We start from the raw sequence: 144,179 nt of genomic DNA, 5'->3' as shown, positions 1-144,179 counted from the left end.
TAGCTCAATTCATTCAATTAAACTTAATCTTTTAAGTTGCTAATACTTTAGCATAGAGAATTTACAACTTTTGTGGGACAAAATAAAATTGGCTTACATTCTTTGTGTTGTGTACTAAGTGCATGTAACTGAAGAATCAAAACAAAGAATGAGGGATAGATGTCATATTGAAACCACTTAATCATCATGCTTTCAAACGCATTCTAATTCAGATTTTGTACATTTTTAAGGCTTATTTAGCACAAGCCAACATGAAAGACTTCAAAGCAAATGACACTTATTCTAAAGGTGAAATGAGTTGGTAACTAGTAATGTACGTATTTAATGACAGATTGGTCATGGAATTTGGCAGGCAAAAAAATCAAGCAACATAATATGAGTTGACAAGATCACATAAAAGCTATTAAGCTAAATTAAATGAGACCATAATAGATATTAACCTTAATATGCATGGTTCCCTGGTGAGACTACATCAAAGGTTCCACAAGTTCGACGTTTGGCTCTTTATTGCCGGAGGCAACCCTGAAAGAAGGACAAAATAAATGGCTTTTTCGTAATAGACATTCCAAAAAATACATTGACTGCATATATGTTTTGAGCAAAGAACAAGTCTGCCTAGTTATTAAGATTAAAACTAACAAATTTTTTTGTCCCAAATTGACATGATAAGAGAGCCCCAAATAAACAAATTTTATTAATTAGGCAGATTTGTATATTTAATTGATACAAGATTGGGAATGCAAAAAATCTTAAATGACCAGAACTGCATATTCGGAGCTAGCTAGTGTCTTCACTTGAGAATAAGTCTTACAATCACGATTTCTTACAATGCAAGAGAGAGAATACAGCTTTTTTTTTTTTTTTTTAAAGCGGGCCTGCAGGCCAAGTTTGCATGTATTTCTTAATTTATATGACAATCAGTCCCGGCCAATTGTAATGGATATAAATAAGATGAGCAATTCATAGTTGTTTTGAGTCTACATTGTGTCTGATGGGAATCATAGTCCAAAATGGTGACAGAAACATCTAAAGTTCTGTTGTTTCTGTTATTCACTGCCTTGTTTTCCTTACTAATTCCATCATCATACTCAAGTTCGATTCCTGATAGCTTCATGTCATCAAACATCTCAGTTCTGAATGTTCTTTTATCTCCCCAACAACTCTTCTTATTTACCCATAGTGGAATCTTCAATCCAAAAACTTAGGTTCTCTGTATCAAGCACAAAAGCAAAACCTTTGGCAATAATCACTCCTCTAGAATACTATATATCACGTTGAAGCAACAGTCATATGCTGCAAACGAAATGGAGTACAAATGAGGAATACTATAAGTCTGAAGTTCCATTCATCATACTTTGATATGAGAAATCTTAGGTCAATTAGCATTGATATTGACGGAAATAGTGCTTGGGTTGAGTCTGGTGCAACAATCAGCGAATTGCAGTATTCCATTGCTGAGAAAAGTTTTGCTCATGCCTTTCCTACTGGGAACTCTCCAGGCGTTGGTGTTGCTGGACACTTCAGTCGTGTTGGTGGACACTCGTGCCTTTCCCTCATTTGGAAATTTTTACTAAAACTTGTTGCTCAAAATCTGTTTTACAAATTAGAAATATATTAACAAAATGATATATTGCAACAATTAATTCTCAAAACGAAGATCACTCTGAATGGCATTTGTATACTTATAACTTCTTAACAAGATTCATACTAAAACTAAGGATGGGTAGATTACTAATTACATTTTTATTTGTCATAAATCTCACAATTATTAGCATTCTATAACTCGTTAAGTTAAGTAAAAATTTACTATAACATTATTTAGTGATGTCATATGACATATTTTGTATTAAAAAACTACAGCTATGTTTCGATTGCAGCTATTTGTCAAAAAATTATTTACTTGCATTACAAACACATTTTTTAATACAAATTTTTATCTCACATATATTTTATCGCAAAAAATATTATAGTAATTATTTCAAATAATATTTCAAATAATCTCCTGTCCAAACACACCCTTTATTTTATTGATCTACTGGTTCAATCTAGCATCCATTGGTAATCCGCTGACCCATCCATTTCAGTGGGCTCCTCCCCGAGCCCAATTTGACAGGTGTGCAAAATGGATCAGTGAGTTGACGGGCTTATTTTGCTTTACATTGCATCCGGGTGGTGCGTGCACACTTTAACCCGATGGCTTGGACCTAATGAACACAAAAATAATAACCGCTTCTAGTTTTCTGAAATATCTTTTCCAGTCACAAGTGACAAGTTTCACCCGGGGTGGTTATCGTCTACAAATTGAAGTTCTTAATTTGAGTCTAGATGGTAGAAATCAGAGAGAATGGAGTGGATGGCGAGTGAAGAGAAAGACGGCAGCGTAAATTCTTCAGTCGCTCAAGCTATCGATAGTTCTGCCTCATTAGAAATTGATCAACCTACAGAAAGTACCATGTCATCAGGAAAGAAGGTAGATAAGAATTCTGAAGTTAGTTTTCAAGCAAAAAGCAAGCAACTGCTTTCTTCTCTTTGGGAGAAAATAATTGGATTCCAAAGGGTGGTTCAAGAAAAATCTTTTCGATTTTGTCGAGGCGGCGACGAACTTGAACAATCAAGAGTTTACCATTTTTGGCCTGGAAACAATGTAATCCTCCATTTGCTCTTGCTTTACATTCCAAAGCTCTTTCTTATCATTGCACTTTGCTGAATCTTGATAAACCTTTTAGTTTATTGGTTTAAATCAAATGAGAAATGGAGGATTTGATGCTTACGCAAAAAAAAAAAAAATGGAGGATTTGATGTCGGATGTCTTATTCTGAATGTAGGTATTCTTTTTCAAGAGGAGACTGATTTGTGGTCCGGATCCAAAAGGGCTGATTTTAACTGCCATTGCTATTACTCTATCAAGTTGGACATTTGCGGTTCATGTTGCAAGTGACATAAGGAATCCGGCCATCATCGTAACATCTTCAATTTTGACGACAATTGTTAGTCCTAAACTAAATTTCACACACACAAACACACACACTTGTATGAGAAAGTTGTGAACGTAACTGAATGCCCTTCTGCTGATGTAACTATATATTGCCCGCAATGCAGGTTCTTGTGAACTTGGTATATGTCAGTACCATTGATCCTGGTATAATTCCTAGAAATGATCTAGGAACAATTGATGCTGGTAAACGCAGAAGGAGATCAAGGGTAGTTGTCATAAATGGGATAGAGGTGAAGTTGAAGTATTGTAACATTTGTAACATTTATCGTCCACCAAGAACTTGTCATTGTGCAACTTGTAACAATTGCATCCAACAATTCGATCACCATTGCACCTGGATCGGGCATTGCGTGGGACTGGTATGTATGATCACAACCCTGCAAGACCTTCTGGCATTAAAATTAGTTTACTAACCATAACTTTCTAATTTTTTTCTTTCAAAATGCAGAGGAATTATCGGCTTCATGTTACATTTCTATTGACAGGATTGCTCTTGTTTGCCTTCATATTCATCTTCTCATGCAAATCTCTACATCACAAATTGCCCGGAGATGGAAATGGGGTGATTGGATTGCTAAGAAATGACCCGGAGACTGTGGCATTGACATTATTCAGTTTTGTAGCCATGTGTTTTCTTGCCGGCTTTTCTTGTTATCATGTTTATCTAATTGCTATAAACCAGGTTTGCCCTTTATACTCTCATTTATGCCAACAGTACTTATATCATCACGGTTTATCTCAAACTTGAATTAATGCATATTTTTCTTGCATGATTGTAGTTCATGTATGTCAAATATATTAATTAACGGGCAATTCTTTTGAGAACGGTACTGAATTTTTGGTACAACAATTATTTAAAGTGCACAGCTTTGAGGAAATTAATTTCTGCTTTGGAACATAAACATAGAAGCCCAGTCTAAATAGCTGCTTAAACAAATTATGATGCAGTTTCTATATTATGCCTCGTGCAGACATCTTATGAGCATTTTCACCAAAAGTATGTGAGCTCTGGAAACCCCTATGACAAAGGAATCCTAAACAACATTAAGGAGGCTCTACTTGCTTCACAACCACCCTCTAGAGTCAACTTTCGAGCAGATGTGGAGCCTGGATGGTTTGGTGGATTAAGTGATATTAGCATCAAATGATTTTATTGCATATTTAGTGCGTTTGCTAGATGATTTCCTTGTTTCCTTCAATTTACTAGTCCCATTATAATTACATTGTACCATGTTTTGGTAGCTGAATTTCTAGTCTTAGATTGATTACAAGCTGGATAGCATCGATTATGAACCTATGACATAGCTAAACTTTGCTTATGTAAGTTTTCCAAGTTTGGTTACTTTAATTTTGTCATCAGCATACCACAATTAGGAGGAAATGCATCACTATTTATTATGTTAAATTGAGATATCAATTTTAGAACAATTTAAAATGTTTGATAAACAACTTTACAAAAAGTTTCATAATCTTTCAAAAGTGAAGTTAGCACAATTTACTCTCTTAACTTGGCTTCTTTTTGATGTCAGGTTCAATGTTTAAATCTAAAGTTTAGTAGTTGGGAATAGAAAGAATGTAGGGATGGATGGAATGTTCGAATCTAGAGTCTAGTAATTGAGAACAGAAAGAATGTAGGGATGGATGGAAGGATTTAAAAAAAAAAAAAAAAAAAAGCTTTGGGTTTCCTCCTCCATTTTGTACAACAATCAATTTTGGTATGTGCTTGTATCAAAAGTTGTATCAATTATTGTAATTCAAAGACAAATAAGTTCTTGGAAAGTTTGCAAACTCAGTTGTGCAAGCAGAGTGCTAGTATTGAAAAATTACTTTCCACAGAGTATTTGGGGTACGTATACTTCCCACTATGTGTGCAGAAGAAAACAAGAACAACTTGATCTTGATTGATGCTCAACAGATACAACATAACCAGTATGTGTGCAGAAGTAAAGGATTAAAAAAGAAAAGTTCCCAACCAAACCAAACACACTTGAAAAGATCGGTCATCCATCATGAAATAAGGATCTTCAGATCAGTATTTGTTCTTCCTGCTTAATTGCTCTTCCTGAATTTGCTCCAATGAACTGGTACAGTTGGGACATTTAGACACCTCAATTATTTCAAGAGTTGATATATTTTCCAAACAAGAAGGGATCTCCTCCAAAAACTTGCAGCCTTCCAATACTAATTAAGAAAAAGAAAAAGAAAAACTATTACGAAAAAGAACAACTTCACCTTGACGCTAAACAGATACGCAATACCCGTAGCAGTGCACAAGTGAAGGACTTAAAAAACAAATGTAGAGTACACTTACTTGAGAAGATCAATCATCCATTATGAGATAAGGATTTTCAGATCGGTATATCCATTGCTTCTTTGCTCATCCTCAATTTCCTCCAATGAACTGGTACAGTTGGGACATTTTGACACCTCAATTATTTCAAGAGTTGAACTATTTCCCAAACAAGAAGGGATCTCCTGCAATGCATCACAGCTTTCCAACACTAACTTCTGGAGACGAGGAAAATAGTCCTGGTCCTCGTACTCATACTCGGAGGAGGCTGTCCACTTCACAATGTTCAAGGAAGCTAATTTCAAGAAACGAACTTTAGGGAACTTCTCTGCTTCCATTTCCCATATTTCCCCCTCAAAGGCTTCCTCGAGTAATTTGAGCACCTCAAGATTTGGCAGATTTCCAATTGCTGCCATTTTTCTCCACGGCATGCCAAAATAAAACAGGGTCAACTTTTTAATAGTTAAAGGAAATTGGAAATCTATATGAAATTGCTGATAACCATATAGGACGCGACTCAGACTGAGTGATTCCAACTGAGTTAGACTATCCATTGCTACATGATATTGAACATCTGGCTCGAGATTGACAGAGCATCTCAGCTTGCGGATATTTGGAAACTTTCTTAACAGGTTGCTGATGTTTTCCCCAGGATCGAGAGACAAACAGGACAAGAAATCTAAGTCACACAACTGTGACGAGTTGTCAAGATTGTCGCTAGGGAAGAAGAAACAATAATACTTATCGACCTCATCAATTAGTTCTAAATGCCTTAGTTTCTTCAGGTTCCATATGGTATCTGGTAGTGAAACTGAACAATGCATAGAATTTCGCCAAATCAAAGTTTCCAAGTTCGTGAGATTGCTTATTGATGCTGGGAATTGACCGTCACTACCTAGAATTGCCAAGTACCGCAGGTGAACAAGCCGGTCTAGTTCTCTAGGAAAAGTGCCTCGGAGATAAATTTGGCCCAAATCTAACACCTTGACAAGTTTGATGATGTGAAAAATGAATCGAAGGTCAAAACTACTTCTGCCGTCGTCATCGTGACTGAATAATAATAGACTGCGTATGGCAGGAGAAAATAACCTCAAGTTGTCAAAGTGCTCAAACTTAGAATCGATGCATAAGCGGCGTAGGTAGCATGGCACAGTGAAAGCAGACAAGTCATCATACCTACGTACCAGCTGCAATAGCTTTTCTTCTTTGGCTTTTGTCACACAAAACTCATATAACAAATCGTGAATGCGACAAGCTTTGACCCCATCAAGGGATCTTGGTTTGGAAACTATGACTAAGCTTCTGCTAATAAGTTCCATCAGGTAATCATTTGCCACATCCTCTGATCTCTTGAGCTGAGTTTTTTGAACAAATCCTTCAGCGACCCATAGCGAAATTAACCTCTTGGTATCGTGTTCATGGTCTTCTGGAAAGCCTCCAAAATAAAGAAAACACGCCTTCAAAGTATCTGGTAAATGTTTGTAACTCAGCTCTAATGTAGCGGTACACTGTTCCGTACTAGAAACATTCCTTGAACTTAAACCTTCCACAGCTTCTTTCCAACCATACGGGTCCATCCTTGAGAGAATTCCGGCAAGAATGACAACCGTAAGAGGTAGTCCTTGACACATTTCCACTACTTGCTGTCGAATTTCACATAGTTCTGGAGGAGCCAAATCTTGTCCAGGATATAACTTTGCTTTTAGCAAATCCCAGCTCTCATCAGGTGTGAGTTGACGAAGAGAATGAGGTTCTTGGTCGAGTTTATCTTGGGGAGCAACATCTTGACGTCGACTCGTAAAGATAACTCTACTTCCATTTCCATTGTCAGGGAATGAGGCTTCTAATCCATTCCATGCTTCAATGTCCCATACATCATCCAAAACAATGAGGTATTTGTTCCTTAACAAACGTTTTTTCACTTGATGAGCTAGATCTTCTACACTCATCTCAAAAACATTGTCAGGAAGCTTGGATTCAATACAAGTCAAAATTTCAAGCAACAGATTTCTCTTGTGATATACTTGAGAAACAGTACACCAAGCACGCTTATGAAAATAGGACGTAACCGAAGAACTATTATAAACTTTTCTAGCTAAAGTTGTCTTACCTAGTCCTGGCATACCCACAATGGAAACAATTTGCAGTTGGAGTGATCCTCTTGTGAGGCGATTAATTATCGATGCAGACTCATACTCCAATCCCACCACCACATCATTAATTATTGGCTTATTAAACTGTGTTGGCATGTGATAGAGCCTCTTGCTTACTTTCTTAACTTTGCCATGAAGTCTATCATTATCACAAATCTGCAAAGCCTTAGCCTTAATGACCTTAATTTCTTCTACAATGGAATGAAACGACATTGAAGAAGAATCTAGATCATCCCCAACCATTAAGGAATCAATAAGAAACTCTATCCTGTATGCCACCTTTATAAGACGATCCCGAATTGCTTGGAGATCCTCGTCTTCACTGTGCAACTCCACAATTCTCCCCAGCAAAGAGCGTAAACAAACAAGTTCTTCCTGGACTGCTTGAATTGGATGATTCATGAAAGTAATCGACCCAGCCTCAGTACTTGTCAGTTCCATCAGATTTTCTAGAAGGAAATCAATAAAGCCCAATCCGTTGGTCTTAGGATAGTCGAACAATGATGGGTCTGGACATCTCTGTGCAACCGTTGTCTCGATAAGCTGAATCTTTTTCAACAAATCAGAAGACAAAAGTTCCATATCCTGGGATAATAATACACCATCTTTGATTGCATTTAGAGATGGAGAGAGAATAGCAGGTCCTGCATCACAGATCACAAAGTACAGTTGAATCGCTTACTTTCTCATCAAACCTCTTTGGCGTTCCTCTTGAGAATGATTCTCAAGGATCTTGGCCCCTAGTAAAGAATTTGCAGTTGATATTTAAAGAAATCATAAGAGACGTACCAGATTTTAGTATGTCCCCAAGATTACACAGGAGAGAATCAACAAAATCTCTCAATATTTGCCCATCTGTGTCCCCAAGTGATTTTCTTGATAACTTTGAAGCAATCAGAGCCTGGACACAAGTCTCATGGACTTGGGGATCTACAGGAATAATCTTCAGCAGCAGTTCCAAAATACTTTTTTCAGTTTCATCCTGCAATTCGGATTTCTTCACGAACTTGCACTGATAAGAGAGGCGTGCTGCTTTGATAGCCACAGCTTTAACGTGAGTCAATAAAGGTCCCAATTGTGTGTCTTCAACGTCATGTAGTGTGACAAAACGGATGAAGTTTTTCAGGAACTCTAGCTTCTCTTCGAGGGCTTTGATGAGGCCATCCGCAAATCCCCAGTCATGAAAATCCTCTAGACTCTCCAGAAGAGAATCCATGAATTCCATAATGTCATCTTTTCCGACAATCAAATTACTAGAAAGCTTTGATGAGCAATCTGAAAAGAAGAAGTACCATCTGTAAATTTCTGGCCTCAAAGATACCATGTCTGATCCTTCTATACAATCGACAATCTTGAAAACCTGATTATATGATGGATTCTCAGAACTAGAAAGATAAATGGAGTGAAGCTCCTGTGCCCTTTTGGAAATGGCGTCTTCAATCCGAACTATCAGAGCTTCTAGACTTGCATGATGATTATCTACCCCCTCTTTGTCGTCAGATGCTAAATGCACATAATCTTTGCCCCACTTTGTCGCACACAGAATAAATGTTCTCAGAAATGTTAGCCAGTTTTTCACGCTAAGCAAAAACTCCGGATAATGAAAAATATTCAGTAGCGATTGCAAATCATCCAAGGCGGAAGAAATGCAAATAAAACTACTGGAGGCCATCTAATCAAAAGAAGATTAATAAGAGAACCAGAAGGGATCTCAATTTAGAGATGAGACAACTCTCAAATATGAAAGGAGATAAGAACTGCAAAACCTCACAATCGAGTGCTCTCCTCTTTCTCTGGTCATAGATTGCTAGTATATAGAAAAGAAAGGACAAATAGTCAATGGACGTTTCTTGGATTATTAAAAAAAATTATAGAAAACGACTCCGTTGCACTCCCCTAGTTATTAGTCCAAATGTTTGAATAATACAGCGTTAATTACGCTCTTAATAATCTTTTAATACATCTAGCAGCACAAATTTCGCAACCGGGTTAATCACAGCATGCTGCCAAATTATTTTGATTAGTCTTGCACGTTATATATAATTGCTTATGTCAATGAAGTAGGACTTTAATTTTGAGATGAACAACAAGAATTCAATCAACAATTCATTTAATAAACTAGTAATAGTTTGCGTACTTTGCACGTGATTATATTAACCCAAATATAACATGTCTTATATATATATTTTTGTGATATTTGGTTGTTTACCTGATAATAAAATATGTCATATTTTCATTAACCAATTATTATTCCAAAGACCATCTAAATACAAACTCTTTGATCTATTATTTTTGAATTTATTTTGAGTTTTCTTTTTTTAATTTATGTTGGTCTTTTTGGTAAATTATGTATTTAGCTTTGATAAATAATTTCTAATACGGTTATTTTTCACCAAATTTGTTCTATACTCACAATATTTTTACCATAAAATCACAATATTATTTTTTTAATATTATACAAATAATATTGTTGAACAGGAAATACATGCATACATGTCAAGTGTAAGCCTAGTAAATAGAATTCATAATTATTAGCAAAATAAAGACTTAAGTCATAAAATCAATTTCTAAAGAGTTATTAGAATAAATAAATTGATTTGTTAGATTTTGTCATTCTAATTATTTTCACCACGCTCACCCCTTTCTTTACCCTTTGGAAAGCTCGTTTACGAACCAGAGTCGTGATGTTACCTTTTCTTACTTAAAAATAAACTCCAAAGTTAAGTTTCTAATGGAATCAACAAATCTTAAAAAAAAAAATTTTTGTATCAACATTTTAAATATTATTTTTCCTTGCTAAGACAAATGAAATGCAATTGTATAGTTAGAATGAATTCATTATTTAAGAATAAAACATACAAATCATGCTCATATCCAACTTCGCATTAACATTTAATCATTCTACTTTATATCTTTCCAGTTGAACTTTTCAAAAAATTTTGTGAATTTGAATTGAATAATATGAGGTGCATTGTTGATGGATTATTGACGTTTTTTTAAGTGTTATTGAGGTTAATAAGATTATAAATGATTTATACAGCTTAATTATCTTAAAATGGCTATTTAGTTTCAAATGATAGAAATAGTTGGATTCTTTTATTTTTGCTTCTCTTTTAGTATTTCTTTATCCTGATAAAAAGCACATAATTATGTATCTCATGATATCCATATCAAGATTCTCCAATTGACTATGGACTCTTTTCTTCTTACATATTTCTCTTTTGTTCTAAGAGATCTATTTTCTTGACACTAATATTTTTTACAATCTTAAAATTGTGGTTAATGAAATTGGTCACACTATTTTGAGTAAGAAATTGTTTCAGGTAAGAAACTTTGATGCACATAAAAATTTGAGATGGAATGTAACGGTCGCTAAATAGTTTTAATAGGGAGTTTTTCATTTTAATTACCATTATTATTGAGATTTATTCATATGGAATGTTTCATATTTTTAATTACTACCACAATTAAAGTGTAATAACTCAGGGGCAATATGGAAACAACAAAAATTAAGATAAAAAAGTGCTTATAACTTATAATGTCAAAACTCATTATACTTTTAATATAGTAATAGTAATAGTAATAGATAAAGAGGAAAAAAACAAGATAACATGGAACATTTTTTTTTCTCTTTATTGTTATTTTTTTGAGCCATATTGTTATTAACTTATGTATGGTCTGCATTCATAGCCAGTTAGACGTATCGTTCAGACTTTTGGACATTTGGAGCGTGTCTTCAGAATCTCAACATTCAACACCCTTCTTACCTTATTTTTCCTTTTCGAGGCAACACTGCCTATACTAATAATTTATCTGAAAGCCTTTATTGCTTTTTTGGTCTATTACGGACACAATTCTAAATGTTATGAAACAAAATCTTTTGGGATGTTTTAAGTCACATAAGAAAATCGTCACTTAAGAAAATTTAATTAAACCGTTGTGTTAATCTTTGTTCAAGTGGTTTGAGAACTTAATCATAAGGGCCGGGGTGGTGGTGGTGGTGGTAGTGGTGGAAACATGAAGTTGATATCTAAAACTAGGGTAAAGTGCTCCATTGGTTACTAAATCTATTCAAAATCTTAGTTGAGTTGTCCGGGCTGATGAGATGACATGCTTAGCATTTTCAAGCTTCTTAAAATCATTTTGCATGGAAAGAACTTTGAGATTCAAGTTCAACATGAGGAGAAATTAGCTCAGTAACCTATGGCCAAAATTTTCAATTTGTTTCCCAATTTCTTGGCATTTTGTTAAAGTTCATGTCAAATGAACACTAAAATTATGTAAATTTTGGAACAATTGCAGAACAATATTTCTGGTTTATGCAAAATCTGGTTTATGTAAATTATTTCTGGTTTATGACTATGTACAAAATCTTACCGTTCCGCAGCTTATGTAACACAATATTCTTGGTTAATTAAAAGCAAACACCCTTGGTTAGATCTCCTGTACAAACCTACCCTGAAACCCCTTTATAACTGAACTATTTTTCTTATTAAGGGAAACTAGGGTTATACTGGTATTTTATATAAAAGCTTGTATTTCTTTTTGGTCCTATTCTTGACACATTGACGAGTGCTATCTGATGAATCTTTTTGGATTTTTGGACATATATATGAAAAAAATTAGGTGGTACTAATCCCTAATGAATAGTTAATTAATGAACATTTTGTGTTAATCTATTTATTGATGTTTTAACATGTACATTTTCATATATCTCATCAACCTCAGGGTGAATTTTTCTAGATCATTGGAATTTCTTAGGTCATTTCGTTGAATCTCAGCATCGAATTTGAGTTGGAACGAATTGGATAGTAAATCAGATAGCGTTGGCATGCATAGATATTCATTGGGTTGTTCATGATTTGTCTAAATTTCAAATTTGTTGAATTTCCCTATGTAATTTTGTAATTTTCAAGATCTATTTTTTTTTGTCGATCGTCAATCCTACACTATTCTAATATAAGGAAGAGACCCAAATGGATCTAAGGGGGCCGGTGGGGATTGAATCACCATCGGATTAGACGGGTGTGTAGTGCACATTTTTTAAGAACCACTTAATGTGGCAATTGGAAAAAATTCCCCCCCGCCCCCGCCCCACCCTCGCTCCAACCCCCGCCTCGAGAGCCCCCCGCGGGCACCCGCCCCATTGCCATCCCTACTCCCACCCCACCAAACCTTAATTTTCTAGATCTATTAGATGCAGTGATTTTTCGAATTTATTGTATCTGTGATATAAGTAAAGTATTTTCTGCCACGTTAGTGCATATTTCATTGTATGAGATTATATCGTTTATCAAAACAAAAAAAAAAAAAAGCTATCTAGATCGCAAGATTTTTGGCACATATACATGGTGATAGTACAGGTTAACATCATGCAGCTGGTTAACATATTTGCAGGCCAACTAATGACTCTGACATCTTCGCAAGTGCAAGTGCAAGTGCAGCTGCAGCCGGTCCGAAGCAGAATTGTAGATTATTTCCAAAGATTATGCTGACAAGATCATTGATAGATTAAACCAAGAAAAGTGGTCTTACAACAGTGACAGTATGTCAATATTGAAACCTTTTTTAATATATTATCAGTTTGCAACCTAACAAATTTTTTATTACTGTAATCAGCTATTGTCAAGCAATTATTCTGACTGAAAGAGACCTTGCACCTGCTCTCAATTTTAATTTCATTGGTCAACGTGAAAGTTTCCTTTAAAGCTTGTATCCGGACCAGAATTCAGCTTGGATGCCTTGATCTCAATATTTGTTTAGCATGCGCATTTCCTTTCAGACTCTCCAGTGGGCAAATGTTCGCGTAACAAGCTCCATTTCAAATCACCGTTTATTTAGAAAATGCCAAAGACAAAGACGAACTACGAACTATTTTGAACCAGAAATGCGAAAGGAGAATTAAACTCAATCAATTATCCCTCCAAAATCAAACGTTTAATGTGCAACAAAAGTATCAGTTTTGGTCCCCCGGTATTTAGTCCATCTAAAATTTCGATTAAAACAAAATTTGTCTTCAACGCAATTTAAGACAACTAACGAAACATCACAATAAGTAATAGTCAAAATCAAATTGATGTACGTCAACAATTTTGATAATCTATATTTTTATTTAAGCACACCAAATTTTATTTGAGTTTACCAAAAATCCACCCTCAAATCGAGCCCTTAATGTGTTAAGTTCAAACTATTCGTTAAGTGTTCAATTCATCCACAGCTTACAACAGAAAAATAACAACTAAAAAAACACTTGAATGTACGAGGATTAGTTAAAAAATACAAGGTCACAACTTTTTATCTAGCTTCTCAAGGACTTTCTAAGCTCCATTATTAAGCTTCAAGTATCAACTGTTCTCAAACCCCAGTTTTGCAAGGCAAGGTTTTATTTTTATTTCCTTCAAACTTTCTTGTATTATATTTTAAATTGTATTATTAATTTTGAAATAGTTATTTTTATTTTGAGTTTGTTGTTTTAGAACTACGTAATGATTATTGCTTCTATTAATGTAAGAAAAAAAATAAACGAAGCCAGTAATATGAATTATTGATCTATTAGTTTACTAGGTAGTTATTTCTCGCATTGATAGGAAATAGAGTGGTAGGGAATCCAAATTTTGTAGTTTGGTTTATACTTTGTCTTTTATTATTGAAATCCTTAATTTTCATTTTAAATTTACCATGCTTTATATGCTATAATATGTGTTATTACTATATGTTGGATTTTTCGCCTCCCCTAAACTAAAGTTTTTGGTTCTACCATTTAACTCTTTTGTAGCATCATGTAAAGTGGAAAAATTGACCCCCAAAAAGAAAAAAAGTGTCTCCAAGCATTAGTCAATATTTAAGTACAACAAGTGTCTAACTACTTTACATAAAATTAATAGGGGATTATGTGGCCAAATGCAAAGCCATAAGGGGAATAAGTGGCAATTCCATATTTTCACATATTCCACGTTTCTAGCTAGCGTACATAGAGATAGAGGTTGATCACCGTGACTGTAGTTGCTTTTTGTCTATTTTCGGCTTTACGTAAAATCATAGATAAAATGCAATAGGAGGATTGTATGATAAAATGCAAAATTATGAAAGATAAAATTATTTACTCCATTCGTGTACATCTAGTCTAGTATTAACTATTAAGAGAAGGAAGATGCTGAGGGTTTTGCAATAACTCCTTACAAAACCTACGCGTTCTATCATCTTTCTGCTTCACTACACCAAATCCCTTTTGGTATAGTACTAAAATCTTGATTTAACTCCTACACCAACCTGTGTTTAGTTTAGCTATCTTGAAATTGACGACCGGTTTTAACTCCTATACTGCCTTGTGGAAAACAGGTCATACTACCTTTATTTTATGTGAATGCCTTCATTTTATTTGAGTGCCTTTATAGTTTATATCTTTGTTGTCCCATTACTAATGAAGAAGACAAATTGTCGCAAGTGGAGGTGCCAGCTGGTGGCCGGCCTGAAGCACGACCGTCGGTTATATTCAAAAGTTATTGAGACAAAAGATCATTGAGAGATCACGCCATTGAAATTGCTATCAGAAACAATGACAATATTATTCCTTTTTTTTTATATAAATTTTCCAGGCAAACTTTACAAGTTGAAGAAATGAAATTCTAAATGAAAACTGACATGGAACGCTACTGACTAATATATTATGGTAAATAAGATTTCATGTTAATACATGGTGAGATATAATTAGATATAAATTTTTTATCGCATAATATTTCTTTTTTTTTTTTGAAAGATTTATCGCATTATACTTGATTGCTTGCCGTGCATATTTTACTTTACACCAATTATTTCGGGGTTTTCCTTGAATTTTTCCATTTGCGCTTTATCTGATCCTATTCCAGTTGCTATGTGGAAGGTTCTTGTCCATTTAAGTTGAATGCCACTTGTTTTTGGCCAATTTACAGGAAAAAATTTTCATAAATAAATGTTTTTATGATTTGCACAAACGCAGAGTGTGTTATTTTATTGAATACACACATGAAGTGTGTCTTAATCATTTTTATATCTATATCTAATCCTACTCCTATACTATAGAGAAAGGAATAGACTCAACTAGGTCATTAGAATCAAAGAGGACTAAACCACATCTGAACCAGATGGGTGCCAAAGGACACTCGTTGAATTTGAAAAAATCATATATTAGTGGCAATTGATAGGAGGGAAGAGTCGAATTCTTAACCTCCCACCTCATAAAAACTTTAAAAGCCTTTGTGGTAGCCAACACGTAATCTTGCCAAATGAGATCGGGTTGATTTGACCCTTCATGCACCCATACCGCAGTTACATTCAGCATTTGGGACACTGGAAGTGACGGTAGGGGCAACTTCGAACATGAACAATCACAACATGGGTATTGGAATTGTTATTAATCAGCCTGATCAAAGATTACACAGAGGGTGGGCACTTCGAGCAAGAAGTTCTGGTTCAGCACTGCTGGATGAAGCTAATGCACTTAAGCTGGCCATGTGTAAGATTGGCTCTATGCCAGTCCGGACACACATCAGGGAAGTGCAGTTCCAAGTGCAAAACCCACAACTTCTCAGCCAAATTCGCACAAACAGCGTAGGTGACATTAGATTAGCTACTGTTGTGGATGACATTGTTCAGTTGAGAGAGCTGTTTCCTATGTGCTCCTTTTGTTTAACTAAAAAGGATAAGACTCAACTAAGCTCCAAGCTTAGCATTCATGCCTTGGGCATTATTTTTGATGAGGAACATTGGTTTCCTTAGTGGTAGCATTGCCACTTGTAAAGTTCAATCGAGCCTTTGCTCGCACTTGTACAGCTTTTGTCTAGCAATACAATCATCTATCGTTTCGAAAAAAAAAAAAAGAGATCGGGTTGATTTGGATTGTCCATTTGATATATTTTGGACGGTCTAGATTAGAGGCGATCTCATTCGTCAAATGAGTGCTGTGTACTAACTACTAACCCCTAATAGTGACATCAATGACATCAAATGATTTTATTCTCTACAAATTTGGGAGATGATATCCTTGTTTCTTCCAATTCATTAGCACCATGTACAAGTATAATATAATGAAGCTGAATTTCGTTTTAGATACAGGAAATGAATTTTTTCAGTGGTATCTTGAATTAGTTTTGTAATTGGTGTTCAAGAAATTGTTCAAATATGACAAAGACAAACTAATTTTTATTTTAAGCTGCAAACTTATATACATGTAAATTCGAAATGATTAAGAAACTGTAGCTGCAAACTTATTAAAAAAAACTTATTAAAAGTTTTTTCCTGAGATTTATTGCAATTCGATCAGGAAATGGATCCAGCCAGCTAAACAACAATGCAACAAAGTATTCAAATGTTGGGTTTCTTAAATCTTTTTCGGGTTGCTATATGATCTAATTGTACAACATAAACTTGGGTTTTCCTCTTAATTTAACATAAACTATATTAGCTCTCTTAACTTGGATTTTCCTCGATTTTAGGTTTAAAATTTGAACCTTGAGCATAATAATTGGGAGTGGAAAAGATACAGAGAGGGGTTAAAAAAGAGAGAAACTTTCTTCACTTGGGTTTGTTCCTTCATTTTGTAAAACAATCAATTTAATATTTGCTGTCTGTTAACTACCATGAACCCAACCCCCTCCCCCCCCCCCCCCCCCAAAATGCTGTATAATTGTACTTCAAACCAAGAAAGATAAATAAGTTCCTAGAAATTTCATAAACTTGGTTGAGCAATTAGATTACTACTAACCAATGGAGATAGATCAATGGCCAGAGAAGGACTTTTAAAATCCTCTTAGTTATCAAATTCAATGTTTGAATCATGTACTTCTTAGTTAGGAGTGATAAGGATGTAGGAAAGGGTGGGAGGGTAAAAACTAATTTTTTTAAAAAAATCAGAGTATTACTTTTAAAAACTTGCCTTCCACATGGTATTTAGGTCCGTAAGGAGGGAGAGTGAAACAACTGGAAGCTAAAAAATTACTTCAAGTCACATTACATGATGCTGCTATTAAAAGGCTCATGTCCTTCATTATTAGGTTTTATTTTGATTTGGAAGTTGTTTGGGATATCCCGTTCTTGTTATGGTGAAGCCTTTCTTAAACTAATCTGCTCTAATCCCTTCCATTTTTTTTGGGCGCAATCCATTCCAATTTTGTTAAGTCCTATCTTGAATTGGTTTTATTTATTTATTTTTTTGTACAAGAAATGCATCAAATGCTCAGACAAAGACGAACTTTTACTTTAGCCTGCATATCTATATCCCTGAAATTTCAAAATGTAGTATAATATTGATTTAATGTTTGTGCCTGCAAACGTGAAATCTTTATAGGTTTTCTTCTAAGATTTATTTCAAATTTTGAATGGGGGAAGAGGTCCGTTTTTACCTTGATAGGGTGCATGTAGTCGGTATATCTATTCATTTAAGCGATATTTGCATTAACTTATAATTGGTATTTTCCGTTAATTTCAGGAATTGGAATGAAAAGTGCTTAAATGAAGATATTCTAGTGGTTTGCACGTGGACACGCCTAAGTTCGGGGTTCAAAGCCAGAGAGTCGGGATAGACATCAGACAGTTTCCCAATTCAAGTCAAATTCCAAAATTGACAACTGATGGATGTTTCCTATTTTTGCATTCCGCGCAATTTTGGAGTAGTAGGAAAGCTTTAGGAAATTGATTTGTAATTGATAGGGTATAATTTGTTAGTATTTTTATTATTAATTTTCCCTTCTATCCCTGACAAATATTGTGTTAATTGCTGATATTTACTCATATTTGATATTTAGAATCAATTTCAGGAATGAAGCAGAAAATTACCAAAAATGAGGGACTTGCTCCATAAGTGGAGACTTAAGAAGAAAGTCCCATGGACTTGGCCCACAAGAAGAGACGGATTGCGGTGGTCTTTGCTCCTGGCTGACTAGTAGCCGCGGACCAAGAGTCCTAAAACATCAACGGAGCTTTCTTCTTGTATTTCTTTGAGCTTCCCAATTTCAGTGGGGACCACGAGAGGAGAAAAGGCTTTTTCTTCATTTGGCCTTTAAGAGAAGTAACGTACAGAGATGGGAAACAAGAAGCAATTCGGCAGGACCCACCTTGTGATTTGGTTTTCTCTCAATTCGGCAGAGTTTCCTCCTTGGACTTTGACTCTCAATTCGGCGGGATCCACGCACTAGGAGAGGCATTAGTCCTCTTTGGCTTTAAAAACAAGTACACGGATGGAGATCAGGGGAGGAATACTTTTTATCTTGAGTTCTTATCGAAGCTTTAGGATAGTTTTAGTTTTTGTTTCTTTCTTGGCTCTTTGGATGGCCTGGACCTAAATGAAATTACTTGAAGATTTTCTCATGAGACGTGGCTAAGTTTGTCTAGTCAAGAACAACGGAGGACTTGGTTCTACTAAATTTGTGAGATCGAATTAGTTTTTATTTATTTCCATTATTCACTGGTATTTGTCTATCTTCTGCTTTATGTTCATATGGTTGTTTTATTATTCGATTATCCAGGGCCCGGATTCTAGATTAATTCAATAACCTGAAGCCAATTAGGATAGTTAAATCCGTAATTGTTTAATTATTCTAAACTGGTGGCAACTGGCATGATTGGGTTTGTGTCAGGGAGATAGACAGGCTAACTTAAAGAGACCCTCATAGCGTGTTGATTGGTTAGAATTAGGCTCTTCTAATTCTTCATGCAATTAGGGAATTGAACTTCTATGGTCGTACCTAGGGTTATTCCCTGATTAGAGAAATAGTCAACGGTCGTACCTTGGCTATCGACGAATTGAGGAAGAGTTGGTTGTTTATCGCGTGTATGACAACTATAACTAATTTATCAGATAGTAACTGGAATAATCCTTGCATCTGTGATCGAATTAAGTGAACCATCTCCGAAGTTGTCTCTTGGCTAGAGTTCGTCAATTATTATTTTTATTGTGATAATTAGTTATTTGAGTTGTAGTTATTTTATTTTATTTTAATTTATTCCAAACAATTTAGTTACTCTCATTTTCAAAAACCCCCATATCTGGAACTTGAGAAGAAATTAAATTATCCCCAGTCCCTGTGGATTCGACCCTGCTTACCGCTATATACAGAATTTGTATTTTATTTAAGCAGGTATTTATTATTGCACAGGTTTGACGCCTGTCAATTTTTGGCGCCGTTGCCGGGGACTGGTGCCAGATTAATCTCTGACTCTAAGAGATAGAAGAAGAAGGAATGGAAAAGACGACTCCTAAGATAATCTCTGACTCTATGGTTAAAGTTAAGGCTAATCCACCACCCTCTTCTAGTAGATTGGAGAAGTCTAGGAAGCAAGATAAGGAGAAAGAGATCCTAGAGGTATTTCGCAAAGTGCAAGTAAACATTCCTCTATTGGACACGATCAAGCAGGTGCACAAGTACACAAAGTTCTTAAAGGATTTGTGCGTCAATAAAAGAAAGCTAAGAGGAAATGAAAGAATTATGATGGAAGAGAACGTATCAGCAGTGTTGCAAAGGAAATTGCCGCCAAAATGTAGGGATCCAGGTATGTTTTCTATCTCATGTGAAATAGGAAATACTAAAATTAGAGATGCGATGCTAGATTTAGGAGCGTCAATTAATGTGATGCCAAAGAGTATTTACACACATTTAAATCTAGGATCATTAAAGAAAACTGGGATTAAATTCAGTTAGCAAACTGTACTAATGCATACCCTGAGGGACTAATTGAAGATGTTTTGGTTCAAGTGAATGAATTAGTGTTTCCTGTTGATTTCTACATACTTGACATGTATGATGAACACTCTCCAAATCTCTCATCTCTAATATTAGGGAGACCCTTTCTGAGCACTGCACAAAAATCGATGTAAAAAAGGGTACCCTTACAATGGAGTTTGATGGGGAGATGATTCACTTTAATATATTTGATGTCATGAAATATCCATTTGAATCTCACTCTGTTTTTGCCGTAAGTGTAATTAACCCTGTGGTCCAGGAAGTTTTTGAGTTGAATGGCAAGGCTGAGTTAGAAGTCACTCTTATCAAGCATCTTGAGTTGAAAACAACTTATGATGTGGATATAAGTTCAAAATTGAAGCACATGGTTGAATTACTGCAATCATTGGCACCTACTACAAGGATGTATGAACTTGCATCCTTGTTTATGCCTGAATCTCATCAAAAGTTGCTGCCTTCTATGGTGCAGGCACTAGTGGTGGAATTGAAACCTTTGCCAGATCATCTCAAATATAATATCTTGGTGATGAAAAAACCTTTCTGGTCATAATTTCGGCCAAATTGTCAGGCATCCAAGAAGAAAAGTTGATAAGGGTACTTCGAGAATACAAAGAGGCGATAGGATGGTCAATTGCGGATATCAAAAGCATAAGTCCATCCTTGTGTATGCATCGGATTAGACTTGAAGAGGATGCAAAACCGGTACATCAAGCATAAAGGAGACTAAATCCTATGATAATGGAAGTGGTGAAAAATGAGATACTCAAGCTTCTCGATGTGGGGATAATTTTTGCCATCTCCGATAGTCAGTGGGTAAGTCTGGTGCAAATAGTTTCGAAGAAAGCTAGAAAAATAGTAGAACCAAATCATGATGGTGAACTTGTTCCAATTCGCAAGCCTACCGGGTGGCGTCAATGCATAGACTACCGAAAACTTAACGCAGTGACAAAAAAAAGATCATTGTCCTCTTCTCTTTATTGATCAAATGATTGAAAGATTGGCCTGTCGTACTTATTACTGCTTCCTAGATAGTTTCTCAGGTTATTTTCAAGTTGCCATAGCACCGGAAGACTAGGAAAAAACAACATTTACATGCCTGTTTGGTACCTTTGCCTATAGAAGAATGCCTTTCGGACTATGTAATGCGCCGACAACATTTTAAAGGTGTATAGTAAATATCTTTTCTGAGTATGTGGAGAAAATCATAGAAGTATTTGTGAATGATTTCAGTGTCTATGTTGACAGTTTTGATGAGTGTCTCGATAATTTGACTTTAATTTTAAGATGATGTATTGAAATTAACCTAGTGCTTAATTGGAAAAAATGCCATTTTATGATCGAACATAGGATAGTTTTGAGTTATGTGGTATCATCTAAGGGCATTGAAGTAGACAAAGCCAAGATATACCTTGTAGTTTCCTTACCTAACCCCGTAAGCGTGCGGGAAGTGCATTCTTTTCTAAGACATGCAGGTTTCTATCGCAAGTTTATTAAAGACTTTTCGAAGATTGGGGCTCCATTGTTCCAACTCCAACAAAAAGATGTGCCATTCGAATTCAGTGATGATTGCAAGAAAGCATTCAATAAGTTGAAAGAGTTGTTGACCTCATCACCGATTATCCAACCCCAAAACTGGAGTCTCCCATTCGAGATCATGTGTGATGCAAGTGACGCTGCAATGGGTGCGGTCTTGGGGCAAAAAGTTGGAAAAACCGCTCATGCAATCTATTACGTTTCAAGAGCATTGAATGGAGCCCAATTGAACTACACCACAGAAAAGGAGTTTTTAGCTGTTATTTTTGCCTTAGAGAAATTTAGATCTTACTTGTTAGGAGCTAAGGTAATCGTGTACTCTGATTATGCAGCATTGCGATATTTGATGATCAAGAAAGAAGCTAAACCAAGGTTGATTCGGTGGATATTGCTGCTGCAAGAGTTCAATCTAGAAATTCGAGATAAAAGGGGCAGAGAATCTTGTTGCTGATCATTTGAGCAGGCTACCTATTGCGAAAGATGACTTTCCTTTAAGGGGGACTTTTCCTGATGAGTATTTACTTTCTGTTAATTCATCTCTTCCTTGGTATGCAGATATGGTTAACTATTTGGTCACTAATCAGTTACCTGCAGGTTGGTCAAAGGCGAAAAATGACAAACTTAAAAGTGATGTTAAGTACTACATATGGGACGACCCATATCTTTGAAAGAATTGTGCAGATTAAGTGATGCAAAGATGCGTGAGTGAAAGTGAATTTACTTCTATTTTAACTTTTTGTCATTCTTATATATGTGGGGGTCATTTTGGACCGAAAAGAATAGCCCGTAAGGTGTTAGAGAGTGATTTTTATTGACTTACCCTATTCAAAGATGCGTATTTATTTTGTAAATCTTGTGATAGATGTCAGAGGTTAGATAATCTCTCCCGCAGAGATCAAATGCCCCAAACCCCATGCTCTTTTGTGAAATTTTTAATGTTTGAGATATTGATTTTATGGGTCCGTTTCCATTTTTCGATGATTTTCTGTATATTTTATGGGTTGTAGACTATGTTTCAAAGCGGATAGAAGTACAAGTTACTCGGACTAATGATAACAAAGTAGTTCTAGATTTTGTAAGATCTCACATCTTTGCTCATTTTGGAATGCCAAGAGCCATGGTTAGTGATAGAGGAAAGCATTTCTGTAATACAGTGATTGCGGCTCTATTCCGCAAATATGGTGTCCTCCACAAGGTTTCTACATCATATCATCCTCAAACAAATGGGCAAGCTGAGATTTCGAATAAGGAGATGAAATTCATCTTGGAGAAAACGGTTCGCCTTGATCGAAAAGATTGGAGTTCAAGATTGGAGGTTGCATTTTCGGCTTACAGGACTGCATACAAGATGCCTATTGGGATGTCTCCCTATAGGTTGGTGTTTGGAAAGTCATGCCACCTTCCTGTTAAATTCGAACATAAGGCATTTTGGGCAGTCAAACAATGTAATATAGACTTAGATAAACCGGGAGTGCAGAGGAAACTTCAATTGCAAGAATTGGAGGAGTTGAGAAACGGAGCATACGAGAATGCCATGATCTACAAAAGAGAGGACTAGGAATTTTTATTATCAGCAGATTTCACGGAAGACTTTTGACATTGGGCAAAAAGTCGTTCTCTATCATTCCAAACTTAAGCTCTTCTTAGGTAAATTATGTTCCTGCTGGATAGGTCCATTTGTTGTCACTAATGTTTTCCATTTTGGTGCAATCGAAATTCAGAGTTTGAATACAAACGCAAATTTTGTGGTTAATGGCCATCGTCTCAAACCCTATTACGAAGGTTTTCAAGTGGGAACAGTCGAGACGATGTACCTTGAGGATCCTACCTATTTGGATTGACGAGATACAACTATGTCTAGCCAAAGACATTAAAGAAAGGCGCTACTTGGAAGGCAACCCAAGGATTCTTTTTATGTTGTTAGTCATTTGAGTTTTTAGTTTAAGTTGTTAAGTGTCGTTTAAGTTAATTTCTTTTAGTAGAAGACACTAGGGTTCAAAGTACAGGTTGTGGTCATTCTTAGTTTTCGCCTCAAGGCAATCTGAGGGGCAGGAGACTATTACTGTTGGGACGTGCCCACGTCCTGTTGACTGATAAAACTTTAAATGGTGAGTTGGGATTTCCAGAAGACTATGGGTCCTCAAGATGTGCCCACGTCATTGAGTAGCATTGCAATTATGAATTTTTGAGGAGTCGACCAGAAGACTTCACCTAGTTAGGACGTGCCCACGTCTAGCACGAACATTGGGAAAAAAAAATCCTAAAAGGACAAAATCCCTCTTCTCTTAGTTTCTTCCCATTTCAGTAGTAAAAAATGCATACCCTAATCCTTTTTCTTCCTTTGCTTCTTTTTATTTTTTTCCTTTCTTTTTCTTCCTTTCCTGATCTGCGTCTTTCGTTGCTACCCCGCGCTCCAGGTTGTCACCGTTGCTACTGTCCTCTGTTCAAAGGTCGTCGCCGCTCAGTCGCCGTTGATCGCTGGGAAGCAGCCGCGCGCTGCCGTCAAAACCATCACCATCCGCCATTGTTGCTATCGTTGGTCTGCTGTGTGCACTCGTCGCTGCCAGTCGCCGTCGATCGCGAAGACGATGTCACGGTTGCCGTTCATCGATTGGGCTCCGGAGTTGCCGTGCGCTGCTGTCAAACCGTCGCCATCGCCGTCGCTTCCAAACTTGCCGGCTGTTCTCTTAGGAGTTTTGTTGGCCACCACTATCATCTACTGCCATCATTTGATCTCCCAAGTCACGGCCATTGCCCAGCTTCTACTGTGTGCGGGCCATTGTCGCAAATCAGGTTCTTTCCTTAATTTTCTTTTATTTCATAGCCGAGGACAGACACATTATTTGGTAGCTGATGACAGATATTTTGTGACTATTTTGGATGCTCTGAATCCGTATTTTACTACTTTTTGTGTTGTATGTTTAATTTCATATGCAAGTTGACTGTGTTTGGGGGTTTTGCTGTTGAACTTGGCAATTGGCAGATTTTGATTGGTCTAACTTAAGTTTTGACTTGCGCACTTAGTCCTACACCCGCAACTATTGACCATCCGTCGGTTTGGGGGGTGTGACCTAGACTTCTCATTTCTTGTTAATCCCTTGTTACCCAATGGCGAAAAAACATGTCACAAAGAACTCCAAAGCCAACACTTCTTCCCCACAACCCACTATTCGAAAGAGTGGTCCATCCTCCTCTTTAGGTCAACGGTCTAGGTTAGGTAAAGATCGAGACGTCCATATTTCGTCACCAAATCCCTTTGGTGGCAATCTTACTTTCTCAAGGGATGTTGATCAACAGAGATATGAGAATTGTTGTGCACGGTAAATAATCCCTTGTAAATACGTTCATTTTCTGACCCTTGAGGTCCTAAAAATTTCTGATACCCTTAGGGATATGTTTGCCGCCATTGGATGGTCCAACTATATAACTATTCAATGTCCTGCCTTTGTGGAGTTAGCTCGTGAGTTTTATGCTACTTTTGAATTTGAATTACTTCAGGAATTCGCTGTCACCACTCCCAATGTGCTTCAATATCGCCTATTAGGTAGGGAGTTTAAACAGTCTATTACTGAGTTCAATCTTGCCTTTGGGTTTATTAATAAAGCTTATTCTGAGTCTAGGGAGTATAGGGATAGTGCAAGTGACTATGTTGAGCCTTTCTACTCTACCAATGTTGGTCTTTGGCAAGAGTTGTCAGTTGGTAAGCAGCGTTATGATCCGAGCTTGTCTAAGAGCTCATATCTAAAGGACCCGGTTTGGCATTACATTCAGCGTATTCTAGCCTATAGCTATTTGGGTAGGAAGGATAGCGCTAGAACCTTTGCCAAGCCCGAGTTTTTCTTTTTGTGGTGCATGATGAATAATATCAAAGTCAATTTGGGGGTGTTGGTTAGCTTCTCAATTCAAATTCGTGCTATCAAGGAAAGCTAAACCTTTGATTCTGGGATCTTTTATTACTCATCTAGCAGTCAATCTTGGTGTTCTCGCTCTTGCTAATCATGATTTGCACGTGGCTTGTCCTATGGAGCCATTGGATTTGGCTTGTTTGGAAAAAATGGGGGTTGTGGAGCAGGCAAAGGGTGCATACTGCTTTACCCCACCGGGTCCTACACACATTCTATCCGCACGGTCCAAACCTCCTAGCACGTCTCGTGATATCCCTGAACCTTCTACTTCAGCACCACCCCCTCTCTTGGGCTGCGCAACTGCAGCATCTTTGCTACAGGATGGACAACATGGATGATTGACTTTCCCAATTGGAGCTCCTTTTGTCTCAGATGTCGCAAAACCTGGCGCAGTATCTCCACCATGTGGGATTTTCTCCACCTTTCCCTCTTGCACCTTAGCCATCCTTTCCTCCTTGTTCAGGGAAGTGCCCTTGTCTTCTTTTTCTCTTTGTCTTTACTTATTACATTGAGGACAATGTCATGTCTAGGTGTGCGGGAGAGCTCTGATTGGCTAGTATGTTTTTGCATAGTTAATATTTTTATTTGTTGCTACTAGTTGGTTATTATTGGCTATGATGAAGTATACAACCAAGATGCAAGTTCAAGTAGTAAATCTATGCTAGTTAAATTTCTTATTTTTCTTGACAATGAATTTGGGGGATAAATGTGCTGAGTTTGACAAATTTAAACCACTCTGTGTGCTCTTGAGCTTTGTCATGAGCAATTCATTCATATCATTATTCATTTTCTGCTCTACTTTTGTTGTTGTGTGGTTAACGCGCGTTGTTTTATCGTTCTAGAACTTGCTTTGTTATGCATGTCAAAGCCACGTTCTTGAAGCATCACCATAATATACAAGGAAAGCAGAAAAATAAGGAACAAGTATATCTGATATAACCTCTTTTGTTTCAATATTGACATCAAAAGGCATTGTTCACTTCCATGAGATATATTGCTAAAATCATTGATGAAAGGATATAGATGATTATCTGGTTAATCTAGAAAGCCACTCTATGTATGCCCTCAATTCTCCCCTGTATGCATGTCTATGAGTATAAAATCATAGATAAAAAGGAAGCAGATGAGAAATGTATAGTGCAAAGCAATGGAAGCAAACAATGATAAATTATACATAAAACAAATCCATTCTGCTATTTCACTACAAGACGTCTAACTTCCTTTCTCCAAGTCTGATCAGAGGATTAAAAGAGTAGCCTTTCTCATTATTGTCATTTCTATTCAGATGAAAGAATTATGCAAACAATACTTAACCGTGGTACTTCTACCCATCTTACCATCAAAGACGTAGATGGTGCCAAGGAAGTCCAGAGCATACTGTGTTTCTTTAAGGATGCAAATGAGCCTAATTAAGCCAAACATTCCAGTTTTTGAGATTTCTTTTAACCATTTTAATGAGTTTGAATATGCGATCATTATCCAGATGATTAGAAAAGGTCGTTATTAAGCCAAGCTTGAGTTGAATTCGAGTCACTTGAATCTTTTCACACATAAATACTAAATTGTATGCTTACCATGCTGAGTTTGATTCCAGTTGAAAAGTTAATGATTGCTAACTCTTCTTGATGCTTGGCCTGATTAGTTGGCAAATGAAGCTACCAAGTCAAGTCCGGTTAAAGTATCAAGTAGTTCAATTCAGTTCTTAAAATAGAAAAGGACAAGAATAAGGTTTCATGTTGGCAAACTACCTCCTCCCCTCCTAAAGACACAACTGAAACGATAACCAACCATGTATGACAAGTAGAAGCAAGCGAGTCCTTTACTTTTGAGTTCATAAACAATTTAATATACATAGAAGCAATCATTTAATAAAATCTTGGCCTTTTTCTTTAGCTATCATCCGAAAAGTTCAATAGCCTACTATTGAACTAATATTATGTTGATTCACATATACTTACTATTCTAGAAATATCTACATTTTTTCTTTCAAACGTGTTTCCCTTTTCATTTCTTTTAAGTGTAGATCGTTACATATTTCTTGAGAAAGAAAAATGGGATGTTCAAATTTCAAAATTTAAAGTTTAATGATAGCTGGCTATTTATAAGTAGTTGTATACCAGTACTATGTTGAAGAAGAAGATTCACTACAAGCAATAAAAAATAAATTAAATCAACCATTGATGGGGTGCAATATTATCATTGATTTTATACTTAATTTCTCCTGTTACCTTACCAAATGTGGATTAATTGTCAGATTCCACTCACTTTTGAAAATATGTATTTATTACAGGAAGTGGAACAAAATACCATAAAAAGGTGCCAATTTGACGGTAGTTAGCAAAAGAGTTTGAGTGATAGCAAGAGACACGAGACCAATGGAAGGCAGAATTGAAAATTGTTTCCTTATCTTCTGATAACGACAGTATGGTGGATGAGAAGCAGTAGAACTCCTACCTTTTATTTCTCTTGGCAACCATATTGATAGAGCAATTATTAAGCACCTTTTACGCTGTTATTTTGTCATAATTTTGGCTTCTCATGGTGCTAAGTATTGAGATTTTGCTCATATTTCATATTTGTGTAAATTGTAGGTGGTTGGTGTTAAAAGTGGTCTTTTGAGGCAAATTTTCAGGAGATCCTTTATTTCATGGCATGCCCAAACCAGAAACTGAAGAGGTACACCTAAAAGACGGACCCCGCGGGATTGTAGGAAAAGTGGAAAATTAGGAAGTCAAAAGGGCTCGTGGGCTGCGGAGGTGTAGAGGATTAAAACCCTTTTCCAAGAGGAAGTAGGAGGCATCAGCTTTCTTTCTTTTCGGCGGCACTTTTGGGAGATTTGGCAGAAAGCCAGATTCACGTGGGATAAGGAGATTGGCTTGGAGCTTTCTTATTATTTTTTCGGGGGAGATAGCAATCTACAGCAAATAAGAAGAAAGCCATATTCACTTGTGATGGAGGAGATCAGCTTTTAGTTTTCTTTTCCCTGTAGATTTTTTGGGGATGCTCTGCTTTTGTTTTTACGGCTGCATCATACCTTTACTTTGACTTTCGCTCCAGCAAAAACACGAAACAAAAAAAGGAAGGAAGACTTCTCGTCTGTCTCCTCGTTCTCTCTTCTGTCCCTACTTGTTGGTAATTAATTGGATGATTTCAATTAAATCACGTGAGATTGATATGATGAGGAGCGAAATAGGTTTTTTCTCTACCCAAAGGTCGACGCGAAGGCGCGGTCCATAATATTTGTGAGATCTAATCGAATTTTCACTATTTCTTCCAATTCGTTACTATTCGTGTGTTTCCTGAATAAATTGTTTATGGTTATTTTATTACTTGAATATCAACGGCCGGATATTTAATTTAATCTAATAGCCTACTGTCACATTAACTAAATTGAATCCGTAATTGTTCGTTTAGTTGATAACTAGTGACAACCACCATAATTGGCTTTATGTTGGGGAGACGTAAGATCTAACTTAAATAAACCCTCTTAGCGTGTTTGTTGGTTAGGGTTGGGTTTTTCTAACTTTAATGCAACTGGTTAATTAAACTCTTATGGTCGTACTTAGAGTTGTTTTCTGGTTAGAGAAGTAGTCAACGGTCGTACCTTGGCTGTCGAAAAAGTAAGGAAGAACTGGCTGTCAGAGCTTGTTGATAGCAATTACCAATCTAGTGATGAATGAATGAAATATTTTTGCATCGATGATCATTTAATTGGACCGTGCCTGAAAAGTTGATCCTTTTGGTAGAATTTTATTAATTGCTAGTTTTAGTAAATTGCACTTGGTGAGTTAGCTTTTAAATTTTATTTATTTTATTTTCATTTTCATTCCATTGAATATCCCCCAATTTTGTTCTATTAACTTGGAAAGAAACAAATTTCTCCCCAATCCCTGTGGATTCGACCCTATTCACCACTATATACAAAATATGTATTTTTCTTGAGTAAATAATTATTATTATATAGGCTCGACATCTGTCACGTATAGTAGAGGATTTTTAAGGAGAAAAAATAGTAGCCAATTTTGACTCCTTTTTGGCTTTGGACACTTTCGTCTTTTAGTGGCCTGGAGTCCACGTATGTTAGACACTGAGGTAGAAGCAATTAGGCATCTTAGGATTTGGTAGTTTTTTGGTTATTCTTATTCTATCGTTCTTTCACCTAAATTTTGAGACAATGTACGCCGCAACTATCTTTGCAATTTTGCGTGGGTTCTCCTTAACAAGGATGAACTAAATCCCTTTCTCTAGTCAAGGAACAACGGAGAATTTGGTTCGACATAAATTGTGAGATCTAACTAATTTTAGTTTTCCTATTATTTCCTGGTATTCGTATATTTTTGACTTTATTTTCTTATGGTTGTTGTCTTATTCAATCGTCTCGGGCCTGGATGTTAGATTAATTCAATAACCTAGAGCCAATTAGAATAATTAAATCCGTAATTGTTTGATTGTTCTAAATTAGTGGCAACTGGCATAATTAGAGTTATGTTAGGAAAATATATGGGCTAATTTGTAGACAACCCTCGTAGCGTATTGTCTGGTTAGAACAGGGTTCCTCTACATCTTAAGGCAATTGCGAAATTTAATTCTATGGTCGTACTTAGGATTATTTTGCAATTAGAACAATAACTAACGGTCGTATCTTAGTTATTAATAATTACCGAGAAATTGGTTGTCATCGTTTGTTTGACAATTAAAACTTGTTTGTCAATTTATATATGGAATATTCATGTATCGATGATCAATTAGAAAAACCATTTCCGAAGTTGATTTTTAACTAGAGCTGTCTAATACTGTTTGATTTTTTACCTTATTGCTATTTAGTTGTTATTTAATTCTTATTTGACTGCAACATTTGATTAGCATAGCTCATTGTTAATTTTCCTAAAATCCCCCCATAACTTGAACTTTAGTAGAAACGAATTACTTCCAGTCCCTGAGAATATGACCCTGCTATCCACTATCTACAGAAATCATATTTTATTTGAGCAGGCATTTATTATTGCACAGGCTCGACAACCTGTCAACCATGCCATATGTACTAAATAGACAAATTACCTTGCAAATTAGGGGATCAGCAAACACGGGCCAAAGAATTCCCATCACATCATGCAAGGCAATGATATCCACCAGATAGTCCTTACTTTTTGTCGATATATATTCAAGAAAAACCTCACATTAAACACAAAAGCTCATATATTCTATATCTATGAAATAACTGAGTACAATATTATGCCTCAGGGATGCAAATACGCATCCACCTTAGCACCTAGATGCTTATTTCTTTTAAGAAGACATAAGACATTTCTATGCTTTTCCATATCTACAAACATTATATCAGTACATACACATGAACATTAAAAATTTACCTCTTTTTTTTCTGAAAAATCCAATACGACCCAGTTTGCATTGCATTGCGCAGGAAAAAGATACCATTTTGGACAATTTGAAAATTTTTTTACACAAATGTGTAAAATTTTGGCTCCTCACGTACTTGAAAGGCATTCATTTCCAAATACAAACATAAGTATCGATACCTGAATGAGAGATGTGATGCCTAAGAAAGATCGTAAACTATGCTGCTCAGTATCAACACCAAACACTTTCTCTTTACTCAACACCTTAGCAAGCTCCTCCAGCTGTGACTTCGTTTCTACCCAAACATAATTATCATCCTCATCCCCAATCATTTCCACTTACCCACTAAAAAGCTCCACAAATTCTGCATTCAAATTCTTCAATAATTCCCCAATCTCCGCCTTATACGGATGCACATTCATGTAATCCCTGCAAAAACAAATTAAAAGAAACTAATTTCATTAACATTTCCAAAAAATTTAAATTTTCATTTTTCCCCCTCTTCAAATTTACCATTGGCGGCATCAGCAGCTTCCTGGAGCTTCAAATGCTTGAATTAAGAGTAAGAATTGTCTGCCACAATGCATTTGAAATTGAATTGAGGTTTTCTAGGAGATCCTGTATCGAGATAGCAAGATTTTGATTGTTTCTTCTATTTTTGTCTTCTATTTTTTCGAATTTGTACTGCGAAAATGATGGAGATCGCCACCGCGAATGTGATTGAAAGTACAAGTTTGAACTTGCTGCTTCGATCTTCCATGGTGATTTAGGGTTTCCTAGACCCTTTCTTCTTATTTTTCAACTTCAGTTCGGCTGTATTGGGAATTGGGATGAGTCAAAACGACTGGAATTCGAAGGTTTTGGTGGGGAGGGGGGTTTAAGGCGGCTATTTGTTTGTTGTTGAATTTAAGCAGTAGAAATGGGTTTGGATTGGGCCGAAGCTAAAATAGCCCAATTGTTGATGGATCTGGGGCAGAAAGACACCCAATATAGGTCGTCTGGTACAACTACAAGACCCAGATATAGCTCCAAATGAAAAATTTATCGTATAACTTTTATTGGAATTGAGTATTCGTGAAATCAAAAAGTGATCGTCAAATGTGTCAAAAGTTTTTTAATATATATTTAGCTGTTTTTGTATTTCTTGAATCTTGAATTTAGACCAGACTAATTTGTTTAACCAGTGTACATAGATTTGAGTCCATTAAATGTTCCAAGTCAATACTTAAAAAAAATGAAAGAGTTTGATTGACCACAAAATATTGAAAGGTTTACAAAAAAAAAAGGAAAACATACTTGCCACCTTTTTTGTTGTTTCCTAAGGGCAAAGTAAGAGAATTCAACTAAATAAAAAAAAATTCTGGTACCAAAAAGTTTGGATGGGGTTGGCTCTGATCAACACCACGAGTTAGGGCATACCTCAAAAACAATAGATTGTTTATAGAGATTCTTACAAATTGCCCACCAACACAGCCTTATAGGTACGTATTGTCTACCAACACATCCTTATATTGGCAATTGGATTTGAACATACAACATTTTGTAAAGAAGTGACCAAAATTTTCTATTCTAGACGCTAAAGATACAAAAATGAGGGGTTAGATATAAAGTTCAAGTAACCAAAATTTTCTTTTCTATAAAGTTATGATGCACATGGGATTCTGTCCTACTTTTGTTCACTGGATCATGGCTTGTATTTCCATAGTTTCATATTCCTTTAATTTGAATGGACAAAAGGTGGGAGATATAAAGCCTTCCAGAGAAATCCGACAAGGAGACCCATTATCTCCCTATTTGTTCATCATCTGTACTGAAGGGCTTTCTAACTTACTCAAGAAAGTTGTGGAAGGAAAGCAATTAACTGACATTAAAATCTGCAAAGATAGCCCAATGGTTTCTCACTTATTTTTTTTTTGCAAATGATTCATTATTGTGTTGCAAAGCAAGTAAGCAGGAAGCTATGAAGGTGAAGGAGACCATCCAGCAATATGGACAAGCTTTAGGACAGGTAGTTAACTTTGACAAATCTGCAATGTTCTTTAGTAGAAACATTCCCAACCAGTTAAGAGGAGAGATAAGTGAGGCTTTGGACAACATGAGGGAGGCACACAGTGGGAAATATCTAGGCTTGCCTATGACTATAGGGAGAGCTAAGAACCAGGTGTTTGGTTATCTGAAAAATAAAATAAATAGTAAGTTACAAGGGTGGAAACAGAAGATGCTTAGTCAAGAGGGAAAAGAAGTTTTGATCAAATCAGCTCTCATGGCAATGCCAACATACATTATGTCATGCTTTAAACTAGCTAAAGGTATGTGTCAGGAGATTTGTGCTAGAATTGCTAGATTCTGGTGGGGGGATGGGGACGAAGAAAACTAGGTGCATTGGGTTGGATAGGGTATGTTGTCAGAAGTAAAAGGGAAAGGGGGGTTGGGTTTTAGAGATTTGGAAGCTTTCAACCAAGCTTTGCTTGCAAAACAAATATGGAGAGTTATTACGAATCCAAATTTGTTAGTAAGCAAAGTTTTGAAAGCTAAGTATATGAAAGAGGAAGAATGGCTAGAAAAGAATCCTCCAAACACTACATCTTGGTGCTAGAAAAGCATTCATAAGGGGGGGAGTTATTACAAAAAGGGACTTTGGAAGAGAGTGGGAGATGGAAGGACTGTGAAGATTTGGCAGGATAGATGGATCACTGGCTTGGAAAATGGAAGAGTTTTAGTTGTAAGACCAGCTGATTGCCAGCTAGGTCATGTTCATGAATTGATAGAGGGAGGGAAGTGGAAGACTGATTGCTTGTAGAAATAGTTTAATACAAAAGATGCGGAACACATAACTAGCATTCCCCTTAGCTTATATGGAAGAAAGGATAGGCTTTACTGGAAACATAGCAAATCTGGTGTGTATACAGTGAAGACTGGATTTGCTGCAGCAAAGTGGGAAGGTGACACTCAGAATCGAAGGAGAGAACTTGGCTCACTGTGTGGGAAATTAGGAAACTAGCTGGGAAATTAGGAAACACACTGTGTGGAAAAGACTATGGACTTTAAACATTAAGATGAAGCTAAAACATTTCCTATGGAGGTGCCTACAGAATGGCTTGCCAGCTAATGAAGCAATCTATAAGATAATTGGGAAGGGAAGCAGCCTATGTAATTGCTGTGGTGAGGATACTGCAACCATTGAGCACATCTTTTTTTTTTTGGTCCAAAAGCTCAAGTGGTGTGGAGGATAGCTCCTGTAAGTTGGGAAGGGATAACTGAGTTGCAATGTAACATATGGAGATGGTGGGATGCTGTGATGAAATCTGCCATGAAGGAGCAAAGAATGGACAGAATCAAGTTTACAGTCAACATATTATGGCAAATCTGGAAGGCTAGAAACAAGATGACATTCCAGAGTGAGAATGTGGATGCAAAACTGATAGTGGACAAAGCACAGCAGGAATGGATTGAATATGGAGCTAAGACTGAAACAGATACAAGAACAAATGCTTCATCAGAAGCGAACAGACCACAACAAGGATGGGAACCACCTAAGGAAGGAGTCATTAAGATAAATACAGATGTAGCAATCTCAGCTAAAATGGTAAGGACAGGCCTGGGGATCATAGCTAGGAACTGGAGTGGAGAGATTGTGAAAGCAAAAGGAATTACTGCAAGAAGGAGAGGGGAAGCAGCCAAAGAGGAAGCGCTAGCTATAAGAAGTGCGCTGGAAATGGCAACTGATGCAGGATGGACAAACATAGAGGTCCAATCTGACTGTAAAAGTGTTGTGAGCCAAATTAACACAGGCAATGTTCAGGAGTGTAGCTTATAAACAATCCTTGATAGGTTGCAATTTTATTAGTTATTCTGTTATTAATTTCCCCTATTACATGAGCTGATGTGGATTAACTATTAGATTCTATTCACTTTTCATAATTTGCATTTATTTCAGGGAGTAGATAAAAAATACCACAATCAATGCCAATTTGACAGTCATCGGGAAAGAATTTAAATAGAAGGCTTGCAGGGGCATTTTTGGAACAAAGAGACACAAGCCTTTTTCGGTCATTTGGCCGAAATCTTCTTTTCCCTGGGAGCTGCCTCACAAAGGAGGGCCAATTTTAGATGGGAAGGGCATTGAGTAGCAGGGGATCTGACCTCCTTTTAGCTTAGTGTTCTTTTAACTTTTTTGTAAGATCTTTCTTTTGCTTTTTTTTTTTTTTTTACGCATGGCAGGTGCTGCCTAGTAGATCTTAGCTTGACTTTTCTTTTGGTTCTTTAGTAGCTTTTTCCTTCTTCGTATGTCAGACGAATTGAAACAATCAATTGCCTCTGTAGCTTGCTTTTCTTTTTGAATAGAACGAATTGAGTTTTCCCAAATCTTGGACATGATGGCCGCGGCTTTCTCTTCAATTTTGTGTGGGCTTTGTTTACCATATATGAACTAATTTCCTCACTCTAGTCAAGAAACAACGGATGCTTTGGGTCACCTAAAAATTGTGAGATCGATTTAATTTAATCTTTTTCTTTTAATTATTGGTATTCGCATATTCCTTGATTGCTATGCTTATGGTTATTTAATTAATTGATTGTTTTGGATCCGGATAATTAGTTAATTTAGTAATCTATTGTCAATTGGGACATTAAATCCGTAATTGTTTAATTATCTTGAAATAGTGACAACTGGCATGATTAGATTTGTATCAGGGGGATACGTGGGCTAATATGAAATAACCCTGGTAGTGCGTTATTCGGTTAGAATAGGGCTCCTCTAATACGTAAGGCAATTGGGGAATTGAATCTTACAGGCGTACCTAAGATTATTTCTCGATTAGAGCAGTGATTAACGGGCGTACCTTAATCATCGACACATTAAGGAGGGGTTGACTGTCATCGCTTGCTTGGCAGTTATAATCTATTTATCAGTAAATAATTGGAATTGCTTGTGCATCGATGATTAATTAGGTGAACCATCGCTGAAATTATTTCTTAGTTAGATCTCTAATTATTATTACCTTGATTTTAGTGAATTGCCATTTGATTTTTATTTACCTATTTTATTTTATTTTTAATTATTTAATTATTTTAATTGTTTTAGACTTTTAATTATTGTTACTCTGAATTTAGTGAATTGCCATTTAATTTCTAGTTAGTTACTTAATTTTATTTTCTTATTTGAATTTCTTTGATTGTTGTCGTTCCTACAAAATCATCCCCTGTGTTACTTTGAATTTATTAAGAGATAAATATCACCAGTTCTTGAGGATACGACCCTACTTGTCCTGTCTATAAATTCATAATTATTTGTGAAAAAATCATCCCATTCGGGTATATCGGATCAAGCAAACTCTTTGGGAACAGGGTGAATCAAGTAACCATTGCACACCTAGAGTCCCTGCTCCAGTATTTGGAATTGGATTTTGGTTATTTTAACTGGCAATTAGGTTTAATTTTATTATTGTACAAGTTTCGACAACTTGTCAATTTTTGGCGCCTTTGCCGGGGACTGGCGTTATTATTTGTTTCTTTTTAAATTTATTTTTATTCTAACTTTCTGGTCCTTTTTAAGTGTATACCTCATTCTTCTCGTGCAGGTGAATTAATTTTCAACCCCGAGGTAGAGAAGACTGCGCGTAGGACAAGAAAAGACACTAGACAGCTCAGAAAGGAGCACTCCAGTACTGCATCTCAGAGACTTGAGTCAGAAGTTGAACCAACAGATTCGTTTGGTGACACTTCGAGTGACTCTGACCAGGAGGAAGTCACCATGGCTAATGCACGAACATTACAGGAATTGGTTGCTACTGATTTAACTCAACAGCCTTTATGCATTACTTTCGCAAATTTAAATGATAACACCCCATTTGAGTTAAAATCTGGACTAATTCATCTTCTACCATCTTTTCATGGTTTACCAGGTGAGGAGCCTTATAAGCATTTGCAAGAGTTTGATGTCGTATGCAACAGTATGAAACCCCCGAACATTACAGAAGAGCAAATAAAAATGAGGGCATTCCCCTTTTTCTTGAAGGACTCTGCAAAGGACTGGTTGTACTACCTACCACTAGATAATATCACCACGTGGAACCAATTGAAGAAAAAATTTTTAGATAAATATTTTCCTGCATCCACGGCTGCGAGTCTAAGGAAAGAAATCTGCGGGATCAAACAGCATCCAGAGGAGTCGCTCTATGATTATTGGGAGCGGTTCAAGAAGTTGTGCATCAAGTGCCTCTAGCACCAGAAAAGTGAGCAGTTGCTCATACAATATTTTTACGAGAGGCTAATTTTTAGAGACAGGAACATAATTGATACCGCGAGTGGAGGGGCACTGGTGAACAAGACCCCTTGAGCAGCGTGGGAACTAATTGAGGGAATGGTGGAGAATTCGCAGTAATTTGGTATGAGAGAGGATGTTCCGATTCGCAAGGTGAATGAGATAGAGACATCCTCTATCCAGCAGCAGCTGACTGAGTTAACTTCTTTCGTTAGACAACTGGCTGTTGGAAATTCATCACAGGCCAAGGTATGTGGGATCTGCACTGGTATTAGTCATTCCACAGACATGTGCTCAATGATTCAGGAAAACAGTGCAGAGCACGTAAATACGGCTGGTCATGCGCCCGCGCCAAGAAAGGCCTATGACCCGTACTCAAACACATACAACCTGGGGTGGAGAGATCATCCTAACTTCAGCTATGGAGGAAATAGGTAATTCAATTTTGCACCAAATAGGCAGCAAGGGCATCAATAGCAGTATCAGTCACGCCCCACACCACCCCCTTTTCAAATTCAAGTCCGTCTTTGGAAGAAATGATGAAGCAATTACTTGTTAATCAGCAAAAGACGGACTCTGACGTGCAGAGCATGAGGAATCAAATGGAACAAATACAAGCCCTGCAGAGCCAGGTGAGTCAAATGGCGATAGCAATTAATCGCTTAGAATCCCAAGTCTAAGGTAAACGGCCGTCTCAACCTGAAGTGAACTCGAAGAACGTAAGTGCGATGACTTTAAGAAGCGTGAAGAAAGTTTAGGGACTAGAGCCCATTATTCCCAAGAATAAGGATGAGGAAAAGATTGAGAATGAGCTCGAGAAAGAGGACAGCAATGGCACAGGTCCAAAGGTACTCCCAGACCCAATCATTACAGTTAAGACTAACCCGTCGCCTTTTTCTAACAGGTTGGAAAAATCGAAGAAGCAGGATAAGGAGAAGAAGATCCTGGAGGTGTTCCGCAAGGTAGAGATTAATATTCCCATGTTAGACGCAATTAAACAAGTGTCGAAGTATGCAAAGTTTCTGAGAGACCTGTGCGTCAATCGAAGGCGGCTGAGGGGAGATGAAAGAGTCATTGTTGGGGAAAATGTGCCGGCGGTCCTACAGAGGAAACTTCCACCAAAGTGCGAGGACCCAGGTATGTTCACTATCCCCTGTAGGATAGGGAATACTTTGATTAGGAAGGCCATGTTGGACTTAGGGGCATCTATTAATGTAATACCAAAATCTATTTATACTTTCATTAACCTAGGTCCATTAAAAGAAACTGGGATAATCATCCAATTAGCTGACCGAACTAATGCATATCCTAATAGGTTGGTTGAAGATGTGTTGGTTAAAATTAATGACTTGGTGTTTCCAGCTGACTTTTATGTACTTGATATGGATGATGATCACTCTCCCGATCCCTCACATTTACTATTAGGTAGACCCTTTTTGAGCACAGCACAGACAAAAATTGATGTTAACAAGGGTACCTTGTCCATGAAATTTGATGAGAAAATTATACATTTTAATATTTTTGATACTATGAAATACCCCTCAAACTCCAACTTTAGCTCTGTTTTCTCTGTGAGTACTATTGACCCTGCGGTGCAGGAAATGTTTGAAACTGTTGGCAGAGATGAGTTGGAAGTTGCTTTAACCAAGCACTTCGAGTTGGAGACAACTCTTGAGGTGGAGTGGAGTGAAGATTTAAAATGCACAATAGGGGCATTACACTCATTGCCAATCTCCACAAAAAGATCGAAATTTCACCTATTTTCATTCCCGAACCTCACCAAAGGGTATTACCATCGGTGGTGTTGGCACTTGTATTGAAGTTGAAACCCCTGCCGAAGCACTTGAAATATGCGTATCTGGGCGACAACGAAACACTTCCGGTAATTATCTCAGCTGCACTCTCGAAAACTCAGGAGGAGAAGTTGATTCTAGTCCTTAGAGAGCATAAAGAGACGATAGGTTGGACCATCGCAGACATTCAGGGAATCAGCCCCTCCATCTGTATGCACCGGATTAGACTTGAAGAGGACACCAAACCCGTACGACAAGCTCAAAGGAGATTCAACCCCCTCATGATGGAAGTGATAAAGAAAGAAATTCTGAAGTTGCTCGACGTAGGGATCATTTTCGCGATATCGGATAGCCCTTGGGTGAACTCGGTTCAGGTAGTTTCAAAGAAGGCAGGAGTAACGGTAGAGACCAATCAAAAGGGTGAACTCGTGCCAGTGCGCAAACCTACTGGATGGAGGCAGTGTATTGACTACCGTAGGCTGAACGCCGTCACCAAAAAGGACCATTTCCCCTCTCATCGCGTCTCTCTCTCTGCACTAGCCTTCTGCTCTCTTTCTCTTCCTCGATCTCCCTCTTCGCACACCATTACCAGCTCATCTTCCTCCTGTTGTCGCCCAAGCCGACGCCGACGCTGCTGAGGTTCGCACGCCACCGCCTCACACGCCGACAGCCGAACAGCCTAGCTCGCCGCTCCTCGCCCGCGAGCTGCCGTCGCTCTCTCTGCGCGGGTAGCTCACCCCCACCCAGCTCTCTCTCTCCAACCAACCTCACCGCCAGCCCACCTTTCTCCCTCTTCCTCGATCTCCCTCTTTGCACGCCACTACCAGCTCATCTTCCTCCTGTTGTTGCCCAAGCCGCCAACTCCGTCGTCCAACCTCGCGCGCGGCGAGCCATCCAGCAGCGCAGCTCCTTTGCGCGCCTCGGCCCTGCTCACGGCCGCATGACCACCAGCCAGCCGCCCCCTTCGCCTGCTTTCTTCCGTGCGCAGCCAACCCGCTCCCGCCATCTCCTCTCCACATTGACATCGTGCACCATCCCCTCTTTTGCCACACCTTTACTCTATGTAATCGTTCAGGTGGAGCAACCTTTATTGGTGATTCTGCAATTTCAAGTGAGTAAGACATTTTTAGAGTCAAGTGGGGTCTATTTTGCTGCTTTGTTTGTTGCGTAAATTAAAGTGAACTGCTGGAATACTATAGTCATCTATTGAGTGCTAAATTCGTTGGGATTTCTGTTGAGGCTTTGGGTGTTTTAGTCCTGCTTTTGTTTATTGAATTGGGACGGCTCTTTGCCACTTGTGTGGCTCATTCAAGTTAGACCTCTCTAATTGCATTCTTGGGCATATTTTGACTATTGTTTTCGATTGCGATTTTTGTCGAGGCTTCTATTGCGGTGGGACACTGTTTATTGCTGTCTTTGCTCTCAAGTGAGCTATTGGGAGTCCTCTGCCCGTTGTTTTCAATTGCCATATTCTTTGAGGTGCCTAGTGAAGTTTTGGGTGAATTTATGTTGAAACTGCATGTTGAATTGGTAACCTGTGTTGCTGGAGTTCATTGTTGAAGCTGGTAGTAGTTGATTGAATTGGTGGTGACTATCTGATTGACTGCCAAGGGCTTGTCACTGTGTTATTATTGCTAAGCTCTTAGACTGCTATTGCTCGATTTATCATATTATTAGGGACTGTTGTTGAAATTTTAGGTGGACCAAGTTTACTTTTGACTGTGGTTTGGGGAGCATTGCACTACTCAATTTCACTTGCTGTGTCCTAGAATTGTGGGCACCTCTATATTTTGTTGTTTGGGTTGACAAGGGGGACTTGCTGGGGTACACCTGTCTATGATATTTGTGCACTCTTAGTCCTCTGTTACCTCTCTGTGGGGGCTTTGGAATTTTTCTACGATTGGGGCACTACTTGGAGGTTCTTACTTTGTATTACTTGGTTTTTGCTAGTTGCTTCTGCTGGTTTCTATACTTGTTGGAGCTTCTGTTGATTTGAGCTGACTGTTGGGAGACATGGTGAGACCAAAATTATCCTCTAGGTCTAGAGCCTCTCAGTCTCAACCCCTAACACAAGCCTCCATTCCTGTGAATACACCTACCAACCTATCCTTCTCTTATAGTATTCGAACCCGTTTGGGTAAGGGTAGAGGTGCTCAGGTAAATATCCTCGCTCACTTTGGGGAGCACTTGACCTTCACTAGACTCGCCGATCAGCAGAGATACGCTAAGGTCTGTGAGAGGCATATCATATCCTATAAATCTCGTGACAAACTTGCTATGATTGCCCTAGACATACGAAGGGAGGTTGAGCAGATATTTACAGCCATCGGGTGGCGCTCATATCTTGATATCTTCTGTCCCGCTTTTGTCTAGTTGATTCGGGAGTTTTACTCCACCTTTGAGTTTGAGTTACCTACAAGATACATCGTTGAGACACCTAATGTCATTCGTTTCCGTCTAATGGGTCGGGAGTTCAATTTCTCCATTACTCAGTTTAATCTGGCGTTCGGGTTCATTACTCGAGAGTATGCTGAGACTAGGGAGTATGCTGAGAGTGCCTGTGATTACATAGAACCATTTCTCTCTCGCTACCACGATGTGTGAGAGGACATGTCCACCGATTGGTACCACTACGACCCTTCTAGATCTAGGAACTCCTTTCTTAAAGACCCTAGTGCACGATACGTTCAGCGATTCTTAGCCTACAGCTACTCAGGTCGCAAGGACAGCTTCGACATTCTCTCTCGACCCGATTTCTTCTTCATTTGGAGTATGAAAAACAATATCAAGGTCAACTTGGGGTATTAGTTGGCAGCACAGTTCAAGACTGTTTTGGCCAAAAAGAACCAACCCCTGATCCTTGGGTCCTACATCACCCACTTGGTAACACAGTTGGGAGTTCTTAATCTGGAGGACCACGACCTATATTTGTCATTCGAGATGGATCTCATGGACGTGGACTGCTTAGAGAAGATGGGAGTCATCGAGCGCCTGCCCAAAGGGTTCTACCAGATTACCCCTCCGGGACCGGTTCGGCCTCCGGGTACGTACCACTCGACACAAGCAGGGCCCTCTTCATTTCCTGGGTCGGCCGAGGACATTGCTGGACCGTCTACCTCCGCCCTACCCCCACCACCCCCAGGAGCTGCTGAATGGAATCAGCATGTGGGTGAATGGAATCAAAATGGAATCAGGATGATCAATATTGAACACAATGTGCATTTCATGGCGCAGAATTTAGCAGCATTCAAGCAGCATGTGGGTGTTACGCCGCAATTTGGTTATCACCCGCCACTTTGACTCGACTTCAGGGAAGTGCTGTTGCCCCTTCTCCCACTTTTGATGTTTATTTGCTACATTGAGGGCAATGTATCGTTTAGGTGTGGGGGGGGTCAGTGTGGTTCTAGTTTTTGATAGTTTTTTTTTTGTTTTATATGTTTTTTCTTTATTTTTAGTTTGTTATTTGTCCATCTTTCGTTTATTTTCTTTCTTTTTAGTGATGAGCTCTCATATGAATGTCAAAGTTTGATGTTGGATTGTTGACTCTATTTCTACTCTTGCCAAGTTTTAATAATAAAAGTGTATCGAGTTAATGTGGTTGAATCCAAAACATCTTTTTGGTGAATATCGGTGACTGTTTGACTCTTTTGATTTCTTTGTTAACTTTTCTAAGCATAGGGAATGACTGTTGGCATTTTAATGTGAATTGATCCAATATTGACTTTAGTTCTCCATGTTTGGTAATAATGAGACGAGCTGCTCCTATTTTTATTTTTTTTAGTGTTGTTATTTTGCGTTATTGCGTTATTTGACTGTGAATAAGCTTGACTGTATTCCGCTATTAGTTACTACTGAGTAACCGGGGATCTGCACTTAAAAGTATCGATTCTTACGTCAAAAGGTAGTACTTTCTATGAGTACGTGGTTGTATAGCGATAGGAGCTGAGTAACCGGGCTCCTTCATCTGAAAAATGTCGGAGTTTCAAAAGGCTCCAATGGCTAGAGACTAAGTCTTTAGTTTTTCCAAAAAAAAAGAGGAGAATAAATAATAGAAAACGTGAAAAAAGAGTGCAGGTTGTGTTAGTGTGTGTTAGAGGTCAGCTTGCCAATTTATGGACTTAATATGGAGATTTTGGTTAATATTCGGACCATTTGTTGATAAATGTTGAGCGCCATTCCCTCTTCTTAGATTAGTTAACTTGGGATTAAAGGAGTTTGTGGTTGAGAAGTTAATCGGGGTGATGTTTTTTCGGATTCTGATCACTAACGCTTGATATATGATTTTCCTTGGTATCTTGGCGATATGGTAGATAGAGCAATGGCCATTGTCAACTGTTGGTATTTGCTTATTGTTCTTATGCTTGAGGACAAGTATGGTTTAGATGTGAGGGAAATTGATAGGTTGCAATTTTATCAGTTATTTTGTTATTAATTTCCCCTATTACATGATCTGATGTGGATTAATTATTAGATTCTACTCACTTTTCATAATTTGCATTTATTTCAGGGAGTAGATAAAAAATACCACAATCAATGCCAATTTGACAGTCATCAGGAAAGAATTTAAATAGAAGGCTTGCAGGGCCATTTTTGGAACAAAGAGACACAAGCCCTTTTCGGTCATTTGGCTGAAGTCTTCTTTTCCTTGGGAGCTGCCGCACAAAGGAGGGCCAATTTTAGATGGGAAGGGCATTGAGTAGCAGGGGATCTGACCTCCTTTTAGCTTAGTGTTCTTTTGACTTTTTCGTAGGATCTTTCTTTTGCTTTTTTTTCTTACGCATGGCAGGTGCTGCCTAGTAGATCTTAGCTTGACTTTTCTTTTGGTTCTTTAGTAGCTTTTTCCTTCTTCGTATGTCAGACGAATTGAAACAATCAATTGCCTCTGTAGTTTGCTTTTCTTCTTGAATAGAACGAATTGAGTTTTCTCAAATCTTGGACACGATGGCTGCGGCTTTCTCTTCAATTTTGCGTGGGCTTTGTTCACCAAATATGAACTAATTTTCTCACTCTAGTCAAGAAACAACGGATGATTTGGGTAGCCTAAAAATTGTAAGATCGATTTAATTTAATTTTTTTCTTTAAATTATTGGTATTCGCATATTCGTTGATTACTATGCTTATGATTATTTAATTAATTGATTGTCTTGAATTCGGATAATTAGTTAATTTGGTAATCTATTATTAATTGGGGCATTAAATCCGTAATTGTTTAATTGTCTTGAAATAGTGACAACTGACATGATTAGATTCATGTCAGGGGGATACGCGGATTAATCTGAAATAACCCTGGTAGTGCGTTATTTGGTTAGAATATGGCTCCTCTAATACGTAAGGCAATTGGGGAATTGAATCTTACGGGTGTACCTAGGATTATTTCTCGATTAGAGCAGTGATTAACGTGCGTACCTTAATCACAGACACAATAAGAAGGGGTTGACTGTCATCGCTTGTTTGGCAGTTATAACCTATTTATCAGCAAATAATTGGAATTGCTTGTGCATTGATGATCAATTAGGTGAACCATCGCTGAAGTTATTTCTTGGCTAGATCTTTAATTATTATTACCTTGATTTTAGTGAATTGCCATTTGATTTTTAGTTGCCTATTTTATTTTATTTTTAATTGTTTTATTGTTTTAATTGTTTTAGACCTTTAATTATTGTTACTCTGAATTTAGTGAATTGCCATTTAATTTCTAGTTAGTTACTTAATTTTATTTTCTTATTTGAATTTCTTTGATTGTCGCCGTTCCTACAAAATTACCCCCTGTGTTACTTTGAATTTCTTAAGAGACAAATATCCCCAGTCCCTGATGATAGGTTGCATTTTAGTGGATATTTCGGGCATTATTGCACAATTAATTGACTAAATATTTTCGTTAATTGGGTGGATTCTACTGATATTTTGTTTTGGTGCTAATTGCAGGAACGGTTGCTGAAAAGTGCTTAAATTCAACTTTTAGAAGATTCATCGGACGTGGGGCCCGTTTGAGAAGTTGAAGAAACCTAATTGTAATAGATTTTATTTTAAGATATTCCTAGGGAGTCTGGCTGCAATTTTGGGGACAAATAACAATTCCCGGCTATTGGGGATACTATTTTATCTCTCGCGCGGCTTAGGTTAGGGGGGTCCCTTTTCTCTTTGTTTTTATTTTTTTTCCTTGGCTCGGGAAGAAGGCTAGACGGCCGCAGCTTTGTAGGGAGAAACGGCAGAGAACAAAGCCACAATTCTTGACTTTTGGATGTTTTTTTCCCATCTCATGTTGACTCTAGAATTCTTTAGCTTATGATTACTTTGGACCAAAATCAATGAATTGGAGGACTTTTCTCTCGTATGCTTTGGTAGAAATTGAGAGAAGAAAAGAATAGCCGCCGTTATTGACTTTTCTAAGCTTTGGTTTCCACTTTTGTTGACGACAACCACAGAGCAATCTGCCTTTCATACGCTTGGGCTTTCGGAGACAAGTGCAAGAAATCAAAACTTCTTGTTCTGGACTTCCGCTCTTGACCAAACGAAAAAGGTCCGATACAGCGACGTATCCTGATTCTCCCCGCGTAGCTTGTCCTTCATTAATGGAGGGCTAATCCGCTAATTCTAGCCGAGGGAGCAACTGACGAATTGGTTCACCGAGTACTGTGAGATCTAAGCCGTTTTTAATTGTTTCCTCCATTTATTGGTATTCATATGTTTCCTGCTTTTAACTGTTATAGCTCTTGTGTATGATTGATTAGTGCGCAATAATTAATTATTCATATAGGCTATTTTGCTAAATAGGGGTAACTGAATCCGTAATTGTTCGTTGCCTCTATCCCAGTAGCAACTGGCATAATTGGGTTTATGTCAGGGGAATATATGATCTAGCTTAAATAAACCCTCGTAGCGTGTTTATTGGTTAGGATTGGGCCTTTCTAATTATTAATGCAACCTGAAAATTAAATCCTACGGTCGTACCTAGGGTTATTTTTGGGTTAGAGAAATAGCTAACGGTCGTACCTTAGCTATCGATAAATTAAGGAAGGGTTGGTTGTTTAGCGCGTGCGAGACAACTATAACCAATCTATTAATAAATGTTGGAATTATTTTTGCATCAATGATCAGTGCTTGAACCATTTCTGAAGTATACCCTTGGCTAGAGTTTCTCTTAATTATTTCTTTTAATTAATTATTTTCTGCATTTAATTTGTTCGGTTGGCTTTTGATACCAAAACCCCCCCCCCCATTAATCTTGATTTGAAAAGAAGCAAATATTTCTCCAGTCCCTGAGGAGACGACCCTGCTTACCACTGTCTACTAGTTAGGGAGTTCAGTTAAATAATTAATTCAGGTATATCGGATTAAGCAAACTCTTCGGGAACAGGGTGAATCAAGTAACCCATTGCACACCTAGAGTCCCTGCTCCAGTACTCGAATTGATTATTAGCTGTTTCAGGTGGTAGTTAGGATTTATTTATTATTATTGCACAGGTTCGGCACCTGTCAATTTTTGGCGCCGTTGCCGGGGACTTGGCATTTGAATTATTTGCTTCTTTTTGAATTCAGTTTTTATTTTGTTTTATTTTATTTTTCTTTTTCTTGATACTTTTGCTAGTTTATGCCCCGTTCTTCTCGCACAGGTGACTTGGTATACGATCCTGAAGTTGAGAAGGAAGCGCGTAGGCGGAGGCAAGAGACCAAGAGACAAAAAGAAAGGCATTTATCTACTGCAAACGAGTCAACAGAAGACGAATTTAGCATGGCCAATACTCGGACATTAAGGGAGCTGGCTACCCCAGACCTGACTCATCAGCCCTTGTGCATCACGTTCCCAACTTTGGATGAAAATACCTCTTTCGAGCTGAAATCGGGGTTAATTCAGCTCCTGCCTTCATTCCATGGTCTTTTTGGTGAAGAACCCCACAAACATGTCCAGGAATTCGAAGTAGTTTGCTCTAGCATGAAACCTCCTGGGGTCACTGAGGAGCAAATAAGACTGAGAGCCTTCCCCTTCTCTCTCAAGGATGCAGCGAAAGATTGGTTATACTACCTGCAGGCAGGTAGTATCACCACGTGGGCACAATTGAAAAAGAAATTCCTGAAGAAATTTTTCCCCGCGTCCCGGGCTGCGAGTTTGAGGAAGGAGATTTGCAGCATCAAGCAATACTCCGGGGAGTCATTGTATGATTTTTGGGAAAGGTTCACCAAGTTGTGCGCTAGATGCCCACAGTATCAGATTAGTGAACAACTGTTGATCCAGTACTTCTATGAGGGACTCCAGTCAACTGACAGGAGTATTATTGATGCTGCGAGTGGAGGAGCCCTGGCGAACAAGACACCGAGGGAAGCGTGGGACCTTATTGAAGCCATGGCAGAAAACTCTCAGCAGTTCGGCTTCCGTGAGAGCAATCCTACCCGTAGAGTCACTGAGGCAGAGACGTCATCCATCTTGCAGCAACTGTCAGAGTTGACATCTGCTGTCAGGCAATTGGCCATGAGAGACACACCGCGAGCAAAGGTGTGTAGAATCTGTACTAGCATGGACCACTGCACGGATTCGTGTCCCATTCTGCAAGAGGACGGGGCAGAACAGGTAAATATGGCCGGAGGCGTGCCCGCGCCCCGCAGACAGTATGACCCGTATTCCAACACATACAACCCCGGTTGGAGAGACCATCCCAACCTCAGTTATGGGAACAGGCAACAAGGTTCATTCCCGAATCGTCCACCAGGATTCCACCAGCCTTGGCAACCAAAATTTCAACCCTCATCCTCCAATTCAGGAAGCTCCTTGGAGGACCTAATCAAAAGCCTTCATCAGGAGATCAAAGCGGACAAGAAGGACCAAGACGCTCGAATAAGCCAACTGGCAACTGCCATTAACCGCTTGGAGTCCCACGTTTATGGGAAACTGCCATCGCAGCCCGAGGTGAATCCCAAGAATGTAAGTGCCATGACGCTGAGGAGTGGCAAGGAGTTGGAAGGGCATAAAGTGAAAAATTCAAAAAGCAAAAGCGAGGAGGAGATAGAAAAGGAAATTGAGGAGGAAGGACGTGTTCATGAGGATCCTAAGGTAACTTCCACTTTTCCACTCATTATTAGCTCTAATTTACCCCCTTTTCCTTGCAGGTTGGAAAAGACAAAGAAGGTAGAAAAGGAAAAAGAGCTCTTGGATGTGTTTCGAAAAGTGGAGATCAACATTCCCCTACTGGATGCAATCAAGCAGATACCAAAATATGCCAAATTTTTGAAGGACTTGTGCACCCACAAGAGGAAGCTAAGGGGAGATGAACGAGTGGCGGTGGGAGAAAACGTGTCAGCTATGCTCCAGAGAAAGCTCCCACAAAAATGTGGGGACCCAGGTATGTTCACCATTCCCTGCAAGATAGGAGGTACTCCCATTAGGAAAGCAATGTTGGATTTGGGGGCGTCAATTAATGTTATGCCTAAGACAATTTATGCATCTCTAAATCTTGGCCCGTTAAAAGGCACAGGCATCATAATTCAACTTGCAGACCGTACCAATGCTTACCCAGAAGGGTTAGTTGAAGATGTTTTGGTACAGGTCAATGAGTTAGTTTTTCCTGCAGATTTCTATATCCTAGACATGGGGGATGAAAGGGCACTAAATCCGTCTCCTATATTGTTAGGTAGGCCATTTTTAAGCACTGCTAGGACAAAGATAGATGTAAATGAGGGTACATTGTCAATGGAGTTTGATGGGGAAATTGTAAATTTTAATATTTTTGAAGCGATGAAGTACCCAGATGAAACTAACTCTGTTTGTGCTTTAAGTGTTGTTGAGCCCCTTGTACAGGAAATATTTGAATTGGATGGGGTTGACGCACTGGCAGTGGCATTGGCCAAACATCTTGAGTTGGGAGCAACTTTTGATGTAGAAATAAGTGATGAGCTATACCACGCTGTTGGAGCACTGCATTCGCTCCCCCCAATTTCTCCAAGGTATGAGCTTACTTCTGTTTTTGTACCAGAAACTCAGGCAAAATTGTTGCCTTCTATTGTGCAGGCGCCTGAGTTGGAGCTCAAGCCTCTCCCTAAGCATCTGAAGTATGCCTTTCTAGGAAAAAATGAGACATTACCAGTCATCATATCTGCACACCTATCACCAGGGCAAGAAGACAGACTAATTCGTCTTCTTCGGGATCATAAGGAGGCAATTGGGTGGAGCGTAGCAGATATCAAGGGAATTAGCCCCTCTTTATGTATGCATCGGATCCGGCTTGAGGATGATGCAAAACCAGTGAGGCAAGGGCAGCGGAGACTGAACCCACTAATGATGGAAGTGGTGAAGAAAGAGATACTTAAACTCCTAGAGGTGGGGATCATCTTCGCCATCTCAGATAGTCCTTGGGTGAGCCCCGTGCAAGTAGTCCCGAAAAAGGCGAGAGTAACAGTTGAAGAGAACAAAGAGGGTGAGATAGTCCCGGTGAGGAAACCCACAGGATGGCGCCAGTGCATTGACTATCGGCGTCTGAATGCTGTAACGAAGAAGGACCATTTCCCTCTACCTTTTATTGATCAGATGATAGAAAGGTTAGCTGGCCGTGTCTATTATTGTTTTCTTGATGGTTTCTCTGGTTATTTTCAGATCGCAATAGCACCAGAGGATCAGGAGAAAACTACCTTCATCTGCCCCTTTGGTACATTCGCCTACCGGAGGATGCCTTTCGGCCTCTGCAACGCCCCAGCAACTTTTCAGAGGTGTATGGTGAGTATATTCTCTGAGTATGTAGAAAAGATTATTGAGGTGTTTATGGATGATTTTAGTGTGTATGGAGACAGTTTTGACGAATGCATTGATAATTTAGCTTTAATTTTGAAAAGATGCATTGAGACAAATTTGGTTCTAAATTGGGAAAAATGTCATTTCATGGTGGATCATGGTATTGTTTTAGGGCATGTAGTGTCGGCCAGAGGTATAGAGGTAGACAAGGCAAAAATCAATATTATTTCTGCTCTACCTTACCCCGCAAGTGTGCGGGAGGTGCGCTCCTTTTTGGGTCATGCAGGGTTCTACAGGAGATTCATCAAAGATTTCTCCAAAATTGGAGCGCCCCTGTTCAAATTGTTGCAAAAAGATGTGGCATTTGACTTCACCGAGGAGTGCAAGGTGGCATTTGACAGGTTGAGGGAGTCATTGACATCACCACCTGTTATCCAACCTCCAGACTGGAGCCTCCCATTTGAGATAATGTGTGACGCGAGTGACTATGCAGTGGGAGCGGTGCTGGGGCAACGGATTGGCAGAGCTGCACATGCAATCTACTATGCATCGAAGGCGTTAAATGGAGCTCAGCTCAACTACTCTACCACAGAAAAAGAATTGCTAGCTGTGGTTTTTGCATTAGAAAAATTTAGACCTTATTTGTTAGGTGCAAAAATAACAGTTTTCTCTGATCATGCAGCCTTGAGATACTTGATGACGAAGAAGGATGCTAAACCAAGGCTCATCAGATGGATCCTGCTTCTTCAAGAGTTTGACTTGGAGATTAAGGATAAAAGTGGGGCAGAAAACTTAGTCGCTGATCACTTGAGCCGCCTGCTTGCTCATAAGGAGGAGCCACCATTGAGGGAGGCATTTCCAGAGGAGCAACTACTTGCTATTAACTCGTCTGTACCCTGGTATGCCGATTTAGTAAACTTTCTAGTGACTAATCAACTGCCTGTAGGGTGGCCAAAGGCTAAGAGGGACAAGTTGAAGAGCGATGCCAAATATTACATTTGGGACGACCCGTACCTTTGGAGACAATGTTCGGATCAAGTGCTCAGGAGGTGTGTAAGTGCAGGTGAATTCCACTCCATTTTAAATTTCTGTCATTCATTTGCATGTGGAGGGCATTTTGGGCCCAAGCGAACAGCTCGCAAAGTGCTAGAGAGTGGTTTTTACTGGCCTACCCTGTTCAAAGATGCTTATTTATTCTGTAAATCCTGTGATAGGTGTCAAAGGGTAGGGAATATTTTTCGTAGGGACCAAATGCTTCAAACCCCCATGTTGTTTGTTGAAATTTTTGATGTTTGGGGGATAGATTTTATGGGTCCTTTTCCCTCATCTTTTGGTTACCTATACATTTTACTTGCTGTGGATTATGTTTCTAAATGGGTGGAAGCGAAAGCCACCCGTACTAATGATTCTAGAGTGGTTGCAGATTTCTTAAAATCTAATATCTTTGTCCGTTTTGGAATGCCAAGAGCTGTGGTTAGTGATAGAGGGACACATTTCTGCAACAAGACTATCACGGCCTTGTTTCGAAAATACGGTGTACTGCATAAGGTATCCACACCGTATCACCCGCAGGCAAACGGTCAGACCGAAGTGTCAAACAGGGAAGTCAAGTCGATCTTGGAGAAGATGGTGCGCCCGGATAGGAAGGATTGGAGTTTAAAGTTAGAAGACGCACTATGGGCTTATAGAACAGCGTATAAGACGCCGATTGGGATGTCTCCGTATAGACTTGTCTTCGGTAAGGCTTGCCATCTCCCCGTGGAGTTCGAACACAAGGCGTTTTGGGCAGTGAAGCAGTGTAACATGGGATTAGATGAAGCAGGGGTCCAAAAGAAATTGCAGCTACAAGAGTTAGAAGAAATAAGAAATGAGGCGTATGAGAATGCCACGATCTATAAGGAAAAGAGTAAAATCTTTCATGATCAGCAGGTTTCTAGGAAAACTTTTGTAGTGGGGCAAAAAGTCCTCTTGTATCACTCAAGGCTCAAACTTTTTCCCGGTAAGTTGCGTTCTCGTTGGATTGGTCCATTTGTCGTTTCTAATGTGTTCCATTATGGTGCAGTGGAAATCCAGAATTTAAAAACGGAGAAAAAGTTCGTGGTGAATGGCCATCGTCTAAAACCTTATTATGAGGGTTTCTATGTTGGAGAAGTAGAAGTTGAACACCTCCAAGATCCACTTTATCATGCTTGAGGGTTCTGGCCATGTCTAGCCAAAGACATTAAAGAAAGGCGCTACTTGGGAGGCAACCCAAGACTATTTGTTTTAGTTTTCATGCATTTTTGAAGTTTTAGTTAAGTGTTAGTGTCAATTAATGGTTTGATGTTTGGTGGCAGGGAATTAGCGTTTAGGCGTGCCCACGTCAGGTGGTCACGCCTGAAGAAAAGGAATTTTTGGCTCAGGTTCTGCGAACTCCATAGTAGTTAGACGTGCCCACGCTAGATGGTCACGCCTGACGGAGGAAATTTTCGTTCAGAATCTGCGGACTACATAGCAGTTAGACGTGCCCACGCCAGATGGTCACGCCTGACGGAGGAAATTTTCGATCAGGTTCTGCAAACTCCATAGTAGTTAGACGTGCCCACGCCAGGTGGTCACGCCTGAGGGAGGAAATTTTCGATCAGGTTCTGCGGACTCTAAGGCAGTTGAACGTGCCCACGCTAGGTGGTCACGTTATCATTATAAAAAAAAAAACTTCCGCAGCCCTTCTTTTTTTTCTTCTTTTTTCTTCCTTTTTTCTTTCTTTCTTCTTTCTTCTTCCTTTTCTTTCTTTTTCTTCTTCTTCTTTCTTCTTTTTCTTTCTTTTCTTCTTTTCCTTCTCTTGCTTGGTCCGCCGCCGTTCCTTGGTCAGCCGTCGCTGACCGCACGCCGCCGCCCATCGCGCTGCCGCCGCGGTCCACCAAGCTGCGGCCCAGCTCGCTGCGCTGCTCGCCACCGTGCGGACCACCAGCGCGCAGACCGCGCGCGCCTGCTCCTCTAGCCCACCGCGCCTGCCGCCTGCCAGCCCAGCCTCGCGCAACTCCTCTGTCCAGCCGCACGGCCTCCGCGCGCGCAGCTCGCCTACTGCGCGCCAACCTCTGCGCAACGCAGCCCAGCAACCCAGCAGCGACGGAAGGCGCGACCTTCGCGCGCAGCCCCCCGCCTTTCGTGCGCAGCTCGCCTACTGCGCGCCAACCTCTGCGCAGACAAGTCCAGCAGCGCGCGACCCAGAGGCAGTCTCCTCACACGGACCAGTCCCTGCGCGTGCGACCCACGCGCGGTCGCAGCCAGTGCCTCCTCCAAACCTCCGGTGATTTCTTTCTTTAATTTTCTGTCACTAAGTAGCTGATGCCAGATTTTAATTTCTTAGCTGAGGCCAGAATTTTTATTTGTTAGCTGAGGACAGATATTGTGTGTTATTTGGGGTGCTGCGATATATCTGTGGTTGATTGTGGTCTATTTGTGAAAATTGGTGCTCAATCAGAGATATTGGTGGAGCGTTTTCACTCTGGTTGTTTCTTTAATTAGCTTTTGGGGGGAATTTTGCTGCGTTTGTGTAATTCAGTAATTTTTGGGGTTGTTTGGTAGCATTTGGGGAAGTTTTCGTGGTTTCCGTGTTTAATTAGTTTCTGGGTGCAATTTTTATTGTTTATCTACTTAATTGATTCTTGGGCTGTTTGGTTGCTATTAGTTCAATTGTTGGTGCTTGGAGCTGTGTTTGGGGACCCTTTGCTTTGTTGATTAACCACCGCTCCATCCTACCCAACTTCACCTTGATTTTGCCCTCTTTTCCAATCCCCAATGACTAAACCGAAAACCAAAGGCAAGAATAAGCCTTCCACTTCATCTCCTCAGCCTACGGTCCCCTTAGAGGGACCTGCCCCATCGACTGGGCCTGGAGGGCCCCGTACCCGCCTTGGACGGAATAGGGAGGTTCATATCTCCTCTCCGGCCCATTTTGGCGGTCATTTGACCTTTACCCGGGCTGCCGACAAGGAGCGGTATGCCTTGGCTTGTACAAGGAAGATAATTCCTTGTAAATACATCCATGGCCCTACACTTGATTTGCTAAACCTGAGGGATGAGGTCGCACAGCACTTGACTAATGTAGGTTGGGCCCGCTATGCTTCTATAAATCAACCTGCTTTTACTGAACTCACGTGGGAATTCTATGCTACCTTTGAATTTAATATTCCTGAGGAATTCTCCGTTACCACTCCTGGGGTTGTGAGGTATCGATTAATGGGTAGAGAGTTCAACCAATCTATCACTGGGTTTAATTTGGCTCTTGGGTTTATTGATATTCCTTACTCCCAGAGTGAGGAGTATATGCACAGTGCGTGCGAATATATAGAGCCATTTTTCTCTCATTACCTCGATTATTGGAGTGGTTTGTCAGTTGACCAGCAATGCTATGACCCCAGTCAATCTAAGGCTTCTTATCTTAAGAGTGCCGCCTACCGCTATTTACATAGATTCATGGCCTATAGTTTCTCAGGTAGGAAGGATAGCTCGGGTACTCTGACCAAACCCGAGTTCTTTTTCGTTTGGTGCATGGTCACTCGGACTAGGGTCAATTTGGGTAGCTGATTTGCCCTCCACCTCCGAACTGTGCTAAGTAAGAAAAATAAGCCATTAATCTTAGGTTCCTTTATCACTCAGTTAGCTGTGAATCTTGGGGTTTTGGATTTGAATAATCATAACTTACATCGTGCTTGCATTATGGAGCCCCTTGATTTGGTTTGTTTGGAGAAAATGGGTCTTGTGAGACAGGTGAATGGCGCTTTCCAGTTTGCTCCCCCGGGGCCAATCTCCGTTCCTCCGAAGCGCAAAGCTTCCAAATCCGCTGCCCCGGAGGCTGGTGGTACGTCCACGAATGCCCCCGGACCGTCCTCTTCGGCACCTCCGCCATCTTCCTCTGTCGATAGCCAGCTAGCGGCCCTCCGGTTCCAGATGTAGCACATGGACACTCGTATGGATCGGATGGAGCGTCAAATGGGCGGGATGGCCCGGAATATAGCGCAGTATCTCCATCACGTGGGTTTCCGCCCGCCTTTTCCTCCGCAGCCATGATTCATTTCTGCCCTCCTCCGTTTTAAGGGAAGTGTCGTTGCCCCAGTACCTCTGATTTGGTCTTACTTTGCTTACATTGGGGCAAATGTAAGGTTTAGGTGTGGGGGAGGGTTAACTATGCTTTGGTTGTGTTTTTAGTTGTCTGATTAAGTTCTTCCTTGCCTTAGTAGTTCCTTTCTTTAAACGATGATGAATGCAAATTGGGATATGAGCGTACATAGTAAGTTCATGCCATGGGGTGTTCTATTTTCCGTGATACTTAATTGATTGATGAATATGCTGAACTTGACATTAATTTGATCCACTTGTGCGATTTTTGAGCCTAATTTTTCGATTTTTGAGTGGTTAGTGCACATGATTTGTCATTCTAGAACTTGCTCGGTTATGCATGTCGAGATCACATTTAAATGAATTTAATGCATTGAAATGATAGGGCACCTAGGAATGAGCCATTTTTGGACTTTTTTAAAACCAACCCTTGGATTATTTACCATTAGGGAGCCAAGTTGAGCTTTACATCCTATTCTTTGCTTGAGACCCTAGTTGTTAGCCGACAAACCTCTTTTTAGACTTCCTATTTGAACCTCGTGTGAAGAGGTGCTCTGATTTCGTTATACAGAATTTTGGTGTATTATTCGGGAGGCATTACACCCATTTATGAAAAAAAAAACAGAAAAAAAGGGGATGTGAAAAGAAGAAAGAGTGCAGGAAACCAGCAAGTAAATCGTGGTGCTGGTTCGGAGCTCTCGAAAAAAAAAGGAAAAAAAAGGAGTGGAAGTCGATGAATGAAAAGATTCACTTGTGTGGTGGTTGAGATGCCTTTAAATTTCAAATGTGCAAGAATCTATGTAATGAATTTCTGGGCACTTTCTTTACACTTTTGCACCCTTTTGACTCCTTTTAATCCTACCTTCTCACCCTAACCCCATTACAACCTTGCAAAGCCCCTTGATTGCTGCATTTTAATTCATGAGCAAGTGGTGGAGATATGATATACGAGCAAGCTTATGGTAGTGTCATTCTATTGTGTTGATTTGAGAGCCATCTTATATACATCTCATATACACTTTGGAGTGAATGAGTGCACTTTGAACTGTGAGCATTGTTAATTTGGTATATTCTGATTTCGATGAGGTTATTGGGGAATTTGGGATGCCGTTTCTGGTATGAACTGCTGTGATTAGCTTCGTATCTTGATTGTACTTCTGAGTTAATTATACTTGAGGGCAAGCATAGTTCAGGTGTGGGGGAGATTGATAGGTTGCATTTTAGTGGATATTTCGGGCATTATTGCACAATTAATTGACTAAATATTTTCGTTAATTGGGTGGATTCTACTGATATTTTGTTTTGGTGCTAATTGCAGGAACGGTTGCTGAAAAGTGCTTAAATTCAACTTTTAGAAAATTCATCGGACGTGGGGCCCGTTTGAGAAGCTGAAGAAACCTAATTGTAATAGATTTTATTTTAAGATATTCCTAGGGAGTCTGGCTGCAATTTTGGGGACAAATAACAATTCCCGGCTATTGGGGATACTATTTTATCTCTCGCGCGGCTTAGGTTAGGGGGGTCCCTTTTCTCTTTGTTTTTGTTTTTTTTCCTTGGCTCGGGAAGAAGGCTAGACGGCCGCAGCTTTGTAGGGAGAAACGGCAGAGAACAAAGCCACAATTCTTGACTTTTGGATGTTTTTTTCCCATCTCATGTTGACTCTAGAATTCTTTAGCTTATGATTACTTTGGACCAAAATCAATGAATTGGAGGACTTTTCTCTCGTATGCTTTGGTAGAAATTGAGAGAAGAAAAGAATAGCCGCCGTTATTGACTTTTCTAAGCTTTGGTTTCCACTTTTGTTGACGACAACCACAGAGCAATCTGCCTTTCATACGCTTGGGCTTTCGGAGACAAGTGCAAGAAATCAAAACTTCTTGTTCTGGACTTCCGCTCTTGACCAAACGAAAAAGGTCCGATACAGCGACGTATCCTGATTCTCCCCGCGTAGCTTGTCCTTCATTAATGGAGGGCTAATCCGCTAATTCTAGCCGAGGGAGCAACTGACGAATTGGTTCACCGAGTACTGTGAGATCTAAGCCGTTTTTAATTGTTTCCTCCATTTATTGGTATTCATATGTTTTCTGCTTTTAACTGTTATAGCTCTTGTGTATGATTGATTAGTGCGCAATAATTAATTATTCATATAGGCTATTTTGCTAAATAGGGGTAACTGAATCCGTAATTGTTCGTTGCCTCTATCCCAGTAGCAACTGGCATAATTGGGTTTATGTCAGGGGAATATATGATCTAGTTTAAATAAACCCTCGTAGCGTGTTTATTGGTTAGGATTGGGCCTTTCTAATTATTAATGCAACCTGGAAATTAAATCCTACGGTCGTACCTAGGGTTGTTTTTGGGTTAGAGAAATAGCTAACGGTCGTACCTTAGCTATCGATAAATTAAGGAAGGGTTGGTTGTTTAGCGCGTGCGAGACAACTATAACCAATCTATTAATAAATGTTGGAATTATTTTTGCATCAATGATCAGTGCTTGAACCATTTCTGAAGTATACCCTTGGCTAGAGTTTCTCTTAATTATTTCTTTTAATTAATTATTTTCTGCATTTAATTTGTTCGGTTGGCTTTTGATACCAAAACCCCCCCATTAATCTTGATTTGAAAAGAAGCAAATATTTCTCCAGTCCCTGAGGAGACGACCCTGCTTACCACTGTCTACTAGTTAGGGAGTTCAGTTAAATAATTAATTCAGGTATATCGGATTAAGCAAACTCTTCGGGAACAGGGTGAATCAAGTAACCCATTGCACACCTAGAGTCCCTGCTCCAGTACTCGAATTGATTATTAGCTGTTTCAGGTGGTAGTTAGGATTTATTTATTATTATTGCACAGGTTCGGCACCTGTCACCTGAGGATACGACTCTACTTGCCCTGTCTACAAATTCATAATTATTTGTGAAAAAGCTAACTCATTCGGGTATATCGGATCAAGCAAACTCTTCGGGAATAGGATGAATCAAGTATCCCATTGCACACCTAGAGTCCCTGTTCCAGTTAGGGCTGCAAACGAGCCGAATCGAGTCGAGTTTTGAGCTAATCGAGCCGAGCCTCGACTAAATTTTACCAAACTCGAGCTCGAGCTCGACGAGCTGGCAATTTTCGAGCTCGAGCTCGAAAAAAATAAAAAATATATATATTTTTTTAAAAAATAAATAAAATAATATTTTTTTTGAATAAATAATAAAATATTAAGGATATATACGTAATTTCACTATGAAAATAAAAAATAAAAAAATATATATAATATACGTAATTTTATTATTAAATAAAAATAAAAATAAAAAATATATATATATACTCAAGCTCGCGAGCCGGGCTTAATATTCTGAGCTCGAGTTTGAGCTCGAGCTGGCTCGAGCCGCTCGATTCGTTTGCAGCCCTAGTTCCAGTACTTGGAATTGGATTTTGATTATTTTAACTGGCAATTAGGTTTAATTTTATTATTGTACAGGCTACGACAACATGTCAATCCTGGAAGACATTGAGGACCTAAAACAGATTTTTGATTGTTGCATATTTTCTTTTGCTCCCAGAACTGCAAATGGTTGTAGTCATTCTCTGGCTCAATTTGCAGTCAAGTTGATTAGGAATGTTGAGTGGGAAGGATCATTCCCAGCATGGCTATTAGATTTAGTCAGAAAAGATATGAGGGTAGTTTTTCCTTTTTGTAATTAACTCTTGTATTATCAAGTGTTAATATCTATAAAAAAATGTTAACGTTTGTTGAAAAAAAAAGAAGATATAAAGTTCTAGCATTCCCTTTTATCTTCTAAGTAGTAGCATAGAGAATTTACAACTTTTATTGGACAAAATAAAATTGGCTTGCATTCTTTGTGTTGTATCCTAAGTGCATGTAATTGAAGAACCAAGACAAAAAATAAGGGATAGATGTCATATTGAAATCACTTAACCCTTGTTTGATAACTCAAATCAGTATTTAAACTTAATCTACTAAGTTGCTAATACTTTAGCATTGCGAATTTACAATTTTTATGGGACAAAATAAAATTGGCTTACATTCTGTGTGTTGTGTCCTAAGTTAATATAACTAAAGAACCAAAACAAAGGATGTGGGATGGATGTCACATTGAAACCACTTAATCATCATGCTTTCAAACACATTCTAATTCAGATTTTCTACATTTTTAAGGGGTATTTAGCATAATCCAACATGAAAGACATCGAAGCAAATGACACTTATTTTAAAGGTGAATAGAGTTGGTAACTAGTAATGTACGTATTTAATGACAGATTGGTCATGGAATTTGGCAGGCAAGAAAATCAGACAAGATCACATAAAAGCTATTAATCTAAATTAAATGAGACAATAATAGATATTAACCTTAATATTAGAGGTGACAAAATGGGCGGGATAGGGGGAATTTGCTTGGGTTTGAGATGGAACCGAGTCATATGAGTTTGGATTCAACCTTATCCATATGTGTTTTGGAACTAATTTGGGCGGGATCACTTTGGGATGGGTTTAGATTGATTCCACCCAATACCCAAATCTATTTTCTACATATTTTTTTTCCTTTAATTCATTTTTTATTTTTTAAATAACTTTAAGTACAAGTTGGGCAATGACTAAGTATCAATGCAGATAAGTTCTAATTATCAACTATAGTCTCGTTAAAGGAAAAAAGGAAGAAAAAGAAAAAGAAAAAGAAAAATCACTTGTTTTGCCCTTCCAAAAACCAGAGCTGCAGAGAGCAAGAAAAGACAGAGAACCAACCTTTAAGACTCAAAAACAAGAATCCAGGTCTTTTTTTCTCCAGAAAGCAACCGTACGTAGCTTGATCGTCAAAATTCATGGCTTGCTTAGAAGAACTTGCATGGCTTGCTTGACTATAGTCATCTTCAGGTTCTAAACTACCTTGTTGATCGATTGGAACCTATTAAATAGCATGAACACAACCCAAAAACTTACAACCACCTAGAGCAATAGGATTAGAATCAGAAACTTCTGCTGCATCTGCTCATGAAGCACAACACTACATCAGCCACAGTACTACAAATTATCTAGATTGCAATTTCAATTTTGCAATCTGATCTATGTTTGTTGTGCATGAAAAGTTCCATGGTAGTATTATAAAGTACAAAGTTAAAGACTCATGACTGCTTATGCCAGCGATTAACTTGGTTACCAGCATCAGTTATTATTATGTGCATTTATTCACTCATTTCAACATTTGAAATTCCCTCCATAAATAGATAGAAAGGCAAAGAGCCCCAGTGACTTCATAAGTTTGTACAAAAGCTTTAACAGGATCCTGTTTTGAACGATACACAACTTTAGCTCATGTTTGGCAAAACGCAAAGAAATATAATCTGTTATGACAATAGCTGTCTCCCATAAGCAAAAGATATGTTAAAAATGTTATTATGGGGAAACCAAAGGTAGAAATATCATAGCAATTGAAAAAATTGAAAATGGTCTTGCCTCAGGATTGGGAACAGAGCCTGAAGGAATAGGACTAGCTACATGAAATACATCATCACAGCCCCTGATGGCCGCAGAAATGGAGTTGTAATCCAGCAAATCAGCCTTAAATAGTTTCAAATTCTCAGCTGCTTTGTCAAGTTTCTTCAGATGAACATACAGAGGAGTTTGTTGCTGACATGCTTGATGAGAAGATGGTTCAGATGACTCCTACGGATTTCTGTTTTGTGGTCAAATGGGTCGGGCAGACCAGTTGGCAGAGGTCTACGAATGGCTGAATCTTTGCCATTGGTACTCCCCTAATCCCCGCATGCTTGCCACCGTGCTCGCCGTGCTTGGTAAGGCCAACCAGGAAGCGCTGGCCGCCAGATTTTCACTCGGGCAGAGCCTGGGGTTTCAATACTTTGATCAATACACGTTTTTGGGAAGATATTTGAGACCAATGGGTACCCAAGTATTTCCCAACATTTCCCATCAATTAATGGGTATCATTGGAATATGTCTCATTTTAAACTCAATATCAAATTGCAATACCCATTCCGCCCAAAATCCCTTTAGGTATGGGTAGTCCATTAGGACTTGGGACAAACTGACACCTCTATTTAATATGCATGGTTCCTTGGTGAGACTACATCAAAGGTTCCACAAGTTTGACGTTTGGCTTTTTATTGCCGGAGGCAACCCTGAAAGAAGGACAAAATAAATGGCTTTTTCGTAATAGACATTCCAAAAATACATTGACTGCATATATGTTTTGAGCAAAGAACAAGTCTGCCTAGTTATTAAGATTAAAACTACCAAAATTTTTGTCCCAAATTGACAAGATAAGAGAGCCCCAAATTAACAAATTTTATTAACTAGGCAGACTTGTATATTTAATTGATACAAGATTGGGAATGCAAAAAATCTTAAATGACCAGTACTGCATATTCGGAGCCAGCTTGGGTCTTCACTTGAGAATAAGTCTTACAATCACGATTTCTTACAATGCAAGAGAGAGAATACAGGTTTTTTTTTTTTTTAAAGCGGGTCTGCAGGCCAAGTTTGCATGTATTTCTTAATTTATTTGACAATCAGTCCCAGCCAATTGTAATGGATATAAATAAGATGAGCAATTCATAGTTGTTTTGAGTCTACATTGTGTCTAATGGGAATCATAGACCAAAATGGTGACAGAAACGTCTAAAGTTCTGTTGTTTCTGTTATTCACTGCCTTGTTTTCCTTACTAATTCCATCATCACACTCAAGTTCGATTCCTGATAGCTTCATGTCATCAAACATCTCAGCTCTGAATGTTCTTTTATCTCCCCAACAACTCTTCTTATTTACCCATCGTGGAATCTTCAATCAAAAAACTTAGGTTCTCTGTATCAAGCACAAAAGCAAAACCTTTGGCAATAATCACTCCTCTAGAATACTATATGTCACGTTGAAGCAACAGTCATATGTTGCAAACGAAATGGAGAACAAATGAGGATTCGAACGGCCGGCCATGATTCTGAGGGCACGTCCTATAGGTCTGAAGTTCCATTCATCATACTTGACTTAGGTCAATTAGCGTTGATATTGAAGGAAATAGTGCTTGGGTTGAGTCTGGTGCAACAATTGGCGAATTGCAGTATCCCATTGCTGAGGAAAGCTTTGCTCATGCCTTTCCTTCTGGGAACTATCCAGGCGTTGGTGTTGGTGGACACTTAGCCGTGTTGGTGGACACTCGTGCCTTTCCTAACAAAAACTCATTTGGAAATTTTTACTAAAACTTGTTGCTCAAAATCTGTTTTACAAATTAGAAATATATTAACAAAATGATATATTACAACCATTAATTCTCAAAACGAAGATCACTCTGAATGGCATTTGTATACTTATAACTTCTTAACAAGATTCATACTAAAACTAAGGATGGGTGGATTACTAATTACATTTTTATTTGTCATAAATCTCACAATTATTAGCATTCTATAACTCGTTAAGTTAAGTAAAAATTTACTATAACATTATTTAGTGATGTCATATGACATATTTTGTATTAAAAAACCACAGCTATGTTTCGATTGCAGCTATTTGTCAAAAAATTATTTACTTGCATTACAAACACATTTTTCAATACAAATTTTTATTTCATATATATCATATCATAAAAAATATTATAGTAATTAATTCAAATAATCTCCTGTCCAAACACACCCTTTATTATAGTGATCTGCTGGTTCAATCTAGCATCCATTGGTAATCCGCTGAGCCATCCATTTCAGTGGGCTCCTCCCCGAGCCCAATTTGACAGGTGTGCAAAATGGATCAGTGAGTTGACGGGCTTATTTTCCTTTATATTGCATCCGGGTGGTGCGTGCACACTTTAACCCGATGGCTTGGACCTAATGAACACAAAATAATAACCGCTTTAGTTTTCTGAAATATCTTTTCCAGTCACAAGTGACAAGTTTCACCCGGGGTGGTTATCGTCTACAAATTGAAGTTCTTAATTTGAGTCTAGATGGTAGAAATCAGAGAGAATGGAGTGGATGGCGAGTGAAGAGAAAGACGGCAGCGTAAATTCTTCAGTCGCTCAAGCTATCGATAGTTCTGCCTCATTAGAAATTGATCAACCTACAGAAAGTTCTATGTCATCAGGAAAGAAGGTAGATAAGAATTCTGAAGTTAGTTTTCAAGCAAAAAGCAAGCAACTGCTTTCTTCTCTTTGGGAGAAAATAATTAGATTCCAAAGGGTGGTTCAAGAAAAAACTTTTCGATTTTGTCGAGGCGGCGACGAACTTGAACAATCAAGAGTTTACCATTTTTGGCCTGGAAACAATGTAATCCTCCATTTGCTCTTGCTTTACATTCCAAAGCTATTTCTTATCATTGCACTTGCTGAATCTTGATAAAGCTTTTAGTTTATTGGTTTAAATGAAATGAGAAATGGAGGATTTGATGCTTACGCAAAAAAAAAAAAGAGAGGAGGATTTGATGTCGGACGTCTTATTCTGAATGTAGGTATTCTTTTTCAAAGGGAGACTGATTTGTGGTCCGGATCCAAAAGGGCTGATTTTAGCTGCCATTGCTATTAGTCTATCAAGTTGGACATTTGCGGTTCATGTTGCAAGTGACATAAGGAATCCGGCCATCATCGTAACATCTTCAATTTTGACAACAATTGTTAGTCCTAAACTAAATTTCACACACACAAACACACACACTTGTATGAGAAAGTTGTGAACGTAACTGAATGCCCTTCTGCTGATGTAACTATATATTGCCCGCAATGCAGGTTCTTGTGAACTTGGTATATGTCAGTACCATTGATCCTGGTATAATTCCTAGAAATGATCTAGGAACAATTGATGCTGGTAAACGCAGAAGGAGATCAAGGGTAGTTGTCATAAATGGGATAGAGGTGAAGTTGAAGTATTGTAACATTTGTAACATTTATCGTCCACCAAGAACTTGTCATTGTGCAACTTGTAACAATTGCATCCAACAATTCGATCACCATTGCACCTGGATCGGGCATTGCGTGGGACTGGTATGTATGATCACAACCCTGCAAGACCTTCTGGCATTAAAATTAGTTTACTAACCATAACTTTCTAATTTTTTTCTTTCAAAATGCAGAGGAATTATCGGCTTCATGTTACATTTCTATTGACAGGATTGCTCTTGTTTGCCTTCATATTCATCTTCTCATGCAAATCTCTACATCACAAATTGCCCGGAGATGGAAATGGGGTGATTGGATTGCTAAGAAATGACCCGGAGACTGTGGCATTGACATTATTCAGTTTTGTAGCCATGTGTTTTCTTGCCGGCTTTTCTTGTTATCATGTTTATCTAATTGCTATAAACCAGGTTTGCCCTTTATACTCTCATTTATGCCAACAGTACTTATATCATCACGGTTTATCTCAAACTTGAATTAATGCATATTTTTCTTGCATGATTGTAGTTCATGTATGTCAAATATATTAATTAACGGGCAATTCTTTTGAGAACGGTACTGAATTTTTGGTACAACAATTATTTAAAGTGCACAGCTTTGAGGAAATTAATTTCTGCTTTGGAACATAAACATAGAAGCCCAGTCTAAATAGCTGCTTAAACAAATTATGATGCAGTTTCTATATTATGCCTCGTGCAGACATCTTATGAGCATTTTCACCAAAAGTATGTGAGCTCTGGAAACCCCTATGACAAAGGAATCCTAAACAACATTAAGGAGGCTCTACTTGCTTCACAACCACCCTCTAGAGTCAACTTTCGAGCAGATGTGGAGCCTGGATGGTTTGGTGGATTAAGTGATATTAGCATCAAATGATTTTATTGCATATTTAGTGCGTTTGCTAGATGATTTCTTTGTTTCCTTCAATTTACTAGTCCCATTAAGAATTACATTGTACCATGTTTTGGTAGCTGAATTTCTAGTCTCAGATTGATTACAAGATGGACAGGGATAGCATAGATTATGAACCTTTTTAATTAGTGACTACATAATCATACTTCCTCATTGTTTCAAACATTTTGCTGCATTTGGGGCTACCTAAACTTTGCTTATGTAAGTTTTCCAAGTTTGGTTACTTTAATTAAGAGGAAATGCATCACTATATATTATGTTAAATTAAGATGAAAATGTTTTTGAATCTTCAACCTAGGTATTTATGTATATTTTTTAAATTATAAATTGGTAGTTTGCCTCTAACATATTCAGCATTGATCGCACAAAGGCATTTTGAATTGGATTTTTGAATTCTGTCGAGTTCGAATCATTTACAAATATTGAAGTAGTTCTTCGCCATCCAATTTCTTTGAAACTACCAAAATAAATTTATTATTTGCACAATTTTTTGTTTATTGTTTGTTAGCTCACTTGCAAAGCTGTTTTCAATGCAATAGTGTCGTGAAAAAACTTTAGGGCTTTGTATGGATTGACGAATTTAATAAAGGATTTGAAATTCACCCAAATCACTTTAGTTATTTGGATTGATTAAGAAGCATTTGACTTTGTAATTCACCAATTATTAATATATATATTAAATATTAGAATAATTGGTGATTTATAAATTCAAATACCTACTAAATAATCTAAACAATTATAGGAATTTGAGAGAATTTCAAATTATTGATCAAATTTTTGAATCCAAACACAGCATGAGAGAGAATGTACTGTTTTTTATGTTTTTGGATACTATAAAATCACTTTTAGCTACTCCCTCATGTAATGTGTTTCACTTGTAGAACCACAATAAAAGTATACAGGGGTGAGGTAGAGATAATGAGTAGATTTTTTGAAAACTAAAATACATAGTTGCGGCTCCAAAATATTCAAATTTAAAGGGCTTTTTGAAAATTTTTAGAAATTTAACGATGAACAGGAGAATTATCTAAATCTTTGAATGGGAGTATCTGGACTTGGAGGAGCCCTTCCAGGTCCATCTTTGGTGCTATCATTTCCCGTGAAACTATATAAGTTGGGGGTGGCCCTAAAAATGATGCTAAAATCTCTTCAAAAATGTTCCACTTATACCTTGTTCTCTACATTTTCCCTGAATGTTACCTATTTTGGGAGGCCTTTTGTATTTTGAAAATTATACAGTGATTTTTAAGATATCAATTTTAGAACAATTTAAAATGTTTAATAAATAACTTTACAAAAAGTTTCATAATCTTTCTAAAGCAATAAATAGAGCTTTTAGGATTATGACGATGCTCAAGTGAAGTCAGGTTCAATGTTCGAATCTAGAGTCTAGTAGTTGGCAACAAGAAGAATGTAGGGATGGATGGAAGGGTTTAAAAAAAAAATACTTTGGGTTTCTTTCTTCATCTTGTACAACAATGAATTTTGGTATGTGCTTGTATCAAAAGTTATTTTTTTTAACTACCGGAAATCCCCCAAAAGTATATTGTTGCAATTCAAAGTTCAAACCAATAAAGACAAATAAGTTCTTGGAAAATTTGCAAACTCAGATCAGGTATTTGGGGTACAAGATTCACAGGAACAACAAGAAACTTGCAAAGAAAACAAGAACAACTTGATCTTGATTGATGCTCAACAGATACAACATAACCAGTATGTGTACAGAAGTAAAGGGTTAAAAAAGAAAAGTAGACTGAAATGGCTTCCCAACCAAACCAAACACACTTGAAAAGATCAGTCATCCATCATGAAATAAGGATCTTCAGATCAGGTATCTCCCCTGCTTAATTGCTCTTCCTGAATTTTCTCCAATGAACTGGTACAGTTGGGACATTTAGACACCTCAATTATCTCAAGAGTTGATATATTTTCCAAACAAGAAGGGATCTCCTCCAAAATCTTGCAGCCTTCAGTCCTCCAAAAAGAAAAACTATTAAGTAAAGGACTTAAAAAACTTACTTGAGAAGATCAATCGTCCATTATGAGGTAAGGATCTTCAGATCGGTATATCCATTGCTTCTTTGCTCATCCTCAATTTCCTCCAATGAACGGGCACAGTTGGGACATTTTGACACCTCAATTATTTCAAGAGTTGAACTATTTCCCAAACAAGAAGGGATCTCCTGCAATGCATCACAGCTTTCCAACACTAACTTCTGGAGACGAGGAAAATAGTCCTGGTCCTCGTACTCATACTCGGAGGAGGCTGTCCACTTCACAATGTTCAAGGAAGCTAATTTCAAGAAACGAACTTTAGGGAACTTCTCTGCTTCCATTTCCCATATTTCCCCCTCAAAGGCTTCCTCGAGTAATTTGAGCACCTCAAGATTTGGCAGATTTCCAATTGCTGCCATTTTTCTCCACGGCATGCCAAAATAAAACAGGGTCAACTTTTTAATACTCAAAGGAAATTGGAAATCTATATGAAATTGCTGATAACCGTATAGGACGCGACTCAGACTGAGTGATTCCAACTGACTTAGACTATCCATTGCTACATGATATTCAACATCTGGCTCGAGATTGACAGAGCATCTCAGCTTGCGGATATTTGGAAACTTTCTCAACAGGTTGCTGATGTTTTCCCCAGGATCGAGAGACAAACAGGACAAGAAATCTAAGTCACGCAACTGTGACGAGTTGTCAAGATTGTCGCTAGGGAAGAAGAAACAATGATACTTATCGAACTCATCAATTAGTTCTAAATGCCTTAGTTTCTTCAGGTTCCATATGGTATCTGGTAGTGAAACTGAACAATGACTTGAAGAATTTCGCCAAATCAAAGTTTCCAAGTTCGTGAGATAACTTATTGATGCTGGGACGGGAATGCCATTACCTAGAATTGCCAAGTACCGCAGGTGAACAAGCCGTTCTAGTTCTCTAGGAAAAGTGCCTCCTAGATAAATTTGGCTCAAATCTAACACTTTGACCAGTTTAATGATGTGAAAAATGAATCGAAGGTCAAAACTACTCTTGTCATCATGACTGAATAATAATAGACTGCGTATGGCAGGAGAAAATAACCTCAAGCTGTCAAAGTGCTCAACCTTAGAATCGATGCATAAGCGGCGTAGGTAGCATGGCACAGTGAGAGCAGACAAGTCATCATACCTACGTACCCGCTGCAAAAGCTTTTCTTCTTTGGCTTTTGTCACACAAAACTCGTATAACAAATCATGAATGCGACAGCGACAAGCTTTGACCCCATCAATGGATCTCGGTTTGGAAACTATGACTAAGCTTCTGCTAATAAGTTCCATCAGGTAATCATTTGCCACATCCTCTGATCTCTTGAGCTGAGTTTTTTGAACAAAACCTTCAGCGACCCATAGAGAAATCAACCTCTTGGTATTGTGTTCATGGTCTTCTGGAAAGGCTCCAAAATAAAGAAAACATGCCTTCAAAGTATCAGGTAAATGTTTGTAACTCAGCTCTAATGTAGCGGTACATTGTTCCGTACTAGAAACATTCCTTGAACTTAAACCTTCCACAGCTTCTTTCCAACCATATCGGTCCATCCTTGAGAGAATTCCGGCAAGAATGACAACCGTAAGAGGTAGTCCTTGACACATTTCCACTACTTGCTGTCGAATTTCACATAGTTCTGGAGAAGCCAAATCTTGTCCAGGATATAACTTCCCTTTTAGCAAATCCCAGGTCTCATTAGGAGTGAGTTGACGAAGAGAGTATGGTTCATGGTCGAGTTTGTCTTGCGGAGAAACACCACGGAGCCGACTTGTCAAGATAACTCTACTTCCATTTCCATCATCAGGGAATGAGGCTTCCAATCCGTTCCATGCATCAATGTCCCATACATCGTCCAAAACAATGAGATATCTGTTTTTCAGCAAACGTCTTTTGACTTGAAGAGCCAGATCTTCTTCACCCATCTTAAAAACTTCCTCAGGAAGCTTGGACTCAATACAAGTCAAAATTTGAAGCAACAGATTTCTCTTTTGATATATTTGAGAAACAGTACACCAAGCACGCTCATAAAAATGGGACTTCACTGAAGAATTATTGTACACTTTTCTAGCCAAAGTTGTCTTACCGCATCCCGGCATGCCCACAATGGAAACAATTTTCACTTGGTGTGATCCATTTCTGAGTTGATTGATTATCGATGCCGTCTCATCCTCGAATCCCACCACCACATCATTGACTATTGGCTTACTTCCTTCTTGTGGCATGTGATTGAATCTCTTCGTTACTTCCTTAACTTTTCCACCAAGTCTTTCACTATCACAAATCTTCAAGGCCGCAGCTTTAATGATGTTCATTTCTTCTAAAATGGAATGAATGGACATTGAAGAAGAATCTAAGATATTTCCAGTTATTAAGGAGTCAATAAGAAACTCTATCCTATATGCCACCCCAACAATACGATCCCAAATTGCCTGGATCTCCTCATCTTCATTGTGCAGCTCCACAATTTTCCACAGCAAAGAGCGTAAACAAACAAGTTCTTCCTGGACTTCTTGAATTGGATGATCGATCAAAGCAATCGAACCAGCCTCAGAACTTGTCACATCCATCATCTTTTCTAGAAGGGAATCAACAAATCCCAGTCCATTGGTCTTAGGAAAATTGAATGATGATGGTTCTGGACGCTCCTCTGTGATTACTGCATCGATGAGCTTAATTATTTCCAATAACTCAGAACACACAAGATCCATATCCTTGGCTTGTATAGCGTCTTTGATTGCATTCAGAGAGAGTGGGGAAATAAAATCTCTTCCATAACAGTCCACGACTCGAGTAGGATCTCTTACTTTCTCATCGAACTCCTTTGGCTTCTCCTTCAAAATGATTCTCAAGGAATTTAGTCCCTCGTAAAACATTTGCAGTTGACGCAAAATCACAGGACAAGTACCATGCTTTAGTTTCTCCCAAAGATTACACAGGAGAGAATGGTAGAAGTCTCTCAATATGCGCTCATCTGTATCTCCGTATGATTGTCTTGATAATTTTGAAGCAATCAGGGCCTGGATACAAGTCTCAAGGACTTGCGGTTCAACAGGAATAATCTTCTGCGGCAGTTCCGAAATGCTTTCCTTGATATCCTTGGGCGATCCGAAACCCTTCTTAAACTGGAACTTATAAGAGAGGCGTGCTGCATTGATAGCCACAGCTTCAATGTGAACCAACAAAGGTCCCAATTCTATGTTTTCAGCGCCGTGCAGTGTGACAAAACGGATGAAGTTTTTCATGAACGACAGCTTCTCTTCAAGGGCTTCAATTAGATGCTCTTCATGTGCCGGCAACCATGACCAATAATTCACTAGATTCCTCAAAAGAGAATCCATGAATTCCATAAGGTCATCTTGTCGAACGACCGAATTACTGGACTGTCGTGACGAGGAACCCAAGAAAAAGACATACCATTCGCAAATTTCTTGTTCGAAGGATTTAATGGCTTTTTCTAAATCATCGACCGCATCCCAGGGCTGATCAGAAGATTGGATCTCCTTTGCCCACTTGGGAATGGCATCTCCAATCCGAACTGCCAGAGCTTCTAGGCTTGCATTATGATTATCTGCCTGGTTCTTTTTGTTGTCAAATGGTAATTGCACACATGGTTCGAAGTCTCGGCCGAGACCGAGACGACTCGGCCGAGTCGTCACCGTCTCGGCCCCTACCGATACGATACCGTGACGAAACGATACCGAGATACTTGACTCGCCGAGAAATCGGCCGAGACGTCACCGCGACGGATTGACTCGGCCGAGTCACACCGAGTCACTCCGAGTTATCTCGAGTCAAGATGAGAAATTAGCCGAGTTACACCGTGACGGATTGACTCGGCCATTTCTTTTGCTATTTTTTATTATTTTTGTTTATCATACTTTTTTTATATTATTAACAATTTTTAGAATATTAAATACTTTAAAATTTGCGTCTCACCGAGACCGCGACCGATATGCCGAGACCGATGTGGAACGTTCCGAGCCGCGACCGTGACCGCGACCACGACTTTGAACCATGATTGCACATGATCGTTGCTGTATTTTCTCGCACACAGAAGAAATGTTCTCAGATGTCTTAGCATGCGTTTCAGGTACTTCTGCTGCCCATCTGGAAATTCTGGACAATCGTTCTCCAGCGCTTGCAGATCATCCAATATGGAAGAAATACAAGTGACACTAGTGGAGGCCATCTAATAAAAGGAAGATTAACAAGGGAACCAGAAGGTATCGATCTCAATTTTAGAGATGAAGCAGTTCTCAAATATGAAAGGAGATAAGAAAGATCTGCAAAACCTCAAAAACAAGTGCTCTCTTCTACAAGAGTTTTAGTGGCGTAATGCACCACAGCTGGCAGCATGTTCGTTTAGTACCCCTGTGGCAGGTCAGCACATACGTGATAATATATTATTTGGAATGATTAACTAGTACTTAATAATTATATTAAACTAACATTTGAATAATATTTATGATGACCAGATTATTTGAATAATATTAAAATAACACTTGAAATATTATTTGAAATAATTATTGTGGTAATTCTGATGATATAATATATGTAAGATAAAAAATATTTGTTAAAAAGATAAAAAGTTAATTGAGAATTGTAATTGTGATAAAAGCAAAATAATATTTGTGAAAAAATTTGCTATCAAGCACAATAGAAGTTTTAATGCTGTGTATAAACTATTACAATTCAATTTCTAGTATGATGTTCTCTAACAAATAGAAGTTTTAATGCCTTGAACTCTATTGATTGCCATGTTTATTGCATATTTGCCTTGCCATCAAACACCGGCTTTTCACATTGAAATCGGTAAGCACCACAATCTCACCAATTTCACTCCTATGCTTTTAGATTAACTAGAAGGAAGTAGGGTACCCCTGTTTAAGATTAGATTAGATTACCTTGGAATTAATTATTAGTATTTATTCTGATAATTTTGGTGGTTGTTAATTGTAATTCTGTTGAATGGAAATCCATATGTAGTGATAAATATTATTATTATGGGTTACTTGTAATTATAGTTTGAAAAATACCCAATTCAGCATTCCTGCGGCTGTCTAACCAATCAAAAAGGGCTCCCTTTTGAGTACTTTCATGACTTTTCTTTGCAACTATTTTGGTAGTGCCCGACAACTTTAGGACCATTACTTCTTCATCCAGTGCCAGTCTCATCTTCTTTATTTTTTTCGAAGCAAATTTGTGTGGGTTATCACCTCCATGCAACAACAGAGCCTTGGACAGCATCAGCGACCTGCCCAATGAAAAAGGTACAAATGTGACTGTTAAAAAATACACATAAAGCAAGAAGTCTTTAACGTGATTTTTTTGGTAATGGTATAGTACAACTCCTTTTTCTTTTGATTTATAAGCGGTATTTTTAGGGTGCCTGTTTCACAACAAAGAATAGTTAATTACTGGATATAAACATTGAAAGAACTCTTTGCATTTTGCCTAGGATTACGTGCTTTCATATGTTGGCAAGTGTAAAAGCCATATTTGTACAGCCCGGAACATTTCCCTGAAAAATAAATATTTGTTGCACTCATGAGATTAGATATGGGTCTCCTGTTTCCATGGCTAGGGAAGCTACTTTAATAAGATCATATAAGCTGCAAACAACAGCTAATATATGTATGATATTTATACGAAGGTAGACTATATATAGTCAAGGCAATTCCGGCCCAAAATGCTTGCCAAACCTCGTCTTCTCAGGGCGTATGATGGGCCCTCCGTAACTCGCCGACCTTGGCATCCTTCTCTCTAATCTTTGGTCAACATCAGTGACTTGCCCAATGAAAGAGACCACATCCTATTCCTAATTGTAATGTGACTTGCCCAATGAAAATAATGTTTGTGGTTCGATTTATGTATATTTTTTAACAGTCACATCTGAAACTAAAAATTGCTAGTAGAGTTTCTTATTTATCATTCAACAACATAATTCTCACATCAACGGTCATCTTTCCAGCTCGCTAAAGAAACAAATTAATATAGTAGCCTTCCTCCGAGGACTAGGCGTTATTTTGGCAAAAACATCTATGTTGCTCTTACAACTCATGCCATGCTTTAAGAATCACTCGTACTATTTACATCTCAATTAACCGAAGCAAAAGCAAGATATTGTCGGCAGCAAATTTTTATGATCTTTCAATTATATCCTTTTCCTTCGCATCCATGGGTTACATCTTGATGTCACTACATCCTCCATTTTTGAAAAGTTTTAGCATCAATCTTAACTCTTGGGTGCCATTTTCGAATAACTCCACTAATGTCATTCATTGCATTAATACTAGTATACGGTACGTGAGTTGCATGTTGAAGTATTTATTCCGGTGATACTCGTGCCAAAAATATTTTTAAAGTGTGATATTCAAAACAATCAATTAATGAATGGAATCTATTGAGTATCACTTGAGTTTCTTAGTCTATTTAATTGAGTATCAACTATTATCTGATAATCTAATACTAATCTTTTGATTGGGAATTGAAAAAAAAAAACACCTTCAAAATCTAAGCTAACTTAATATGTGTAATAGTTTTTATATGTCCTAATACCATATTAGTTTGAAAACAAACTTTATTTTTTAATTATTTTACATGACTTCGAATGGCTAACTTTTGTAAACTTTAATCCTAATTACATAATGGCATTTGTATCTCTATGTCCACATTAAAGCGTACACATAAACTATGTTGATACATTTTCTTATGTTCAAAGATATTAGGTAGACACTAACAAATTCAAATATTAGAGTAGAGGTGCTTTATTTTGTTCCACTGTTGATCAATATCTAAGTTCGTCCAAAAATACTCCTGCTGTGCGCACGTAGATCGCTGGTTAACATCATGATTAGGTGACATCTATATTTGCAGGACAACTAATGACTATGACATCTTCGCAAGTGCAAGTGCAGCAGCAGCCGGCCTGAAGCAGAATTGTAGATTATTTCCAAAAGTAATGCAGACAAGGTCATTGATAAATTAAACCAAGAAGAAAAGTGGCCTTACAACAATGACAATATGTCAATATTGAACCCTTTTTTTATATATTATCAGTTTGCAACCTAACAATTTTTTTATTACTGTAATCAGACTATTGTCAAGCAATTATTCTGATTGAAAGAGACGTTGCACCTGCTCTCAATTTTAATTTCATTGGTTAATGTGAAAGTTTCCTTGAAAGCTTGTATCCGGACCAGATTTCAGCTTAGATGCCTTGATCTCAATATTTGTTTAGCATGCGCATTTCCTTTCAGACTCCCCATTTTCGTAAAGGATTCAAAATTGTATCCAAGATTGTTAGCCTATGAATGAGTACTTCCATTGAAAGATGCCAGGGGACAAATGTTCACGTAACAAGATCCATTTCAAATCACCGTTTATTTAGAAAATGCCAAAGAGAAGGACAAGAACTATTTTGAACCAGAATTAACTCAAGCAATTATCCCACCAAAATCAAACGTTTAATGTGCAACAAAAGTACAGTTTGGGTGCCCCAATATTTAGTCCATCTAATATTTCGATTAAAACAAAATTTGTCTTCAACGCAATTTAAGACAACTAACGAAAAATCACAATAAGTAATAGTCAAAATCAAATTGATGTACCTCAACAATTTTGATAATCTATATTTTTGTTTAAGTACACCAATTGCATGGGTATGTTGTTAATACCTCACAAATCACTTATTATTCAACCAAGGATGGAACAGGGGGGCTGCGGAGGAGCAGCCCCTTCGCTCCCCCCCCCCCCCCCCCCCCCCCATAACCCCTAAAACTTTCGGAATAGTCCTAAAGGGAGTAAGACATTTTATCTAAGATAGATTAATCTCCTCCCCTCCCCCCCCTCCCAACATGCATATCTATTTCTAGTTCCTCTTAATTACTCTTCATACATTTATCTATTTCTTGTCCCCCTTAATTACTCTTTTTATAAGACTCTTATAGCAAACAAACAAACTCTTATTTCCTTCTCGTAATAGTGTAGCATTAGTACAAATGGGCTTATAAATGAATCGAATCAAACTTTTGATCTATTGGGCTCGATTCAAAATATTAAATAAATTCAAATTCGAACTCGAATCCTATATGAGCTCTAAATTTGAGATCAAGTTATGTTACAGACTCGATATTATATTATTTCCTCCTCTTATTATATTGTTTGAACTCGAACTCGAATTCAAACTTGCCAAAAATCCACCCTCAAATCGAGCCCTTAATGTGTTGAGTTCAAACTATTTGTTAAATGCTCAATTCATCCATAGCTTACAACGAAAAAATAACTACTAAAAACACACTACATGAAAGTAAATAAAGGAAATAAAAGGTAACAGAATTCACTTGAATTAAGAATGTACGAGGATTAGTTAAAAAAATACAAAGTCACATCTTTTTATCTAGCTTCTCAAGGATCGACTCTTTCTAAGCTCCATTATTATGCTTCAAGTATCAACTGTTCTCAAACTCCAGTTTTGCAAGGCAAGTTTTTATTTTTATTTCCTTCAAACTTTTTTGTATTATATTTTAAATTGTATTATTGATTTTGAAATAGTTATTTTTATTTTGAGTTTGTTGTTTTAGAACTACGTAATGATTATTGCTTCTATTAATATAAGAAAAAAAATAAACAAAGCCAGTAATATGAATTATTGATCTATTAGTTTACTAGGTAGTTATTTCTCGCATTGATAGGAAATAGAATGGTAGGGAATCCAAATTTTGTAGTTTGGTTTATACTTTGTCTTTTATTACTGAAATTCTTAATTTTCATTTTAAATTTACCATGCTTTATATGCTATAATATGTGTTATTACTATATGTTGGATTTTTCGCCTCCCCTAAACTAAAGTTTTTAGTTCTACCACTGTATTCAACAATATCCATTTAACTCTTTGGTAGCATCATGTAAAGTGGAAAAATTGATCCCCTAAAAAAAAGTATCTCCAAGCATTAGTTAATATATAAGCACAACAAGTGTCTAATCACTTTACATAAAATTAATAGGGGATTTTGTGGCCAAATTCGAAGCCACAAGGGGAATAATTCTATATTTTTCACATATTCCACGTTTCTAGCTAGTGTGCATATAGGCTGATCACCGTGACTATAGTTGCTTTTTGTCTATTTTTTGCTTTACGTAAAATCATAGCACTACAACAAAAATGATCTTTAACGGTATTTAAAAGTGTCAGTATAGATAATCTAATCTGACACTTTACCTTTCCTCACACCTCAGACGAGTGTCGTCGGCTCGTAGCATTCAAATGTGTCAGGAAGACTATGCTGTTATAGCATCTCATCTTTCAACAAAAATCCCTTTTCTTAATAATCGAAAGTGTTAGGATAGCTATAATCAGGAACAAGTAGGAGTTTTTTTAACTGAGCTATGCTGACACTTTTAACTGTCAGGAATTTTTTTTTCTTTTTTTTTTTTTGATATAGAAGCAACCTACAGGTAGTGCTCCCTGCTATACATTCCGTCAATCAGAAACCCAAAGGACTTGTAAAATTATCCCAAAGAATAGAATGCATATAGTAATCTAAAAGCAAAAGTCAATGCTCAAATATAATTTGTTGAACTAAAAGTCAGTAACAAGTACTAACATAGCAAATCCCTAACAAGTACAAACTTGAAAGATTCTCTTGTGCACAAACTAAAAGATTCTCATGTGCACAAACTTGAAAGATTCTCTTGTGCACAAACTAATAAATAATGCAACATAAACCACAATTTCTGGGTATCATAAAGCCAGTTATGCTCAAATTGTATATTCGATCTTCTGCAACCGCAATCTCATCCTCCCTGCAATTCAGTTGGGACATGGTAAGCTGCAAAAATTCAACCCCAAGTTAAACAGGTTTCTCTATCAAATGATTGCCAAGATACTTACATGCATGCTAGCTCTGTTTTATGCAACCTCAAACACCTATTCATACAACGTATCATTAATGCACAACAAACAACAATTCTCCAAACCTCCCCCTTTTTTCCACATACAATAATTTGTGCATTCGAATTTGTCTGATTCTAATCTCTCTACATAGCTAGCAGTTGCCATGCTACTAAAGAAAAACTTCAATCCAAGAGCATTAAAGACTGCCTTGTGATAGCTTACTAGCTGTTCACTTTTCTTTTCAAGTCATTGCCAGACGATCACATGGCCTTGTATCATGCATTCTGAAAATGAAATCTTACTTTAGTTTCATTTTGTTCTTCTTGCTTAAATACTAGCTATCTATTGTGACAAAACCAAACACATTCAACTGATATGCAACATGTCGTCTAGATATAAGATCCAAATGCTAGATATATTCCACATATGTAATTCGTTTTATTTTTGTAACAAATTATCCGATCCATGTTTGACTTAAAACAAACATACCCCAGCTGGAGAAATGTGTCCGAATTGTTGAGGTCCTGAGGACAACTTCCGGCTTGGTCGCTTAAGCGGGTGACTGACTCAGATGAAAGCCCTTGTTCCAGCAGAGGTATTTGGTCTTCCGATGAGCCTGCTACGTGCAATTATCAGTCAGAAAGGCAAAAGATTGCAGCATGCTCATGTAGAGGAGCGAAACAAAGAAATAAAGGAAAAGGGAAACTATCACGTCATGCACTTTCTATCTCAACTTCACATTCTCTTCCTTTAATAATGCTTCCTACAATTCATTTTACGAAGATAAGTTAGCAACCAAGAACACACATTTAAATGCAGTCAACCAAATGACATTCCATTGGAATTTTTAAGTAAATTGCTCCTAAAGCATTATTGTTGGTTACAAATGATCTTCAATATTATGAAAGCCCAATAACACTTTTTTATCTCCAGATTCTCAAATTGAAGATTTCCCATTTTGTTATGTGTTGAAATATAGAATAATAGAAAATGATTGATAGATAACATAATAGAAACAGCTGATAAGGGTAATTTGTCACTAGCCTTTTTCTTGAGAATACCAATTTCTTCATGAATTTGTCACCCTGAAATCCAAAAAACATAGTACGTCAACACTATGCAACAATTGAAAGACCTTGAAAGAAGACATAACATGACAAGAACCTTGTTTTTGGCAATACGGCTTAACCCTGCTTCAACCAATTTTTCGAGTTTAACCAAGTCTTCCATGCTCAGTCCTACTAGCTCTTCACCTTTGAGATGTGCCTGTTACACGTGGGATGGTATCATAAGTATCACAAAATAACGAACCATCCTCTACAAGATATCTGATGGTAGAATATTGTACCTCAGTTCTGCGGTTTTCTCCTTGATTTCCTCAGAAAGCATGGCATGGGTATGATTCTCATGTATAAACACACAAAATTTCTCTTTCAACACAAATTGGAGTGAATTAATAAAAGATAGAATAAGATTCACAGTAGTCATATCATAGCAGTAATTATTTACTCTCATCACTCTCCAATCACTCTCATCTCTCTGTTCGCTTCCTTACAAATTTCCTTCTTTTTTCATTCGAACCTTCTGACAAACAGGTAGTGAGTATGAAAAGTTTTGAAATTTCTTTTTCATCAATTCCTTATACGGCCTGAGCTTGAATTTTAAATATAAAACTCTACTCAAACCTATGATCAATTCCAACCACTTAAAATCGATTAACAAGATGAAAGTAAAGCATAACCGACATGATTACAGACAGAGAAGAAAAAAATACAATTAAGGGAGAAAAAAGGTATAAGAGTGCGGGAAACTTTACAGTGATGATTTCCGCTATAGTGGCTGGACTCCAGTGAGACGATGGCAGCAAACTTCGCCTACTTTACTCCTCGGCACGCTCAACCTGAATATCTAGTCAGTAAGGAAAAACATGGGGATGGGTTTCAGAGGAAAGAAGAAAAAGGAAAGAGCACGAGTATCTGTTTTCTTATTCTCTTTGTCCTAGCAAAGAGAGCGAAGGCTTATTGGTGCAGGTGTCGTGGTTGACGACGAGGGCAGAGAAGCGGCCGAGTTAGCATCTGAAAATGAGGGAGTGGGATGGCGAAGGCGGAAGATGGAAGAACCAAAATGGGGGAGTTTTAAGAGATAGTTTGCCGAGAAAGAGAGTTTGTGCGAGAGATGAGAAGAACCAAAATTTTGCTGGCCCATAAAATGAAACTTTTTAGATTTCACTAAGTGTTTTGGCAAAAGGATCTTTCGCCAAAATCAAATGACATCGTTTTATGTTTAATTTTTTTTTGGTGTATCTCACATTTTCTCAAGTGTCATGATAGGAAATCTAAAGACACATTATTATTTTTATATTAGATAAAATAAAAAAATTAAACTATATATTATTAAATTGATAATAAGTGTCATGATAGAAGTGCTATAATGACAAAATTCAACAAGTGTCCTTATAGGCGTGTCAAAAAAGGTTATTTTTCTTGTAGTGTAGATAGGTTAATTAGATATTTTAAACAATAGGAGGATTGTGTGACAAAATGCAAAATTATGAAAGATAAAGTTATTTACTCCATTCGTGTACATCTAGTCTATTATTAAGAGAAGGAAGAAGCTGAGGATTTTGCAATCACTCCTTACAAAACCTACGCGTTCTATCATCTTTCTGCTTCACTACACCAAATCCCGTTTGGTATAGTACTAAAATCTTGATTTAACTCCTATACAAACTTGTGTTTAGTTTAGCTATCTTGAAATTGATGACCGGTTTTACATCCTATGCAATAACATTTTGTTGCCTTGTGGAAAATAGGTCATACTGCTTTTATTTTATTTGAATGCATTTATTTTATTTGAGTACCTTTATAGTTTATATCTTTGTTGTCCCATTACCAATGAAGAAGACAAATTGTCACAAGTGCTGGCGCTAGCAGCGCCCGGCTGTCGGTTATATTCAAAAGTTGTGGAGACAAAAGATCATTAAGAGATCACGCCATTAAAATTGGTATCAGAAACAATGACAATATTATTCTTTATATATATATATATATATATATATATATATATATATATATATATATATATATATATATAATTTCCAGGCAAACATACAAGTTGAAGAAATGAAATTCTAAATGTAAACTGACATGGAACGCTACTGACTAATGGCAAATAAGATTTCATGTTAATATATAGTGAGATATAGAAGTGACAAAGTATATATATGGTGGATAAATAGTTTTAGTTAAATGGATAGTGGATCAAATTGATCCAATCCAATTAAAACCATTTAATAAATGGATCTAAATGGATGTCATTTAAATGGATAGTGTAAAACCATGATCCATCCAATTATCCATTTACTTTCCCAAATCCTAAATTTAAGATGGAAATGTTTTTTTCCAAAAAGATATAGATCCCCAAAATTCTATACTCAAATCACCTAAAAACCTTTTGGTAATAACAAATACTTGTGCTATTACTCTATTTCATTCTTCATAAAAGCAGTTTTAAATTATTTTAGTTCTAAGAAAATGTAACTCCTATGGTCAATTTAACCTTAAGTCAGTACTTAAAGTATCATCTTGTAAAGTAATGAATAATTAATAACCTGGCTACATTATTATAACTTTTGGGTGAATTGAATATAGCTTTACAATGGAAAGAAGTCTACTTTTTGACAGGTTGTCGAGCCTGCGCAATAATAAATACCTGTTTAAACAAAATATAATTTCTGTAGATAGTGATAAGCAGGGTCGAATTCACAGGAACTAGGAGTAATTCATTTCTGCCAAAGTTCAAGTTATGGGGAGATTTTATAGAAATTAATAATAAGCTATGCTAATCGAATATTGCAATTAAATAAAATTAAATGGCAAATAGTAAAAACTCAAATAGTATTGGACAGGCTCTAGTCAAGAAGCAATTTCAGAAATGGTTCTCCTAATTGATAATCGATGCAAAAATAATTCTACATATAAACTAATAAACAAGTTAAAATTGTCAAACAAGTGATGACAATCAATTTCTCCTTAATTATTGATAGTTAAGGTACGACCATAGCTATTGCCCTAATTGCAAAGTAACCCTAGGTACGACCGTAGAATTCAATTTCGCAATTGTTTTAAGATTTAGAGAAATCCCGTTCTAACCAAACAAGGGTCGTAACGGTCCCCGTTGATAGACATTTCCTTCCAAATATCATGATAGTGAGAGAAAAATGGTTCTATGTAGTCACAAGTACTCTCAACGTACTCCCTGATCTCAACATATTCCTGAGTAATGAATCCAAATGCCAAATTGAACTGAGTAATAGGAAAATTGAACTCTTGACCTATTAGATGAAAATGAATCACATTTGGGGTATCGACAGTATACCCCGTAGGCAAGTCAAATTCAAAGTAGAGTAAAACTCCCTAACTAGTTCGACAAAGACGGGATAGAAAATATTAAGATAAGGTCGCCAACCAATGGCGGTAAATATCCGCTCAACCTCTTCCCTTATATCCAGTGCACCCATGACAAGTTTTTCACAACATTTACAGGAGATGATGCACCACTCGGAGCACACAGCATATCGCTGCTTATCAGCGGCCCTAGTGAAGTTTAGATGACCCCCAAAGTGAGAGGCTGTAGCAACATGGACACCCTTACCCCAACCTAGACGTATTCGCACACCTAAAGAGGAAGGTTGGTTGGTAGGTTCATTCACAAGAATGGTGGGTTAGGGTGGAGTAGGTTGAGTGTTAGGGTTTCTAGATGTGGAGGTGGACCTCGGCCTAACCATTGTCTCCAACTATCAACCCAGTCAACAAAAGAAAGCCAGCAAATATACGAACCCAGTAAAATAGATATAGCAACTATGGCTATTGCAACAATCAATTGAACAAGTGTCGTTGTCTCTCAATTGAACAGTTAGATGCACATATGAGCCAACAAAAGCTCAACAACTACCCACATAAGTCAGCAATTGAATCAATATTCAGATAACTTTCAGCAATTCAATTCGACTCAATCAAGTAATAATGCAGCAGAGGAATCCTCAAGTGAGTCCAACAATCAATCCCTGCAATTGATGCTCTAAACAATCAGTTAAGAGTTGAAAAGGGTGAATACCTCCACACCGACGACTAATAGAAGTGATATGCGACGAGGGGAGTAGCGGGTTGGGAGAAATGGGACGCCGGCTTGTGTCTTGATCCGGATGGCGGCGACGGCAACTCCCAACCAAATGGGTCCCGTGAAGCACGAGGATGGCACGCGGCTTGGTGAGGGGGATGGTGTGGAGCTATGGTGGCATGCAGTGGTGGCAGTGACGTGACAGAGGCGAGGGAGAGGTGTTGTGCGGGTAGCTGTCGACGTCGCGAGCGATGAGGCAGTCAGCTGGGACGGCGACCTGGTTCGGGAGTCAGTGGCACAGCAGGCGCTGCGAGTCACGTAGCGACAGTGGCGGCTGTGGGTCGAGGGAGATTGAGAGTTGCAGCGTGCGTTGGTGTGTGCAGGATGGTGGCCCAAGGCGACGAGTGAGGTGAGCGGCAGGGGAGAGAGAGAAACGGCGGCGTGATGGTGGCGGACACGAGGAGGACGGTTGCGGCTTCGTGGGTTTCGGCCAAGAGGGAACCAAAAGAAATAGGGGAGAAAGAAAAGAAGAAAAGAGAAAGAAAGAAAAAGAAAGGAAGAAGAAAAAGAAAAGGAAGGTTGCGATTTTTTTTTGTAATTTTAAATTCAAATTTTAAAATTGAACTTTAAAAATTTAACCGTAAACGAAAATTTTTCTTAATATTTGTTATTTTTTAAAAATTTTTAAAATTTTTTTAAAATACTTACCTTTCTCTCGAACATGACGTGGACACGTCAAGAAGGCAAGAACCCTTCTGATGAATGTCCGTTGAGTTCAAAGTTACCACGTGCCAGGTTGACGCGGGTGCGCCATAAGGGTGGAAACCCTTCAGATGGGGAGTTTGGAAATTGTTCATTGCCATGCACCCTAGTAACACGGGCGCGTTATGACGGCAAGAACCCTTCTGATGAAGAGTTGTTGAATTAAAAGTTAATAGATTTGAGTCTATTAAATGTTCCAAGTCAATACTTAAAAAAAAAATGAAAGAGCGAAATAGACCACAAAATATTAAAAGGCTTACAAAAAAAAGGGAAAACATACCCGTCACCTTTTTTGTTGTTTCCTAAGGGCAAAGTAGGAGAATTCAAGTAAATAAACAAATATTTTTGGTACCAAAAAGTTTGGATGGGGTTGACTTTAATCAACACCGTGGGTTAGGGCATGCTTCCGACACTGTGGATTGTTTACAGGAATTTTTACAGATTGACCACCAACGCAGCCTTAAAGGTATGTGTTGTCTATCAACACATCCTTATATTAGCAATTAGATTTGAACATCCGATCTTTTGTAAGGAAGAGACCAAAATTTGCTAGTCTATACGCCAAAGGTACACAATAAAGATACAAAAATTAGGGATTAGTATAAAGTTCTAGCATTCTTTTTATCTTCTAAATTGTGGCATAGAGAATTTACAAAGAATGAGGGATTGATGTCATATTGAAACTATTTAGGGTTTATTTGATAATTCAATTCAACACTTAAATTTAATCTTTTAAGTTACTGATACTTTAGCATAGAGAATTTACAACTTTTGTGGGACAAAATAAAATTAGCTTACATTCTTTGTGTTGTGTCCTAAGTGCATGTAACCGAAGAGCCAAAACAAAGAATGAGGGATAGATGTCATATTGAAACCACTTAATCATCATGCTTTCAAACACATTCTAATTCAGGTTTTGTATATTTTTAAGGCTTATTTAACATAAGCCCACATGAAAGACACTGATTCTAAAGGTGAAATGAGTTGGTAACTAGTAATGTACGTATTTAATGACAGATTGGTCATGGAATTTGGAAGGCAAAAAAATCAAGCAACATAATATGAGTTGACGAGATCACATAAAAGCTATTAAGCTAAATTAAATGAGACAATAATAGATATTAACCTTAATATGCATGGTTCCTTGGTGAGACTACATCGAAGGTTCTACAAGTTCGACGTTTGGCTCTTTATTGCCGGAGGCAACCCTGAAAGAAGGACAAAATAAATGGCTCTTTTGTAAAAGACATTCCAAAAAAAAAAAACATTGACTGCATATATGTCTTGAGCAAAGAATAAGTCTGCCTAGTTATTAAGTTTAAAACTACCAAAATTTTTGTCCCAAGTTGACTACATAAGAGAGCCCCAAATTTACAAAATTATATTAAATAGGCAGACTTGTATATTTAATTGATACAAGATTGGGAATGCAAAAAATCTTAGATGACCAGAACTGCGTATTTGGAGCTAGCTAGTGTCTTCACTAACGATTTCTTACAATGCAATAGAGAGAGTACAACTTCTTTTTTTTTTTAAAGCGGGCCTGCAGGCCAACTTTACATGTATTTCTTAATTTATATGACAATCAGTCCCGGTCAATTGTAATGGATAAAAATAAGACGAGCAATTCATAGCTTTTTTAAGTCATAATTCAGAATATCATAGAAATGGTGACAGAAATGTCTAAAAGTTTTGTCATTCACTGCCTTGTTTTCCTTAATAATTCCATCATCATACTCAAGTTCGTTTCCTGATAGCTTCATGCATTGCCTTTCTGTCAATAACTTCTCATCAAATATCTCAGTGCTGAATGTTCTTTATCTCCCCAACAACTGTTCTTATTTACCCATCGTGAAATCTTCAATCCAAAATCCTAGGTTCTCTGTATCAAGCACAAAAGCAAAACCTTTGACAATAATCATTCCTCTAGAATACTCTCACATTCAAGCAACAGTCATATGTTGCAAACGAGATGGAGTACAAATGAGGATTCGAAGTGGCGGCCATGATTTCGAGGGCACATCCTATAAGTCTGAATTTCCATTCATCATACTTGATCGAAATCTTAGGTCAATTAGCATTGATATTGAAGGAAATAGTGCTTGGGTTGAGTCTGGTGTAACAATCGGCGAATTGCAGTATTCCATTGCTGAGAAAAGTTGTGCCCATGCCTTTCCTACTGGGAACTACCCAGGCGTTGGTGCTGGTGGACATTTCAGTGGTGGTGGTGTAGGTAACCTGATTAGAAAGTATGGACTAGCTGCTGATAATGTCATTGATGCAATCATGGTTAATGTAAATGGTCGAATTCTTGACTGGGAATCGATAAGAATTAATCTTTTTTGGGCCATTAGAGGAGGTGAAGGAGCAAGTTTTGGGGTTATCCTTGCGTGGAATATCAAGCTCGTGCATGTTCCACCTGTAGTCACTATTTTCCAAATATCCAAGACTTATGAGCAAGGCGCCGTAGATCTTATCGACAAATGGCAGGGCATAGCACACAAGCTAAGTGAAGATCTGCTGATTTTCATAACCGTATCATCTGGAAATGGAACTCCAACAAAAGCAATGTTTCAGTCATTATTCCTTGGCAAAGTCGATCAGCTTCTTAAAGTGATGGAGAAAAGCTTCCCTGAAATGCGATTAAGAAAAGAAGATTGCTTTGAGATGAGTTGGATTGAATCCGTATCCCATTTTCCTAAGTATCAAAGAGGGGAAACTATAGAAGCCCTTAAGAATAGGATACAGCCAGTACCTAATTATCCCTTCAAAAGCAAGTCAGACTTAATTCATAAACCTCTACCTTATAAAGCAATAGACGAGATGTGGAAATGGTGTTCAGAAGTAGACTTTTCTACAATTATAATCTTTCATCCTTATGGTGGGATTATGAACAAAATATCAGACTCAGAAACTCCATTTCCATACAGGAAAGGTGTGATTTATGAACTCCTATATGTAGTGACCTAGAAGGACGATAATTCTAGTGGATCTTCACAAAAGTACATGAAATGGATAGAAGGGCTATTCGAGTCCATGACTTCTCACGTTTTAAAAGAACCAAGAGGTGCTATTGTGAATATCAAAGATCTTGATATAGGTTCAAATGATGTTTATGGGATTGCTTACTTTGAAGCTAAGGTATTGGGATCAATGTACTTCAAGAATAACTTTGAGAGGCTGACACTTATTAAAGGTGCAGTTTATCCAGACAATTTTTTCTACCATGAGCAAAGCATTCCTCCTCTTGTTTCCCATGCAAAATGAAGACATGAAAAAGAAAACTAGATGTTTCCCCAATGAAGCTCTTTCTGAAGTGTAATAAAACATCATGTTTATCAATTAGAAATGTAATTAAAGACATTTCCTTAAAGGTATATGTTAGGAAATTGATTTAATTTATTTTAGGTAGGTTTCTCATTTTGTGTATAAGTAACTAGTTTTCTAATGGTTTAGTTACTTGGATTAGTTGTCCAGTTATTCCTATTTGTATGAGTTTAAAAATTAGAAATTATTTCTTATTCCATATTTGATATTTTTTTCTCAAACGTTAGATGTCATATTATATATACTCACTTGATAATACAAGGGCTTAATTACAAAAAAAAGTCTCAGCCTTCCAGTCATTGTTGGCTGCTTCTACTAACCAAGTTGGGTAGTTGTTTTCCCAATCAATGTCATTAACTAGCTGTGTTGCAAATTTTGCTAGCCTATGACTTCCTACATTAGCTGATCTAGACACAAATGAAACTGTGCACTGTTCAAAACCTTTCATTAGGTCCTCAATATCTTCTCGAACGGTTGCTAAGTGATCGTCCTGGACATTGTTGCTGAAGATCATGTCAACTACTGCTTTACAATTTGACAGCACTTCTATCTTTTCCCATTTCGCTTGTCTTGCCATTTGAAGAGCCATTCTAATAGCTAGTGTTTCTTCCATTAGTGCCTGTCCCTGCTTTAACTCCCTTACTCCTCTAGCTCTCAAAATCTCCCCTGTCAATTTCCTTGCTATTATCCCCTTTCCCGTTCTGATCAAATTTGAATTTATTGCCGCATCTGTATTGATTCTGATGACACCTTCCTATGGTGGATCTCTCATTCTTCCTTGCTGGACAACCCGTTCTTCTCCCACATGTTCCTTGCTTTGTTGTCCTGTAGCCTCTTCATATTCAGCCCATTCTTGTTGTGCCTTCCCAATAATCTCTCTTGCCTCTCATTTTTTTTGTTCAAAATGGGTCCTATTCCTTGTTTTCCATATTTGCCAAAGTATGTTGGCAGTTAGGTTGATTCTTTCTTTTCCATTTGCCACTGCCTCTGCCTGATTCACTGCTTCCCACCATCTCCACATATTATTTTAAAGATCATGCAGTCCTTCCCATCTCACTGGTGCTATTTTCCATACAGTTTGGGCTATCGGGTAGTGGAAAAACATGTGCTCCATTGTTTCAACTCCCTCCCCACAGACACTGCAAATTCTGTCCCCCTTCCCTGTTCTATTAAAGACAGTCTCTTTGGTAGCTAAACTATTCTGTAGACTCCTCCAAATGAAAAGTTTCAGCTTGTGCTTTAAGTTCAGCTTCCAGAGATGCTTCCATATGCTATGCTTCCTGATTTCCCAATTTGTTTCCTCTCCTGCACTTTTTCTCCTCTTATCTCCTTTCTTATCTTTCAGTACATTTGCATAGGCTGTCTTCACCGTGTACACACCGGATTTTGAGAAGCTCCAGAATAGCCTATCCTTTCTTTTGAAACAACTAAGTTGCATGCTGAGTATCTGAACTATATCCTCTGGATTGAATATTTGTTGTAGAATTTCTGCATTCCATCTTCCATCTTTAATTAACTGATTTACAGTTTGAATCTGGCAATTTAGAGGACAGCTTGTGGATACCTTGCCTGTACTTGAACCCATAATCCACCTATCCTTCCATATGTTTATCTGACAACCATCTCCTACTCTTTTCCACAGACCTCTTTGTACCAGTCTCCGTGCACTGTGAATGCTTTTCCACGTCCATGATGCTGATTGGGGGGGGGGATTACTATCTAGAGCATTTGGGGCCTGTAAATACTTAGCTCTGAGCACCTTACTCATCAGTAGATTTGGAGAGGTAATAATTCTCCAAAGCTGCTTGGCAAGTAAGGCTTCATTAAATGCTTCCAAATCTCTAAACCCCAGTCCCCCCTTTCCTTTTACTTCTGATAATTTCTTCCAGCTTATCCAATGCATATTCCTATCTTGTTGTGAGCCTCCCCACCAGAAGTTCGCAATACCCCTGCATATATCCCTACATAGTCCCTTAGGCAATTTGAAGCAAGCCATAGCATAATTGGGCATCGCTTGGATCACTGACTTAATTAACACTTCCTTTCCAGCTGAGCTCAACATTTTGTTTTTCCAGCCTTTCATTTTATTCATGACTGAGCTCTTGATATACCCAAACACTTGATTTTTTGATCTTCCTATAGCCATTGGTAGACCCAAGTATCTGCCACTCCCTGCTTCCCTCATGCTGCCTAGCTCTTGACACACTTTTTCTCTGACATTTGAGGGAGTATTCCTACTAAAATACACGGCTAATTTTTCAAAATTTACCATTTGACCAGACATTTTGGTGTACTCCAGTAAAATATCTTCACCTGCTTGGCCTCCTGGACAGTTGCTTTGTTGCATATTAACGAATCATCTGCAAAGAATAAATGCGAGATTTGGGGGTTGCTTTTGCTGGTTTTGATTCTTGTGACATTCCCCTGGCTAATCTCCCTGTTGATCATATGAGATAATCCCTCTGCACAAATAAAAAAAAGGTAAGGAGAAAGGAGGTCTCCTTGTCTTAGCCCTCTACTGGCTTTGATGTATCCCACCCTTTCTCCATTCAGGTTAAAAGAATAAGATACAGATGAAACAGAGGATATGATCCAACGAACAAAAATAGGACAGAATCCCATGCGCATCATCATCATCCATACAAACTGCCATTCAACCCTATCATAAGTTTTAGACATATCTAACTACAGGGCTATAAAACCTACTTTTCCTTTCCTCTTATTTTTAAGGTAATGCATGACTTCATGAGCAATAAGCACATTATCCATTATCTACCTGCCAGGGACAAAGGCAGATTGAGATTCACTGATGCACCTATTAAGAACCATTTCCAGTCTGTTAGCCAGAACCTTAGAGATAATTTTATACATAGTGTTGCACAGACTGATAGGCCTATACTGAGTCAAGTTTAGAGGGTTATCTATCTTAGGGATCAAGGTTATAAGAGTATCATTAAAAACTCTCAGCATATTTCCAGTATGGAAGAAACTGGTAATAGCATTCACCACATCAAGCCTGATTATATTCCAATACTTTTGGAAAAACAAAGGAGACATACCATCTGTGTCCGGAGATTTATTTGGATGCATAGAAAAGAGAGCTTTTTTTTATCTCAGCTTCCTCCACTGGTTGTATCAGTCGCTCATTCATCTGTCTTGAGATAGTATTAGGAACATCTTGTGGTACTTCCACCTCCTCAGTGTTTTTGGTTGTGAGCATCTGTTGGTAATAGCTGCATATCTCCTCCTTCACTTCTTGATCTATACTACACCAGTTCCCATTATCTCGCTGCAATATTGTGATTTTGTTCCTCTTCCTCGTAGCCATCACACTTGCATGGAAGTAAGCTGTGTTCTTATCCCCCTCCTTCAGCCACCTGCATCTAGCTTTCTGACTCCAGTAGAGTTCCTCCTCCTTATATGCCTTGCTAAGCTTCAGCTTTAATTCTGCTATCTGGCCTCGTATTCCTTCTCCACTTGACTCTTTTATTTCCAGCAGCTTCTCCTTAATCTGTGTAATTTTCTTCCCAGAGTTCATCCTCAACTTTCTGTTCCATGCCAGCAGAGCCATTCTACATTCCTTTATCTTTCTCATCACTATGAACATCCTTGATCCTTTCTGTTCTATTCCCCATGTTGTCTCTATAATTCCTTTACTGTCCTCATTTCTTGCCCACCTTTGATCAAAATAGAATCTCTTTTTTGGTTTCCTTTGATTGGGGTTATTATCCAGAATAAGAATGTTATGGTCTGAGGCTTCAGTTTCTTGATGATGACAGATTGCTTTAGCAAAAAGTTGGTACCAGCCCACTGATCCTAAACATCTATCAAGCTTCTCTTTCACCTCACCATCTCTTTCCCATTGATTACACCACGTCCATGGTTTCCCTTCAAAATCTATGTCGACTAACTCATTTTCTTTGATAAACCTGTTAAACTCTCTGAAACTCCCCTCTGGTCTTACCCTCCCCCCATTTTTCTTTTCCTGATTTGATGTCATTAAAGTCACCCACTAAAATCCAGTGATCCCCCCATTCCTGTTTTTTTTTTGTTCTATTTTCTTCCATTGCTCTTTTCTGGTGTTCTCCTCAGTACTAGCATACACCCCTACCAACCATCATTCGCTCTTCGCCTCAAGATCCTTTATTTTTGTCTCTATGAAGAAATTTCCATGTCTGATAATATCCACCTGCACCTCTTCTTTCCAGAAAAAAGCCAAGCCACCTGCCCTTCCAACCGAGTCTACAGCATAGCAATGATCAAATTTTATCTGTCTCTTTACTTTTTCCATAACTATTTTTTGGGTTTTTGTCTCACATAAGAAAACAATACTTGGAAAGTGGAGATTTATCATCTCCTTCAACTGGGGAATTGTCAAGGGTCCTCCCACACCTCGACAATTCCACAACAGCACCTTCATTTCCATTGAGGAGGCCTTATGGGGATAGCCTCCCATTCCCCTTCTTTTTTGCTTAGTTGAACCTCCTTCTTGATTAATTTCTGTAAAGGTTCCTCCCAATCATCCTCTTCCATTGGTTCCCCATCATCTTTTTCCTCCCTCTTCTTTCTTTTTCCTCCTTATACCACTTCCTGTATGTTTGTCTTCAATTCTCCTAATGGCGTTCTTTTTATTCTGTGGAAAGCCCTTTGTTGTTTTCTTTTTTCCTCCCTCCCTGGACCAGATCTTAGAGTCAACTTTCCTTGATCCTTTCCCTCCTTGTTCTCCTTCTTATTGTTCCTTTGGCTAGGTGGGCTAGGGTTTTCAGTACTGACCTCATGAACCAGCTCCTCCATATCCATATTTGATATTAGGAATAAGCAATTATTTCTTGTTATTACTTGGGTGTTGGTCAAATAATGTATCTTATTAATAGATGGAGGTTGGCATACTACAAAATAGCGCATAAGGACGACATGCCCCTTATATATGGGGGAGAGAGAGAGTTTTTGGGAGATGAGAGATGATATATAAAAGTTGAGTATGGATTCAAGTTGTATTCTTATATAAAATTTTACTCTTATAAAAAAATGAGTTTTTCTCTGTGAATATAGGTTCAATGATAGAGTTGAACCACGCTAAATTCTATGTGTTATTTATTTTTTATACTTGTGAGTTGTTTATCATTAAATTATTGTATTATTGATTTTTCAATAGTCGTTTGTTCTGCTCTTGGATCCCAACAGTATATTTGCAAAGTCATTATTTTTATAGAATTTAATGTTGGGGCATTTCGCGTTTATTCTTATTGAGTAAAGCTTTATATTAAATATATTAATTTTCAAATATTAATTATGAATCCTTACTTAAATTTACAAATTAAATTTATTGTTTATGTTTCCTAGAACACACTTTACAAATATTCATTTGGAACTTTTTACTAAAACTTGTTGCTCCTCAAAATCTATTTTACAAATTAGAAATAGATTAACAAAATGATATATTACAACAATTAATTCTCAAAACAAAGATCACTCTAATGACATTGTATACTCACAACTTCTTAACAATATTCATAATAAAAAAAGGATTAATCTTTCTTACACTGACAGTGTATATACTATCAGCGTTGGATGATTGACAACTATGCAAAATTTGAATTTAAAATTCAACTGTTGCATACATGTTATGAATCCAACGATAATAGTGTATACACCGTCAGTGTAGGAAAGATTTACTCATAAAAAAAGGATGGGTAGATTACTAAGTACATATTTATTTGTCATAACTCTCCCAATTATTAGCATTCTATAACTCATTAAATTAAGTAAAAATTACTTATAAAAATTTTAGTGATGTCATCCGACATATCTCATATTAAAAAGTTACGACTGTGTTTCGATTGCAGCTATGATGCAAATCAAAATAATATTTCAAATGATCTCCTGTCCAAACACGCCTTTATTATAGTGATCCACTGGTTCAGTCCAGCATCCACTGGGATTCCGCTGACCCATCCATTTCTGTGGATTCCTCCCCGAGCCCAATTTGACAGATGTGTGCAAAATGGATCAGTGAGTTGACTGGCTTATTTTGGTTTATATTGCATACGGGTGGTCCGTGCACACTTTAACCCGATGGCTTGGCCCTAATGAACACAAAAATAATTACCGCTTCTAGTTTTCTGAAATATCTTTTCCAGTCACAAGTGACAAGTTTCACCCGGGGTGGTTATCATCTACAAATTGAAGTTCTTAATTTGAGTCCAGATGGTAGAAATCAGAGAGAATGGAGTGGATGGCGAGTGAAGAGAAAGACGGCAGCGTAAATTCTTCAGTCGCTCAAGCTATCGATAATTCTGCATCATTAGAAATTGATCAACCTACAGGAACTCAGAAAGTACTATGTCATCAGGAAAGAAAGTAGATAAGAATTCTGAAGTTAGTTTTCAAGCAAAAAGCAAGAAACTGTTTTCTTCTCTTTGGGAGAAAATAATTGGATTCAAAAGGGTGGTTCAAGAAAAATCTTTTCGATTTTGTCGAGGCGGCGACGAACTTGAACAAGCAAGAGTTTACCATTTTTGGCCTGGAAACAATGTAATCCTCCATTTGCTCTTGCTTTACATTCCAAAGCTATTTCTTATCATTGTACTTTGCTGAATCTTGATAAAGCTTCTAGTTTATTGGTTTAAATCAAAGAAGAAATGGAGGAATTGATGCTTACGCGAAACAAAAAAATGGAGGATTTGATGTTGGACGTCGTATTCTGAATGCAGGTATTCTTTTGCAAGGGGAGACTGATTTGTGGTCCGGATCCAAAAGGGCTGATTTTAACTGCCATTGCTATTAGTCTATCAAGTTGGACATTTGCGGTTCATGTTGCAAGTGGCATAATGAATCCGGCCATCATCGTAACATCTTCAATTCTGACAACAATTGTTAGTCCTAAACTAAATTTCACACACACACACACTCTTGTATGAGAAAGTTGTGAACGTAACCGAATGCCCTTCTGCTGATGTAACTATATATTGCCCGCAATGCAGGTTCTTGTGAACTTGGTATATGTCAGTACCATTGATCCTGGTATAATTCCTAGAAATGATCTAGGAACAATTGATGCTGGTAAACGCAGAAGGAGATCAAGGGTAGTTGTCATAAATGGGATAGAGGTGAAGTTTTGTAACATTTGTAACATTTATCGTCCGCCAAGAACTTGTCATTGTGCAACTTGTAACAATTGCATCCAACAATTCGATCACCATTGCACCTGGATCGGGCATTGTGTGGGATTGGTATGTATGATCACAACCCTGCAAGTCCTTCTGGCATTAAAATTAGTTTACTAACTATAACTTTCTAACTTTTTTCTTTCAAAATGCAGAGGAATTATCGGCTTCATGTTACATTTCTATTGACAGGATTGCTCTTATTTGCCTTCATATTTATCTCCTCGTGCAAATCAGTACATCACAAATTGCCCGGAGATGGAAATGGGGTGATTGGATTTCTAAGAAATGACCCGGAGACTGTGGCATTGACATTATTCAGTTTTGTAGCCATGTGTTTTCTTGCTGGCTTTTCTTGTTACCATGTTTATCTAATTGCTATAAACCAGGTTTGCCCTTTATACTTTCATTTATGCCAACAGTACTTATATCATCACGGTTTATCTCAAAGTTGAATTAATGCATTTTTTTCTTGCATGATTGTAGTTCATGTATGTCAAATATATTAATTAACGGGCAATCCTTTTGAGAACAGTACTGAATTTTTGGTACAACAATTATTTAAAGTGCACAGCTTTGAGGAAATTTCTGCTTTGGCACATAAACATAGAAGGCCAGTCTAAATAGCTGCTTAAACAAATTATGATGCAGTTTCTATATTATGCCTCGTGCAGACATCTTATGAGCATTTTCATCAAAAGTATGTGAACTCTGGAAACCCCTATGACAAAGGAATCCTAAACAACATTAAGGAGGTTCTACTTGCTCCACAACCACCATCTAGCGTCAACTTTCGAGCAGATGTGGAGCCTGGATGGTTTGGTGGATTAAGTGATATTAGCATCAAATGATTTCATTGCATATTTAGTGCGTTTGCTAGATGATTTCCTTCTTTCCTTCAATTTACTAGTCCCATTTGTAATTACATTGTACCATGTTTTGGTGGCTGAATTTCTAGTCTTAGATTGATTACAAGCTGGACAGGGATAGCATAGATTATGAACCTGTGACATAGCTAAACTTTGCTTATGTAAGTTTTCCAAGTTTGGTTACTTTAATTTTGTCATCAGCATACCACAATTAGGAGGAAATGCATCACTGTTTATTATGTTAAATTAAGATGAAAATGTTTTGAATCTTCAACCTAGGTATTTATGTATATTTTTAAATTAGAAATTGGTAGTTTGCCTCTAACATACTCAGCATTGATAGCACAAAGGCATTTTGAATTGGATTTTTGAATTCTGTCGAGTTCGAATCATTTTACAAATATTGAAGTAGTTCTTTGCCATCCAATTTCTTTGAAACTACTAGAATAAATTTATTATTTGCACAATTTTTGTTTATTGTTTGGTAGATCACTTGCAAAGCTGTTTTCAATGCAATACGGTCGTGAAAAAACTTTATGGTTTCATATGGATTGACGAATTTAATGAAGGATTTGAAATTCACCCAAATCATTTTAGTTATTTGGATTGATTAAGAAGCATTTGACTTTGTAATTCACCAATTATTAAAGTATTTATTAAATATTAGAATAATTGGTGATTTATAAATTTAAATATTTTTTAAATAATCTAAACAAATACAGGGATTTAAGAGAATTTCAAATCATTCATCAAATTTTTGAACTCAAGCATATAGCATGAGAGAATGTACAAGGGTGAAGTAAATTGTTTTTTATGTTTTGGATACTATAAAGAGCAAATTATCTGGTTGGCCATTAAACTTTTGCCATCGTCGAGTTTTGGTCACTCAACTATTAAAAGTCTGGTTTTGGCCACTCAAATATATAAAGTTAAGATATAAGGCCATTCTGTTAGGTTTAACCGTTAAGTTCGTCAATACGTCCGTTCGCGCGATTTCCAAGACAAAAGATAGGGTTAATTTAGGAATTCAATATAGCATTCAATGCTTCTCTAAAAAATTGTTGTTCTTCTTCCTGCCCCTCTTCAAATCTTCGTCAGACCCTTTTCATCCACCGCAGGCATCACTCCTGCAACGCCACCAGTAGATTTCGGAGCGTATCTGCAACGCCACCAGTATCTGCATGCCACCACCACCACCTCCTACTTTGAATTGCTTATTTGAAGGAGAAGGGGAAGTTTCATCTGCGCCGTCTCCTTGGCGGCCGCTTGATCCTTCCTCTTTAAACAAATCTTCCCTATATTTTTTTCCTTAATTTGAAGGAGGAGCAGAGAGAGTGGAGCCGCTGCTCCTGACGGATATGTTGAGGGTTGAAATGTTAGCCGGGATGGTTCCCGTGCCGGTGGCGGCGATTATGGCTGGCTCGGCTTGCTGTAGAAGCCACTTGATTGTCTCGCCGTCGGACTTGTGACCTAGCTCTCGAGTCAACTGGAAAACCCTAGCTGCACAGGCAGCCGGCATTCGGATACGCCTGCCTCGGTCGTCAACTTTGGTATGGCGGTCCTTTGTGGATCTCTTGGGTGGCTGCTGCTTAGGGTGGATTGGTTTCAATAGCCCTATTGACTAGGAGAGTCAGCATTCCGGCAGCTTTGACTTTGTTGCAGGAAGGACTACTTGGAGTTCCATACCATGACTTCCATGGCAATCTCCCAATTGATGTGGGTCTCACCCTACCAAATCTGAAACTAATAGCTGTTACGGAAAACAATTTCTCTGGAATCTTTCCCACTTCAATCACCAATGCTTCTGGGCTTGAGGAAGGAACTTGAGGAACTTGGCCTAAAGAAGAAGATGCTATTTTTAACTTCCTAAATTAACCCTGCATTTTGTTTTGAAAATCGTGCAGACAGACAGATCGGTGAATTTAACGGCCAAATCTAACAGAATGGCCACGAATTTTAATTTTATGCATTTTAGTGGCCAAAACCAGACTTTTAATAGTTGAGTGACCAAAACTCAACGATCGCAAAAGTTTAATGGCCAGCCGGATAATTTGCTCTATTTTGCTAAGCTTTTTAATCATAAAAAAATGAATTGATCTGAATGGGATCTGTTATATCACTTCAGAAGGGTTGTTAAATTGAATGCCAATGTGTTATGGGATCAGGAAATGCTTAGATAATCTTGAGAGATGCCATAGTTCAAGGAACAAACTCATTGCAGAGGATATCTTGACTGGCTGATGATTTCACGTTCTGATTGGATCTTCAAGAAAGATGGAGTTTTTACGTTTGAACAATGACAAAGGAACAATTTGGTTCACTTTGAGTCTGATTTGCTTTCAGTAGCCAAAATTAGACTCTTATTGTAGAGTGATATTAGCAGTGAATGAATTTAGTAGCAAAGCTATAAATGATGGTGTTGTGAATCTGTTCTTGAGATTTTAATCTGATTTGAAACTTTCTGTGACTTGAAATTTTGAGACGAGGTCCTGCATTCTTGATCATCTTGGAATCTTAAGCTACATAAGTCAAGACTTGTATTCAATCAATTTTGGAAGTTCACCAGGCATTATGTTCTTAGTGACTCTAGTAGTTAATAATAGATAGCCCAAAAGTATTCTGAGCAAGATTATTGAGTGAGTAGGGAACACTGAGTTTCATCCCTGTGGGCATCTTGAGAAACTTTGGAAGCACGGGCTGGCTATTTAGTGCTAATTTTCATCTCCAAAGCTTTCTTGCTTCTCTGTTTTAGTAAAGTCTTCCTCAAGAAGCAAGAAAACAATTTAATTATGTACATTTACATACTTAGGTATGTGTGTGTATGTGCACGTGAATATGCAAAAGTAATACTTTCACTGCATGTATGTATATAGGGATCAATCTCAAGCAAAATTTTATTTTTATTTTTTATTTTTTTAATTCAACGAAATAGTTAATGTGCGTTCGGGCCAGCAGTTGTGGCCAGTTGACCCTTGTCCAAACTAGGGGCTTTTGCCACATTTGAAGCATGATTTTAGCTTTTACTTTTGGATAAATGATCTCTCTTTAGCATTTTTTGGTTTTTCTGATTTTGGATATAGTTTAGCAATATGCTCAAGCTCTTTTGAAGCACTGAGAAGAGATTATAGCTATGGGTATGCTTCTCTCTATGTATGCTAACTTTCTAGTTGCTTTTCTTATTGTTGCCTTACTACCAAAGCCATTCTTCCTCCTCCTTATTCCAGGCGGATGGGTGTGGCAGGGGCTAGGACTGGGGCGGGGAGGGGAAGGTTAAGGAAGTCAAGGGTGGGATTGAACTCAGACCTATGACAGATGTAGATGTAGACAGACCATTCTTGAGGTCATGGAGATTTCTGGTTGTGATGTCTCATCTCTGAGATAAATTTCTATCAAATGTCATAAGCAATGCTATAGCATCCTTGTGTGAAAAAGATTTTTTTTTTTTTTTTTTTATTTCAAGATATGTTGAAGAGATCAGGAGCTCGAGTTAGGGTCTCCATAAGTTCCCCGTCAAATACATCTTTTGCGCACAGGCTGTGGCTAAACCCTTCTAACCTCCTTAACATCTTTACTCCTATTTATCTGTCCTAATTTTTTGAGGGAGACGAGAAAACTTGCTTGCCATGACATTGAGCACAATTTAGACAACCTATCTTTCCTGTTCCATTTTCTGATGAATTTCATGCAATGCAGGTTGTGATACTGGCAGAATTAACAGCATCTGGGAAGGCGTCTGATACACTGATAAGGATTTACTCACCATTTTTGGGTCTATCTGTTCTAGCCATTTTACGTGGTCTGCTGTCGCATCCGGGCAAATCTTCTGCAACGGGCAAAAGACCTGTAACCAATAGGAAGAAGAGGGTTTAAATTCTTTGTAGTTCGAAGTTGTCTAGGTTTGTTCAATTTGGTCTAGAGTTTGCTGCAAACTGTTTTTCTGCACAATTTTGCGTGTCCTATAAGATGACTTCTATGCATTTTTGAAGTTTTCATGTGTACCACCTATCAGTTCACAAAATCTATGCACAAACTATGATGAGATTGAGATAAGCCACCACAAAAAGTAGCTGAAATTTTTGGTTTTCGCAAAAAACATTGGAAAAGGCAGGTCCCCAGCAAGTTGCTCAGAAATGTTTGCTTAACTGGTTTGTGCTTGTAAAGGTGCAACTACGTTCTTGAATTCAAGTTTCTTTGCTCTGGAAAGCAGTTTCATAAAATGCTGAATAATCACTAAGGCCCAACTGTCGTGACTTTAATAATCTCTGACCCTAATGGATTGCAGTTGCAGGCTAAACTGAAGTAAACTGAACCAGCATACAAAATGATTCAACAATGAGAGGACCAGGATTCCTTGCCCATATGAATATGATGTCAAATACTCTTTGCATTTTCAAGGGACTTATTTTTGTTTTTTCGGGCTAAAATAACGAGTAAATGTTATATACTAATATTATATACACTTTTATCATTGAATTCATGATATATGTGTAAAAGTTTGAATTCAAATTCAAATTTCGCATAATTGTCATTCATTTAAAGCTGACAGTGTATATATATTGTTAGTGTAGGAAATACTAATTGTAACATAACATTAGGAAAGATAGTTTTTTTTTTATTCCACTGTTTGGTTACAACATGGCATTAGCCCATTGGAAATTATTACTCATTGTTACTGCTAGGGTCTTTGGACTCTTAGGTGCTCTTACTAAAACATAACTTTTTGGTCTTACAGCCTCAAATCAATTCTCCGGTAGTAAAGTGCTATTCAAAAGAAAACAAATAGCATAACGAGCAAAATTTGACCCTTTTTCTCCTCTTTTTCTTCTAATGAAAAGAAATAACAAGTTAATAACAATTAAGCTAATTCGAAATGGAGGTAATTACCTATTCATTGAATGCTACTTTAATGCCCTCGTCTGCTAGTATTCCTTTTGTGAAGCAGACAAAGTCTTAAGTGTGTTGTTGAGCTTTAGAGATTCACATAATTCTCATCTTTTACTCCATGTATCACATCATAGAAAATGTTATAGTAATTATTCAAAATAATATATCAGATAATCTCCTGTATTCGTTCTTGGCATGAAGAACTCTTATTTATTAAAAAAAATGATGACTATTTGGTCCCTGAGAGGCCTAATTTCTTTGTTGGCCTTGCATGGTTGAGCTTGTCTTCCAATGCCTTCTTGCTGTATCATGTCTTCATGACCTTGCAGCCTCAAAATCTTGGTTCAACACAACTAGTTTGGTCTATGGAGCATCCTATTTAACGAGCCTTGTGAGTAAAATTAGTGTATCCATTCTCTTATTGAATGCATTCTTTTCCTTTAATCTATCTCAAATTTTAATTTCATCCTTTTTAATTTGTGCATCTCAACAATGAATTATTCTACCATTTGACACTAAGAATTTATAAGAAGCCCTTCCCCAATCAACATTCTCAAATTGAATATATTAAAGTACGTGACAATTCCAGGAAATAATTCAGTTTGAATTTTGCATGATGAAAACTGGTTATTTGGTTTTTCCTGCTCCAGCCATCATACTGGTCTTTTTTCCACACTCTGAAAAGTCCTCATCAATTGGCAAAAGACCTGCAATGAGTCAGAAGGAGGTGGCTGAAAATCTTTGAACTTTTAAGGTGGCTGAGAGCTATTTTCATTAATATTGGTCAAGAAAAGTTAATTTTCTGGAATTAATTTTCCCAAAAATTTGCACTTTATTTGTACCTTATGCAATTTTATGCTAATTATGATCTTTCAGAGAATTATGGCGTCAAGAATGTAGATATTACTATTAGCTAATAAAAGTATAAAACTTTACAGTTTACACTAAAAAAATTGTTCCCTTTCCACCCAAATATGTATACGATATTCTAGCATTTCATGCGATTTTTTCTTCCTTCTTTTTCTTTCATTTTCCCCCTGATATACAACAAGTAACAATTCGTCCCCAGCTTGGATTTTGGTTAGATATCTGAGGGGAAAATTCAACGTGGTTTTACAAGTCGGATCCACATTACCTTCGAAAACTCAAGTCCACGAGAAATTTTTAAAAATAAATAATTGAAAATGCCAAAGATAGCTATGGAAAATTGGCAATTCTCAGTTTCAAAACAATGTTGCTAAACAATGCGACATCACAAATGAGAAATCGATACGAGAGAGATTATTATTTCATATTTTGATAAATCAAGGGGAAGAAAGAAAATATAAGGTAAGGCCATATCTTCATTTCATTATGTGGAACATAAGTTGCTTAGGTTGCGTTTTGTACAGGTAAGCATTATTTGCGCAACGGATCTTCTATGTCACATCCTGTCTCACAACCTATCCCACTTCTTCTAATCTTGCCAAGTGTCTCTTGATAAACCAAACTCTCAAACAACCAAATCCGAACCATGTTAAATTGATTAATCGAATAACCGGCCAGAGAAATTTAATCTCTATAACCAAAGCCGATTAAAATAAAAACAATCTCACAAAATCACAATTTATCAAGGGAAAAAAGCCCTAAAACTCAGTTTAACATCTGTCCTCTCGTCATCATCTTCACAATTTATCACACAAATTGATGATCCGTTGCGCACAAATTGTTCAAACATGAAACAGACAAATTGATGATCCGGGTTAGACTATCTTTCTCACGCCCACAAACACTCTTGCAGTAGACTAAGTTTCTCCCCCATTCACACACACAAATTTTGCAGACTAAAATCTAGCAGGAAAATTCAAGATTTTTGAGAGGAACCCAAGTTTTATTTTCCTTTTTCCTTGTTCCAAAAAAATGGCACGTAGTTCATTATTAGCAAAATCCCCTTTTTACAAGATAAATTTTTTAGCATTGATTTTACAACTACTATTTTGTGTCTTTTCGTACTTGACTGTGATCGTTAGCTTGACATACTCACAATTGAAATCGTATATAATCTGACCCTTGTCACATTTATCTGAACAAAAGGCCAAGAAGGAAAAAAAGAGAAAATCTACGATCATGATATTTCCTGGGTTGTTTCAAATGCCTTTATAGCTTCTGGCGTGACACTGCTATGTAATTTGCTCACTGTGGTGTTATGGATTAGATTCAAATGGGACGCATCAGAGTGTAATGCTTTCGAAATCAAGTTTAGCTCGCAGAGTGAGAATCGTATATCAGTTATGGAGTGCACAATGAAATTAATCTTTTTAGGATTCGTTTGGTTTATGAGATGACACAAGGATTGGATTAGTCATTCTATCTCATCTCATGTTTGGTTGTATTTTATACATGACATGATACATCCCGATTAATCGAATTAATCCCCTATTCATGGAATAAAATAATTCCATGGTGGTGATGGTATTAGTCATCCCAGGACGACTGATGAAATTTTAGATTAATTGATCCTTACAAATAATATAAATTTGTACTCTCATAATTATATAACCTTACCCTCATAGGATAATATAACATGAATGGACTAATTTGCCCTTAATAATTAATTTAAAGCTTTTTGACTAATTTGCACCTAGTACTAGTATAATAATATTTGGACTAATTTGCCCTTGCGAATGATGCAAATTCGTATTGAACACTATATAACCACACTCTCACATAATAATATGATAATAAATGAACTAACTTGCCCCTACTAATTCTAGTAAAAGTTTTTGACTAATTTGCCCCTACTTATATCATAATAAAAGGACTAAATTACCCTTGGACTAAATTGCCCTTACTAACCTTATTTTCTCAACCAAATTCTATACAAATACAAAACCTTATCAATTTGGTTTTGCGAATAAGGGCTTCAATAAGTTCAAGTTTGGCCCAAAGAAAAATCTTTTATATTGGCTTGAGATTGGCTCATTTAAAACTTTTAAATGGGTTGGACTTTATTCAATTTAACCCTAATTTAGACAAAACTCAGCCCATTATTGAACTAAATTTCAAAATTAGATTTAAAAACTAGGTTAAAACCTATTTTTAAGAGCCCAAATGGGCTGAGTTTGAATGAATGTAAATTTTTATATGCCAAAGCCCTTCATTTACTTTATAATTCTAAAATTTCAAATTAATTTATTTTAATAAGAATTATAAATTTTAATAAGAATTGCTTTAAATGGATTATTAAATTAATTTACTTTTAGCTACTCCCTCATGTAATGTGTTTCACTTGTAGAACCACAATAAAAGTATACAGGGGTGAGGTAGAGATAATGAGTAGATTTTTTGCAAACTAAAATATATAGTTGCGGCTCCAAAATATTCAAATTTAAAGGGCTTTTTGAAAATTTTTAGAATTTTAAGAATGAACAAGAGAATTATCTAAATCTTTGGATAAGAGTATCTGGACTTGGAGGAGCCCTTCCAGGTCCATCTTTGGTGCCCATCATTTCCCCTGAAACTATATAAGTTGGGGGTGGCCCTAAAAATTATGCTAATTATGCTAAAATCTCTTTTAAAAAAAATGTTCCACTTATACCTTGTCTCTACATTTTTCCTGAATGTTACTTATTTTGGGAGGCCTTTTGTATTTTGAAAATTATAAAGTACTTTTTAAGATATCAATTTTAGAACAATTTAAAACGTTTAATAAATAACTTTACAAAAAGTTTTTAGGATTACGACAATGCTCAAGTGAAGTTAGCACAATTAACTCTCGTAACTATGCTTCTCTTTGATGTCAGGTTCAACGTTTGAATCTAGAGTCTACTAGTTGGGAACAGAAAGAATGTAAGGAAGGATGGGGGGTTTTTTTTTTTTTTTTTTTTAAAAAAAAAAACTTTGGGTTTCTTCCTTCATTTTGTACAACAGTCAATCTTGGTACGTGCTTGTATCAAAAGTTATTTCGTTGACTACCGGAAATCTCCCAATAGGATATTATTGTAATTCAAAGTTCAAACCAATAAAGACAAATAACTTCTTGGAAAATTTGCAAACTCAGTTGTATAGGTATGTATATGTCGCAGTACAAGATTGGGTCACAGGAATAACAAGAAACTTGCAAAGAAAACAAGAACAACTTGATCTTGATTGATGCTCAACAGATACAACATAACCAGTATGTGTACAGAAGTAAAGGGTTAAAAAAGAAAAGTAGACTGAAGTGGCTTCCAAACCAAACCAAACCAAACCAAACACACTTGGAAAGATCAGTCATCCATCGTGAAATAAAGATCTTCAGATCAGTATTTGCTCTTCCTGAATTTGCTCCACTGAACTTGTAGAGTTGGGACATTTAGATACTTCAATTATTTCAAGAGTTGATATATTTTCCAAACAAGAAGGGAAGTCCTCCAAAATCTTGCAGCCTGATCTTGATGCTATTAAGAAAAAGAAAAAGAAAAACTATTAAGAAAAAGAACAACTTGATCTTGATGCCAAAACAGATAAACATAACCCGTAGCAGTACATAAGTAAAGTACTTAAAAAACAAATGTAAAGTAAACTGGCTGTCCAAAGCAAACTTACTTGAGAAGATCAATCGTCCATTATGAGATAAGGATCTTCAGATCGGTATTTCCATTGCTTCTTTGCTCTTCCTGAATTTCTTCCAATGAACTGGTACAGCTGGGACATTTTGACACCTCAATTATTTCAAGGGCATAACTATTTCCCAAACAAGAAGGGATCTCCTGCAACGCTCCACAGCGATCCAATACTAGCTTCTGGAGACGAGGAAAATAGTACTGGTCCTCGTACTCATACTCGGAGGAGGCTGTCCACTTCACAATGTTCAAGGAAGCTAATTTCAAGAAACGAACTTTAGGGAACTTCTCCACTTCCATTTCCCATATTTCCCCCTCAAAGGCTTGTTTGAGTAATTTGAGTACCTCAAGATTGGGTAGATTTCCAATTGCTGCCATTTTGCTCCATGGCAAGCGAAAATAAGATAGGGTCAATTTTTTAATAGTCAAAGGAAATTGGAAATCTAACTGATATCGGCCACCGCCGTAAATAACGCAACTCAGACTGAGTGATTCCAACTGACTTAGACAATCCATTGCTACATGATATTGAACATCTGGCTTCAGATTGACAGAGCATCTCAGCTTGCGGATATTTGGAAACTTTCTCAACAGCTTGCTGATGTTTTCCTCAGGATCGAGAGACAAACAGGACAAGAAATCTAAGTCACGCAACTGTGACGAGTTGTCAAGATTGTCTCTAGGGAAAAAAAAACAATAATGCTTATCGACCTCATCAATTAGTTGTAAATGCCTTAGTTTCTTCAGGTTCCATACGGTATCTGGTAGTGAAACTGAACGATGAGTTGAGGAATTTCGCCAAATCAAAGTTTCCAAATTCGGGAGATTGCATACTGATGATGGGAGACTGATTTTACCTCGACCTAGAATCGCCAAGTAGCGCAAGTGAACAAGCAGTTCTACCTCTCTAGGAAAGGGGTCGAGTCCAATTTGGCTCAAATCTAACACTTTGACAAGTTTGATGATGTGAAAAATGAATCGAAGGTCAAAACTATTACTGTCTTCATCGTGACTGAATAATAATAGACTGCGTATGGCAGGAGAGAATAACCTCAAGTTGTCAAAGTGCTCCACCTTAGAATCAATAATGCATAAGCGACGTAGGTAACATGGCAAAGTGAAAGCAGATAAGTCATCATACCTACGTACCCGCTGCAAAAGCTTTTCTTCTTTGGCTTTTGTCACACAAAACTCATATAACAAATCGTGAATGCGACAAGCTTTGACCCCATCAATGGATCTTGGTTTCGAAACTATGACTAAGCTTCTGCTAATAAGTTCCATCAGGTAATCATTTGCCACATCCTCTGATCTCTTGAGCTGAGTTTTTTGAACAAAACCTTCAGCAACCCATAGAGAAATCAACCTCCTGGTATTGTGTTCATGGTCTTCTGGAAAGGCTCCAAAATAAAGAAAACATGCCTTCAGATTATCAGGTAAATGTTTGTAACTCAGCTCTAATGTAGCGGTACATTGTTCCGTACTAGAAACATTCCTTGAACTTAAACCTTCCACAGCTTCTTTCCAACCATATCGGTCCATCCTTGAGAGAATTCCGGCAAGAATGACAACCGTAAGAGGTAGTCCTTGACACATTTCCACGACTTGCTGTCGAATTTCACATAGTTCTGGAGGAGCCAAATCTTGTCCAGGATATAACTTCCCTTTTAGCAAATCCCAGGTCTCATTAGGAGTGAGTTGAGGAAGAGAATACGGTTCATGGTCGAGTTTGGCTTGCGGAGCAACACCACGGAGCCGACTTGTCAAGATAACTCTACTTCCATTTCCATCATCAGGGAATGAGGCTTCCAATCCGTTCCATGCATCAATGTCCCATACATCGTCCAAAACAACGAGATATCTGTTTTTCAGCAAACGTCTTTTGACTTGAAGAGCCAGATCTTCTTCACCCATCTTAAAAACTTCCTCAGGAAGCTTGGACTCAATACAAGTCAAAATTTGAAGCAACAGATTTCTCTTTTGATATATTTGAGAAACAGTACACCAAGCACGCTCATAAAAATGGGACTTCACTGAAGAATCATTGTACACTTTTCTAGCCAAAGTTGTCTTACCGCATCCCGGCATACCCACAATGGAAACAATTTTCACTTGGCGTGATCCATTTCTGAGTCCATTGATTATCGATGCCGTCTCATCCTCGAATCCCACCACCAAATCATTGACTATTGGCTTACTTCCTTCTTGTGGCATGTGATTGAATCTCTTCGTTACTTCGCTAACTTTTCCACCAAGTCTTTCGCTATCACAAATCTTCAAGGCCGCAGCTTCAATGATGTTCATTTCTTCTAAAATGGAATGAATAGACATTGAAGAAGAATCTAAGATATTTCCAGTTATTAAGGAGTCAATAAAAAGCTCTATCCTGTATGCCACCCCAACAATACGATTCCAAATTGCCTGGACCTCCTCATCTTCATTTTGCAGCTCCACAATTTTCCACAGCAAAGAACGTAAACAAACAAGTACTTCCTGGACTTTTTGAATTGGATGATCGATCAAAGCAATCGAGCCGGCCTCAGAACTTGTCACATCCATCATCTTTTCTAGAAGGGAATCAACAAAGCCCAGTCCATTGGTCGTAGGAAAAGTGAATGATGATGATTCTGGACACTTCTCTGTGATTACTGCATTGATGAGCTTAATTATTTCCGATAACTCAGAACACACGATATCCATATCCTTGGCTTGTATGCCGTCTTTGATTGCATTCAGAGAGAGTGGGGAAATAAAATCTCCTCCATAACATTTCACGACTCGAGTAGGATCTCTTACTTTCTCATTGAACTCCTTTGGCTTCTCCTTCAAAATGGTTCTCAAGGAATTGAGCCCCTCGTAAAACATTTGTAGTTGACGCAAAATTACAGGACAAGTACCATGCTTTAGTTTCTCCCAAAGATTACGCAGGAGAGAATGGTAGAAGTCTCTCAATATGCGCTCATCTGTATCTCCGTATGATTGTCTTGATAACTTTGAAGCAGCCAGGGCCTGGATACAAGTGTCAAGGACTTGCGGTTCAACAGGAATAATCTTCTGCGGCAGTTCCGAAATGTTTTCCTTGATATCCTTGGGCGATCCGAAACCCTTCTTAAACTGGAACTTATAAGAGAGGCCTGCTGCATTGATAGCCACAGCTTCAGTGTGAACCAACAATGGTCCCAATTCTGTGTTTGCAACGCCATGCAGTGTGAGAAAACGGATGAAGTTTTTCATGAACGCCAGCTTCTCTTCAAGGGCTTTAATTAGTCCAACTTGATGTGGCAGCCGACTCCTTGGAAGATAATTCACTAGATTCTCCAGAAGAGAATCCATGAATTCCATAAGGTCATCTTTTCGAACGACCGAATTACTGGACTGCCGTGACGAGGAACCCAAGAAAAAGACGTACCATTCGCAAATTTCTTGTTCGAAGGATTCCATGTCTTTTTCTAAATCATGGACCACCTTCCAAGGCTGATCAGAAGATTGGATCTCCTTTGCCCACTTGGGAATGGCTTCTCCAATCCGAACTGCCAGAGCTTCTAGGCTTGCATGATGATTATTTGCCTGGTTCTTTTTGTTGTCAAATAGTAATTGCACATCACCGTTGCTGTATTTTATCGCACACAGAAGAAATGTTCTCAGATATCTTAGCATGTGTCTCATGCGTCTCAGGTACTGCTGCGGCCAATTTGGAAATTCTGGATAATCGTTCTCCAGCGCTTGCAGATCAGCCAAGATGGAAGAAATACAAGTGATACTAGTGGAGGCCATCTAATAAAGGGAAGATCAACAAGGGAACCAGAATGTATCGATCTCAATTTAAGAGATGAAACAGTTCTCAAATATGAAAGGAGACGAGAAAGATCTGCAAAACCTCAAAAACAAGTGCTCTCCTCTTTTCTGTACGTTGATTGCTACTGTCCAGCAAGTAAATGACAAATAGTCATTGGATACTTCTTGGATGATTGAAAGAAAAAAAAGACCCCACTGCACATGCGTTATCCACTAGTCCAACTGCTTGAATGGTACAAATAGAAGTTATGGTATGGTGTTTTATAACAAATAGAAGTTTTAATGCTTTGGACTCTATTGATTTCCATGTTTATTGCCTTGCCATCAAACAACAGCTTTTCACATTGAGAGCTGTCCACAATGGCTTTAAGTAAAATTGGTAAGCACCACAATCTCCAATTTCACTCCTATGTTTTTAGATGGAGTTTGTCAATACCTACGTTAACTATAAGTTTCATTTTTATAATTTCAGTTTATAAATGCAAGTAATACTATACTACTGGAGACCATCTAATCAAAGATTAATAAGAGAACCAGCAGAGATCTCAATTTAGAGATGAGACAACTCTCAAATGTGAAAGGAGATAAGAACTGCAAAACCTCACAATCGAGTGCTCTTCTCTTGCTCTGGTGATAGATTGCTAGTATATAGTAAAGAAAGGACAAATAGTCAATGGACATTTCGCTCCATTGCACTTCCCTTAGTCATTAGTCCAAATGTTTGAATAATACAGCATTAATTACGCTCTTAACAATCTTTTAATACATCTAGCGGCACTAATTTCGCAACCGGGTTATTATTTTGATTAATCTTGCGCGTTATTATAATTGCTTATGTCAATGAAGTAGGACTTTAATTTAATTTTGAGATTAACAACAAGAATTCAATCAACAATCCATTTAATAAACTTGTAATAGTTCGCGTGCTTTGCACATGATTATATTAACCCAAAATAACATGTCTTATATATATATTTTTTGTGAAATTTGATTGTTTACCTGATAATAAAACATGTCATATTTTCATTAACCAATTATTATTTCAAAGTCCATCTAAATATGAACTCTTTGATCAATTATTTTTGAATTTATTTTGAGTTTTCTTTTTTTAATTTATGTCGATCTTTTCGGTAAATTATGGATTCAGCTTTGATAAATAATTCCTAATTCGGTCATTTTTCACCAAAGTTGTTGTATACTCACAATATTTTTACCATAAAATCATAATATTATTTTTTTAAAATATTGTACAAAAAATATTGCTAAACAGGAAATATATGCATACATGTCAAGTGTGAGCCTAGTAAATAGAATTAATTCATAATTGTTAGGAAAATAAAGACTTAAATCGTAAAATCAATTTCTAAAGGGGTATTAGAATAAATAAATTGATTAGTTAGATTTTGTCATTCTAATTATTTTCACCACACTCACCCCTTTCTTGATGTGCCTTTTCTTACTTAAAAATACACCCCAAAGTTAAGTTTATGATGAAATCAACAAATTTTAAGAAATAAAAAAAATTGTATGAACATTTTAAATATTATTTTCCCTTGCTAAGACAAATGAAATGCAATTGTATAGTTAGAATGAATTTATTATTTAAGAATAAAATATATGAATCGTGCTCATATCCAACTCCGCATGAACATTTTACTTTATATCTTTCCAGTTGAACTTTTCACAAAAAATTTTGTGAATTTGAATTGAATAATGTGAGGTGCATTGTTGAATTTGGATTATTGACGTTTTTTCTAAGTGTTATTGTGGTTGATAAGAATATAATGATTTATACAGCTTAATTATCTTAAAATGGCTTTAGTTTCAATTGATAGAAATAGTTTGATTCTTTTATTTTTGCTTTTCTTTTAGTATTTCTTTATACTGATAGAAGACACATAATTATGTACCTATCTCATGATATGCATATCAAGATTCTCCAAATGAATATGGACTCTTTTCTTATTCTCTTTTGTTCTAAGAGCATCTATTTTTTTATACTAATATTTTTTTACAATCTTCAAATTGTGGTTGCTGAAATTGGTCAAACTATTATGAGCAAGAAATTGTTTCGAATAAGAAACTTTGATGCACATAAAAATTGGAGATGAAATGTATGGGTCGCTAAATAGTTTTAATAGGGAGTTTTTCATTTTAATTACCATTATTATTGAGATATATTCATTTGGAATGTTTCATATTTTAATTATTACCACAATTAAAATACAATAACTTGGGGTAATATGGAAACAACATAAATCAAGATAAAAAAGTGCTTACAACTTATAATGCCAAATCTCGTCATACTTTTAATATGGTAATACTAATAGTAATAGATAAAGAGAAAAATAAAACAAGATAACACGTTTGATATTGGGAGGGACAGGGGGCATGGAACATTTTTTTTTCTTTATTGTTTTTTTGAGCCTTATTGTTATTAACTTATGTATGGTCTGCATTCATAGCCAGTTAGACGTATCATTCAGACATTTGGACATTTGAAGCCTGTCTTCAGAATCTCAACATTCAACACCCTTCTTACCTGTTTTTCTTGTCGAGGCAACACTGCCTATACTAATAATTTATCTGAAAGCCTTCATTGCTTTTTGGTCTATTACGGACACAATTCTATAACATGTTGTGTAAATCATTGTTCAAGTGGTTTGAGAACTTAATCATAACATTTTTTGTTTTGGGGGGGGGAGGGTGGGGGAGGTGTTGGAAACGTGAAGTTGATATCTAAAACTAGGGTAAAGTGCTCCATTGGTTACTAAATCTATTCAAAATCTTAATTGAGTTGTCCGGGCTGATGAGATAACATGCTTAGCATTTTTATGGTATGACTGTACAAAATCTTACCGTTCCGCAGCTTATGTAACACAATATTCTTGGTTAATTACAAGCAAACACCCTTGGTTATATCTCCTGTACAAACCTACCCTGAAACCCCTTTATAACTGAACTATCTTTCTTACTGAGGGAAACTAGGGTTATACTGGTATTTTATATGAAAGCTTGTATTTCTTTTTGGTCCTATTCTTGATACATTGACGAGTGCTATCTGATGAATCTTTTGGGATTTTTGGACATGTAAATGAAAAAAATTAGGCGGTACTAATCCCTAATGAATAGTTAATTAGTGAACATTTCGTGTTAATCTATTTATTGATGTTTTAACATGTATACCTTCATATGTTTCATCAACCTTAGGGTGAATTTTTTCTAGATCACTGGAATTTCTTAGGTCATTTTATTAGATCTCAGCATCCAATTTGAGTTTAAACCAGTTGGATAGTAAATCAGACAGCGTTGGCATACATAAATATTCTAAATTTCAAATGTGTTGAGTTTCACAATGTAATTTTTGTAATTTTCTAGATCTATTAGATGTAGTGATTCTTCAGATTTATTATTTCTGTGATATAATTAAAGTATTTTCTGCCACATTAGTGCATATTTCATTGTATGATATTATATCGTTTATAAAAAAAAAAAAAAATTATCTAGATCGCATATATACATAGTGATAGTACTCCTGATGTGCGCACGTAGCTGGTTAATATCATGACATCTATATTTGCAGGCCAACTAATGACTGTGACTGACATCTTCGCAAGTGCAAGTGCAGCAGCAGCAGCCGGCCTGAAGCAGAATTGTAGATTATTTCAAAAAATTATGTAGACAAGATCATTGATAGATTAAACCAAGAAAAGTGGTCTTACAACAATGACAATGTGTCGATATTGAATCCCTTTTTTATATATTATCAGTTTGCAACCTAATAAATTTTTTTATTACTGCAATCAGACCATTGTCAAGCAATTATTCTGATTGAAAGAGACCTTGCGCCTGCACTCAATTTTAATTTCATTGGTTAATGTGAAAGTTTCCTTGAAAGCTTGTATCCGGACCAGAATTCAGCTTAGATGCCTTGATCTCAATATTTGTTTAGCTTGCGCATTTCCATTCAGACTCTCCATTTTCTTAAAGGATTCAAAATTTGTATCCAAGATTGTTCGCCTATGAATGAGTACCTCCATTGAAAGATGCCAGGGGGCAAATGTTCACGTAACAAGCTCCATTTCAAATCACCGTTTATTTAGAAAATGCCAAAGAGAAAGACAAGAACTATTTTGAACCAGAAATGCTAAAGGAGAATTAACTCAATCAATTATCGCACCAAAATCAAACGTTTAATGTGGAGCAAAAGTACAGTTTTGGTCCCCAATATTTAGTCCATCTAATATTTCGATTAAAACAAAATTTGTCTTCAACGCAATTTAAGACAACTAACGAAAAATCACAATAAGTAATAGTCAAAATCAAATTGATGTACGCCAACAATTTTGATCATCTATATTTTGGTTTAAGTACACCAAATTTGCATGGGTATATTGTTAATACCTCACAAATCCCTTATGATTCAACCAAGGATGGAACAGGGGGGCTGGGGAGGAGCAGCCTTTCGCTCCCCCCCACAGCCGCCAAAACTTTCGAAATAATCCTAAAGGCACTAAAACATTTTATCTAAGATAGATTAATCGCCTCCCCCTCCCCCCCCTCCCAACATGCATATCTATTTCTAGTTCCTCTTAATTACTCTTCATACATTTATCTATTTCTTGTCCCCCTTAATCACTCTTTTTATGAGACTCTTGTACCAAACAAACTCTTATTTTCTTCTCGTATTAGTGTAGCACTAGTACAAATGGGCTTATAAATGAATCGAATCGTACTTTTGACCTATTCGGCTCGATTCAAAATATTAGATAAATTCAAATTCGAACTCAAATCCTATACGAGATCTAAATTTGAGATCAAGTTCAATTTGATGTTACAGGCTCGATATTATATTATTTCCTTCTCTTATTATATTATTTGAACTCGAGCTCCAGCTTGCTAAAAATCCACCCTCAAATCGAGCCCTTAATGTGCCTAGTTCAAATTATTCGTCAAATGCTCAGTTCATCAACAGCTTGCAACAGAAAAATAACAATTAAAAAAACACTACATAAAAGTAAATAAAGGAAATAAAAGGTAATAGAATTCACTTGAATTAAGAATGTAGGAGGATTAGTTAAAAAAATAAAAAGTCACAACTTTTTATCCAGCTTCTCAAGGATCGAGTCTTTCTAAGCTCCATTATTATGCTTCAAGCATCAACTGTTCTCAAACTCCAATTTTGCAAGGCAAGTTTTTATTTTTATTTCCTTCAAACTTTCTTGTATTATATTTTAAATTGTATTATTAATTTTGAAATAGTTATTTTTATTTTGAGTTTGTTGTTTTGGAATTATGCAATGATTATTGCTTCTATTAATGTAAGAAAAAAAAAACAAAGCCAGTAATATGAATTATTAATTTATTACTATATTAGATAGTTGTTTCTCGCATTGATAGGAAATAGAATGGTAGGGAATCAAATTTTGCAGTTTGAATTATACTTTTTCTTTTATTATTGAAATCCTTAATTTACATTTTAAATTTACCATGCTTTATATGCTATAATATGTGTTATTACTATACGTTGGATTTTTTGCCTCCCCTAAACTAAAGTTTTTGGTTCTACCACTGTATTCAACAATGTCCATTTAACTCTTTTGTGGCATCATGTAAAGTGAAAAGAAAAATAGTATCTCCAAGCATTAGTTAATATTTAAGCACAACAAGTGTCTAACCACTTTACATAAAATTAACAGGGAATTATGTGGCCAAATGTAAAGCCATATATAAGGGGAATAAGTGGCAATTCTAACATATTCCACATTTCTAGCTAGCGTGCGTATAGGTTGATCACCGTGACTATAGTTGCTTTTTGTCTATTTTCAGCTTTACGTAAAATCATAGATGGGTTAATTGGAAATTTTAAACAATAGGAGGATTGTATGATAAAATGCGAAATTATGAAAGATAAAATTATTTACTCCATTCGTGTACATCTAGTCTAGTATTAAGAGAAGGAAGAAGCTGAGGATTTTGCAATTACTCCTTACAAAGCCTACGCGTTCTATCATCTTTCTGCTTCACTACACCAAATCCCGTTTGGTATAGTACTAAAATCTTGATTAACTCCTATACAAACCTGTGTTTAGTTTAGCTATCTTGAAATTGACGACCGGTTTTACTACCTTTATTTTATTTGAATGCCTTTATAGTTTATATCTTTGTTGTCCCATTACTAATGAAGAAGACAAATTGTCGCAAGTGGAGGCGCCAGCAGCGGCCGGCCTGAAGCACGACCGTCGGTTATATTCAAAAGTTATAGAGACAAAAAATTATTGACAGATCAGGCCACTAAAATTGGTATCAGAAACAATGACAATATTTTGTTCTTTTTTTTTTAATAAATTTTCCAGGCAAACTTTACAAGATGAAGAAATGAAATTCTAGATGTAAACTGACATTGAACGCTACTGACTAACATATTATGGTAAATAAGATTTCATGTTAATACATAGTGAGATATAGAAGTGGCAAAATGGATATATGGTTGATAAATAGTTTTAGTTAAATGGATAGTGGATCAAATTGATCCAATCCAATTAAAACCATTTAATAAAAGAATGTTATTTAAATGGATAGTGTAAAACCATGATCCATTCATTTATCCATTTACTTTTCCAAATCCTAAATTTAAGATCCAAATGTTTTTTCCCAAAAAGTTATAGATCCCCCAAATTCTATCCTTAAATCACCTAGAAAACTTTTGGTAATAACAAATGCTTGTGCTATTACTTCATTTTATTCTTCATAAAAGCAGTTTTAAATTATTTTAGTTCTAAGAAAATGTAACTATTGTGGTCAATTTAACCTTAAATTATTACTTAAAGTATCATCTCGTAAAGTAATGAACAATTACTAACTTGGCTACATTATTATAACTTTTGGGTGAATTGAATATGGCTTTACAATGGAAGGAAGTTTATTTTTCCAATTTTTTGCACGCTGTTCAAGAGGGATGCCTTGAATAAAAATAGAGTTCCAATAAAAGGTCTTATATTATTTGATAAATAAAATATTTTCATCATATGAGCACATAGTACGTAGAAATGTATGAAACTCCTTATTATAATATTGATATACAAGCTACCTTATATTTATTTAGTAAATTAGGTGTTTTTTTTTTAGGGTTGGGTTGGATGATAAAGGGAGAAGGATTATAAGTAGGAGGTCATAGATTCAAGATCTTCCACATATTAAAAAAAGAAGAAGAGGGTGTCATTTATATATCTTAACCAATGTCGTAGGGACACTCGTTAGAAAAATCTTTTTATAAATAAAAGAATAAAAAATAAAAAATTACTTTTACACTATATGATACAGTCTCGCTTTTTCTTTACTTTAGAATATGCAAGTTTGCTGTCATTACTATATAAGAGTTTAATTAAAAAAAAGTGTAGAGACTAAAATACAATTTTGAAAAGGATGGAAGAAGTCTAAGAACTAGAAGTGAATAAAATGCAATTAATGTTATTGATAACTTGGCATATGAGGAAGTTATGAAGTAAATAATACGTGGACCCACAAAATTCCATCCCACTTTTTTATAAATATTTGCAATCACAATGTGTGTTTTCTCTTTTTTAAATTAAGTGGATATATATGGATGATATGGATAATCCATTTAAAGCCACCAACATAATTGGGTTTAGATGGTTGTCTATTTAAAACCATTGAATTTATTTGGATCATCCAAATCCGTTTAAGTGGATATAATTTGTTGTTTCCCAAAGGCAAAGTAGGAGAATTCAAGTAAATAAAAAAAAATTTTTTTGGTAGCAAAAAGTTTGGATGGGGTTTGCTCTAATCAACACCACGGGTTAGAACATGTTTCTAAAATCATGGATTGTTTACAAGGATTCTTACAGATTACCCATTAACACAACCGTACAGGTACATATTGTCTACCAACACATCACATCCTTATATTGACAATTGGATTTGAACATACGACCTTTTTGTAAGGAAGTGACCGAAATTTTCTATTCTATACGCTAAAGGTACACAATAAAGATACAAAAATTAGGGGTTAGTATAAAATTCTAGCATTCTCTTTTATCTTCTAAGTTGTAGCATAGAGAATTTACAACTTTTACGGGACAAAATAAAATTGGCTTACATTCTTTGTGTTGTATCCTAAAGTGCATGTAACTGAAGAACCAAAACAAAGAATGAGGGATTGATGTCATATTGAAACCATTTAGGCCTTGTTTTATAATTCAATTCAGCATTTAAATTTAATCTTATAAGTTGCTGATACTTTAGCATAGAGAATTTACTACTTTTATGGGACAAAATAAAATTGGCTTATTCTTTGTGTTGTGTCCTAAGTGCATGTAACTGAAGAACCAAAACAAAGAATGAGGGATAGATGTCATATTGAAACCACTTAATCATCATGCTTTCAAACACATTCTAATTCAGATTTTGTACATTTTTAAGGCTTATTTAGCATAAGCCAACATGAAAGACTTTGAAGCAAATGACACTTATTCTAAAGGTGAACTGAGTTGGTAACTAGTAATGTACGTATTTAATGACAGATTGGTCATGGAATTTTGCATGCAAGAAAATCAAGCAACAAAATGTGAGTTGACAAGATCACATAAAAGCTATTAATCTAAATTAAATGAGACAATAATAGATATTAACCTTAATATGCATGGTTCCTTGGTGAGACTACATCAAAGGTTCTACAAGTTCGACGTTTGGCTCTTTATTGCTGGAGGCAACCCTGAAAGAAGGACAAAATAAATGGCTTTTTCGTAATAGACATTCCAAAAAAAACCTTGACTGCATATATGTTTTGAGCAAAGAACAAGTCTGCCTAGTTATTGAGATAAAAACTACCAAAATTTTTGTCCCAAATTGACAAGATAAGAGAGCCCCAAATTAACAAAATTTTATTAACTAGGCAGACTTGTATATTTAATTGATACAAGATTGGGAATGCAAAAAATCTTATATGACCAGAACTGCATATTCAGAGCTAGCCAGTGTCTTCACTTGAGAATAAGTCTTACAATCACAATTTCTTACAATGCAAGAGAGAGAATACAGCTTTTTTTTTTTAAAGCAGGCCTGCAGGCCAACTTTGCATGTATTTCTTAATTTATATGACAATCAGTCCCGGTCAATTGTAATGGATATAAATAAGATTAGCAATTCATAGTTTTTTTAAGTCTACATTGTGTCTGAGGGGAATCATAGTTCAGAATATCACAGAAATGGTGACCGAAATGTCTAAAGTTCTGTTATTCACTGCCTTGTTTTCCTTACTAATTCCATCATCATACTCAAGTTCAATTCCTGATAGCTTCATGTCATCAAACATCTCAGTTCTAAATGTTCTTTTATCTCCCCAACAACTCTTCTTATTTACCCATCGTCGAATCTTCAATCCAAAATCTTAGGTTCTCTGTATCAAGGAAAAAACAAAACCTTTGGCAATAATGACAGGTTGTCGATGCCTGTGCAATAATAAAAATAAATCTAGTTGCCAATTAAAGTAATCAGAACCCGATTCTAAATACTGGAGTAGGGACTCTAGGTGTGCAATGGGTTACTTGATTCATCCTGTTTCCGAAGAGTTTGCTTAATCCGATATACCAGAATGAGATTGCTTATTCATGACGATTTATTGATTTGTATAAAAGGCATGTAGGATCGTCTCTTCAGGGATTGGGGGTATTTGTCTTTTTTGAAATTCAAAGTAATAAGGGGGTGATTTTGTATAAAAGATGCCAATTAAGACAGTTCGAATAAAAACAAATAGCTAACTAAGAATTAAACGACAATTCACTAAAATCAGAGTAATATTAACAAAAGGTCTAGTCAAGAAATAACTTCAGCAATGGTTCATCTAATTGATCATCGATGTAAAGGCAACTCCAATTATTTACTAATAAATAGGTTATAACTGCAAAACAAGCGATGACAATCAACATCTCCTTACTATGTCGATCATTAAGGTACGCCTGTTAATCACTGTTTTAATTGAAAAATAATCATAGGTACGCCCGTAAGATTTAATTCCCTAATTGCCTTACATATTAGAGAAGTCCTATTATAATCAAATAACACATTACCAGAGTTATTTTAAATTAGCTCACGTATTCTCCTAATACAAATCCAATCATGCCAGTTGTCACTATTTCAAGGCAATTAAATAATTACGGATTTAATGCCCTAATTGACAATAGGTTACTAAATCAATTCACTATCCGGATCCATGATAATCAATCAATTAAACAACCATAAGCGCTGCAAGCAGAGAATATGCGAATACCAATAAATAAGAGAAAAAGATAAAATTAAATCGATCTCACAATTTTTAGACAAACCAAAACCTTCGTTATTTTTTACTAAAAAAAGGGATTTAGTTCATCCCTGATAAGAAAAACCCACACAAAGCTGTAGAGAAAGTAGCGGCCATTGTCCTCCGATTGAGAAAGCTCAATTCGTTTGATTAATCAAAGAAAACGTAAACTACAAAGAGTGATTAAGTCTTCTAATTGCTCCTGATATGCGAGAAGAAAAGCTACTAAGAGACCAAAAGAAAAGTCAAAGTTCTCAAGCTAAAGTAGTCTCCTCTTGTTTCTATCTATTCCTATCTAATTTTTATCTTCTACTTTGCGGCTGCTTCCCCGGAAGAAAAGGGAGGCTCCAGGTCTTCTTCAGTCTCTTCTCTCTTCGGTAATTACCAAAAGGGGAAAAGTCTCCCTATTTCCAAAAATGCCCCTGGAATAAGGGTTGCTACTTGAACTCCTTTCTTGATGACTGTCAAATTGGCACTTGTTATCGTATTTTCGTTTTATTTCTTATAATAAATGTAAATTTTCAAAAGTGAGTAGAATCTAACAATTAATCCACATCGGGTCAGGTAATAAAAAAAATTAATTATAAAATAAATGATAAAATTGCAACCTATCAAATAATCACTCCTCTAGAATACTATATATCACGTTGAAGCAACAGTCATATGTTGCAAACGAGATGGAGTACAAATGAGGATTCGAAGTGGCGCCCATGATTTCGAGGGCACATCCTATAAGTCTGAAGTTCCATTCATCATGCTTGATATGAGAAATCTCAAGACAATTAGCGTTGATATTGAAGGAAATAGTGCTTGGATTGAGTCTGGTGCAACAATCGGCGAATTGCAGTATTCAATTGCTGAGAAAAGTTTTGCTCATGCCTTTCCTACTGGTAACTATCTAAGCGCTGGTGACTTGGTGTTGGTGGACACTTCAGTGGTGTTGGTGGACACACTGCCTTTCCTAAAACACACACACACTTTACAAATACTCATTTGGAAATTTTTACTAAAACTTGTTGCCCCTCAAAATCTATTTTACAAATTAGAAATATATTAACAAAATGAAATATTACAACAATTAATTCTCAAAACAACTCTTGCATAATCATAACTTCTTAACTAACAAGATTCATAATAAAACTAAGGGTGGGTAGATTACTAATTACATTTTTATTTGTCACAACACTTGCAATTATTAGCATTCTATAATAACATTATTTTGTGATGTCATACGACATATCTTGTATTAAAAACAACTGGTGTGTCTCGATTGCAGTTATTTCTCAAAAAATTATTTGCTTGCATCATAAACATATTTTTTAACATATACTTTTATCTTTTCAATTATTTTTTTATATCACATGCATCATATCACAAAAAGTACTATAATAATTATTTCAAATAATCTCCTGTCCAAACACACCCTTTATTGTAGTGATCTACTGGTTCAATCTAGCATCCATTGGTAATCCACTGACCCATCCATTTCAGTGGGCTCCTCCCCGAGCCCAATTTGACAGGTGTGCAAAATGGATCAGTGAGTTGACAGGCTTACTTTCCTTTATATTGCATCCGGGTGGTGCGGGCACACTTTAACCCGATGGCTTGGACCTAATGAACACAAAAATAATAACCGCTTCTAGTTTTCTGAAATATCTTTTCCAGTCACAAGTGACAAGTTTCACCCGGGGTGGTTATCGTCTACAAATTGAAGTTCTTAATTTGAGTCTAGATGGTAGAAATCAGAGAGAATGGAGTGGATGGCGAGTGAAGAGAAAGACGGCAGCGTAAATTCTTCAGTCGCTCAAGCTATCGATAGTTCTGCCTCATTAGAAATTGATCAACCTACAGAAAGTACTATGTCATCAGGAAAGAGGGTAGATAAGAATTCTGAAGTTAGTCTTCAAGCAAAAAGCAAGCAATTGCTTTCTTCTCTTTGGGAGAAAATAATTGGATTCAAAAGGGTGGTTCAAGAAAAATCTTTTCGATTTTGTCGAGGTGGCGACGAAATTGAACAAACAAGAGTTTACCATTTTTGGCCTGGAAACAATGTAATCCTCCATTTGCTCTTGCTTTACGTTCCAAAGCTATTTCTTATCATTGTACTTTGCTGAATCCTGATAAAGCTTTTAGTTTATTGGTTTAAATCAAAGAAGAAATGGAGGATTTGATGCTTACGCAAAAAAAAAAAAAAAAAAGGAGTATTTGATGTTGGATGTCTTTTTATTCTGAATGTAGGTATTCTTTTTCAAGGGGAGACTGATTTGTGGTCCGGATCCAAAAGGGCTGATTTTAACTGCCATTGCTATTAGTCTATCAAGTTGGACATTTGCGGTTGATGTTGCAAGTGATATAAGGAATCCGGCCATCATCGTAACATCTTCAATTTTGACAACAATTGTTAGTTCTAAACTAAATTTCACACACACAAACACACACTTGTATGAGAAAGTTGTGAACGTAACCGAATGCCCTTCTGCTGATGTAACTATATATTGCCCTCAATGCAGGTTCTTGTGAACTTGGTATTTGTCAGTACCATTGATCCTGGTATAATTCCTAGAAATGATCAGTGTTCATCAGTTGAATTAGGAACAATTGATGCTGGTAAACGCAGAAGGAGATCAAGGGTTGTTGTCATAAATGGGATAGAGGTGAAGTTGAAGTATTGTAACATTTGTAACATTTATCGTCCACCAAGAACTTGTCATTGTGCAACTTGTAACAATTGCATCCAACAATTCGATCACCATTAGGATCGGGCATTGTGTGGGACTGGTATGTACGGTGACAGCCCTGCAAGTCCTTCTGGCATTAAAATTAGTTTACTGACTATAACTTTCTACTTTTTTTCTTTCAAAATGCAGAGGAATTATCGGCTTCACGTAACATTTCTATTGACAGGATTGCTCTTATTTGCCTTCATATTTATCTCCTCGTGCAAATCAGTACATCACAAATTGCCCGGAGATGGAAATGGGGTGATTGGATTTCTAAGAAATGACCCGGAGACTGTGGCATTGACATTATTCAGTTTTGTAGCCATGTGTTTTCTTGCTGGCTTTTCTTGTTACCATGTTTATCTAATTGCTATAAACCAGGTTTGCCCTTTATACTCTCATTTATGCCAACAGTACTTATATCATCACGGTTTATCTCAAAGTTGAATTAATGCATTTTTTTCTTGCATGATTGTAGTTCATGTATGTCAAATATATTAATTAACGGGCAATTCTTTTGAGAACAGTACTGAATTTTTGGTACAACAATTATTTAAAGTGCACAGCTTTGAGGAAATTTCTGCTTTGGCACATAAACATAGAAGGCCAGTCTAAATAGCTGCTTAAACAAATTATGATGCAGTTTCTATATTATGCCTCGTGCAGACATCTTATGAGCATTTTCATCAAAAGTATGTGAACTCTGGAAACCCCTATGACAAAGGAATCCTAAACAACATTAAGGAGGTTCTACTTGCTCCACAACCACCATCTAGCGTCAACTTTCGAGCAGATGTGGAGCCTGGATGGTTTGGTGGATTAAGTGATATTAGCATCAAATTATTTCATTGCATATTTAGTGCGTTTGCTAGATGATTTCCTTGTTTCCTTCAATTTACTAGTCCCATTTGTAATTACATTGTACCATGTTTTGGTGGTTGAATTTCTAGTCTTAGATTGATTACAAGCTGGACAGGGATAGCATAGATTATGAACCTGTGACATAGCTAAACTTTGCTTATATAAGTTTTCCAAGTTTGGTTACTTTAATTTTGTCATCAGCATACCACAATTAGGAGGAAATGCATCACTATTGTTAAATTAAGATGAAATTGTTTTGAATCTTCAACCTAGGTATTTATGTATATTTTTAAATTATAAATTGGTAGTTTGCCTCTAACATACTCAGCATTGATAGCACAAAGGCATTCTGAATTGGATTTTTGAATTCTGTCGAGTTCGAATCATTTTACAAATATTGAAGTAGTTCTTCGCCATCCAATTTCTTTGAAACTACCAGAATAAATTTATTATTTGCACAATTTTTTGTTTATTGTTTGTTAGCTCACTTGCAAAGCTGTTTTCAATGCAATAGAGTCGTGAAAAAACTTTATGGCTTCGTATGGATTGACGAATTTAATGAAGGATTTGAAATTCACCCAAATCACTTTAGTTATTTGGATTGATTAAGAAGCATTTGACTTTGTAATTCACCAATTATCAAAATATATATATTAAATATTTGAATAATTGGTGATTTATGAATTCAAATACCTACTGAATAATCTAAACAACTACAGGAATTTGAGAGAATTTCAAATTATTCATCAAATTTTGAATCCAAACGCAGCATGAGAGAGAATGTATGCACTATTTTCTTCCGGTCACCTAAAACTGTTTTTTATGTTTTTGGATACTATAAATTCACTTTTAGCTACTCCCTCATGTAATGTGTTTCGCTTGTAGAACCACAACAAAAGTATACAGGGGTAAGGTAGAGATAATATGAGTAGATTTTTTGGCAAACTAAAATATATAGTTGCGGCTCCAAAATATTCAAATTTAAAGGGCTTTTTGAAAATTTTTAGAATTTCAAGGATGAACAGGAGAATTATCATCTTTGGATAAGAGTATCTGGACTTGGAGGAGCCCTTCCATGTCCATCTTTGATGCCATTATTTCCCGTTAAACTATATAAGTTGGGGTGGCCCTAAAAATTATGCTAAAATCTCTTCAAAAATGTTCCACTTATACCTTGCCCTCGAGATTTGCCCTGAATGTTACCTATTTTGGGAGGCCTTTTGTATTTTGAAAACTATACAGTACTCTTCAAGATATCAATTTTAGAACAATTTAAAACGTTTAATAAACAACTTTACAAAAAGTTTCATAATCTTTCTAAAACAATAAAGAGAGCTTTTAGGATTATGACGATGCTCAAGTGAAGTTAGCACAATTAACTCTCTTAACTTGGCTTCTCCTTGATGTCAGATTCAAGGTTCGAATCTAAAGTCTAGTAGTTGGGAACAGAAAGAATCTAGGGAGGGTTTTAAGAAATTTTTTTTTTTTTTTTTTTGGGTTTCTTCCTTCATTTTGTACAACAATCAATTTTGGAATGTGCTTGTATCAAAAGTTATTTTGTTAACTACTGGAAATCTCCCAATAGTATATTATTGTAATTCAAAGTTCAAACCAATAATGACATATAAGTTCTTGGAAAATTTGCAAACTCAGTTGTGCAAGCAGAGTACTACTATTAAAAAATTACTTTCCACTGGGTATTTGGGGTACGTATACATCCCACTACAAGATTCGAGATTCGGTCACAGGAGTAGCAAGAAACTTGCAAAGAAAACAAGAAGAACATTACCAGTATGTGTACAGAAGCAAAGGATTAATAAAGAAAAGTAGACTGAAATGGCTTCCCAACCAAACCAAACACACTTGAAAAGATCAGTCATCCATCATGAAATAAGGATCTTCCTGCTTAATTGCTCTTCCTGAATTTGCTCCAATGAACTGGTACAGTTGGGACATTTAGACTCCTCAATCATTTCAAGAGTTGATATATTTTCCAAACAAGAAGGGATCTCCTCCAAAAACTTGCAGCCTTCCAATACTAATTAAGAAAAAGAAAAAGAAAAACTATTAAGAAAAAGAACAACTTGACCTTGATGCTAAACAGATACGCAAAGCCCGTAGCAGTACACAAGTAAAGGACTTAAAAAACAAATGTAGAGTACACTTACTTGAGAAGATCAATCGTCCATTATGAGATAAGGATCTTCAGATCGGATAGCTCTTCCTGAATTTGCTCCAATGAACTGGTACAGTTGGGACATTTTGACACCTCAATTATTTCAAGAGTTGAACTATTTCCCAAACACGAAGGGATCTCCTGCAATGCTCCACAGCGATCCAATACTAACTTCTCGAGACGTGGAAAATAGTCCTGCTCCTCGTACTCATACTCGGAGGAGGCTGTCCACTCCACAATGTTCAAGGAAGATAATTTCAAGAAACGAACTTTAGGGAACTTCCCTGCTTCCATTTCCCATATTTCCCCCTCAAAGGCTTCTTTGAGTAATTTGAGCACCTCAAGATTGGGTAGATTTCCAATTGCTGCCATTTTGCTCCATGGCAAGCGAAAATAAGATAGGGTCAATTTTTTAATAGTCAAAGGAAATTGGAAATCTAACTGATATCGGTCACCGGCGTAAATAACACAACCCAGACTGAGTGATTCCAACTGACTTAGACAATTCATTGCTACATGATATTGAACACCTGGCTTGAGATTGACAGAGCATCTCAGCTTGCGGATATTTGGAAACTGTCTCAACAGTTTGCTGATGTTTTCCTCAGGATCGAGAGACAAACAGGACAAGAAATCTAAGTCAAGCAACTGTGACGAGTTGTCAAGATTGTCTCTAGGGAAAAAAAAACAATAATGCTTATCGACCTCATCAATTAGCTGTAAATGCCTTAGTTTCTTCAGGTTCCATATGGTATCTGGTAGTGAAACTGAACGATGAGTTGAAGAATTTTGCCAAATCAAAGTTTCCAAGTTCGGGAGATTGCATACTGATGATGGGAGACTGATTTTACCTCGACCTAGGATCGCCAAGTAGCGCAAGTGAACAAGCAGTTCTACCTCTCTAGGAAAGGGGTCGAGTCCAATTTGGCTCAAATCTAACACTCTAACAAGTTTGATGATGTGAAAAATGAATCGGAGGTCAAAACTAATACTGTCTTCATCGTGACTGAATAATAATAGACTGCGTATGGCAGGAGAAAATAACCTCAAGTTGTCAAAGTGCTCGAGCTTAGAATCAATAATGCATAAGCGGCGTAGGTAGCATGGCACAGTGAAAGCAGACAAGTCATCATACCTGCGTACCCGCTGCAAAAGCTTTTCTTCTTTGGCTTTTGTCACGCAAAACTCATATAACAAATCGTGAATGCGACAGGCTTTGACCCCATCAATGGATCTTGGTTTGGAAACTGTGACTAAGCTTCTGCCAATGAGTTCCATCAGGTAATCATTTGCCACATCCTCTGATCTCTTGGGATGAGTTTTTTGAACATATCCTTCAGCGACCCATAGAGAAATCAACCTCTTGGTATTGTGTTCATGGTCTTCTGGGAAGGCTGCAAAATAAAGAAAACATGCCTTCAAAGTATCAGGTAAATGTTTGTAACTGAGCTCTAATGTAGCGGTACACTGTTCCGTACTAGAAAGATTCCTCGAACTTAAACCTTCCACAGCTTCTTTCCAACCATATCGGTCCATCCTTGAGAGAATCCCGGCAAGAATGACAACCGTAAGAGGTAGTCCTTGACACATTTCCACTACTTGCTGTTGAATTTCACATAGTTCTGGAGGAGCCAAATCTTGTCCAGGATATAACTTCCCTTTTAGCAAATCCCAGCTCTCATTAGGAGTGAGTTGACGAAGAGAATGTGTTTCATGGTCGAGTTTGTCTTGCTGAGCAACACCACGGAGCCGACTTGTCAAGATAACTCTACTTCCATTTCCATCATCAGGGAATGAGGCTTCCAATCCGTTCCATGCATCAATGTCCCATACATCGTCCAAAACAATGAGATATCTGTTTTTCAGCAAACATTGTCTGACTTGAAGAGCCAGCTTTTCTTCAACCATCTCAAAAACATTGTCAGGAAGATTGGACTCAATACAAGTCAAAATTTGAAGCAACAGATTTCTCTTGTGGTATACTTGAGAAACAGTACACCAAGCCTGCTTATGAAAATAGGACGTAACTGAAGAACTATTGTAAACTTTTCTGGCTAAAGTTGTCTTACCTTGTCCCGGCATACCCACAATGGAAACAATTTTCACTTGGCGTGATCCAGTTATGAGTCCATTGATTATCGATGCCGTCTCATCCTCGAATCCCACCACCACATCATTGACTATTGGCTTACTTCCTTCTTGTGGCATGTGATTGAATCTCTTCGTTACTTCCTTAACTTTTCCACCAAGTCTTTCGCTATCACAAATCTTCAAGGCCGCAGCTTTAATGATGTTCATTTCTTCTAAAATGGAATGAATGGACATTGAAGAAGAATCTATGATATTTCCAGTTATTAAGGAGTCAATAAGAAACTCTATCCTGTATGCCACCCCAACAATACGATTCGAAATTGCCTGGACCTCCTCGTCTTCATTGCGCAGCTCCACAATTTTCCTCAGCAAAGAGCGTAAACAAACAAGTTCTTCCTGGACATTTTGACTTGGATGATCGATCAAAGCAATCGAACCAGCCTCAGGACTTTTCACATCCATCATCTTTTCTAGAAGGGAATCAACAAAGCCCAGTCCATTGGTCTTAGGAAAATTGAATGATGATGATTCTGGACACTTCTCTGTGATTACTGCATCGATGAGCTTAATTATTTCCAATAACTCAGAACACACGATATCCATATCCTTGGCTTGTATAGCGTCTTTGATTGCATTCAGAGAGAGTGGGGAAATAAAATCTCCTCCATCACATTTCACGACTCGAGTAGGATCTCTTACTTTCTCATCGAACTCCTTTGGCTTCTCCTTCAAAATGGTTCTCAAGGAGTCTAGCCCCTCGTAAAACATTTGTAGTTGACACAAAATCACAGGACAAGTGCCATGCTTTAGTTTCTCCCAAAGATTACACAGGAGAGAATGGTAGAAGTCTCTCAATATGCGCTCATCTGTTTCTCCGTATGATTGTCCTGATAATTTTGAAGCAATCAGGGCCCGGATACAAGTCTCAAGGACTTGCGGTTCAACAGGAATAATCTTCTGCGGCAGTTCCGAAATGCTTTCAACGACATCCTCGGGCAAACCCTTCTTAAACTGGCACTTATAAGAGAGGCGTGCTGCATTGATAGCCACAGCTTCAATGTGAGCCAATAAGGGTCCCAATTCTGTGTTTTCAGCGCCATGCAGTGTGACAAAACGGATGAAGTTTTTCATGAACGCCAGCTTCTCTTCAAGGGCTTTAATTAGTCCAACTTCATGTGCCGGCCGCCTCCATGACCAATAATTCACTAGATTCTCCAGAAGAGGATCCATGAATTCCATGAGGTCATCTTTTCGAACGAGCGAATTACTGGACTGCCGTGACGAGGAACCCAAGAAAACGACGTACCATTCGCAAATTTCTTGTTCGAAGGATTCCATGTCTTTGTCTAAATGACGGACCGCTTTCCAAGGCTGATAAGAAGATTGGATCTCCTTTGCCCACTTGGGAATGGCTTCGCCAATCCGAACTGCCAGAGCTTCTAGGCTTGCATGATGATTATCTGCCTGGTTCTTTTTGTTGTCAAATGGTAATTGCACATCATCGTTGCTGTATTTTCTCGCACACAGAAGAAATGTTCTCAGATGTCTTAGCTTGCGTCTCAGGTGATTCTGCGGCCATTTTGGAGATTTTGGACAATCGTTCTCCAGTGCTTGCAGATCATCCAAGATGGAAGGAATACAAGTGATACTAGTGGAGGCCATCTAATAAAGGGAAGATCAACAAGGGAACCAGAATGTATCGATCTCAATTTAAGAGATGAAACAGTTCTCAAATATGAAAGGAGACGAGAAAGATCTGCAAAACCTCAAAAACAAGTGCTCTCCTCTTTTCTGTACGTTGATTGCTACTGTCCAGCAAGTAAATGACAAATAGTCATTGGATACTTCTTGGATGATTGAAAGAAAAAAAAGACCCCACTGCACATGCGTTATCCACTAGTCCAACTGCTTGAATGGTACAAATAGAAGTTATGGTATGGTGTTTTATAACAAATAGAAGTTTTAATGCTTTGGACTCTATTGATTTCCATGTTTATTGCCTTGCCATCAAACAACAGCTTTTCACATTGAGAGCTGTCCACAATGGCTTTAAGTAAAATTGGTAAGCACCACAATCTCCAATTTCACTCCTATGTTTTTAGATGGAGTTTGTCAATACCTACGTTATCTATAAGTTTTCATTTTTATAATTTCAGTTTATGACCCTTTTATGATAACTAGTAGGAAGTTGGGTACCCCTATTTAAGATTAGATTAGATTACCTTGGAATTAATTATTAGAATTTATTCTGATAATTTTGGTGGTTGTTAATTGTAATGTTGTTGAATGGAATATTATGTATTGATAATATTATTATGGGTTACTTGTAATCATATTTTGAAAAATACACGATTCAGCATTCCTGCGGCTGTCTCACCAATCAAAAAAGGCTCCCTTTAATCATTAAAATCTTGAAACGTTTGGGGCTGTTTACAATTTAGTCAATCGCAAAAACGTTTTGTCAGCTCATGCCTCAATCAAAATTAAATGGGTAAGATATCAAAACTTCTTGGTTTGCTAAATGTTTAATTTAACTTTTTCTGATTTAAAAATCTACGTTATAACTTTCTATGGTTTCAACTAAATTAAAAATTGGACGGAAAATATCCAATCCAAATTGAAAGAAATGCAAGTAATACTATAGTACTGGAGGCCATCTAATCAAAGATTAATAAGAGAACCAGCAGAGATCTCAATTTAGAGATGAGACAACTCTCAAATGTGAAAGGAGATAAGAACTGCAAAACCTCACAATCGAGTGCTCTTCTCTTGCTCTGGTGATAGATTGCTAGTGTATAGAAAAGAAAGGACATATAGTCAATGGACATTTCTTGGATTATTTTAAAAAAAAATTATAGAAAACGACTCCATTACACTTCCCTTAGTCATTAGTCCAAATGTTTGAATAATACAGCATTAATTACGCTCTTAACAATCTTTTAATACATCTAGCGGCACTAATTTCGCAACCGGGTTAATCGCATCATACTGCCAAATCATTTTGATTAGTCTTGCACGTTATTATAATTGCTTATGTCAATGAAGTAGGACTTTAATTTAATCAATCAACAATCCATTTAATAAACTAGCAATAGTTCGCGGCACTAATTTCGCAACCGGGTTAATCGCATCATACTGCCAAATCATTTTGATTAGTCTTGCACGTTATTATAATTGCTTATGTCAATGAAGTAGGACTTTAATTTAATCTTGAGATTAACAACAAGAATTCAATCAACAATCCATTTAATAAACTAGCAATAGTTGGCGGCACTAATTTCGCAACCGGGTTAATCGCATCTGCCAAATCATTTTGATTAGTCTTGCACGTTATTATAATTGCTTATGTCAATGAAGTAGGACTTTAATTTAATTTTGAGATTAACAACAAGAATTCAATCAACAATCCATTTAATAAACTAGCAATAGTTCGCGTAATTTGCACGTGATTATATTAACTCAAATATAACATGTCTTATATTTTTTTTGTGAAATTTGATTGTTTACCTGATAATAAAACATGTCATATTTTCATTAACCAATTATTATTCCAAAGACCATCTAAATATGAACTCTTTGATAAATTATTTTTGAATTTATTTTGAGTTTTCTTTTTTTAATTTATGTCGATCTTTTTGGTAAATTATGGATTTAGCTTTGATAAATAATTCCTAATTCGGTTATTTTTCACCAAAGTTGTTGTATACTCACAATATTTTTACCATAAAATCATAATATTATTATTTTTTAAATATTGTACAAAAAATATTGCTAAACAGGAAATATATGCATACATGTCAAGTGAAAGCCTAGTAAATAGAATTCATAATTATTAGTAAAATAAAGACTTAAATCATAAAATCAATTTCTAAAGGGGTATTAGAATAAATAAAATTGATTAGTTAGATTTTGTCATTCTAATTATTTTCACCAAACTCACCCCTTTCTTTACCCTTTTGGAAAGCTCGTTTACGAACCAGCATCTAGACGTGCCTTTTCTTACTTAAAAATAAACCCCAAAGTTAAGTTTATGATGAAATAAACAAATTTTAAGAAATAAAAAAAAATTGTATCAACATTTTAAATATTATTTTCCCTTGCTAAGACAAATGAAATGCAATTGTATAGTTAGAATGAATTAATTGTTTAATAATAAAATACATGAATCGTGCTCATATCCAACTTCGCATGAACATTTTACTTTATATCTTTCTAGTTGAACTTTTCACAAAAAATTTTGTGAATTTGAATTGAATAATATAAGGCGCATTGTTGAATTTGGATTATTGACGTTTTTTTTCCTAAGTGTTATTGTGGTTGATAAGAATATAATGATTTATAAAGCTTAATTATCTTAAAATGGCTATTTAGTTTCAATTGATAGAAATAGTTGGATTTTTTTATTTTTGCTTTTCTTTTAGTATTTCTTTATACTGATAGAAGGCACATAATTATGTACCTGTCTCATGATATTCATATCAAGATTCTCCAAATGAATATGGACTCTTTTCTTATTCTCTTTTGTTCTAAGTGCATCTATTTTTTATATTAATATTTTTTTTACAATCTTAAAATTGTGGTTAATGAAATTGGTCAAACTATATTTGACTAAGAAATTGTTTCGAATAAGAAACTGTGATGCACATAAAAATTGGAGATGAAATGTAAGGGTCGCTAAATAATTTTAATAGGGAGCTTTTCATTTTAATTACCATTATTATTGAGATATATTCATTTGGAATGTTTCATATTTTAATTATTACGACAATTAAAATACAATAACTTGGGGTAATATGGAAACAACATAAATTAAAATAAAAAAGTGCTTGCAACTTATAATGCCAAATCTCGTCATACTTTTAATATAGTAATAGTAATAGTAGTAGATAAAGAGAAAAAAAAAAAAAAAAGCTATCTAGATGGCAAGATTTTTGGGATATATACACAGTGATAGGACTCCTGATATGCGCTGGTTAACATCATGATTAGGTGACATCTATATTTGCAGGACAGCTAATGACTCTGACATCTTCGCAAGTGCAAGTGCAGCAGCAGCTGGTCCGAAGCAGAATTGTAGATTATTTTAAAAAATTATGGAGACAAGACCATTTAGGTAAGCGCAGCAGCAGCCGGCTTGAAGCAGAATTGTAGATTATTTCAAAAGATTATGTGATAGGGTGCTAATTGTTAGTAATTTTATTGTTAATTTCCCCTCTTGTCCTTGCCAAATATTGTTTTAGTTGTTAATATATACTTATTTTTTGTATTTGGACCTATCTACAGGAAGTAGAACTGACAAATGCTAAAAGTCCCAACTGGAGAAATATCTTTTACCTCTTGATTATTTAGTGAAAAATCCGATGCCTTTGCAATCAATTAATTTGGGTGGAGATTTATTTATGCGGCGTGGCTAAGTCTGTCATTTAGTCGAAGACCAACTTGAAGGCGTGGTTCCAAATATCTGTTAGATCGAATTAATTTTATTTATTTCTTTTGTTCATTGGTATTTGTACGTTTCTTGATTTAATTGCTTATATTTGTTATGTTATTTGAATGTCAAGGGCCCGATATTCGAATTAACCTAATGATCTAATGCTAAATTAATTGATTGAATCCGTAATTGTTCAATGGATTAATACTAGTGGCGACTAGCGTGATTGGTTTCAGATTAGGGAAACGTATGATCTAATTTGAACAAACCCTCGTAGCGTGTTTGTTGGTTAGGGTTAGACTTTTCTAATTATTAATGCAATCGAGTAATTAAATCCGACGGTCGTACCTAGGGTTATTTCTTGATTAGAGAAATAGTTAACGGTCGTACCTTAACTATCGAGAAATTAAGGAAAGGCTGGTTGTTCATCGCATGCATGACAACTATAACCAATCTAGTAATGAGTAATTGAATTATCTTTGCATCGATGATCAGTTGAATGGACCGTGTCTGAAAAGTTGCACCTTTGGCTAGAGTCGTATTGGTTATTGATTAATTCTTGTTTATTTCTATTAGTTGTTTCATTAGTTAGTTAATTAGTTATTTTATATTTTTCAAAAATCCCCCATGCGCTGAACTCTAGAAGAAACGAATTATCCCCAATCCCTGTGGATTCGACCCTACTCACCGCTATATACAAAATTTGTATTTTTCTTGAGTAGGTGATTATTATTGCACAGGCTCGACACCTGCCAATTTTTGGCGCCGTTGCCGGGGACTGGTGCCTGATTAATTTGTTTCTTTTTGAGTTCATTTTGTTTTCATTTTTTTAATTTATTTTTCTCTTATTTTTTTATATAGTTTATGGCTGTTAACATTCCGTATTTTGATGATAGACTGGACTTTATTCCTGAATGGAATTATGAGACTCGTATTTTTCCTAATGATCAATGGGTTGGTGCAAATTGTAGAACTTATTTTGACACAGGTTATTCAACCGACACATGCCCCGCATTTCAAGACAATCTAAGTGCTCCAATTGATACTTTTGGAGATTTTCCACCTTAATTTCAAATATGGTATGACCCTTATTCAAACGGGTATGACCAAAGATGGTGGGGTGATTCCAATTGTAATTATGCGACCGGGCAAATGGGTTTTCAACAGCAAGAGTTTCAACAGCCATCATCCATGTCAGGTATGTCTCTTGAAAAAATGATTAAATTACTAGCTGCTAATACATATCGAACTTAGCAGGAGACACAAGCGATGGCGGATCAAGTGTAACTATTGATATCCGGGATGGCAGATCAAATACATCTATTGACATCCAGGATAACGCGATTAGCTTCTCACCTTGAAAAATTGCCCTCACAAACCAATATCAACCTTGAAGAAGATGAGAGTGCAATTATCCGGCCAAATGACATGGAACTGCAAGAGTTTCAAGAAAACGGATCTAAAGATGCAGTTGAAAAGGAAGTTGATTTGCAAGAAATGAGACCCCAGTATCAACTCGTTCAAGTGAACAATCTCCAAATGCGGTGACATTTTCTCCATTTCTTAATCAATATTCTCCTGACTCTTATTCTTTAATTCCTGTTACTGAAATTGATTTTATTATACCAGAAAATTTTAAATTTCATGACAGGAATAAGTTAAGAGCGGCGATGGTAAAATATATTGAACCGATAAATGCGTGTGATGGAGGAGTGAGTGAAGAATCCAGATTATTATTGACCAGTTTGGCGCCATCTACTAGTTCATGGAAGAGCGTAACTCGTGTGCTCAAGAATTACTCTATTTACGAGAGCTATCAGGATTATATAGAGGATGAAACATTGAAACGAGCCACAAGATTTTATCCTCCCTGAACAAACATGACAATGTTTAGGCAAAGGCATTAAAGAAAAATGCTTTTTGGGAGGCAACCCAATTGTTGATTTTGTTATTTTTGTGTTCAATTTCTTAAATATGTCGTTTCTCACTTAGGTACTAATCACTCTTGATGTTTCCTCACTATGACCAGAATAGGTAATCTTGGCGTGCCCACGCGAGGAGGGCACGCGTTAAGCGTCTAAATTAAAGTCTCATGGTCAGTGGACGTTTGTTAAACATGGTGCGCCCACGCCGTGTTGGTAAATTCTCAACATTTCACGACGTCAACAGGAAATGAAATCTTAGCATGCTCGCGCGAGCAGGGCACGCGTTAAAGTGCGGAAAGTGACTCAAGGGCAGTGGACGTTTTACAATCTTGGCGTACCCACACGGTGTTTGACGACCCAAACATGAATTCAAAAAAAAAACTTTAAAAATTGACGTTGAAAAAAAAATTAAAAAATTCAAAAAAAAACATTTTTTTTTCTTTTTCTTCAAAAAATTCAAATTTTGAAAAAAATTTGGAAAAAAACATTGAAAAAAAAACCCAAAAACTATTTTTTTCTTTTTTTCTTTTTTCTCTCTTCTTTTTCTTTCTTTCTTTCTTTCTCTTTTCTTTCTCTTCTTCCCCGCTGCCTTGTTCCTCTTTTTCCTTCTTTTTTCTTCTTCGGCCGCCACTACTCCATCGTATGCCGCCGCTGCCCAACGCTACTTCCCCGCACGCCACCAACTCCACCCACGGTCGCGTCAGCTCTACCCACGGCCTCTTCTCTCTCCCCTCGCGGCCGTCCACCACTCAACGATGCTCACGAGCTCACCACAGCCCCCGCGCTCATCCCTCTCTCTCCCCACTTGGTCCACCACCACTCCACGTCCTTTTCTCGTCTCCACCAGCTCCACCCCAGCGTGTTACCACCTGTCAAAAATTGACAGGTGGAGGTATTGCATTTTCAACCTCGATTCGTATTTTTCTGGTTCTTATATTGCTGGAATTTGCGCTTTTGTTTCTTAGGTTTCTTGATAGATAAAAGCAGGGGCGATTTAGGCATTTTTTGGGGTTAATGTTGGTGGAACTAAGTTTATTTGCTACTCCATTTGGGGGCATTATCTAGTATTGATTACATTGTTGAATATTGTTTGGGTTTTGACTACTTGAGGTTTCTATTGCATTTGGGGGATAAAATTTGACGGCTCTTGTGCCCAGTTCATTTGCTCGAGAATTGTTGGGGGTGATTTGGGAGATACTTGTCATTTGGGTCTCATTTTAATTTCTGCTATTCTGTGGTATTAACTTGGGGTGTTTTACCTACCTTTGTTGATTTTATTTGGTTACATGTCTGATTGCGAGCTAAACACCTCGTGCTTAAGTTGTTGTCCGCATTTTGAACTGTGGTTGTTGGAGTTGCCATTTTCTTGGGTCAATTGCTAATTTTGGTAGGTTGAATTGGGTAATTGACTATCCAATTGGAGACAGTTGTTACGATTTTGGATCCAATTGTGTCTAATTTGATGTAATTTGTGTCTAATTGTGGATAATTTGTTGCGGTTGTTTGTTAAATTGGGAGGTGCCTGTAACACTTACATTTGCTTATTGAAGTTGGTTGCCTCTAATTTGCTGCTGTTTTGATGACTTCAGGGAAGTACCGTTGCCCCTCTCATTCCTTCTACTTTTACATTATCACATTGAGAGCAATGTGTGAATTAGATGTGGGGGGGGATCGTAGTGGTACTAGTATTAGTAGTTTTTAGGCTCTAGAGGCTTTTCCTTTATTTTTAGTTAGTTTTTTGCCTATCTTTCATTTCATTTCTTTTTATTTAGTGATCAGTCCTTCTATGAATACCAAGTTTTGATGTTGGATTGTTGTTTCTAATTCTGCTATTGCTGAGTTTTAGTAATAAAATGGTATCAAATTAATGTGGTTGAATTCAGGAATATCTCTCTGGTGAATATCAGTAATTGCTTGACTTTTCTAATTTTTGGTTAACTTTTCTAGGCATAGGGAATGATTGTTGGCATTTTTCATGTGAATTGGTCTAGTTATTAATTTTAGTTCTCCATGTTTGGAAATTTGAGGCTGGCTGCTGTTACTTTTGTGTGATTTTTAGTTATTGTACTATACAATTGTAAATAAGAGTTGACTGTACTCCACTAGTGGTTACTACTGAATAATCGGGGATCTTCACCTAAAGTGTCGATTCTCGCATCAAAAGGTAGTAGCTACTATGAGTGCGTGGTCCTGTAGCGATTGGAGCTGAGTAACCGGGCTCCTCCATCTGACAAATGTTGGAGTTCGTGTCAAAAGGCTTTAAGGGCTATAGACTAAGTCTTTTGTTATTCAAAAAAAAAAAGAAAAAAGAAAAAAAAGAAGAAGTAAAGTTAAGATTGTGTTAGTTTGTGAATAAGTCAGCTTGCCGGTTTGTGATCTTAATGTCGATATTTTGGTTAATAATTAGATCATTTGCTGATAAATGTGAGCAACTATTCCTTTTTCTTAGATTAGTTTGCTTTAAATTGGAGGAGTTGGTGGTTGGGAAGCTAACCGGGGTGGTTTTTCTTTGATCTTAACCTGTGATGCTTGGTATATGTTTTTCTGGGTATCTTGGCAATACGGTAGTTGGAGCAATGACCAGTGTCAAATTCTGGTGTTCAATTGCTGTTCTCATGCTTGAGGGCAAGCATGGTTCAGGTGTGGGGGGAATTGATAGGGTGCTAATTATTAGTAATTTTATTGCTAATTTCCCCTCTTGTCCTTGCCAAATATTGTTTTAGTTGTTAATATATACTTATTTTTAGTATTTGGACCTATCTACAGGAAGTGGAACTGACAAATGCTAAAAAGGAGATTTTATTGAGAAAAATCCTGCACACGCTAGAGCCTCCAGCAGATATACAAGTTGGGCCCACATGGTGCTACAAAAACTCCATTTTCGGGTGCTGATGGAGAGCTCTTATTTATTGATAGTTGACTTGTATGTGTAGGAGTCCTCCTACCAAGAGGAAACAAGAAAAGTGGAATTGGCAAGGGCTTTCCTCTGGTACTTGGACTCCCAATTTGCTCGCGGGGACCACGGCGGAAAAGAGAAAAGGCATTAGTCATTGGAATTTAAAAAGGACAAGAAGAAACGTATAGAGAGGAGGATAGCTTTTAGCAATAGTTTAGTTTCCTTTCATGGACGCCTACTATTTGACAAAAGTCCCAACTGGGGAAATATCTTTTACCTCTTGATTATTTAGTGAAAAATCCGATGCCTTTGCAATCAATTAATTTGGGTGGAGATTTATTTATGCGGCGTGGCTAAACCTGTCATCTAGTCGAAGGCCAACTTGAAGGCGCGGTTCCAAATATCTGTGAGATCGAATTAATTTTATTTATTTCTTTTGTTCATTGGTATCTATATGTTTCCTGATTTAATTGCTTATATTTGTTATGTTATTTGAATGTCAATGGTTCGATATTCGAATTAACCTAATGATCTAATGCCAAATTAATTGATTGAATCCGTAATTGTTCAATCGATTAATACTAGTGGCGACTAGCGTGATTGGTTTCAGATTAGGGAAACGTATGATCTAATTTGAACAAACCCTCGTAGCGTGTTTGTTGGTTAGGGTTGGGCTTTTCTAATTATTAATGCAATCGAGTAATTAAATCTTACGGTCGTATCTAGGGTTATTTCTTGATTAGAGAAATAGTTAACAGTCGTACCTTAACTATCGAGAAATTAAGAAAAGGCTGGTTGTTCATCGCGTGTATGACAACTATAACCAATCTAGTAATGAGTAATTGAATTATCTTTGCATCGATGATCAGTTGAATGGACCGTGTCTGAAAAGTTGCACCTTTGGCTAGAGTCGTATTGGTTATTGATTAATTCTTGTTTATTTCTATTAGTTGTTTCATTAGTTAGTTAATTAGTTATTTTATATTTTTCAAAAATCCCCCATGCGCTGAACTCTAGAAGAAACGAATTATCCCCAGTCCCTGTGGATTCGACCCTGCTCACCGCTATATACAAAATTTGAATTTTTCTTGAGTAGGTGATTATTATTACACAGGCTCGACACCCTGTCATTATGCAGACAAGATCATTGATAGATTAAACCAAGAAAAGTGGTCTTACAACAATGACAATATGTCAATACTGAAATCTTTTTTATTTAATATATTATCAGTTTGCAACCTAATAATTTTTTTATTACTGTAATCAGACTATTGTCAAGCAATTATGCTGATTGAGAGAGACCATGCACTTGAGAGAGACCATGCACCTGCACTCAATTTTAATTTCATTGGTTAACGTGAAGGTTTCCTTGAAAGCTTTGTATCCGGACCAGAATTCAGCTTGGATGCCTTGATCTCAATATTTGTTTAGCATGCGCATTTCCTTTCCAGTGGGCAAATGTTCACGTAACAAGCTCCATTTCAAATCACCGTTTATTTAGAAAATGCCAAAGAGAAAGACGAACTATTTTCACTACAAGAAAATTGGTCTTCAATGACAAGCTATTTTTGTCACAAAAAAATAAAAAGTCGTCACTGATAACTTTTATTGACAACTTTTTAATTGTCACAGGGTCGTCACTGAAAGCCCGTCGGTAAAAGTACATAGTGACGACAATAAAAGTCGTCAGTGAATGGGACTATTTTGTGACAACAGGTATCGTCAGTAATTGTTGTAATTTTAGTGATGAGATAATATCTTGTCAATAATATACAAAGCAATGTCGTCACTAAAAGTGATCCGTATTTGTCATTGGTATAGACTAATTACTAACAACTTTTGTTGTCACTAAACACTTTTTAATTCTATGACAACAGGTTATTATTAATGGAAAATTCTGATTCAGTGATAACACTTTATCACCATGAAATTTGTAAGATTTTCCTACTACAATTATATCTATAAACGAAAAAAATGACAATGCTTGACAATTAGCAAATGAACTCATCCATTGCATTACGAAATGCCAAAATATCATATCAAGCATTCAAATATCATAATGAAGTTCAACAACACCCTACAAATAGTTTGATAAGTGGTATTTGGCCTAAATTTCACATATAAGTCAAGGTAGCTTTACAAAACAAATCCAAGTCCCAAAAAAATATGTGTTGTCATGACATTTCGTAAGTATAAGATTTTCTTTATCGTCCTTGAGTCAATTAGCAACTCCTGCTGCTGATCTTCCAAAAAGCTAAAACGAGCAACATATCTGCAGTGGAGTACTGCAATTATTAGTAGGTCATAAGAAAAACTTGAGACAATAAAGATAACTAAAGAATTTTCAAGAAACTAAGCTAAATCATTCCTTTTAAGTATAATCTGGACAATGACTAAATAAAGGAAAAGTAAGAGATAAACACTTAGAACATTAGAACTCAAGAAACACTTCTTTTACTTTTATTACATTATTAAGAACTCAAGAAACAATTAATATGCTTATGCTACCATATTAAGAACCAAACAGTGTTCCTTCTATGGCTTCATAGGCTCCATTTGTATGGTTCATTCTATAGATTATGCATAGCAACTTCAACTTTTCAGGTATTGAAAATGCATATTGTTTATCTCTAGACCAAATTTTGATGACAAATAAAATTCGACATATCTAGAGATTCTTAGCGCCTATTGATAATATATTAATGATTTTAATAATAAAAGATTTGATGCATCTAATATTTTAGTGAAACTGTGTAAAAAATGGAAAAGATGCTCCACTATAAATCGAAGCTTCTAACTATGAGGCGAACCAATACATTCACTAACCAACCTACTTTCAATTTTCAAAAGTTCTAATAGCAAATATCACATGCTAGTAGCTTAAATAGCATAAAAGTACGTAGTTATCAAGAAAAGTTTGCATAAGATGTCATGAAATACTAGATTATGAAATTTCTTTTCTACTAGTTAGCTTAGAGACCACCTGTAGCTTGTTTATATGCAAATGTCTCCTAGAACAAAGTGACAATTGTCACTTTTACAGAAACTTTGTTGACAAGACCCAACCATTTGAAACAAGTCTAACAAAGATAGAAAGGAGTATATATTTACCCAAAAAACATCACAATAATTGGAAATTCCATAGCAAGGACCAATAGCATCAGCATAATAAGCTGCAAGACAATAACAAACCAATGAAGTCCCTATGAAACGATACTGTGCATTATAAGCTAAAAGACAATGAATAAAATGGTAGTTGTAGTTCTTATAAGAAAATGTTTGCATATAAAACATATGTTTCCTTCTTTTAATTTTGATACTAATCTATACTTGTACCTAATAACGTTACGACTAAGCACTACATAATCGTCAAAACTTACATATTCATTCAGGTAGTCCATCACCAAATACGAAAAAAATGGTAGCAAAGAACTACTTATTCAAGATAAACTCTAGAATTTGGACAATGAAAATCAAGCTTGATGTGTACCTTTGGCAAGGAAAATGCTGTCTCCAGCTTATACCATAATCTGAATATCATGATTTCCTCAAAAAAACTAAAAACACCTGCTTGTAACATAGTTAGCTATATAAGGCAATTAAAAGTAGTATCACAAAGTCCGTACTCCTTAACTAACCACAAAACTTGAGAAAATTATGACTCCTAATGCAAAAGATGTGCAATATATACATATTTCCCATGCGGCTTTTGTATTATATTTGAATTATGCTCCACTTCAGCACAAAAAAAAGAAAAGAGGGAAATTTTTTACATCAGAAAAAATTCCACTAAACCTTGCCATTTCCCAATTCCCTCTCTACCCAGCACCACTTAGCCCACTATTTTTCTCACTTGCAGCCACTCATAGCCATATCTACATCATAATCACCTCTTAAATCTTTTCCACTCCTACCAGTATAGCTAATTAGGATGTAAAGCGTACAAGAATCCAACAGTTCACAAAGTTTCACTTTCAACTGGTCATAGTAAAGTGTTTTTTTGGATATTTACCTAACTTAACGAATCACTAAATTTGCCAAGATGCGATTGGCCAACTCTTGTTTCATTTTTTTTTTGTTTAAAACTGCATGAAGAAGAAGTGAATTCATATAATATTGTTTATAATTAGAAATTGGAAGAGTAGTAATTGTGTGTTAAAACTTAAAAAGGGTGTTTTACATAAATGAAGGCTGCTTCAGGAGAATACTTTAAAAGACAAAAATGAAAAAGAAAAACTGTTTGTAGATCCATTCATTTTCAGCCCAGTAAACACAAAGCAGACACTAAAGCAAATGATAGACATGAGTATAGGTTTCATTCCCATAGTCTATCACTATCCTGTCGTTGCGTAAAGACGTAAACATTAACATTGAGAGGTTTACATTAATGAATTTTCTACCGATCTTAAGGATCATATAATTCTTCAAAAACCCAAGTGCTGCTAACTGCTAACAAGTACCAACCCATTCAACAAACAAACGCCAAGCCGGACAGGAAGAATACAAAAGTGATTATACTACAATAAATTATTCTCTTGCCATAATTGAAGGAATATTTACATTCCAAACGTTTCCCTAGACCCAAATCTGATGGAGCTAGAGAACAAAGGAACCCTTAAATCTAGAGGGAGTGTGACTAGGAAAATGGGTATTCTTTATGGGTCTGAGTACTGCTATATTCTTTGTCGGGGGCTCCCTGTTTATCTTACGCACACCCTTGTAATTCCCCCCTTCATTTTATTCCCATCTTCTTGTCCCCGTTTTCCATCCCATTCCAAGAAACAAACCCCTCTACATCGTAATCACCTTCGTCCCCAAACTCAACCTCAAACCGGTATCCACCACCAACCCCACTGAAACCCTTTATCTTGTACAATAAAAAAGAATGAAGTAATGGTATTCACAACTAAAATAATTCTAGTGGAGATGATTTCACCCATAACTCAAAAATATCCAAAAAAAAATTGGGCACAATTTTTTGGCGAAAAAATAAGGGATAATTGCAGAAACCTCCCCTGACTTTTATAGTAATAGCATTGACCTCCCCTATCAATATTGAAATAGCACTGACCTCCCCTATCAAAAGTTGGAGGCAATTTAATAGGCAAAAGTGGATCAATTTACTAAAGTATCCCTGACATGATTTAATTTTACCAAATGAATGTGATGAGTACTTTCATCAAACCCAACAAAACATTTGTTAATAAAAATTACACTAAATTAACTATTTCTGCATAGTTTAACTAATTAACTAAATAACTAATAATCTAATTAATTAATAACTAATTATCTAATTAACTATTAACTAATTAACTAATTATCTAATTGTTAATAGTTATTAACTAATCAAACTATTTCTGCATAATTAAACTAATTAACTATTAACTAATTATCTAATTAACTATTAACTAATTAACTAATTAATTAATTAATTAATTAACTAATTAACTAATTTCTGTTTATCTAATTAACTAATCTCTATTTATCTAATTAACTAATTATCTAATTAACTAATTAACTAAAGTTGTTGTCTGTCCGAAACTAATAAACTATTTGCATGTTAAACTAATTAACTAATTAGCTGCTTAACTAATTAACTACCTAATTATCTAATTAATTAATTAACTAATTAACTAAAGTTGTTGTCTATCCGAAACTAACAAACTATTTGCATGTTAAACTGATTAACTAATTAACTAAAGCTGTTGTCTATCCTAAACTAACAAACTATTTGCATGTTAAACTAATTAACTAATTAACTAACTAATTATCCAATTAATTAATTAATTAATTTTTGTTTATCTAATTAACTAATTATCTAATTATCTAATTAACTAATTAACTAAAGTTGTTGCCTATCCGAAACTAACAAACTATTTGCATGTTAAACTAATTAACTAATTAACTAAAACTGTTGTCTGTCCGAAACTAACGAACTATTTGCATGTTAAACTAATTAACTAATTAACTACTTAACTAATTAACTAACTAATTATCTAATTAATTAATTAACTAATTTCTGTTTATCTAATTAACTAATTAACTAAATCTATTGTCTATCCGAAACTAACAAACTATTTGCATGTTAAACTAATTAACTAACTAATTATCTAATTAATTAATTAACTAATTAACTAATTTCTATTTATCTAATTAACTAATTAACTAAAGCTATTGTCTGTCTGAAACTAACAAACTATTTGCATGTTAAACTAATTAACTAATTAACTGCTTAACTAATTAACTAATTAATTAACTAACTAATTAACAAACTATTTGCATGTTAAACTATATGCAGTGCGCATTACCTATTTAAAGTATCGGTTCTTATAGGTATTTTACTTTCAAACATTTAATTTATGATGAAAATATCAATGTTTGTAAGTAAAATTCAAAAAGTGTTACAAAAAATATCAATATTCTTACTTTCAAACATTTAATTTATGGCCCTATGCCCCTCCCTTTTTGTAAGAATATTACTGTAACACTTTTTGAATTTTACTTACAAACATTGATGTTTTTATCATAAATTAAATGTTTGAAAGTAAAATACCCATAAAGAGCCGATACTTTAAATAGGTAATGCGTACTACATATAGTTTAACATGCAAATAGTCTGTTAATTAGTTAGTTAGTTAATTAGTTGATTAGTTAAGCAGTTAATTAGTTTAACATGCAAATAGTTTGTTAGTTTCGGACAGACAACAGCTTTAGTTAATTAGTTAAGCAGTTAATTAGATAAATAGAAAGTAGTTAATTAGTTAATTAATTAATTAGATAATTAGTTAATTAGTTAATAGTTAATTAGTTTAACTATTAACTAATTAGATAATTAGTTAAGCAATTGTCAAGCAAATAATAATTGTCAAGCAAGAAGAGGGCAAAATTGGAAGAAATTTCTTATCTAACATCTACAAAAGCTGTCAGGGAGGTTTCTGCAACGAATTGTTACTGTTCAGGGGAGGTGAATGCAATTTCTAAACCTTGAGGGGAGGTCAGTGCAAATGTCAAAAATCTCAGGGGAGGTTTCTGCAATTATCCCAAAAAATAATTATGGCAAAAAAAATTGGGGAAAAATCGGGGAGAAGAAGGAGAGACATGAGATACCTTTTGTTGCAAAGAGTTGGTGGAGCACTTCTTCTGTTCAACATCACAAAGACATGATCGATCTATGGAGAGGAAAAGGAGAATTGTTTTTTTGTTAATAGTTTCTGTTGAGGATGTAAAGTGAGAGAGTGGGAGACGAATGGAGAGTAAAGCGGAGAGCTTTTCTATTGGGTTACAAAATGTTTGTTTTTCAAATTTGACCCGCACCACATATTTTTCACATACTTTGTTTATTTAGTTTCGGTGAAATATCGGTTCATTGGGTTCCCCAAAATTGCAATCAAGTTTTTTTGGTTGAAGTATAATTTTACTAATACATTATTAATTGCTACCTTTTAACATTTTTGTCAAAAAATTTCATAATGGGAGTCAAGTTTTTGTTAAATTAATACAAGTGGTAAATGTACTTTTGTTCAACATCAAATAGTTCAATTTTTTTGGTAATAACTTCAAATATTTTTTTGTTGAATAACTTCAAATAATTCATACAGGTGTTAAAACTTTATATCACTTCCTCAAAATTGCAAAACTAAATTAGTATATCTTACATCTCTTTCATTCTTTTAATTTAGTCTAGTAGTACCATAGGTGTTTAGTTATGGAAAATTCTACTTTAAATAACATATGACTTGTATGACCGACATAAACTAAAAGATGGTTCACCCCTAATTTTTAGGAGTTCCCATATATTTGTGTCTATTGGTTTGTATATAGTGTTTTTTAAAGTCAGTTATTGTAAATGAACTCTTTAGTTATTTTATGCTGATAAGCCACGCATGTTATCAGTTGATTTTGTTTGAAGTTATTGTACTACTAATTTGCAAAACAAACCTGGGTTGCCATTAATTTTTAGTAGATTTAAATAGAGCATATTCAATTAACAAAGCACATTTTAAATAGTGGACATTCAATTAACATCCAATACAAAACTTCACTATTAATCCATTATCTTCAAATAAGAAAAAAATGCACAATTAAACTAATACATAAAGTGTACTAGTTAATTAACTATGGAGTTTAGGATTTATCCACTTTGATAACTAGTTCAATTTGAAAACTCTTATTTATATTCATATCATATTAACTAATAATTATTCTAAGTTAAGTAGTCACAAGTTTATTTACACTAATGAATTTTTTATTTTTTAATTATTTTTATTCTAATGAAGTTATTACATGTACAAGAAAATTAAACTAATAAGGAGGCTCATAAGCATATAACAATTAAAAATCATTAGAGAACACATAATAATTACAAAAAATTAGGAGTAATAGTTGCAAAAAGCAATAAATATTTTAAATCAAACAGTGACAAGACTAGGTTGTCACTAACGGCTATACAATGTTATCAGTGACAACAATTGTAAAGTTGTCAAAGAAAGTGCTATTAATACTGACACCTTTTAGAAAGTCATCACTATTGCAGTTCCCGCTCTCTTCATGACTCCTGGCGGGAATCGAATTGTGATGACAATACAAGGTCGTCACTGATGTGTTGGCTCCCTTGACTCAATTGCGACAACTTGCTGTATTGTGGTTAAAGGACTCCATTCTGTGACGATTTTTTTTCATCACTGAGAAATGTTGTCACTAAT

General features: G+C 36.7%; 10 protein-coding genes, 1 long non-coding RNA gene and 1 pseudogene across 12 annotated transcripts; 6 read left to right on the top strand and 6 right to left on the bottom strand.

The window, feature by feature from the left end:
* Positions 1-2,203: 2,203 nt before the first annotated feature.
* On the top strand, positions 2,204-4,363 carry LOC113689428 (probable protein S-acyltransferase 7). The gene is made up of 5 exons (XM_072050196.1): positions 2,204-2,644; positions 2,826-2,987; positions 3,100-3,354; positions 3,444-3,677; positions 3,967-4,363. The coding sequence occupies exons 1-5, from the start codon at positions 2,345-2,347 to the stop codon at positions 4,141-4,143; spliced, it is 1,128 nt and encodes a 375-aa protein (XP_071906297.1). The 5' UTR covers positions 2,204-2,344; the 3' UTR covers positions 4,144-4,363.
* A 505-nt stretch (positions 4,364-4,868) lies between these two features.
* Positions 4,869-9,210, bottom strand: LOC113689427 (putative late blight resistance protein homolog R1A-3). The gene is made up of 3 exons (XM_027207197.2): positions 8,228-9,210; positions 5,307-8,082; positions 4,869-5,176 (listed from the first exon to the last, which is right to left on the bottom strand). The coding sequence occupies exons 1-2, from the start codon at positions 9,108-9,110 to the stop codon at positions 5,327-5,329; spliced, it is 3,639 nt and encodes a 1,212-aa protein (XP_027062998.1). The 5' UTR covers positions 9,111-9,210; the 3' UTR covers positions 4,869-5,176; positions 5,307-5,326.
* Positions 9,211-19,650: 10,440 nt separating this feature from the next.
* On the top strand, positions 19,651-20,701 carry LOC140007333 (uncharacterized). The gene is made up of 3 exons (XM_072050065.1): positions 19,651-19,960; positions 20,149-20,206; positions 20,248-20,701. The coding sequence occupies exons 1-3, from the start codon at positions 19,651-19,653 to the stop codon at positions 20,699-20,701; spliced, it is 822 nt and encodes a 273-aa protein (XP_071906166.1).
* A 41,956-nt stretch (positions 20,702-62,657) lies between these two features.
* LOC113689424 (probable protein S-acyltransferase 7) lies at positions 62,658-64,817 on the top strand. Of its 2 annotated transcripts, none has more exons than XM_072050195.1 (5): positions 62,658-62,923; positions 63,279-63,440; positions 63,553-63,807; positions 63,897-64,130; positions 64,420-64,817. In XM_072050195.1, the coding sequence occupies exons 1-5, from the start codon at positions 62,798-62,800 to the stop codon at positions 64,594-64,596; spliced, it is 954 nt and encodes a 317-aa protein (XP_071906296.1). In that variant the 5' UTR covers positions 62,658-62,797; the 3' UTR covers positions 64,597-64,817. The 2 variants fall into 2 exon arrangements, with proteins under 2 accessions (XP_071906296.1, XP_071906295.1); XM_072050194.1 differs by having other exon boundaries at positions 62,658-63,097.
* A 1,854-nt stretch (positions 64,818-66,671) lies between these two features.
* Positions 66,672-70,849, bottom strand: LOC113689423 (putative late blight resistance protein homolog R1A-3). Its single transcript, XM_072050064.1, has 2 exons — positions 70,634-70,849; positions 66,672-70,232 (listed from the first exon to the last, which is right to left on the bottom strand). The coding sequence occupies exons 1-2, from the start codon at positions 70,847-70,849 to the stop codon at positions 66,672-66,674; spliced, it is 3,777 nt and encodes a 1,258-aa protein (XP_071906165.1).
* A 5,345-nt stretch (positions 70,850-76,194) lies between these two features.
* On the bottom strand, positions 76,195-78,770 carry LOC140007734 (uncharacterized). Its single transcript, XR_011815117.1, has 5 exons — positions 77,904-78,770; positions 77,720-77,821; positions 77,600-77,640; positions 77,045-77,171; positions 76,195-76,490 (listed from the first exon to the last, which is right to left on the bottom strand). It is a non-coding gene; the product is annotated as an uncharacterized lncRNA (long non-coding RNA).
* A 5,648-nt stretch (positions 78,771-84,418) lies between these two features.
* On the top strand, positions 84,419-85,702 carry LOC113687427 (O-acetylstemmadenine oxidase-like). The gene is made up of 2 exons (XM_027205038.1): positions 84,419-85,370; positions 85,536-85,702. The coding sequence occupies exons 1-2, from the start codon at positions 84,419-84,421 to the stop codon at positions 85,700-85,702; spliced, it is 1,119 nt and encodes a 372-aa protein (XP_027060839.1).
* A 3,136-nt stretch (positions 85,703-88,838) lies between these two features.
* LOC140007332 (uncharacterized) lies at positions 88,839-89,762 on the bottom strand. Its single transcript, XM_072050063.1, has one exon. It carries the CDS (start codon positions 89,760-89,762, stop codon positions 88,839-88,841), a length of 924 nt encoding a protein of 307 aa, XP_071906164.1.
* A 2,085-nt stretch (positions 89,763-91,847) lies between these two features.
* On the top strand, positions 91,848-94,043 carry LOC140007529 (probable protein S-acyltransferase 6). Its single transcript, XM_072050193.1, has 5 exons — positions 91,848-92,296; positions 92,476-92,637; positions 92,746-92,994; positions 93,084-93,317; positions 93,603-94,043. The coding sequence occupies exons 1-5, from the start codon at positions 92,105-92,107 to the stop codon at positions 93,777-93,779; spliced, it is 1,014 nt and encodes a 337-aa protein (XP_071906294.1). The 5' UTR covers positions 91,848-92,104; the 3' UTR covers positions 93,780-94,043.
* An 8,734-nt stretch (positions 94,044-102,777) lies between these two features.
* On the bottom strand, positions 102,778-107,370 carry LOC113689419 (putative late blight resistance protein homolog R1A-3). The gene is made up of 2 exons (XM_072050871.1): positions 103,248-107,370; positions 102,778-103,099 (listed from the first exon to the last, which is right to left on the bottom strand). Exon 1 carries the CDS (start codon positions 107,036-107,038, stop codon positions 103,268-103,270), a length of 3,771 nt encoding a protein of 1,256 aa, XP_071906972.1. The 5' UTR covers positions 107,039-107,370; the 3' UTR covers positions 102,778-103,099; positions 103,248-103,267.
* An 11,617-nt stretch (positions 107,371-118,987) lies between these two features.
* On the top strand, positions 118,988-121,147 carry LOC113689420 (probable protein S-acyltransferase 1; annotated as a pseudogene).
* Positions 121,148-122,611: 1,464 nt separating this feature from the next.
* On the bottom strand, positions 122,612-127,214 carry LOC113690306 (putative late blight resistance protein homolog R1A-3). The gene is made up of 2 exons (XM_027208141.2): positions 123,127-127,214; positions 122,612-122,996 (listed from the first exon to the last, which is right to left on the bottom strand). Exon 1 carries the CDS (start codon positions 126,885-126,887, stop codon positions 123,147-123,149), a length of 3,741 nt encoding a protein of 1,246 aa, XP_027063942.1. The 5' UTR covers positions 126,888-127,214; the 3' UTR covers positions 122,612-122,996; positions 123,127-123,146.
* Between the last annotated feature and the right edge of the window lie 16,965 nt (positions 127,215-144,179).

This window comes from Coffea arabica, chromosome 5c (assembly GCF_036785885.1).
Source record: "Coffea arabica cultivar ET-39 chromosome 5c, Coffea Arabica ET-39 HiFi, whole genome shotgun sequence".
Lineage (NCBI taxonomy): Eukaryota > Viridiplantae > Streptophyta > Magnoliopsida > Gentianales > Rubiaceae > Coffea > Coffea arabica.
Note: the sequence above shows the minus strand (reverse complement) of the source record. Positions and strands in the feature narration are given on the sequence as shown.

What these genes read in the sequence shown, in the direction of transcription:
- LOC113689428 (XM_072050196.1), top strand. Translation starts at nt 2,345, where the DNA reads ATGGAGTGGATGGCGAGTGAAGAGAAAGACGGCAGCGTAAATTCTTCA. An exon ending in CTTCAATTTTGACGACAATT is followed by an intron (nt 2,988 to 3,099) that starts GTTAGTCCTAAA and finishes CCCGCAATGCAG; the next exon opens with GTTCTTGTGAACTTGGTATA. An exon ending in TCGGGCATTGCGTGGGACTG is followed by an intron (nt 3,355 to 3,443) that starts GTATGTATGATC and finishes TTCAAAATGCAG; the next exon opens with AGGAATTATCGGCTTCATGT.
- LOC113689427 (XM_027207197.2), bottom strand. Translation starts at nt 9,110, where the DNA reads ATGGCCTCCAGTAGTTTTATTTGCATTTCTTCCGCCTTGGATGATTTG. An exon ending in TGGGGACATACTAAAATCTG is followed by an intron (nt 8,083 to 8,227) that starts GTACGTCTCTTA and finishes TCTGTGATGCAG; the next exon opens with GACCTGCTATTCTCTCTCCA.
- LOC140007333 (XM_072050065.1), top strand. Translation starts at nt 19,651, where the DNA reads ATGGAAAAGACGACTCCTAAGATAATCTCTGACTCTATGGTTAAAGTT. An exon ending in GCCAAAATGTAGGGATCCAG is followed by an intron (nt 19,961 to 20,148) that starts GTATGTTTTCTA and finishes GACTAATTGAAG; the next exon opens with ATGTTTTGGTTCAAGTGAAT. An exon ending in GATTTCTACATACTTGACAT is followed by an intron (nt 20,207 to 20,247) that starts GTATGATGAACA and finishes CTCTAATATTAG; the next exon opens with GGAGACCCTTTCTGAGCACT.
- LOC113689424 (XM_072050194.1), top strand. Translation starts at nt 62,798, where the DNA reads ATGGAGTGGATGGCGAGTGAAGAGAAAGACGGCAGCGTAAATTCTTCA. An exon ending in CTTCAATTTTGACAACAATT is followed by an intron (nt 63,441 to 63,552) that starts GTTAGTCCTAAA and finishes CCCGCAATGCAG; the next exon opens with GTTCTTGTGAACTTGGTATA. An exon ending in TCGGGCATTGCGTGGGACTG is followed by an intron (nt 63,808 to 63,896) that starts GTATGTATGATC and finishes TTCAAAATGCAG; the next exon opens with AGGAATTATCGGCTTCATGT.
- LOC113689423 (XM_072050064.1), bottom strand. Translation starts at nt 70,849, where the DNA reads ATGGCCTCCACTAGTGTCACTTGTATTTCTTCCATATTGGATGATCTG. An exon ending in TCACGGTCGCGGCTCGGAAC is followed by an intron (nt 70,233 to 70,633) that starts GTTCCACATCGG and finishes AAAAAGAACCAG; the next exon opens with GCAGATAATCATAATGCAAG.
- LOC113687427 (XM_027205038.1), top strand. Translation starts at nt 84,419, where the DNA reads ATGAGGATTCGAAGTGGCGGCCATGATTTCGAGGGCACATCCTATAAG. An exon ending in TCCATTTCCATACAGGAAAG is followed by an intron (nt 85,371 to 85,535) that starts GTGTGATTTATG and finishes ATCTTGATATAG; the next exon opens with GTTCAAATGATGTTTATGGG.
- LOC140007332 (XM_072050063.1), bottom strand. Translation starts at nt 89,762, where the DNA reads ATGACATCAAATCAGGAAAAGAAAAATGGGGGGAGGGTAAGACCAGAG.
- LOC140007529 (XM_072050193.1), top strand. Translation starts at nt 92,105, where the DNA reads ATGTCATCAGGAAAGAAAGTAGATAAGAATTCTGAAGTTAGTTTTCAA. An exon ending in CTTCAATTCTGACAACAATT is followed by an intron (nt 92,638 to 92,745) that starts GTTAGTCCTAAA and finishes CCCGCAATGCAG; the next exon opens with GTTCTTGTGAACTTGGTATA. An exon ending in TCGGGCATTGTGTGGGATTG is followed by an intron (nt 92,995 to 93,083) that starts GTATGTATGATC and finishes TTCAAAATGCAG; the next exon opens with AGGAATTATCGGCTTCATGT.
- LOC113689419 (XM_072050871.1), bottom strand. Translation starts at nt 107,038, where the DNA reads ATGGCCTCCACTAGTATCACTTGTATTTCTTCCATCTTGGCTGATCTG.
- LOC113690306 (XM_027208141.2), bottom strand. Translation starts at nt 126,887, where the DNA reads ATGGCCTCCACTAGTATCACTTGTATTCCTTCCATCTTGGATGATCTG.